Source organism: Polypterus senegalus, chromosome 16 (assembly GCF_016835505.1).
Source record: "Polypterus senegalus isolate Bchr_013 chromosome 16, ASM1683550v1, whole genome shotgun sequence".
Classification (NCBI taxonomy): domain Eukaryota; kingdom Metazoa; phylum Chordata; class Cladistia; order Polypteriformes; family Polypteridae; genus Polypterus; species Polypterus senegalus.
In genome coordinates this window covers 1,031,977-1,176,155 of record NC_053169.1, presented here as the reverse complement: position 1 = coordinate 1,176,155, position 144,179 = coordinate 1,031,977, and the positions used below count along the sequence as shown (strand labels likewise).

At 40.3% G+C, this 144,179-nt stretch overlaps 3 protein-coding genes across 7 annotated transcripts in view; 2 read left to right on the top strand and 1 right to left on the bottom strand.

Moving 5' to 3' along the window:
- The window catches only part of psmg2 (proteasome (prosome, macropain) assembly chaperone 2), a 15,895-nt gene extending 12,835 nt beyond the window's left edge, over positions 1 to 3,060 (bottom strand). Inside the window, exon 1 of the mRNA XM_039737943.1 lies at positions 2,835 to 3,060. Within this exon, the coding sequence (XP_039593877.1) occupies positions 2,835 to 2,891 (57 nt within the window). The 5' untranslated portion in view covers positions 2,892 to 3,060. The remainder of the gene's footprint in view (positions 1 to 2,834) is intronic.
- Positions 3,061 to 3,106: 46 nt separating this feature from the next.
- On the top strand, positions 3,107 to 46,563 carry cep76 (centrosomal protein 76). Of its 2 annotated transcripts, none has more exons than XM_039737940.1 (12): positions 3,107 to 3,448; positions 8,060 to 8,218; positions 12,150 to 12,231; positions 13,975 to 14,199; positions 21,050 to 21,235; positions 24,081 to 24,178; positions 25,964 to 26,092; positions 28,877 to 29,065; positions 30,173 to 30,339; positions 37,624 to 37,957; positions 41,069 to 41,286; positions 45,230 to 46,563. In XM_039737940.1, exons 1-12 carry the CDS (start codon positions 3,386 to 3,388, stop codon positions 45,366 to 45,368), a joined length of 1,989 nt encoding a protein of 662 aa, XP_039593874.1. In that variant the 5' UTR covers positions 3,107 to 3,385; the 3' UTR covers positions 45,369 to 46,563. The 2 variants fall into 2 exon arrangements, with proteins under 2 accessions (XP_039593874.1, XP_039593875.1); XM_039737941.1 differs by having other exon boundaries at positions 8,057 to 8,218.
- Positions 46,564 to 52,749: 6,186 nt separating this feature from the next.
- LOC120516935 (protein spire homolog 1-like) lies at positions 52,750 to 143,822 on the top strand. Of its 4 annotated transcripts, XM_039738954.1 has the most exons (17): positions 52,753 to 53,190; positions 62,902 to 62,936; positions 99,346 to 99,585; positions 102,260 to 102,385; positions 112,501 to 112,575; positions 114,645 to 114,809; positions 115,842 to 115,928; positions 117,159 to 117,288; positions 120,015 to 120,056; positions 124,301 to 124,449; positions 128,287 to 128,371; positions 133,270 to 133,412; positions 138,051 to 138,188; positions 138,524 to 138,594; positions 140,264 to 140,291; positions 141,000 to 141,145; positions 142,288 to 143,822. In XM_039738954.1, exons 1-17 carry the CDS (start codon positions 52,881 to 52,883, stop codon positions 142,544 to 142,546), a joined length of 2,229 nt encoding a protein of 742 aa, XP_039594888.1. In that variant the 5' UTR covers positions 52,753 to 52,880; the 3' UTR covers positions 142,547 to 143,822. The 4 variants fall into 4 exon arrangements, with proteins under 4 accessions (XP_039594890.1, XP_039594891.1, XP_039594888.1 ...); XM_039738955.1 differs by lacking the exon at positions 120,015 to 120,056; XM_039738957.1 differs by lacking the exons at positions 140,264 to 140,291; positions 142,288 to 143,822 and having other exon boundaries at positions 52,751 to 53,190; positions 141,000 to 141,076.
- The last annotated feature ends 357 nt before the right edge of the window (positions 143,823 to 144,179 follow it).

Below are 144,179 nucleotides of genomic sequence, written 5' to 3'. Positions count from 1 at the left end.
GGAGCAATAAGTGATAGGTTTTAAATGTTACTTGCCACATGCACATTTTTAGTGATAGGAGAGAAAAAAAATAATGTCATGTTTTCGTGCAGAACACGATAGATTCTGATAGAATAGGCAACTATGGTGACCAGTGCTAGACAACACACAACATCCAAAACGTGCATTAAAAGTCTTAAACGAGTACTTCAACCAAAAATATTTTTATACATTACTTGACCCCATGCAATTTGTAGTGATGGCAGGAAAAAAAAAAATGAATTTTAGATTTTCATATTGTGATAAAATAGGACCCAAATGATGCCCAACGGTAGATGAGCACAAACATAAAACCAGCCACAAAAAAATTCTCACTTTAGATAAGAGAGATATAAAAGGCACTATATAATAGATAGATGATGCTTCATTTGTCCCATAGGGGAAATTAAAGTTTTACAGAAGCTCCAAAAAAAAAAAAATATATAATAAAATAAAAAACAAACAAACAAACAAACAAACAAAGCGCTCCCCACAATCACACAAAAACATCTGGTTTGGATTACAGAGATCTGTTTCTGTCAACTCAGGCTTGTAGGTGGCAGTAAGACGAGGTCAGACCTTCTCAGACTGCCACACGCTTATATTTAGAGGCACTGATATTTGGATGGAGCAGCGGCCATGAAAGAGACAGGCCTAATAGGCCTGGACTCCTCTCAAATCACCGGCAGTCAGAATGACTCATCAAAGACGTTGGTACAGAGGGAATCATTTCTGTGGTTGAGTTAATCAGGATGAAGCAACTTGCTTTCCTGGGCAGTGACGTGGGCAGATTCAGTCCCTCAACTCAATGCCCGGATCACACAACTTTACGGACATCTGTCATGAGCTGTAGACTCCATGAATGGAGAAAGGTGCGAGTCCTCAAAAATGTCTCACAAAGGCTTCACTGGCCAGACCAGGCCGCTTTTGCCTGCCTGGAAAAGGTCTCACCTCAACGGGCACAATTCCCAGTCAAATGGCCCGATTCAGGCCTGTTAGACCCCAAAAAGGGATGTTCACCCCAAAATATCCTTAAAATGCCTTTAAAAAAATAAATATATAACAAAAGTCCCACCAGATGGGGGTAACCGTAAACCACGACTGATGCAAAGATGAGCGGAAGATGTCTGTTAAAAAAAATAAAATATTTGAAATGCACCAAAAAAAAAAAAAGTAACAAATGCTCTAATAAGCAAACATAAGCACTAAAAGGCAATCCACAGTGAACACAAACACAATCCAGTAATCCGAATCCTAAAATCAAAATAATAATAAAAAACACTCCAACTATAACCAGCATATTCACAATAACGAATGATTTCCTCCGACTCTGGTCCATGTTGACAGGATTGCATCACACAACTCCTGCACATGTGTCCACTGCACACGCATTCTTGGACTCTCCTGTTCTGCCACATCCCAAAGGTGTTCTACTGGATTCAGAGCCGGTGACTGGGAAGGCCACTAAACTCATTGTCATTTTCCAGAAATAAGTGTTTTTGTTTTTGGTGACATGGTGCACCGTTATGCTGGAAGTAGCCAATAGAGGACTGGTAAATTGTGGCCATGATGGGATGCATCTAGTCAGCAACAATACTCAAAAAGGCTGTGGCTTTCAAGCAATGATTAGTATTAACGGCCCCGAAGCGTGTCAAACAGCATTTCACCACACCATTATACCACCATCGCCAGCCCGGACTGTTGACACGGGACAGGGTGGGTGCACAGATTCATGCTGTTGACCCTACCGTCTGTGTGCCTCAGCAGAAACCGAGATTCCTCAGACCAGGCTACATTTTTCTAGTCTTCAGCTGCCCAGTTTTGATGAGCCTGTGCCCACTGCAGCTTCAGCTTTCCGATTGTGGCAGACAGCAGTGGAACCCAACATGGTCTTCTGTTTTTGCCGCCCATCCAACATGCTGTGAATTCTGAGATGCTTCTCTGCTCTGCTGAGTGGTTATCAGAGTTACTGGAGCCCAGGGGTCTCCAACTCCGGTCCTAAAGCACTGATGTGGCTGCAGGCTTTCATTCTAACCCTCTTCTTAATTAGTGATCAGTTTTTGCAGCTAATTAACTTCTTTACCCCCTACTTTAATGAAGGCGTTTATGAATCGGTCATCTGAATTGCTTCATTTTTCCCTAAATGGGAACCAAACACGATGCAAAGTGAGCCAGATAACCAGCTAAGCTGGAGACACAAACTCTCGCCAATTTCATTCCAACCTGTTCTTTAATTAGAAGCTTTGTCTTGTTGGTAATTAAACCCGTTATTTAATTCTATGTATTGTTGCTGTTCTCATTATGCCTCAGCAAACACTTCAAAAACTCTTGGTTTTCTTTTTTTGGAGGCAAAATTAAACCGTTTTGTGACCCCCGAGCGCAGCAACATTACTGAGACGTTCAGCTTTCTTAACTTTTATGATACTGTGTGATGGACACGTGTTGGCTCGTTTTGTATCTCATTAATGTCTGGCTTATTTAAATTAATGAACAAAAACAAGTGGTATGAATCTAAAATAGTAAGTAAATTAAAATAAATGCAGGAAATGTTAACAGCAAAAAATGGTCACTAATTAAGAAAAAAAGGTTAGAACACCTGCTGCCATGATAGAGCTCTAGGATCGGACGATCTAAATCATCGTACTAATAAAGTACAATAAATCAGACACCCAACTGGCATTTAGTAATGTTATCTGCTATAAGCATTACAGTGCAATTTAAATATTATTTAAAGCAAAGATGTCATATCTGTTAGTGCTGATTGGCATCAAAGCAATACAATTTGCTAACACAATACGATTAGGAAATAAACCTACCATTATGAGAATAGAATCTTTAAAAGTGGGAGACGCGTTTCCGACCGGAACGAACATGTTAACTGGTGAATAGGAAAGATGATTAATAATAAAAAAAAAAAAGTAACACGAGAGAAGGCGAACTTATCTAATGTCAGCCTTCAGTTAAAATCTTTCGAAGACAGCCGGCGTGCTTTATAAGCAGCACATAAGCAGGAAAGATGGGGTCCTTCCTACATGTGGGCGCGGTCTGCACGCTACCCGCCCTGCGCCCAGGTTGTCCTGTGCCGCCTGTATGAGAAATAACCAAACTATTCAATAACAATCTGGTGAAGAAATTTAAGAAAATTTATATTTTTTCAAAATAAAAAAATGCATTTCATGTTTATATAGCTTTATTTTAATCCAAATTCAAACAGGCGAATGCAGGTCAGTCTCCCGCTACGTTATCCGCCACAGTTTGAAACTCGTTGGGGTGCTGGGGCACAATAAACAAGCGGTGGTCGGGACTGTCAGGGGAAGAAACAGAGCGGCTGCTTGACCAATAGTTCGGGACCGAAGGGGGTTTAAATATGTCCTTGCCCCCCGAGAAAGCTCTAGAACTGAAACAGATTATTCACAATCATCTGACAAAGGCAAGTGTTGTTTTTTTTCTTCATTTAGCGACCGTGCCCTGCTGCTACTTCAGTTAAACTGTTACACCGGTCGTGCTTTCTTCAGCGTTAAACAAATAGTCAGTGTTTCAAGTCCGTCCAATTAAAACTTTTTGTCTGCTTTGCCAGCTTATGGCTTGTATAAATCTGTCAAGTGTCCGGCAAGGTCACGCACAAACAACTTCTAAAATGTCCAGAATTGTAAAACTTTCAGATAACAGTAGCAATATCACAAGTGTGTCCTACCGTAAGGGTTTCTTCATTTAACTTCTCCGTCAGTGGTAGGAGTCAACCGACGTTTTTTATATAGAGCCTTTCATTGAACACCTCCTCCCTCGGCGAGTACAGCCGTGGCCAGAAGTTCTGAGAATGACCCAAGTGTTGGTTTTCACAAAGTTTGCTGCTTCAGTGTTTTCAGATCTTTTTGTCAGATGTTTCTATAATAATAATAATAATAATAATACATTTTATTTATATAGCGCCTTTCCTATGCTAAAGGCACTTCACAGAGTTCAAGAAAGAACGGCAGGCTATACAGTATATAGTATTGTACTAAACCAGATAAATAAATAAAGAAGATAGTAAATTCAGATGGCATACTGAAGTAGAATTACAAGCATTTCATAAGTTTCAAAGGCTTTTATTGACAATGACATGAAGTTAATGCAAAGAGTCAATATTTGCAGAGTTGGCCCTTCTTTCTTTTTCCGGACCTCTGCAATTCACCTTAGCAGGCTGGCTATCAACTTCTGGGCCCAGTTTCTTACGTAATCAGGACATTGAGTTTGTCACAATTTGTGGGGTTTTTGTTTGTCATCCCGCCTCTTGAGGATTGACCGCAAGTTCTCAATGGGACTAAAGTCTGGGGAGTTTCCTGGCCATGGACCCCAAATTTCAATATTTTGTTCCCCAAGCCACTTAGTTATCACTTTTGCCTCATGGCCCGGTGCTTCATCATGTTGGTCACCAAACTGTTCTTGGATGGCAGGGAGAAGTTGCTGTCTGAGGATGTTTTGGTTCCATTCTTTATGCATGGCTCGGGAATTTGGGGATTTGGGGGCACCACCAGTGCAGAGCTTGCTCAGGAATGGCAGCAGGCAGGTGGGAGTGAGGCAGAGACATTTGGAGGATGGCCTGGGGTCAAGAAGGGCAGCAAAGAAGCCAAGAAAAACATCAGGGACAGACTGATATTTTGCAAAAGGGACAGGGATTGGACTGCTGGGGTCAAGTCATTTTCTCTGATGAATCCCCTTTCCGATTGTTTGGGGCATCCAGAAAAAGGAAAAAGTAAGCAGCACTGCCATCAGTCCTATGTCACGCCAACAGTAAAACATCCTGAGACCATTCATGTCACGTGGGGTTGCTTCTAAGCCAAGGCTGTGCTGGGCTCGCTCACAATTTTGCCTAAGAACACAGCCATGAATAAAGAATGGGACCCAAACATCTTCTGAGAGCAACTTCTCCTAGCCATCCAAGAACAGTTTGCTGACCCATAATGCCCTTTTCCAGCATGTTGGAGCACCGGGCCATAAGGCAAAAGCGAGAACTAAGCGGCTCGGGGAACAAAACATTGAACTTTGGAGTCCATGGCCAGGAAACTCCCCAGACCGTTAATCCCTTTGAGAACTTGCGGTCAATCCTCAAGAGGTGGGTGGACAAACAAAAACCCACCAATTCTGAAAAACTCCAAGCATTGATGATGCAAAAATGGGCTGCCATCAGTCAGGATTTGGCCGATAAGTTAATTGACAGCCTGCCAGGGTGAATTGCAGAGGTCTTGAAAAAGAAAGAAGGGCAAAAACTGTAAATATAAACATCATGTCATTGTCAATAAAAGCCTTTGAAAATTAGGACATGCTTGTAATTCTACTTCAGTACACCATAGAATCGTCTGAAAAAAGATCTAAAAATCACTGAAGCAGCAAACTCTCTGTAAAAACGAATACTTGTGTCATTCTCAACTTTTGGCCCCGACTGCATAATTCAAAGGGTAAAGACAACACTATCCATCTATCCATTTCCATAACCCGCTTATCCAGGGCAGGGTTGTGGGGCAGTCATTGGCCTCATAGACAGGAACAATCCCAGGAGAGGGTGCCAGCCCACCGCAGGGCAAACCCACACACAGAGGGACCAATTTACCAATGTCAGTCCACGTGGGAAGACATCAAAGCATCTGGGGAGAACATCCAAACTCCATGCACACTCAAACCCCAGTCTCCTTCACTGAGAGAAGGCAGTGCTACCACTGCACAACCGTGTCGCCCAATATTATTATTCATTTCTGACTTCAACATCTTCCATCCATTACTCTATTATATTATGATAGAACAGGGCGCCTCTGATGGTGTGCCTACTTGATCAGTAGCGAGGAGCAGGCAGTGGTAAAGATGGCCCTGTGCCTCAGCCCACAGGCAAGGTGGCCACACGGGTACCCAAAGAGATGCTGACGTGATTGGCTGAGGGATGATATTTGTGGAGGAGACCGGAGCTTCAGGAGGGAACCCACAGAGAGAACATGCAAACTCCACGCAGGGTGCAAATCAGAAGACAAGTCTGTGAGAGCCCAGAGCCTGTGTGATGGGCGCCTGACAGGACAATGGTGGTCCAAGTAAGCAAGTCAGCAGACTGAATCAAGAATGACAAGGGTTTACTGTAGCTGCTTCTCTAAACAACACATTCTTTTTTTTATTTCAGCGAATCATAATTTGCTGTTGGTTTAGTGACTTATAGACAGAAAATGGGGCAATTGGTGAGCATGCTCGGGGATGTTGTCGGGTAAATGTTGCGAGTCCATTCCTGAGTTCTGCTGGATTACTAAAGGTTGCCTACACTTTGGAAAATGTAACAAGATACTGAGCGGGTCTTCTCGGTTACACAACTGCACTGTTTTTTATTCATTTTTGTGGCATCTGTCAGGTCTTAGCCAGAGTTCCTCCCCTGGTGAGTGTGTTCAAGTTCATTTTTATACAATATCTGTTTTTTTTTTATCCTTTTATTGATATTACTATTACTTTTGTTGGCTATGTGCATTATTCTTTCTTTTTGATTTGCACCGGTAATCAGAAGGTTGCCTGTTCAAATCCCGTAATGCCAAAAGTGACACCACTTCGTTGGGCCCTTGAAGCAAGGCCCTCAGCCTGCAACTGCTCCGTCCTGGGGATGAAATTAACCTGCATCCGGCCCTGCAGGGAAAAACCTGGGGGTTGGTGGCAGAATTGGCACTCCGGCCACCATAAAAAAAACCTCACACTGTGCCATTCCATCTGAACTATTGGGGTGCTGAGGTGTCACCCATCGCATGGCTGCACTCGGGTCCTAATCTGGGACCCTGAGTTGGTTTGTCATGTGGTGGGTGCAGCAATGTGCTTTATCGGCGCCTGCTCCTAACCTCTGCCTGTCTAATGTTCCTCACATTTTAATGTCTCCAAACGGGACCACCTGCCAGAAACTGCCCTATAAAGCTGAAGGGTCTCCCATAGTTCCTCACAATTCATTTTCAGCATACCTAGGAGTGGTGACCTTATGTGTGTTTTGTTGTGAATTATATTATTATCCATCCATCCATCCATCCATTTATTTTCCAACCCGCTGAACCAGAACACAGGGTCACGGGGGTCTGCTGGAACCAATCCCAGCCAACAGAGGGCACAAGGCAGGAACTAACCGCAGGACACACACAAACACACTAGGGCCAATTTAGAATCACCAATCCACCTAACCTGCATGTCTTTGGACTGTGGGAGGAAACCCACGCAGACACGGGGAGAACATGCAAACTCCACGCAGGGAGGACCCGGGAATCGAACCCGGGTCTCCTAACTGCGAGGCAGCAGCGCTACCCACTGTGCCACCCTATTATTATTATTATTAATTTTTTTTTTACTTCTTGCTCTGTTCTTGACTTCACATTATGTATTGTGTTTTTGAGACATTGTTCGTTATGTTAGCCTTGCTGGCAACTCATTTAGGCCTTTTGTGCTCTTCAGAGTTATCTGTTTCATTGTTCTATTCAGGAAAACCTTTGTATCCAATGTTACACATACCCTGCTGTGTTTTTTTGTTTTTTTTTCTAAGACTCTGTTAAGCACCTTGAGCATGGGAACGGTGCTATATAAATAAAATGTAATACAGTATTATTATTATTAGACAGGGCATTGTGTGTTTTTTTTTCCTTTGTTACTAACTGAGATTTGGGGGTGATGTCCCCATCTAGTGGGCATTTTTGGAAGTGCCTTTGGGACAGCTAGCCCCCAACAGTATCATGTCACTTGTCTGGTCTGCCAGTCCCACCATCAACGATACTTCAGCTCAGTATATAATTGTTTTTTTCCTACTTTGTGCTGTACTATTGTGCTTTATTACATTTCTGCCTTTTCACATGAAAGATTGTACAGTAAATGTTCCATCTTATTAAAATGATTAGAACATGGATGGTTCAGCACACTACTAAATAGGCTGATTGGTGGCAAGTACGCATTTTGACCCCGTGTTATAACGATATCATAGCCCCTAATCGTTTGTTTCAGTCACCTTTTGCTTCTGTGTAAAATTTAATTCATTTATTTTGAGCACTGACATGTATTTCAGTAGATTGATATCCATGGAAAGATCCGGGATGTTCTGGCAGAGACTGTTCATGAAGACATGGAACGTGCAGGCCACCAGAACCTCTCTGAAGAGGATTTAATGAAGGCACTGCGACGAAGGGGAATCATAGATGACGTCATGAAAGAAGTCCGGTTTGTTGAGGTAATGAAAAGCCTTTGCCAAAGGGGTCTCTTTTTACAATAAAACGTGTGCTCATCTAGGGGTGCGCTTGGTTTGTTCTCTTTTCGCACATCTTTGCTTTAGATGTGGTCTCCCAATTGCGTTATATACCATAACGTCCTTTGATTTATATTCTTTAGTTTTTGAGATATAGCTTAACATTTTATTTATCTTTTTAACTGCTTTTGTGCATTGCTTAGACGATGAGAATGTTATGTCAACATAAACCCATAAATCTTTTTTGAAGGTTGCTCAGTGTCCCCCACCTTGTATTTATAATTGACTAACTGTCCCCCACGGCTTCACCAATGTAGTAGTGAAACAGAACAAACAGATTTTTCAAGTTAACAAACAGGTATCGCTAGCTAAGCGGAGGCAAGGTGCACTCCAACACATGGCGAGAGGAAGACTGACTCGAATGTAGGTTGGCGCGTGAGTGAAGAGGACCCCACCCGGCCCCCCACTCCTGACATCACGCTTACCCCCTCCCCTCGGCCCACAGCCTCTGTCTTGGATTAGCACAAACGAATCTCTCCTGCAAGAGAACTCTGATACGTCGCGCAGTGAGAGAAGTCGCAAATTCAATCGGAACATTCAAGCAAACTATAGAAAAACACCAGATCTAAATCCGTTAAGTAGTTCACTCGTGAAAAGCAGACAGACAGACAGACAGATGTTGGATTTTATGTATTGATAGAGAGAGTTGTTAAAATCGGTTTATGGTGACACTGCTCCAACAACAAGTGGTTTGATCGAGTTCGTAATGGGTCTGACTCGGTTGAAGGCGAGAAAAGATCAGGATGTCCTTCAGCACAAATAACCAAGGAAAATGTTCAAACGGTTTCATTCTTCATCGTGACAAAGCACCTCGTCACACATCCCTTCTAGTACGACCATTTCTGTCGAATAAAAACATTACGCTGTGTCCGCATCCACCTTATTCGCCGGATTTGGCACCGTGCAACTTCTGGCTGTTCCCTAAATTTAAAATGATCATAAGAGGCAAATGATTTCAATCCATTGAGGACATCCAGGCAACCACGACAGCCCAACTAAAGACACTCTCGAAAGAAATCTTCACAAAATGGCAGGAGAGTTGGGAGAAGTGCATTCCAAGTGGAGGAGAGTATTTTGAGGAGGACTAGTCGTTGTAAATCTTTTACTGCAATAAACGTTTCTTTTTTTAAAACATTCACCGTATTTTTTGATCACACCTCGTACAGTGGATATCCACTGTATTGTGAGCTTCTGGGTATTCCCAAAGAAGGGCTGCGGGAAGCTGAAGAGATGTGGTGGCCTGGGCTCAGATTTATGAAACCGCATTCTGTGCAAACATCAGGATTCAGAAAAGAAAACTTGATGGGAGAATGTGTGTGTGTGTGGTTTACAGCAAATCTGACCCTTCTGTACCCAACTTTTTAGAGAAACCGAGAAATGACGGCACCTTCGACCAATTTAGGGAATTGCAAGCAAACCATCTAAACAATGACTTGTCTAAATCTAGTAACTCGTATCACCAAGCTGTTATCGTCAAGCTGATGTGACAAACATGGCTCAGAAATGATGACTATGATGTAGACACTGCTTTAGTTCTCTTTTAAGAGGGCGAATGCTGCAAGTTTGCACTCAAACTTTTTTTTTTCACTCCATTAATTTATATCCGCTACGTGCTGTCACTTCACAAGAAACTGGCCAACAGGTCAGGAATATCTCGGCCAAGCTTCACTCCGTCAGGCCTGCTGTGCTAGAAGCCATTAGTCGACCTACAAGGTGCTACATGTGGTGTGGGTGCACACACATAAAACGTTAGAGGTTTTTGCCAATAGAAAAGGGCAATTTGCAGCTGTTTTTGTTTCTCCTAATGTAATCGGAGCAATTTACCTCCCTCGTATTTCAATAAGGGCACCTAGCGAGAATGAAGCTGCCTTTGTTAACCGTAAGTAGTGATGTTCCATTAATGCCCAGATGAGAACTGACAAACACTGTGGCTTGTTGGCCTCGGTCAGCCTGTGATTTGTTCATTTTAAGGCAAAGTACAGGGCTGTTGAAAATGAAAGAGCAGATTTCAAAAATGTATTTCAAACAAACTGTATAAGACAGAAACGCATTCCGCACGTCACAGGATAGAGGAAAGTTCAAAGTTTGGTCCAATGGTCCTTGAGGTTGCATGCACTCAACATGAGCACCACGTGTCGTGTGACAAACATCAGAACGGGAGACCATTTCTGGCCACACACGAGTCAACTGGTCCCCTAGTTCCTAAATTCACAGCTTCCTCAATTCGATGTTGCAAATCTTGAAGATTAGCAGGCATAGGTGGAACAAACGCTCTTTCATTAATATACCCCCATAGATACAAATCGCTGGAGGTAAGGTTGTCCACCTCTTCTAATCCACCGTCCTGGAATGGTGTCGTTCAGGTAATGCCGGACTTCCAAGTGGAAATGAGGCGGGGCGCCATCTCACATGAAAATGAAGTCCTTCGAATCTTCTTGAAGTTGAATTTTTAAACTTTGAACTTTCCAGTGACGTGTGGAATGTGTTTCTGTCTTATACAGTTTGTTCTTCTCTTTCGTTTTGAACAGCCCTGTACTGTACGTGATTGGTCACAGCCTTCTTGTTGCTAAGGTAACTGGCAGAACCCTCCGTTTTTCATATACTCTTCACAGTAACAGCAATCCTTTCATTACATGTGCCAGGTGATAGTTGGTCCCCACACTGATGCTGGCCTCTTACACCTTTCCTACCCCGAGAGCGCAGAGGACAATGCCAAACGCGCTGTTGGTGCCCTCAGTTGTGGGGTGCGGCACAGTGCAGAAGAGGGGAGGCTGCTGTGCCAAGCAGTGAAGGTCTGCAGTGTCCTGATTGCATATGTATGAGGTCGATTTGTATGATATGGTTGTTTCAGAGTGGCAATCGAGCGGAGTGTGAGGTGTGTTCACGTACAGCCATTAACAAGATGATTATGATTTATAAAGGCTAAATTGTGCAGAAATGTGCGTATGCCAGACTTCTCAGATGTTTTTTTTTTGTGTGCCATATGCATATTTTCACACTCAAATCCAGGCAAAGTTTTATAAATGGGACCCCAGTCTGGTTATCTCACTGTCTTGCTAACACAATCTTTACCGAGACAAGCAGATTGAAAATAATGATGATGGTAATTAGTACAAATTATAAAAAAAATTACGGCTAGCTGGGACTAAAACTGCAGCAAATTTAAACTCTGCTAAGATAAAGGTGGTTCTGTTAAGACTGCTTGGACAAATCGCACATAATTACTTTTAGATCATTCCAAAGGTTATAACCCCTATAAACTAAAGGATTTGTTACCGGCAGCAGGTTTTGTTTGTTCCCAGATGTATAGAATCATCTGTGTCTTGTGACTGCAGACGTAAAGTGAGCATTAAGCTCGTAAAGGGGAAAGAAGCCCAAGTGATTCTCAGGTGTGTAAAATCACGCAAGGTCTTCAACTAAAAGGAAAGGACTTACAAGTGGCAGTAGTGAGGAAGAGTATGGATGGTTTGAACTCTCTGGATGTAGTAATCTGTTGTGTTACGCAATTACAAGTTGTTAACCCGGGGCTCAACCGATCTGGTATGGAAATTTCTATTGTTGTCCACATATTGATTTGGCAAAATTTTACACCGGATGCCCTTCCTGACATAACCCTCCCCATTTACCCGGGCTTGGGACCGGCACGAAGAAGCACACTGGTTTGTGCATCTCTTGTGTCTGGGTTTATGCAATTACAAGTTATTGTGATTAAATATTTCATTTTTTCTTCTAAGCGGTATTTGTTTAATTTTATAAATTCTGTGATGTCCATTTGACGTGTCATTCAGTTTTTATTTGTGAATGGTTTTCTCCGCCATTAAAGTGAGCAGTTGACTGTGGCAATTTCTTTTGAAAGGAGGTGTCTGGAAGAGGAGCAGCATCGACATCGAAGCCTTCAACACATTTTGTCGACAAAGATCCAACAGAGTTACGGAAAAGTAAGTTTCAGTAATTCCTTATGATGTTCAAAACGTGCACTGCCTGTTTAGAACTGGTAGCAACAAAAGCTTCAGAATTCTGAAATGAAAAGGCAAATTGTGGGTAAAGCTTGGTTTATCTGAAGTTACAAAGGGGTACGTGTAGCTGGGAATATTATTACAGTACTACATAAAAATTGGCCTCATGGACACTTGAGGGCGCTGTTGCCCTGTGAAACCCAATAAACAGATACTCCGGACACAGGTTTAAAAGCACTAAGAAGATTTTTAATCCTATGCCTCACTTTAGTGCCTCCAAAGCACCACATCTACCAAACACACAAAAAATAAACACAATAATTCTCCTCCTGTCCTCCCAGCAAGCTCTGTCACACTCCCTCCCAACTCCAGCTCGCTTGCTGGGTCTCCAACTGTCCTTTTATATAGTCCTCAACCCAGAAGTGCTTCTGTCCTTCTGCCTACGTGACTGGCTCGCACTTCCGGGTCAGATGGAGAAGTTGAGTTTTCTGTCAGCCCAGAAGTACTTTGGGACTTCTGTCCCCATGACTCGATAGTACTTCCAGGCTATAGAAAAAATACTAGTCTCCAAGTCCCCCTGCAGCGTCTCTTGGCAGCACCCACGGCATCCAGCAGGGCTGAGAAGCCAAACTCCAAATCCCATGGTGCCCTGCAGGAACCTGGGGTACCGCTATGCTTCAGGGACATTGCCGTCTGGCGTCTTGGGGGAGGCAGTGTCCCTCCATAGCTGCTTTCTCCCATCTTTCTTCCCTTTGGGCGTCCCGTCTGCCACAGCCTATATAATAAAACATTCGTAATCGTCCTCAGGCTGCATCGCCGCTCTACTTTGTCTTGTCTCAGTCGTCATCCTCCTTTAATGCTTTGTGTACCAAGTCACCCTTGATGTTGTCAGACTCATTTTGTCATTTTCTGTCATCCTCTAATTCTCTTGCCAGTGACTCCAGTTTTCATAATTGTACTAATAAAGTCTTTACTCCTGACCACATGTATAAGCCACCTTAACCTTATGTTTGCACTTTATCGTTGATGTTGACCATTCCCAGGTCATTATGCGGAAATCCATGTCGGCATTCACCTTTCAATCCTCTCCAGGAGATCCCTTGACTCCCTGCAGTGCTGGTCTTATCATATACTGTACCTGTAAAGTTTAGCTTTCAGGTACGGGGGTATCTTTTTGTCACAATTACTTACTGTGTAAGTCACTTTAATTCTCTCTTGTATTCATCTGTCACATCCACTGTTTTCTTCCAACACTGAAGCTCTTTGCTTTGCTTTACTTGGTTTCCTCTTCTGTCGGTGATTATTTATTTGTTCAGAGTTCAGGCCTACTGTAGTTTTGGATTACCTGTTGGACCTTCTATAGACTGGTGTGTGTGTGCCTCTCCTAATCAGTTCAATGCACTGAACTGATCACAGGTGGACTCCAAACAAACAGAGGAACCTCTCAAAGATGATCACTAGAAGAGCATGCAGTTGAGGCAGTGACACAGCAAATGGTCTGAATACTTGTGTCAACGTGATACTTCAGTTCTTCATTTTAAATAAAATTTGAAAAAAGTCGTAAAATCTGGTTATCGCTTTGTCTTTCTGGGGGTGTTGCTTGATGACTGGAAAAAAATAAAAATAAATCATTTTGCCACAAGGTTTCAACATAGCAAAAAGTCAAACGTTCTAAATACTTTCTGTATACCTGTATTTATTACATACTATGATTTTTATTTACAGCAAACATTGATCCGACAAGAAGATACCTTTACCTACAGGTATTGGGAGGAAAGGCCTTCCTTGAGTATCTTCAGGAACCGCAAAATTTACCTGGACAGCCCTGCTCAACTTTGACTCTGTACCTGCATTTCCGAAACCAGCGCTTTCGCTCCAAACCTGTCCCTTGTTCATGTGAGCCAGACTTGCAGGAAGGGTTTCTTCTCGAGATTCACAAGGACATATTAGGTAATGAGAAACTTGTTAATCTATTGTACTTAATTAGTTCCAATATGAGTATGTTGAGCAAGATTTTAGTTTATAAAAATATTTATATAAATTAAGAATTGAATGTCTCTTCTCAAAGAAAGCCTGGGTAGAGATTGTGACTACAAAGCTGATCTGAAAACTTGTGCAGAATAAAGTTGTTCCAGTTCTGTACATCAGGCCATTGTCCAGTATGCTTCGGCACTAATCAATTAATTTTACTTAATTTTATATTATATTAGCCGAGCCCAGTGGCTCTGCCCGCGTAGAAGTGAAATGGGACAGTGACGAGGGCCCTGCTCAGCTACGCACTCCTGGCGTCACGCTTTCGCCTCCTATCGGCCTGCAGCCTCTGTCTCGGATTTGTGCAAATAAATCACTCCTGCAAGGGAAGTATGATTCTTAGCGCAATGAGAGAAGTCGCAAAATCAATTCCAATGTTCAGGCGTATTATAGAAAAAAAAAAAAACGGATCTAAATCCATCAATTAGTGCTCTTATGAAAAGCAGACAGATGTTGGATTTTATATATTGTAAGTAAGTGGCGCCTGAGGGCACTGTTGCCCTGTGAAACCCAACAGACGGATAAAGACACAGGTTTAAAAGCACCAAGAAGTATTTTAATTTTCTTCTTAATTGGTGCATTCAAAGCACCCCAGCCACAATAAATACACAATAAATTTCCTCCTCTCCTCCCAGCAGCTCTGTCACGCTCCCTCCCAACTCCGGCTCACTTGCTGGGTCTCCCATAGTCCTTTATATAGTTCTTGACTCTGAAGTGCTTCTCCTCTTTTGTGACTTGTCAGCACTTCCGGGTCAGATGGAGGATCACATTTTTCTTCATCCCGAAAGTTCTTCTGTCCTACAGTCCCCATGAATTGTGAGTGTTATGTGAATTTCCCCTTGGGATTAATAAAGTATCTCTCTATCTCTCTATCTATCTCTTGGCTATATTGGAAATGGAAATCCCCGTGTCTCCCAGCAGCGTCCCCTGGCGGCACACATGGTACCCAACGGGGCTGTGAAGCCAAAATCCATCTCCCATAGTGCCCTGCGGGAATTTGGGGCACTGCTAAGCAGCAGGGAAGTCGCCATATAGCGTCCCGGGGTTTTTGGCCGGGTTGAGCTGTCGGCCGTCTTTCACAATAATATATATATACACAGTCACAAAAAGCACTATATATATATATATATATATATATATATATATATAAACTGCTCAAAAAAATTAAAGGAACACTTTGAAAACACATCAGATCTCAATGGGAAAAAGAAATCCTCCTGGATATCTATACTGATATAGACTGGGTAATGTGTTAGGAACGAAAGGATGCCACATCGTTTGATGGAAATGAAAATGATCAACCTACAGAGCCCTGAATTCAAAGATGCCCCAAAAATCAGAGTGAAAAAATGATGTGGCAGGCTAGTCCATTTTGCCAAAATTTAATTGCAGCAACTCAAATTGTACGCAGCACTTTGTATGGCCCCTGTGTTCTTGTATACATGCCTGACAACATCGGTGCATGCTTCTAATGAGATGACAGATGGTGTTGTGGGGATCTCCTCCCAGATCTGGACCAGGGCATCACTGAGCTCCTGGACAGTCTGAGGTGCAACCTGGTGGCATTGGATGGACCAAAACATAATGTCCCAGAGGTGTTCTATTGGATTTAGGTCAGGAAAGTGTGGTGGCCAGTCAATGGTATCAATTCCTTCATCCTCCAGGAACTGCCTGCATACTCTCACCACATGAGGCCAGGAATTGTCGTGCACCAGGAGCCACTGTACCAGCATAGGGTCTGACAATGGGTCCAAGGATTTCATCCTGATACCTAATGGCAGCCAAGGTGCCTTTGTCAAGCCTGTAGCGGTCTGTGTGACCCTCCATGGATATGCCTCCCCAGACAATCATTAACCCACCACCAAACTGCTCATGCTGAATGATGTTACAGGCAGCATAATGTTCTCCATGGCTTCTCCAGACCCTTTCACTTCTGTCACGTGCTCAGGGTGAACCTGCTCTCATCTGTAAAAAGCACAGGGCACCAGTGGTGCATCTGCCAATTCTGGTATTCTATGGCGAATGCCAATCGAGCTGCATGCTGCTGGGCAGTGAGCTCAGGGCCCATTAGAGGACATGGGGCCCTTGGGTCACCCTCATGAAGTCTTTCTGGTTGTTTGGTCAGAGACATTCACACCAGTGGCCTGCTGGAGGTCATTTTGTAGGGCTCTGGCAGTGCTCATCCTGTTCCTCCTTGCCCAAAGGAGCAGATACTGGTCCTGCTGATGGGTTATGGACCTTCTATGGCCCTCTCCAGCTCTCCTAGAGTAACTGCTTGTCTCCTAGAATCTCCTCCATGCCCTTGAGACTGTGCAGGGAGACACAGCAAACCTTCTGGCAATGACACGTATTGATGTGCCATCCTGGAGAAGTTGGACTACCTGTGCAACCTCTGTAGGGTCCAGGTATCGCCTCATGCTACCAGTAGTGACACTGACTGTAGCCAAATGCAAAACTAGTGAAGAAACAGTCAGAAAAGATGAGGAGGGAAAAATGTCAGTGGCCTCCACCTGTTAAACCATTCCTGTTTTGGGGGTCATCTCATTGTTGCCCCTCTAGTGCATCTGTTGTTAATTTCATTAACACCACAGCAGCTGAAACTGATTAACAACCCCTCCGCTACTTAACTGACCAGATTAATAACCCATAAGTTTCATTGACTTTATGCTATACTCTGATTAAAAAGTGTTCCTTTAATTCTTTTGAGCAGTATAGTTTTTTATATATTTTTGAGCAGTATAGTTTTTATATATATATATATAGGAAAAGCCAGGAGCCTAACCCAGCAAGCATATGGCACAAGTCAGTAACAATCCCTTTGCAGGGTGAATATATATAATATATACACACACACACACGGACCACTTTTGTATTGCCAGTCCACCAAACCTGCCTGTGGGAGGAAACCAGAACACCCGAAGGAAATCCACAAAGACAATAGGAGAACATGCAAAATCCAATCAAGTAGGTCCTGGGATGTGAACCTCCGAAATAAAGACAATGCAGGCTGTGTTCCCATACTTCCAAGAGACCATGATTAAATGAACCTGCCAATGACAGCCTACTAGTCAGCTATTAAGCCATTTTCTGAAATTGTTTAATAAATCTCAATATCCCAGAAGGTCAAAGTCTAATCCAGCAGAAGCAGACATGATGCACAAACCAACTATGGACAGGGTGCCAGTCTGTCATATTTCTGATGCACACAGACTCTTGGATTTATTCTTACCTGGCCCATTTATATTCCAGGGACATTTGTAAAATGAAGGGTAGAAGATTCAGAATTACATGGGCTGTGATTTATTTTATTTTTTTTTTGCGGATGGAGTCTGCCAGACAGACATACATAGAGTGCGGAGTAACTGAACAGAGCTGTTCTGGCCTAGTGAGGAGCAACTGCATTTGGAAGACGGGAGTGTTGGAGAAAAGTAGTTGACAAAAAGAGAAACTGCTCTACCTTATAGTTAGTCAGTTTAACAAAACAAAATGCAGTTAAGTGTTTAATTAGTTGTGAAACTAAAGCTTGAGTTTGAGAGATTAAAACTTTGACAGAAAATTATGTACTCAGGATGTATTTGTGTTACTGGGTCACCAAAGGCTTCTCCGTGACAAAACGTCTGTGAGCTTTTAAATATACTTCTCATGGAGAGCATTGGAATCTTAGTTTAAAAAAAACAACAAAAGTGTAAACCAATAACCTTTTTTATTTTTTTCTGCGTGAGGGCAACAGGACGGTGCATTCAGACTATGGTATGTGCTAAATAATGTGATATGAAATATATACACCAAGACTAGGTCATTGAAAGGCTTTAAACAATAAGGCCGTAATAAAAAAAGTAATGACGAGTGCAGCTTAAAAGCTTTGAAATCCAATACCCTGTGGTACTGATCTGCTGTCCTTTTCTTCAACATAAACATGTACAAGTGGTGAGGTCTATCGAAACTGATTTTATTAAGACCAAAGTACACCTTTCAAGGAAAAGAACTGCAGCCAGCCTGGACAAACAAAATGATCTCATTGTGGAGGAAACAATGAAGGGGTGCAGGAGGTTCACTGAAACTAAGGCAGGTTTGCCACAGATACCCTGAAATGTCCTCTTTGGTGATCAGTTAAAGCGGGTTGTGTGGCCATCCCGGTGGGCCGCTAGTTGCTATTGTTTGTAATGGTAGTGGGTCACGTTGGGGGTCATGCAGTGGGTTCTGCCAATCATGCTTGATTTACCAAGGGGGGATACCCACTTTGATGGTCCTACTCGATTCACTGAAGTGGAAGGCTCTGACGATATTGCTTTAGTCACCAGGGGGGACAGCTATGATTATCGCACGTGATCTCTTAGGGTGTCGTAAAGACGCTTACAATGGGTGGTAGGGGTTGGAGTGAATCCTGACGCAAAAAAGGATGGGAAGCACTTGAGTTCGAGGAATGAGCAGAGGAGGTGATTAGATTACCTTAGATTCTGTCCACCCTGGCCATCGGACCTTACTCCTTTTCTGTGTTAACTATAATATGTCTTATTTTAATTTCTTATTTTTTCTTTTCTTCATTATGTAAAGCACTTTGAGCTACTTTTTGTATTAAAATGTGCTATATACAGTAAATAAATGTTGTCGATTAGCAATGCTTCTAAAAGGGGAGCAGTAATATCCTAGTTGGAACTCTGTCAGTCTCTGTCATTAGAGATAATGAAAGTTTTTAGGTTACAGTATATGGGGAAAAATAAATGTTATTGGTTTTTTTAAGAAAATTAGCTTTGAATTTGCAAATTTGTTTTTTAAAGCAGACATTTCAGTGTGGTAACGTATCATAATCCTAAAATTTGTAAAGCGGTGCATCGGTAGGCATCTGCAAAGTAAAACGAAGGTAACGGTTCAGCTACTCCGCTGAAACTCCACAGCCCTGCTCTTACTTTGTGCTTTTTTCCCCCACGGGAGTAACCATACTTTTATACTCCTGAAATGTAAGAAAATCTGTTTAGACTCGCTTAATTGAATTCAGGGTCCTGGAGGACTGGAGCCTATCTTGGCAGCACAGGCCCCGACTCTGAATGGGACAGGGACCTCTCGCAGAGTACGACGAGAAGAGTAAGGACATCATTTGCTGAAGCACGACAGAGATGGTCGTGGAGTTTAATCACCGTAAACTGTACTCTTTCCAGTAGTATTTAGGGGTATTTGAATTTTAATACATACTATATGCCAGATTTATCATTTTGTTGTTTAAAGATCAGGTTTCTGAATTATTATATAAAAATTACCAGCATATAACATTTTATATCCACAGCAAGAATAGATCTTTCATAGCACCATGTGTAACAGATCAATAATTTCAAATGACAGAACCTTTTTTTAGGCTAAGGTAGGGTTTAGGTTGGTTTACAGGGGGAAAAAAAATATTTAGATTACTTTAGTGTATTGTTGCGTTCTGTCTTTGGAATTATTTTTTTGTTGTACATTTTAGATGGTAATGAATATGCTACCCGCCTTTACTGGTAAGAATTTGGCGATTCTAAATTGTCCCTGGGGTGTGTGTGTGTGTGTGCCCTGCTGTGGGCTGGTGCCCTGCCCGGGGTTTGTTTCCTGCCTTGTTCCCTGTGTTGGCTGGGATTGGCTCCAGCAGACCCCCCGTGACCCTGTGATAGGATATAGCGGGTTGGATAATGGATGGATGAAGTATAGCATGATGCAGATAAAATCTGAAACTATTTTTGCACGCTCGTGTGCCTGTGGCAGTTCGCTGGTTACCTTTACGTTTAGCAAAGCCTGCTGACATACATTTATTTTATGCAACTTTCTTTATTTTCACCCACACTAAAAGAATACTTTAAAAAGATTTCTTTGGGTAAATGAATACCAATGAAGTTCTTTGGGTGTTTTACGAGAGAGCACCACAGACGTTTCCAGTTTGCAGTTTACTCCCAGTGGCTCAGTGATTATTAATGTGAGCGTCGGGCACTTTCACGTGTGGTCCTACCGTCCTCCTGAACCGCCATGTCCAGAATGCACTTCCTTTTTTCTCTTTAAACATGTTAATTTTTTAATTAATAAATCACAGGGAAGGATTAGTGAACTATTGCTTAAGGCTTGAACCAAATCTTTCAGTACAAATCCTTGAATTATTACATTACTAATAAGAGACTTTAACCATGAGCTGTATTATTATTATTATTATTTTTTTTAATACCAGATATAAATATAATGCAGTATTTCCCCATTCTTTCTGATTAGGATCACCTGGCACTGGCTGGTGGGAAGAAAGGCATGGTGGCACTGTGGCTGGCGCTGCCACTTCATGGGTCTATTTGTTTAGGTTTACACCCTTCTGTTACTTGCTGTCTCTTTGGACACTGCATGTTCTCTTTGTGTCTACTTGGGTCTCCACCAGGCTCTCCAGTTTTCCTCTCACATCTGCAAAAGCATACAGAGTAGGCTGGTTGGTGAATGGTGTGGAGGTGAGTGAGAGTGGGCCCTGCCATGGACTGGTGCCCCACCCAGGGTCACTAATGCCTTTTGCCCATGCTGTAGTACCCCAATATCCATATAAACCTATAAACATCAAATTCTGAGAATGTTCTGTTAAGTCAAAGATGTGCCAGGATTATCAGTAATACTTTTGAAATAATAGACTTTAATGTGCAGCCACTTACATACTGATTTGCAGCATCGTGTTTTATGTAATTCAGCATTCTGTATTTAGTCAGTTACATACTGTATTCCTATCACTTGATGTTATGTTATTTATATTCTTTTTTTTTTTATGTAAATTATTCAGGAGAAGGCAGCAAGATGGCAGATGCAACAACAATGCTGTCAATAAGTGATCCAGTTCACATGGTCCTGATTAAAACGGACTCTTCAAGTGACACAACACTGGTGTCTTCCTACTTTTTGGACTGGCGGTCTGTACTGAGCTCCCCGAAAGGGAGTACGGCCTTAGCTCTTGAACTGCTGGGAGTGAGTGAGTATCTGAATTCCTACCAACTTGAAATCTTTTTTTAATTTGCAAAGAATTCTACTTTCTCAGCTTTTAGTTTTAGGAGTATTATTATTGTTGTTGTTTTTTTTTTAATCAGTGCTGCTTTCGTGACAAAAGTGATTTATGTTAAATGACCTGAGGAGAAATTTCATAACATATGCTCCAGGAAGATAGACATTGGCTTCACTGAGTAATAGTCGACCTCTGAGCTGTGCAGCAGTGCAAAATACAAAATGCTGGGACAAATCTAAAAAGCACCAGACAAGGCAGTGTGAAAACACAAAGGCTCTGCTAATAATTTAAAAGGATGTGTGTGTGTGTTTGCAAATTCATCTAATTATAAACATTCAAGAGTTTCAGAAATGTAGCGTAACAAAGGAAAAAATCGGGAGTGGTCTCCCCTAGACTTTCTTCTATACTTGGATATGGGGATGGATATTTGACATTGATCATATTTTTATATTATGTACATTAAAGAACCATTAGCATCAAATCAATAATATATTGAACAATTAGTATAAAAGTAAAGTTGAATAAACCGGACTCGGCAGCTGCATGCATAAAAAAGGTAAAGTACCGCTTCCGGTTAGCAGAAATGGCCCAAAAGTTGATATAAATCTACGTTTTGTACCTGATACTTGTATGCAAAATTTGGTTGACCGAAGTGAAATCGTACTCAGGTTATCGTGTTTACATACACACACACAGACTCACACATAATTCCAATAGTGATATTTTCAGACTCTGGGAGGTCTAAAATGTCGAGATTCATCAAAATCTCGAAATGGAATTTTTGGACGATTCCAATACTTTCCATATACTTCGTATATGAGAAAGTAAAAGTGTACATCTCTGTTTTTTCATCGTAAAACGCCTGTTAAGTCCTGTGATGATGCGGGTACGCTGCATGCTCTCATCGTCTGTCCGGGAGCCCTTGAACCCGTTGCCGTCGGTAATGTCACCGATGAGCACGGCAGTGAGGCATAACAAATGGAGCAAGGGGATGGTGTAATAATGCAAAGTGCTTTTATTAAAATCAATAAAACAAGTGTCCAAATAAAGAAAATGCAGTGCTTTCAGAATCCTTCAACAAATAAGTAATCCCATAAAATTGAAACATGGAGGTAAAAACCAATAAATAGAAAACGCAGCAATCCTTTAAAACGAGGTTAAAACAATGCTGGAAGCAGTCCCTTAAAAAAAAAAAGCCCGGTGCATTCTTTAACTGGTGATTCCCCTGCTTCTCCCTATCCAGGCTTCGCAACAGGGGAGTCACCCTACCTGCAGCTGTCCGTCCTTCTTCCTTCTGGTCTGGAGTCTTCCCGATCCCTGGCTTCAGTTCAGCACACTCTCTAGACTGAGACTTCGATTCCCCAACGGCCAGGACTCCCACGCTTGGGAATCCATCTCCCAAGCCTCCCGCTGCCATCTCGGCCTTACGCGGTCAGCCGTCCTTCTTCTAGTCACTCCAGCTCCTTGATCGTTCAGCTGGAGCGACCACTTCCTTCTGCCCCACCGAGTGTCGGCCAAACACCCTTCTTGAGGCTCACCTTCCAGCTGCCTGCCTGCAAGCCTTCGCTCGCCCTGGCTCTCTCTCCACACTGCTTCCTGCTTTCTTCCTCACTCCACAACCTCTGTCTTTCTTTTCTTTTACTCTCTTTCCTAGCCGCCTTGCGCTTCTATTGATGAAGAGGATTTGGCAGCTGTAGCAGTCAGCAGCCCCGGGACCAGTTACGGATGTGGACGGTTTCTCACCTGTGCAGTTAAGTGAGAAACGCCCACGCCACGCAATTCCTCCAGAACTGCTTCAGCCACTCAACCACCACGCGCCCTCGCTAAGCTGCAAGCGCTAAAATTATTTTCTTAAAATTGGCCTCTTGACGTGAGCTGTGGACCCGCTATACCACAAGTCCGTCAGATTTCTGTACTGTAACAGGTTTTTGAAAGTGGTGTTAGCTGTTTAATTAGGAATAACTAAGAATAGCACATCCCAGTAGATGTGTCTGCCGTTGGAAAGGGGAAAAATGGAGGAGACCAGGAGAAAAGACTTTAAATAATACAAGCTGAAAGGTCATAACTGAGAATCTGTCGTATGTTTCGTCAATCCTAAAACACAAAGTCAGAGAAAGGGGCCTGAAACACTAGCAGTGAGTAATAATAACAATCGTGCAGCAGATTCTTTAGGTTTATCCGTAAACTTGGATGACGGAATCGTCACGCTGCTAACCTTTAATTCTGTGGCGGTGATGCATCAAAACCTCTGAAACAGTGTCGCCTGAAAAACCAAAGATGGTTTCAGAAAAAGACCTAAAAATATATAACCACAATATTAGAAAACTGATACCAAAATGTAACTAATATAGCTTAAGGGAATGATAAAATTATTTAAAAGTAGCCTACGTCAGTTTCCCAGCACTTGTGACATGTGACAGTAATGGCTGTGGAAGTCATTATTTTATTTTATTTTTTTGCTTCACGACTCTGTCAGGCATTTTACTTTCACTGCAAGCAACAAAAAAAAGTTTGTATAGTGAGATATATTTATGAAATACATCTTTGTTATTCCTAGGATAGAAGAGCTGTGCAAATTTACAGAATAAAATTTTAAATGCATTTAAATAGCAATAAATACAAATGAACTTTTTTTTTTTAATAATTTCTATTAAACAGAGGTATGTTCTTCAGGAATACAATGATTAAAAGGTTTTTGCTAATGAATAAAAACATAAGATATTAACAAATCTTAGAAAACTCTCAAATCAAATTTAAATTTGACCAGTTTTTCCTTTAAATCACTTTATTTTTGTTTATCATTTTTTCATCAAAGGTACTGAATCCCGAGTTTCAGTGGGAATTCTAAATGTGAAGTTGGAACTTTTTCCTGGTCTGTCTCGAACGCTCACTGAAGAAATAGTACAGACCCAGGTAATTTATATTTTTAATGTCCGTGTAACATTTCAATTAAGTAGCTAATTTTCTGTAAATCCTGCTGATTTTTTTTTTTTGTTACAGTTCATTAATTGGGTAATAAGTCTTTTAGTTTAAACACATTTTATTGTCAGATCTACATGTATTTAGTTAATGGCACAGTAATGAGAAATGTGTGATTTATGTGCAGCCCAAGAATCTTGCATTTGGTCAGGTCCCTCCATCTAACCATTAAAGTGGATCACAATTTAAAAATAAGAATAGGAGGAGATTAAAATCATCGGGTTATCGGAGAGCTATTTGTAGACTCAATATTTTACAGAAATAAGTATGAATATTGGGACACTGAACAATAATTAAACACGATGATCTGATATACATTTAAAACCTTGTCAACCATATTCTTAATTGAGATCTCATACTAATGTAACTACAGTACACATTAAATTATGAATCAATAATTCTGTAACATCTCAAGGAGAGCCCAGCAGGCCTTGTGTTGTGAGTTCTTAACATAACATAAAACACAAAACGTGGTGCCGGCCTTGGAGAAGAACTAAAGGCCAAACCTGCCCTCTTCACTGGTCACCTCACCACCACCACCTCAGACAGCCTGGTCTCGGATTCCACAGGCAGGCGTCTGTCCAGCACAGGCCCAGAAATGGGGCGAAGTCTTCCAAATGTCCATTAATATCAAGGGGGGACCAAAAAGCGATGACTGAACAAAAGTAAGAAAAGTTATTTAAGTATTTAAGAATTATGAGCAAATACCAAAAAAAAAAGATATTTGATTCTTACCCAGAATGCTAAATCCTTGACGTAGTTGTGCTAACCACAGTGCCACCATGCTTCCTGTCCAAGTACAGATTGAATAGTAAATGTAAAATAAATAAGTCAGTTCCCCTTATTAACCTTTATTCTGGTTGGTATTCCATACTGATATACTGTCATTTTAATTCATTTCTTATTAAGTGTTAAATAGTTCTCAGGTCCACCAAATTCTGTATATAATTCCAAAGAAACGGCTAGCTAGGCTGGTTGGATGGCTGCAGGTTGTGTCGGACATTTTTATTAATACGGGTTGTGTATCACTGAAGTAAATTTAAAGCGGGCCATGTATTGTCCTGACTCTTCATCATCTTCTTTCAAGGGGTACATGGGCTGTTTTTCAAAGAACTCCATTTCTCCCTCTACATCTCTAAAATATGTTGATCAGTTTGATAGGCAATGCGAAAAATGGCGTGGTATGACCGAGTGTGGATATGTGTGTGAGTGGGCCTGTTGACAAACTCGTATCTTTGTACCTGATGTTGAAAACAAATGCCCACACTTCCCTGTAATGGGCAGTAAAGCAGCTTTAGCAAATGGATGGCTACTTCAGTTTTTCACAATCCTTGCTTGCAGCAATCACAAATCTTCTGAGTTAACAGCAAATCTAGTAGTCAGATCAAATTGTTCAATTTGAGGGTAACCTCAGGGCATCCACATTTTTCAGTGCTCCCTGTACTTGGCTCTTCGCATGATGCCAGCACTTGGGCCCAGTCCTTTTATGCCACACACACATCACTTGCCGACGTATTTTCAGCTTCTCTGTTGGCGTCCTTCCATCCTGTCGGTCCATTCTTTGTAGAATCATCCAGACACAAATGATCTTTAAAAGTTCGAGTGCAGTTTTAAAAATATATTTATTTGTGTAATGGATGTCTTCTATATTTAAGATGGCTATTTTAATTCAGAATGTGTTTTCAGAAATGCAAATGTGTTGTTTTTTTTGTTTTGAAGCAAACCTTGGAAAGGCAGAAAACATCCGAGAAGGAAAGGCTGTTTCTTGTTTATGCAAAGCAGTGGTGGAGAGAGTTCTTGCAAATTCGGCCTTCAAACAATACAAAGCTGGTCAAAATCTTTGCCCAGGTGAGTTCATTTTTTACTTTTGACTTCCCCTTCTGTAACATCTCCGACCACCAGGAACAGAACTGACACCACCGCTATTCCATTTTGAAAATGCTTTTCCATAAGGCACTGATAGCTTTTGTAAAGTAGTTCAAAGTCTCTCCTCTTTATGAAAGTTCGCCTTGCAGTAACGTCTATAGACCACCCTACAAAGGGTGGATTTCTTCCTTTGGCTGCAGCTTGATATGAACTGTCTTCGCTCCTTCTGGAAGCTTCTTTTAAAGGCTGCTCTTGAGTCCTACAGCTGGAAGAGTTGGCCTCAGGCTGACTTTCTGCAGACCTCATGGTGTGTGTCAAGACCCTTGTGGGATTTGGTTCAATCACACTGACCTTCCAGTCCTTCTCTGAGGAAAACCAAGAACAGATTTGAAGGCGTCTACAGCTCCATGTTTCAACATCTGGTCCTTCCCTGTGCCTCTAGGTCAGATATCATGTGATCTGTCTCCACACCCACACTATGGCCCATGGGGTACAGCCAACTATACCACTTGGCTATGCATCTACTGGAACAGGACATCTGTGTTCCTGTGTTGGCAGTCCTTTTGGTGCTTGTCTGGAAAGTTGAACAACTTAAGGTCTAGGGACCATCTGGTTACCAGAGAACTAGTCTCTGAATTCCATGCCATATCCTCTTTAGTGTGGTATGGCTCGTAACCAACGTGAATTCCCTTCCAAGAAGGTAGACCCTTTCCACTCCACATACTTCATTCCCAAAACTTCCAGCTGTTGTATATCACTGGATAGTCCATGCTGTCAACGTTCTGAGAGAGGACTGACCCCAATACTTTATCCAATGCATTATTGTGATGAATAAAATGTGGTGAAAGATCTGATGTCCTCAAAATGGAGTCTGAGCTCAGTGCCATCTATTGGTCATTGACAGATGTTTCAGTCTGGGGAGACCAAACTATATTATTATGTACTCCCTTCTTTATAATATCTGTCAAGATACTTCTCTCCCACCATGCTGAGATATCAACCATCAGTAATACGAGGTGAGACACAAAAATAACCGGACTGGGCTTGGGGCTTTCCTGAAAAAAAATCTGGAGGTCGGCCGGAGGTGAATCATAGAACTGTATCCCCTCCTACACGCCCTCTCAAACCACCGCCCGGCTTGGTATATCCTGTGAGTAGCCCAGTCAGTATTTGCACAACAATCGCTATAACAGTTGCCACGATAATGTCGGGTGAAAAAAATCAAACAGCGAATCAATATCAAATTTCTCGACAAAAACATTCCTGTCCTCGATCATCCTCCCTATCCGCCCAGTTTAGCTACCTGTGATTTTTACTTGTTCCCGAAAATCAAAAGTCACCTGAAGGGAACACATTTTTCTTCAATGGATGAAGTGAAGACAAAAAACGGCAAGCCTGTTGAAGAGCCTCTAGCAAGAAGACTTTCAGCTCTGTTTCCATCAATGGAAGATGCGTATGGAGCGGTGTTGAGATCGGGAGGGGGAGTATAGAGTAGGTGACAATGTTTAGAATGCTATAATTCATCAATAAATATATATATATATTTTTACCAATCCAGTTAATTTTGTGTCTCACCTCATATCCCACTAGCCCCAAGAAAGCAAGTAACTGTCACTTAGTTTTGAGTCTCGGTCAGGCCCCAGTCACTTGAACGTTTGACGACTTGAGTCTGATTTGCCCTCCCTCAACTATATAATCCAGGTAATTAATTTCTTGCATACTAAATTTACGTTTTGCTAGGGGCTTCATAATCCTTGAGGACCCTGAAATGAAGCTGCTGCTGTGTTCAAAGGAAGCTATTTGTAGTTGTGTTGTGATCAAGTGGGGATGCTACATGGAAGATTTACCTGGTACAACCCACCTGGAGGAGAGCCAAGGATTACAGAATAGCATCTCGTGACTGGCCTGACTTTTACAATAACCAGTTGTTGTTCCAGCTGAAAATTTTCAATTTCCCAAATTTTTCCATATGGTAACCAATATGTGGGGCATCTGTTGGTGAAGAAAGATTCACGGATCTTGACTTTGCTGACGATGCTGCGATCTTCGCGGAGTCAATGGAGGCTCTGATCGGGGGGCTCGAGAGACTGAGTGAGGAGTCTGAGGGTCTGGGCTTGTGAGTGTCCTGATAAAAACCAAGAGCCAGGCCTTTAATAACCTCTTGGGCACGGCCATCGGCAGGGTGTGTGTCTGAGGAGAGAGTGTCGACCTCGTCATTGAGAGGTTTACTTACCTCAGCAGTGACATTCATGTCTCTGGTGACTCTTCCTATGATGTCAGTAGATGGATTGGGAGAGCATGGGGGGGTCATGAGGTCACCGGAAAGGACTGTGTGGCTCTCCTGATTATCTATGCAAAAGGACGAAGGTCCAAGTCTTTAGAGCCCTGGTGCTTCCTGTCTTGCTATATGGTTGCGAGACATGGACGCTATCCAGTGACCTGAGGTGAAGACTGGACTCCTTTGGTCCTGTGCCTCTTCGGAAAATCCTTGGGTACCGTTGGTTTGACTTTGTGTTGCTCATGGAGTCCCTAATGAGGCACATGACCTGCATTGTGAGGGGGCGTCAGTTATGGCACTACGGCCATGTGGCACCTGGCTGTGGCAGATAGAGGGTCATTTCTAGAGGGTGGGACTGGACGGCGTGTCTGCCTTTGCCAACTGGGATCTTGAGTTGTTTCGTCGTATAGTGGGTGTGGCAACACGCTGTACCAGTGCATGCTTCTTGACTTGACTTGTAACCAATTAACCGCTGTTTTACTCTTCAGGATGAAAATGGTGTAAATCGCCCAGTATGCTCATACGTTAGAAAGCTAAGGGCAGGACGTCTGCTGGACACTCCGAGACAGGCGGCACGTTTTGTCAGCCTTCTGGGTTACGAGAGAGCACCAGTTGTTGGAGGGGGTGGGAAACAGGAGCAGTGGTGCACCTTGCTGGCATTCCTCTGTCGGAATAAAGTAAGTCATTTATGGTAATACTTCTGTTTGGTTTTATGAAGTTTTCACATACTGTGATTTTTTTTGATTATTTTTTTTTTTTTTGCATGTTTATCCATTGTTCCCTGAATACTATTTGTACATTCTGCTAGTGTGGGTAAAATGGTAAGCTACTTGCCTAACTGCTCATCACAGTATGCCGTAGCTACTCACATTAACAGCTTTTAGACTGGAGTCAAAGAGAGACAATGGAGTTATCGCTCACTACCATCTAAAAGTTACACCCAAATGATGAGACACATGCCAAGTTATAATTTTGGGTGTCGTATCAAAATCTGAAGAAGTGGAGGCTGCACAGACGCATCGTACTGTTGTTGCCCTGAAATACCAGGTCTCCCCAAGGCAGTGGTGGGTATTACAGCTTTTATTCAGTGAGGAGTGGATCATGGAGACATTTTTCCATACAGGATGATAATTATTTCACTTAAATATATTAAAAAAAAATACATCAGGTAATTATACTTGATAGACAGTGCACTGCCTAATTAAAGACGGTGAGATGCAGTGGACGTACTGTTTCCATCTTTACACCATCTGTTGCCAGCCACATGTTTTTCATGCCACACCCTTCCCAGAATATCATGCATGAAAAATAGTTGCATTTGGTTTTAATAGCCTTCGAGCGATGATAATGGGTAATCCCTTTTATTCTTGTATGAATCAGCCGCAAATACATAGGCAGGAATTAATGTAAAATCGGTGAGCAGATGAATCACAGACAGAAATCTTATGAACTTGACAAGCAGGGATATGTTGAGGCAGTAAGCGACGCCTTGAGAAGGAATCGGTTGGTAGGGTGGGTGCCAACCACAAACCACAACATTAATACGGCACAGCTGACTCCTCACACATGGGTGGGATGAATTATAACCGACTCGGCGCGCACACACACACACACACACACACACACAGTGACGTAACTGTCATCCCACACTGCAGGCGGTAGGGCAGGCTGACCCCGAAGAATACGACACAGAACACGTAAAAGTGTCATTCTGCTTAGAGCTCATAGTTTGTTCTCATTTTTATGTGTTTAAGTTGAGGTTTGTCTCACCAAATTGTTCACAGGGCGACTGTGAAGATCATGCTAACCTCTTGTGCAGCTTGCTCCTTGGTTTTGGCCTGGATGCTTACATATGTGTTGGAACAAAGTCAAAGGCAGTTCCTCACACGTGGGTCATGACAATTGGAATAAATGGGACCGTCGTTTTCTGGGAGAGTTTAACAGCGCACAGGTAACTTTTTTTTTCAAATTCAGAAATTGCATGCTGATTTAATAAAGAATTCCCAGGGTTTCATTTTTGACCAGGCTTGTGCTCTGCATGCTCATCTTGAGACTTCACGTTTTTGTTTTTTTGCTGACTTATGCTAACCTTACATTTAAATAGGAATGAAAACTGGGGGAATGGGTTAAATATTTTCAGTGAACAAGGCCTGTTTATTTTTTTTTTTTTTTTTTTTACTTTTCCACATTGTTTAAGAATGGTAGGAATTTAACCAAAATTATAACCACCAGGCCTGGCTGTCAAACAAACATTAAAACATGGTACTGAATTAGTAAAGAAAGGTCAATGAGGAAATTCCCAGAAAATATTTGGAGTTCCTTGGTTTTACATAGAGGCGAGTGTCTATGGCAGGGGTGTCGAACTCCAGGCCTGGAGGACCGCAGTGGCTGCAGGTTGTCATTCTAACCCTTTTCCTAATCGGTGACCAGTTTTCACTGCTAATTAACTCCTTTTCCCTTCATTTCAATAGCCCTGTTTTTAAAAATTCCAGCCCTCTGAATTGATTTATTTCTTCATTAAATGACAGCCAAACAGAAACGAGACGGGAAACGAGCCAACAGATGAGCAGCTAAACTGGGATTTCAATCTCCAACCAATTTCACTTCAACCAGTCTCTTAATGAGAAGCTGATTCTTGCTGTTAATTAAGCCAGTTATTTAATTCCATGGCTTGTTGCTGCTCTCATTCTGCCACAGCAAACATTTCCAAATCTCTTGATTTTTTTTTTCTGTTTTTTTCTAAGAACGCCGTCAAAATGTTTTGGTGACCTGAGAGATCAACCTTACTGAGACCGTCACCTTTCTTTATTTTCAGATATTGTGTGATGGGCACAGGCGAGCTGGTCATATTGGTGGCTTGTTTGATGTCTCATTATTGTTTGGCTACTAATTAAGGAAAAAGAGACAACTAAGGGGCCTGAGTCAAGTTAATTAAAACAAAAGCAAAAGAAGTTAATTAGCAGTAAAAATGGCTCACTAATGAAGAAGATGGTTAGAATGAAAACATGCAGCCACTGTGGCCCACCAGCACCGGAGTTGGACACCCGTGGTCTATGGGTTCACCATATCTAGGCCTGCCTGTGGTAACTGAGGTGAAGTAATGGCCACTAGAGGGAGCTCTAGGAATACAGCCATAGGGCTTCTACATAGAATCTGAGATCATGGAAGAGATTCCTGGGAGGCACCCAGACGGAGTCATTAGCCAAGGCTGAGAAAGAGCCTTCTAGAAGTAGCCAGCCAGAAAGGAGTTGGGAGGAAGAAGGGAGCAGGGTGTGAGAATGGAGTCTGAGGAGTTAGTTAGAAGAAGGTGAGCAAATAGTTCTGTGAGAGAACTGATAAGTAACTTGATCAGCCACCCCACATTGTAGTCTGGGTCACCTACTTACAGGAACGAGAAAATACCATGGATACGTTTATCTTAAAATATGGTCTGGTCGTCATGTAAGTCACAAGAATGACCAAACACAGTCTGTTTTAATTAATATCACTCAAATTATTGTATTGTAAGTAAACCCCTTTAGGCTGATGACTTCACAAAAAGCTAACCGGAGTCGAGAGTTGTCAAGCCTGGGGTCCAAACAATGATACGAGATTGGGCGCAGGTCTATTAAAAAAAAAAAAAAGATTAAAACATTTGGAGTTTGCTTTTCACAAGAAGCATCTGCAAATATGAAGCATGCATCCAAAAAAACAAAATGATCCCGAGAGATCTGCTGTCAAGAACTGTTGATTTGCATAAAGCTGGAAAGGGATACCTAGGCCTTTCAAAGAGTTTAGTTATTCACAGTTAAAACAAATTGTGTGTATGTGGAGACCCATTTGGTACTGTGGCTACTCTCCCTAGAAGGGGGGACCCAGCCGAAATGACTCGAAAGGCACAATGCAGAATGGTCCATAAGGCCAAAAAAAACCCCACAAGTGACCGCTGAAGACGTGAGGCGGTCACTGAACAATTTAACATCTCTGTTTATGAGTCTACCGTACACAACACATTGAACAGGCGTGGTGGTCAACGGCAAGTCACCGCTGCCCTCTAAAAACATCATCACCCCATTGCTGAAGTTTGTTAAACACGATCTTGACACTCCACAATACTATTCGGGGAAAATGGTGGACTGATGAAACCAAAACTGAATTGTCCTCGAAGAATACGCAGGCTGCAGTGATGGGAAGTTCGGATCATTTTACTGACTCGGATCTTTGAGTCTCGTTCAGCAAAATGAACGAATCATTTTTCGAGTCATTTCGTTCAATTCTCTTTCCGGCTCAGACTGCATTGGTTAAGCTTATGGGGCTGTCACGTGATGAACGAACGACTCGAAAAACCCGAAGACTCGAAACAGGTGAATCAGTTCCAATACAGAAACTATAGGAAGTTGCGCAAATGTGCATGCGCGACTCAACGAATCACTCCCACGAGACGACTCGTTCTTCCCGAGTCACATTAAAGATTCGTTCAAAATGAATGAATCTTTCAAGAACGACCCATCACTATATGCAGCAGCAATTATGGTCTAAAAAGGGGACTACACACCAACATGAAAACATCATGGAGGGAGCAACTTGATTTGGGGCTGCAGTGCTGACCAAGGGCCTGAACAGATTGCCATCACCGAGGGGTAAATGAATTCCCAGGTTTATCAACATATCTGAGAGGGTAATGTCAGGGGGGCTGTAGAAGATGTGTAATGCAGCAGGACATTGACCCTAGACATCGAAGTAAACCTGCTATAGAGTGGCTTCCGGTCAGGCAGAGGCCAGACTTTTAATGAAGGCGCTGTAGAGCAGACTCAAGGGTCGTTCACACCAGACATCCTAGCAATATGGCTGAGCAGAAGCAGCTCTGTAAGGAAGAATGGTCCAGAAGTTCTCCTGAACGGCAGTGCAGGTCTGATCCTCTGCTACAGGAATTGCTTGTTTGAGGTTAGGGCTGCCAAAGGAGGTTCAATCGGTTAAATCTAAAGGTTCTCTAATTCCGTAGCACACCACGAATGGTTGATGGTTGTATGCATTAAAGATTAGAGTTGCTTGTGAATTATTAGCTTAAGCATATTGTGTTTGTCTATACTTGTGACTTAGATGAAGATCAGATCACATTTTATGACCAATTTAATGCTGAAAGAGTTCACATACTTTTCTCATCACACTGAATGCAGGTAGGCCCATTTTATTTTCCTCCTTTTTTTTTTTTATTGTGCTTAGCTTCCCCCTATTGTCTTAACGTTCCTTTATGGCTTTGTGTTTTTTGGGTCTCTGTGGGGCATTGTTTTGGGTTCAGGAGCTCCATATCGCCCCTACAGGTCACAACAGGCAGTACTATGTGTCCGCCTGTTTCATTAGCACAATCCAAGTAGCCGTAGTCAAACGTTGTCCTTCATTTGTGGAAACTGCAGTGTCACCTTTGCTATCGCAGCATCTTGGAAATGCTGGACTTGTCAAAATGTCTTTGCCTTCACTTTCCAGGTCACTTGCTGTAAACGTTAGAAGTGTCGTTGAGAGCGTCTGATTATATTTGAAGAAGCAATTTTGCAACAGTTAAGCTACTTGTCAAAAACGTCTGTCTAAATTGGAGAATCTACGGCATTAAGTAGACTCTTACCTCCTCTGGACAAAATGGCACCAACAGGGTCGTGACCAGAGTTTCTATAGTGGACTTGTTTAAGTCTCATTACCTTGATTAGACCCGATTGTATTACACGTCTTTTCAACTTACTATTGCAGAAAGCTGTTTCGTGTACCACACTCCCATACTTGAACAACATGTCCCTCGTTTTGTTTTTAAGCCACAGACAAAGCCAATGCCTGCAGGGCATATCCCTTTGATAGAACCATTGAAGTTAAAAGGCTCGTGCACATGCCACATAAAACATGAGGCAACAAAGGTGGAAAATGTGCCATTGGGCTACAGAGGATCTTTCATGCAAAATTCAGTTAGGACGGCGTTGGCGTTGTCTAAAGGAGCACACAAAGAGAATTATTTACTTAACATCTCTCGCATGATTTTTTTTTTTTTTCTATACAATTATGAAGGAAGAAAAGCTTTTAAGTTGATATATCGGTTTGTTCTTTAGTTTGCATGATTGGATTTAATTTCTAAGTAGTGTTTTAAACCAAGGATGGCCCTAATCACAGTTAGTGTTGGTTACATTTCCTACTATCCATCCATTAATATTTCTAATTCCTATCCCAGCAGTCATTGGGTACAAAACAGACACAACACCTGGATCGGGCGCCAGTCCATCACAGGACACACACATCAGGGGACAATTTAGCAATTCCAGTTCCCCTAAGCTGCATGTCTTTGGGCTGTGGGAGGAACCCCACGTGGACACGGTTGGCACAGGCGCACTCCACACAGGTTGTTGCCAGGCTGTAATGCTACCGCTCTGCCCCTCATGATTGGCTTGTTTCTACGTATGTGTTGCCATATTCAATTTGATTGGACTCTACACTTTGATCTTAGCCAATAAGATGACTGAGAGTTGGCATGGTGGGGGATAGCAGTTAGCGTTTCTCACTCTGGTGAGTCTTTGTGTGCTTCCTGTGGTTGTGGGGGATTTTCCTCCCAAGTCCCCAGAGACGCGTCTGTTAGTTTAACTGATGTTTCCTGATTTGGTTCAGAGGGAGAATGAGTGGGCCCTGCCATGGACTCAACTGGACTATGTGGATTTGAGAATGTTAGGAGTATTATGTTAAGGTTAAAAATAAGGTAGCATGCAACAAAATGCAAAGGCTCAACACTGAATGTGTATATGTACAGTTCATATCTCTCTATTATAATTAAAAAATCCTGGGACGAGACGAGACTTCTTCAGAGAGAGACTTTCTTGTCCCGCAAGGCGAGACTTTGTACCAAGAGATTAAACCAACGCCTGGGGCCGGAAATAAAAGACAAAGAGTAGATGACAAAGTAGAACGTCGTAAAGAATTCAAAAAGGTTGGTGTGATACACATGCGGAGCAGGTTAGAGATAATGGAAGTACGAAAATTCAAAAGTCTCACAAAACATAATAAAGATCGCATTAGCGCAAACAAATGGAAATTATCACTCAGTGAAATAACGGAACAGTGAAAAGAGATTGAATATATTGTTCGGATTTAAACTTTTAAGTCGGAGACTTGTAGATCGTCTAATTCGTGTTGCCATCGGGGAAAAGTAGTGCTGCTTCCCAATGAAGAGGCGTATCCGCAAAAAATAAAAGATTTGTTGTTTGGTGAAAGTGAAATCCACATACGTGAGCAGCACAGACGAGAAGTGGCTGGCATGCATCGCAGGCCAAGGGGGTTGGCAAGAAAAATTAGCAGAGGGCGAAGCCCCCTAGTTACAATAAAGTAAATCTGAGTAAAGGCAATAGCACAGTTAGTAATGAAAGAAACACAGAAGTGTAAACCGAAGGGAGCACAAAGATCACCATGCAGAACACCCTGAGGACAATGACCCTCTGTCAGCTCGCTTAGACAGTCAGGAAGTGTAAGCTGCCATGGTTTCATTTAAGTGGGATGTCAAACTTGATGACTCCAGTTGCTGATCTCATTGCCTGAAGACGTCCGATTATACAAGTAGCAATTGCAGGGGATGGTAAATTACACGACTCTGTGACGACGTTTCACACATTCCAGAGTATCGTCTGCTCACCCCATTTTTTTTTTTTTTTTTTTTTTTTTCCTGATAGCCAAAACCGACTGCCAGATTGATGAAATGTTCGCTTGGCACCACAACACAAAAATGTTTAGAATTGACGCTGATTGGTCATTTGATTACATTCACATTTCGTGTGATTAACACGTCCTTTTAAAACAAAATGCAGCCACTAAGTGAAGAGCAATATGTTTACTTTGCCTTTAGTTCTGACTTGCGATGTGTGGACACGAATTAAAACTCAATTACATTTAAAACTGACACTGCCACAAAAATTGTGTGCTATAATGAAGAGCAATGAATCATTTGATTGATATGTTTTATGATAAAACCGTATGAAAGTGAAGTGCACTACCTGCATATGCATTGGATTGCATTTCAGTCTGGCAGGGCTAATCTTCCATGGTGTGCCTGCACAACACTCCTACTTGATTGTCCTCTTTACATCTGCGTAAGGTAACCAACCCTACTGTAAGGAGGTTTTATTAGAACTGTGCAAGGTGGGAAGCAGCCCGGACACCGACAGGTAGACATGATTTCACACACGTTTATCTACAGTATTGAAGCACACACCAACCCAGTGCCGCAGCACCAAAGTCCAGGCCTCTTCACAATGCCTTTCTCTGTCTTCTGACCGCCTCCACTCCTCTCCTCCGAGCTCCGTCCTCTTCCACCCGACTCCAGCCATTGAGGCGGCCTCTTTTATACACACCCAGACGAGTTCCAGATGCCTCTCAATAACCTTCTGCTGGCACTCTCCAGTGTGGCGGAAGTGCCAGCTGTAGGGTGTCCCTGGTCTTCTTAACCCAGCACTTCTGGGTGTGGTGGTAGTTGTGAGACTCGGGGCGCCCCCTGGCGGTGACCACGGGCCCCTGTAGGGTTGAGCTTCTAAGCTGTGTTCCCCAAAGCCACCAGGGTGGTCGCCCCCTTGTGGTCTGGAGGAGGTGTAAGCCCTCCTCCGGTCCTCCTGGGCCTCCCGGCTGGGTACCACCCCCAGCCACTCGCCACAGCATACTTTGAAATGGCCGTGCTGAGAAAGTCACAAACAACTGGGAGATGTCGTATAAGATGACTGACGAGCAATGCACAGGCAGCTCAGTGTTACTGGATGTGTGCGGTTTGATTGGCTCCTCGACAGAGCAGAGCTGTGGAGGTCAGCAGCTATTGAGGGAAGTGGCAGGGAGTTGCTGGGGATGTCAAACTACACGACTGTTCACAGGAGTTCGACGCAGCGGCCCCGGACTCACTAAGCTTATGTAAATAATGTCTGCGGCTAAAAATCACTGAAAAAGTCGTGTAGTGTGACATGGCCTTAAGCTATGCATGGAGTGAAAATGGCATTATGCGGCTTCAGTAAAATCAGTTTTTATATATATATATATATATATATATATATATATATATATAAAAACAAGTTTTAAACAGTGTTTATTTTGAGGGTGGTGCCCCATCCTTTGCCAAGAGAGGAGCCAGTTCTTACAACTCGAACTGCACAGGCAGATTGGTGGAGATTTGTTATTGTACTGTGAATTTCTAATGCTTGTTCTGTTTTTACTTCCAGACTTAATCACGTCATGCACTCTGTTCATTTCACAGATACATTTTCAAACCTGTAAATCCAGATGACCCACCTCTCGTGCAGCAACCCAAGCCTGCCTACCCGTACAAAACAATTGGCTGCGTATTTAACCACCAGAGCTTCTATGCCAATTGTCAGCCCTCTGATGCCGTAGAGCTGTGTGTCTTTGACTTCAGCAATGAGTCTCGATGGAAGGCTATGAGCGAAGAGGCCATCAAATCCGTGTGTGCACCGGGGTCCACCGCCTCTATCTGTGACTTTCCACCTCTGTGGGCCCCAATAATTGACTGTGCAGCCACAAGTAATGAGATTGAACAAGAGCTAAGATACTTGCTGGCTGAGCACCGAAAGGTACTGTGCACTTCAAAATAACACAACGACGTGTTTTAATGCTGTTTTACAATAATAGATGTTCATCTGCCATTGTGACTTAACATCACAATAATAATCATAATTAAGAGAACCTTGATAATGAGGGCCACTTCCTTTAAGGTAGATTGTCTCTAAGGCTGGGTGCCCCAAAGCTAAAGGTGCTGCCTCTGAAGCAGGTTGTATTTATCCTTGGAGTTTTAAAGGAGGCCTGCATCTTGACGTTTCAGCGTGGAGTGATGGCGCTATTACATATGGTGAAAACATTTATGTCACTGTATGTGAAAGATTTTTGCATAGGAAAAGATTGTTTTCAAAATGTCCTGGCAGCTTTGGAATTTGGACTTAAAGCCACCCTGTATACTGTGTGTGTGTTTATATGATGGGTGCTGTATGTACAGTGTCTATTATTGTATGTACAGTGTGTACACACCCACATACATATGTACTGTACATACATTGACAGTCAAGTTTCAGAACGCTCCCATTATTCTCGTTTTTATTGAAATTTAAGCAGTTCATAGCCCAGTGAATGAAAGAAGTGCTCGAAAGGTAAGCGGTAAACTTCCAGAGGTAAAAGGGGAAAAAAATACAGTTTAGGTTACCAAAAAAAACAGAAAAATAATATCATTTTCAGTTATTCAGAAGGCCTTTTTTAGGGAACAAGTAATGGATTAACAACAAGTTTTTCTGCAGCAATGGAAGTTAATATAGTTTTCAAATGATAAAACAAACCATTCCTGCAGGTGTCCCAACTTTTGGTGATTACTTACAAACTGTCCTCCTTTATAAAAGTAGAGTGGAAACAAATGGTGTTTGTACACACTCTGAAGTATTAAGTAGACAGTACTGGACTGTGTACAGCTATAACAATGGAGATAAAAAGACAATTGACGAAGGGAGACAGACGGAGGAGACCTTTTAAAGTGCAGGTCTTCCCTTTAGAGAAGTTGCAAAGAAAGCCAAAGTGTTGATGAGTCCGGTGTCCTACACCATCAAAAGGATCTTTGGAAACACTGGCAGGGCCAAAGCCACCACAGAATCGGAAGAGAATGTTTCTGAGGGTGAAGGTCTTAGGGAGTCCAAATTGTAAATCTTCAGTTTATCACACAGGATTTTTGTTTGCCATCGAGTAAGCAAAAAAAGATGATTCCTCAGCGTATCATGCATACGTGTGTGGTGTGTGTGTACATTGCATGATGTTTCTGTGTTTACATCTTGACATCCTGTTTTGTGTTTGTTACATTTCTTTATTTTATATAATATTCAGGATTATTGTATAGCATGCCAGGCTTGGAAGTAGAAGTGCACTTAAGAAGGATGAAATGAATTGGCTCGTAATCAAATGTTAAGTAAGACAAACTCATTCTGTTGTTATATAAGTTATGTCCACAACTTCATCTTTCATTTATTCATTATGTTGGCCAGTCCTTTTGGAATTTTATAAGTTTTCAAACTTTTGGAAACATTGGCTGTTACTCTACTTTGAGGAAACATCCCAAAATTCTCTTGATTTTCTCCCAAACACATATTTCCATTGAGAACGCCCCGCAGATTTGCATTTGTGCCATCTCTGCATAGCCACTAATGACATACGACGCTTCATTTATTCTACTCGCCCTCGACTTATTGGGTTTATCACTTACACCCAGTCTGTGTGCTGAGTCAGTTCAACTTTTCTTTTTTTTCTTTTAACTGCTCGCTTCGCTTGCCAACCTCCAGGTGGGCACTATGCGCTAGCCACTTTGTGGATCTGCCGCTCACGTGTGGGTAAAGCGGATGTACAATTTAAAGAGATTGTTATTTTCATGGGAATTGTTCCATATGCATAATAGAACTAACTATTTGACATTACAGCGAATAATTAACCATCGTAAAAAAAAAAAACAGTAAAACGTAATAAATTGAAAGAAAATTGTTTCATGTTGCGTTAGCGTTATTTGTTGCGTTACACGTTTTTGTTCTGTTTGACTTTGAAATTAACACGCAAATACTTTTTAAACTTACACGTTTACTGTAAAACTTCAGTAAAAACAATATTTGGAATTAACTTTTCGTCAATATCGCATTGAATTTTGATTCCATGTTTGGAGTTTCATTGTGACAATGCAACGTATAACTGCCTGTGAGTGAATTTTGTTTCTTTCTCGCTAATCAATAAACCGATTTTTTTCGAATGTTTGTCCCTGTGATTTGTTAATTGTCATAACAAAAGCTATTCTAACAGGAAACTGTGAACGTTTTAATACACCTGGCATATCAAGATCTGCTTTGGTGTCTCATGTTCTCCCTTGAAGATGTACACCATTACCTTTCTTGTCGCCTGTTAAAACTTTACATGTCCGAATTGTTCATCATCAGAGTCTATTGATACGCATTTAACCAATTTGCTGTGTAACCGATCGACAAGTTTTACGTTAATTCATTTGACTTCATCGTTTCTCTGTGCTAGGATTGCCCGTGTTCTCATTTCTTCTGTTGATATCCCTTCGGGAAGAAATGCTCCAATAAGATTTGTCTTCTATAAGATAAGTTTTATTTTATTGGGAACTTAAAGTGAGGAAACCGTAAAAATGTATAAGAGCTGAGAGCGCAGGAAGTGTGTCTGACAAAAGCATTCACACGAATGAGAGATGGAGGACCGCGGGCGTATTTGAAAAATGGTTGAGAGGAGGGCGGGACTTTTCTTTTATAATAGGGAGATGTATTTTTGTAATTTATCTCATTCTAACTTTATAGCCTAAAATTAAGACTATTTTCACTTTTTGTAGCTCCCTGTACAAATTCTGTCAGGATTCACCACAAAAATATTCAACATGTTGTGTACATTAACATGAATAAATACTTGTATTGCATATCATTTTTACCTTCTTTAGATAGTGAATGTTTTATCCCAAGATGGATCTTAGTTTTTCAGGTTTCATTACAAATACAATAACCTTTACTCATTTGAGGGTTTAAAATGTTTCTTTGAATTTGTTAAAAATGTGTCATCAGCAGGATAATTTCGGTCACGTTAAGCACACAAGTTGACATCTTGTAAGAAAGACAAGACTGGTGGGAATTCTCACACTACATTCTTTCTTTTTTTAGGATTTGGATTTATCAACAGTTTGGGATGACAATCTTTCGTACCTCCTGTCTCCAGCATTATTTGCATATGAAATGGAGCGCATATCTGGAGTGTCCAGTGGTAACGAGGAGTTCCAGGATGCAATTAGAAAGGTTGTGCCTGATGGCCACACATTCAAAGCCTTCCCCATACATTTTTTGCACCGGAATTCACGAAGAGCTTTTGCAACATGCTTAAGGTATCCATTATTAATATTATCAATGTATGTGGCACCTTGAACTCAGTAGGGGAAGAGTGTTGAGTGCTGAATATGACTTGATGTAATTGAATTTTAAACCTCAAAATTTGGAAGTGAGTGCGTTTGTGACTGGTCTGTGTAAAGTGAACTATACGGTAAACTCAATAAAACTTATTAAAATAATAAAGAAAGAGATAAGGAGTCCAAGCCCATCTCCGCAGGAGCTACTTGTAGATGGGCTGGCACTCCATCATAAGACAGACTCAGACACCACCTCATACCAGGACAATTTAGAATAAGCGGGATCGTTTATAATGAACAGTAGAAAGGTGGGCCTGTTTGAAGGCTGCTGATAGACACTGAAAACTCCACAAAAATGTCACCCAGACTTTACATCCATCTATTATTAGACCAACTTAAGCCTGGTGGGCTGTTCTGGCAGGTTTGGGCACAAGGCAGGAAGCAACCCTGGAGGGGATGTCCATCGGTCACAGCTCACAGTCCTTGTGTTGTCATGGGGTTAGGGGAGCTCACCAGACTTGTTATTGGATTGGTCTGCTCTTGAACCGTAACCACTAAGTGGCGTCTCTACAGCCCATCACTCCTTGTACTCCACATAAGGACTCACTAGCTTTAGTGTGCACACCACAAGGGTGTCTCCGGATATAAGCTACACCTAAAGCCTGGCACACTTTGGACCACGAGAATAACCTGGACACACACAGACTGACTCGCCTTTTGCAGTGCCCCTTACCTGCTGCTGATGCGTTACTCCTACTGTGAGGTCTTCTGTTGGGTGTCCCCCTGTTAACCCCATGGGAGAGAAAGTAGCATCTCCCCACACCAGGTGCCCCGTATCTGATGGATTACTTCAGTGACATAAGACATGCAAACAAAGTATAGAAATTTTAAAATCAACACGGTATTTATAAAAAATACTGCGGTGGGCTGGCACCCTGCCCAGCGTTTGTTTCCTGCCTTGCACCCTGTGTTGGCTGGGATTGGCTCCAGCAGGCCCCCGTGACCCTTTAGTTAGGATATAGCGGGATGGATAACGGATGGATGAATTTATTAAAATAGAATAATAACAGTTAAATAAATAACAAAATATGTAAATCCCTGGTACACCCCTTAATGTAAAGTACCTCTGATTCAGGAGAGGAGCCGACTTGTTGAGCAGTTTTTAGATTCAGTGATGTATCAGTATGATACATGGACAGCATCTTCAACGTCCAGGTGGATGTTGTCTTCCTGACGTCTCTTTTGTCTCCTCCTCGTCTCTCGGACCAACGGTTCCTTGTGCCAAAAGGCCGTGTAGGGCTCCATATCGCATGACGTCACACACGGTGTAACTGGCTGACTCCTCTGGTGGTGGACACCTCTGCCTAAAAGCTTTAATCTCGAAGGTATGCACGCAACACTTTGTCTTGTCAGGGGTGCTATCTGTTGTATCCCCCCATTCCTTTTGTGGGGGTAAAGAGATATTCCTATCTAAAATATAAGTATATACAATATATACAAGCTTTCTCGTAGATAACATAAAAATAAACAGGAGGAGGCCATTCAGTCCACATGTCGCTCGTTTGTTTCGCTGATAGCTAAAATGTCCTCATATCTCATCCAGATACTTCTCGGGCACATCCACACCACTGGGCTCCATTTCAAAATTTCAAATCCGTTTTCGCCTCTCGTCCACACTACCCTGACATTTTCAGTCCTTAAGAATGAATATTTTTATAACTGTTCTCCAGAGCCTTATGCTGTACTTCTGGAAAGTGCAACCTCAGTGTTGTGATGTGGACGGGCGAAAACGGCAAGTCTCGCTCTGATTTGTTCTGGCTTATCACGTGACCCTTTCCTGACTGAATTCTGTCATTGCAACGGCTCATTCGCTGACTGGTCACCCTTCACATTCCAACATGGTGGACAGGAGTTGCTTTCCAAGGCGCTCGTTGTGTTGTTTACCTGTTGTTGTTCTTCAGTGCCGTTCTATTGAGGGGTTGGCAGCGATTTCTTGCTCTCTTGGACTAATAAGGTGGTAGGCGCCCAACTCTTTCCACCTCGCAGTTAGCAGGCGATTTCCTGGTTAGACCGGGAACGAGCCCTGCTATTGGCTCTGGTTAGCTGTTGTCATCTCATGGTTGTCCTCTGCCCAACAAGGGACAAAACCTGCTGCTGCCTGAGTCGCTGCCGTTTTCAGGTTTCCTGTTGAGCCCGCACACCTCGTGTAGTGCCCTAAGTGGTACTTTGGTTATTCTTCACCACTGTTGCCAGTCCCCTAGTTAGTCGTTCACTCCTTCAGCACGCTGAGGTGCGAGTCGGCCTTTGAAGGAGTTGTTTACCTGCATGCATCTTCATTGAGTTTTGTTCGGTACATACAGGCCACGTATAAAAGGCAAATCATTTACCAGTCACTACATTTTGGCACTAATTCCATGGCCAGTGGCATTACCACCCCTTCAAGTATTTTTTTGGACAATGCATCGCACACACTCACCCAGGGCAGGCGAACGTCTACGTCAAATGCGTTTTCTGTCGTATTAGTTTGGGCTGAGCTGTTTCAGTAAACGATGTGAAAAACACTCGTATGGACCAAGAGATTCTGGTTTAAAAACGCTGTTCTTAAATACGAGGGACGTTCAAAAAGTTTCCGCACTTTTATATTTCCGTTGGAAACGGTGAAGGCGGGAGGAGTAGTGATTGGTTGTGGCTGAGAGTGTCATGTGACCAGTTCTGTCTGGCAAGCTGGCTGACCTTGCAGTTTAGTATCAGAGTTGTCACCCTGTGGTGAAGATGGCTGCCAAACTTAGAAACTGCACCAAAGAGGAACAGCATTCTGTGTGTCAGGGCTAGAAATTCATCTCCGCATGTGTGCTCAGTATGGTGGACCAAGTTCTGTCTTGTAGAGTTGTCTATGAGTGGATTGAAGTGTTCGAAAATGGCCGTACTAGTGTGACGGGTGCAGCGTGCCCCGGACGTCCAGCTACATGTGAGGATGATGACGTGAAAGCAGCGGTGCGTCCGTGGCTACGCGCTCAACCGAAACCAGTTTTTGCTGATGGCATTAAAATGTTGGTACGATGCTGGGAAAATTGCATTGCATAGGAAGGAGACGATGACAAAATTTTAACAGAATTTTTAAAAACTGCGGAAACTTTTTGAACGTCCCTCGTATAAAAACCTTCTCACATTCCCAGTTGTTTTGTGCCCCTTGCTGCATTGCTTTGTGTCCAGAGAGCTCACTTACAGGTCATCGCCGTACGTCTGAGTAGAGACTTGCAAACGAATCGGACTGCAGCCCCACAACGGTGATTATCCATTCTATAACGCCACACCGACTCCACCGTCACGCCACACGTTAACCTAACACACTGGTGGGAGTAGAACTGGAAGAGCTGAACAAGCCACCACACAGACACAAGGAGGATGTTCAAACTGCACACAGTGGCCATTTCGGGCATCGAAACCCGAGACTTGGGATCACTGACTGGGCAGCGTGCCACTGGTTTAATATTCTAAAATACGATTCGTAAACCTGGGCTTTGCTTTGTGAACAGGGGGATATTTCTATGACACATATTTGATTGTAAGATTAGCGGTAGTCGCGGCTCCATTCTCTCATAACCGAGTCAACGATGATCAGCCAGCGTCTCAATGGGGCTTTTTCATGGGGTGTAGTTGGCTCAGAGTGTGAATGCTGAAACCAGTTTAGCCAGCGTGCCCACCATTCAGAGTCGGTTTGGATGTCTGGTTCTTTCTGTTCTTTTCCTCGTACAGTCCATGTAAACTAATGTGGGTGTACTGAGTGCAGTTACGAGTAGGGTGGTGGACAGCAGTACCATCGGGACTTTCAAAGGTCCACTTGACTTGGGCGGATCGGATTGGTGAGCGGCCCGCTCTCGTCAGAATTTCTCATGTTGTAATTCTCTGTTTCTTTCCCCAGGTCCCCGTTTTGTGAAGAAATTGTCTGCTGCCGTGGGGATCACGTGAGAATCGCGGTACGCGTGAGAACGTTTTCATACGCCGAGTCCGCTTGTGCCGTCTGGATTATGTTTGCTTGTATTTATCGCTCGGTATTGTGATGAATACTTTGCTGATCTACTGGACATCCTAGCAAGTGTTCCAATACGTTACGAGACCAGTTAGATATTTATGACTGGAGCAGTTTTAAAGGACTGTCTTATTTTTATATTGTGTATATTTTTATTTTTGTATATCCTATAAAATATCATTTTTTAAATAACAATTATTAAACGATCCTCAAACCCACTGATTCCTATCTCTGCGGCACTTCACACCAAGTGTCCCTAATTATGGGATACTCTCCACTCCAGGAATTACTCGCTGCTTATATGCAGAACTGCGCCACGCTGACCGTGTGACCCAAATAAACGCCCTGGCACAGAACATACAGAGGGTTCAGAAAGCATTGAGACCCCGTCACTTCCTGCACACTTTATGGTGTTGTAGATGTCATTTTAAAGGGAGAAATGTGACATCTTTGCCCACCAGTCTACACTCCATCATCAACAGGTGGACTCCACCTCGGGTTCTCGATGCGTCTCAAGGAGTATTAAAGCAAATGAGAGGCACCTGAGCACCGTTTGGAGTGTCGCACCAACAGGTCTGAATACTTCACTTTGTGATTTTTAATTAATTTGCAGACCTTTCTGGTCACACGTCGTCATTCTTGGGGGTACTGAGGGTGGACGGATGAGCAAAAGTGACGAAGTATCCATTTGAAGTGAAATCTTGTGAGAGGTGAGCCTACGTATGAAGGAGTAACATTGGGTTACGTGACTTTATTTTTAGCCCCCCAAACTAATCTGGGAGCTGAAGAATGGCATTTCTGACAAACTACCTGCCAATTTGCCCCCCATCCGATAGTCCCCTTTCATCACAACAATACTCCAGCGCACGTGACGGTGGACACGCTGCAAGAATGCGATTTCCAACTGTGGCCCACCTTCCTATTTCGCCAGAATTTGACGCCTTCTGACTTCTTTCTTTCTGTCTGTCCTGAGGTGAAGGAACGCCTTGCATGGCCCCCCTTTTTATCCAGACCCCAGGGGTCACCGACCTTTTTGAAACTCAGAGCTACTTCAGGGGTGCGGAGTAATACGAAGGGCTACTTGTTTGATACGAACTTCCTGAACAACATAAGTTGTATGGTTCACCTTTAATGATATTATTAATATACACTGGAACCTTGGATTGCGAGTGTAATTTGTTCCGGAAACGTCCTTGTAATCCAAAGCACTTGTATATCAAAGCGAATTTCCCCATAAGAAATCATGGGAACTCAGATGATTCGTTTCACAACCCACAAATATTTATATAAAAATGATTAATACAAAATATAAAGTAAAAATACATAAAATAACGTGCACTTTACCTTTGAAAAGAATCACAGCTGGTGTGAGGGAGAGGAGGAGGAGGATTATTGTGTAGGACGACTTTCACTACAACTCACAGAATTGCACAACAAGCAGCTCTTCTACATCTTTCAGAACACGTGGCCGCTGCGTTGATACTCTCGTGACTCCTTTTGCTTCATCTGGCCCCCTTATTTCTTCTCTCTTCTTTAATATTGTGCAAATCGTTGATGTACACTTGTTATAAAATCTTGCCATGTCGGCCACTCGCATACCTCTCGTTCGTGTTTCTCAATGATTTCCTTCTTAACTTCCACCGTAATCATCTCCTTCTTCTTACCACCTTCCTTTTCAACCTTTTTCTTCATGGGGGCCATTTTCAGACACACACTAGCAGTATATGCTAGCACGGATGTGGACTATGTGAGTGAGCGAGAGAGAGAAGTTGTGATCACGTGACGCTCGGCAGACGAGGTGTAGACGTAACAGAGGTTGATCACGTGACGCTCGGCAGACAAGGTGTAGACGTGAGAGACAGAAGCTGTGATCACGTGACACTCGGCAGACGAGGCGTAGACGTAACAGAAGTTGTGATCATGTGACGCTCGGCAGACGAGGTGTAGACGTGAGAGAGAGACGTAAACGAACTACTCGTATTGCAATACCTCGCTCGATCAAGTCAAAATGTATTAAAATTTCTTGCTCATCTTGCAAAACACTTGCAGACCAAGTTACTCGCAATCCAAGGTTCCACTGGACTAGAAATTTCCCTTCACTTTTCTGCCAAGTTTTTCTTTACTTTTAGGGGGGTAAAAACTGCGTCTAGCTCCCCATCGTAGTTGCGCCCGTTTGCTTGTTTCAGCGAAGAGTGAGATGGACCTTTGACCGCTGGCTACCCCCCAATCTCCATCAATGCAAGTGTTAATTGATTCATAAAGAACGGCAACACAATTAAGTACAATTTTTAGACGGAGCTCCATGGTGTCTAGTGCTATTTTTAGAACATGCCCTGCGGGCAACTTGCGTGGTCCCTCTGGGTGCCCACAGACACCGTGTTGGCTACCTCCGATCCGGACGATGCTGTCATTGATGAGGTGGGGCAACTCGCAAAATGTTATTTTTTCCCCCCAAGGGCATCCAGAGGTTTGGAACGCCGGTGGGAGGATTGTGGCCCCCTTCAGTGGGACATTGTAGAAAAATCCCAAAACTGTTTTGTGCTGTGCCACTTCCTTCCCTGGTAGGCTCGGATTTCCCATCAGACACCCCTTGTACGAGATGCAGAAAGAAGGCCGTCACGCTGTCTGAATCCTCTGTATTTCACGTTTGTTACTTGCCTGGCCGATTTCTCGAGTTTCACAATCAGTACGTGCTACTGGTCACGTGTAATTGAGTAATTGGAGGAACGTAATCTGAAATACCGACAGAAACCTCACATGTTGGGCAAAAGTCGAGTATAATTATGGTAACGTTATAGTGGTGAAGCCACTCGAGAGAAAGGGAGGTCTGCCTGGGTCGCTCACGGCTTTGCCACCATACCCTTTACGGCTTTAACTGTTAATGCTCAGCAGTTCACCACACAATCATGAATTTCCTCTTTTGCTACATCAATACACTCACCGTTGTCCCAAGTTCTTCTGCTGCTGTCCACATCCTCGGTTCTTGTTCCTTCTTTGGTGGTTGAGGAGGAGTTGTCTTCCTTTCAGGGTATCTGCACCATTTCATTCACCATCTGGAAATTCTGAATAAAAGGAGAATGGCATTCATTAATTCATCGAGCGACGCCTTCTACTGAAGACCTTTGTGAGCACACTGGAGCCAAACGAGAGAAGAGAACATGGAGACCTCACGGTCACGTTAACGCTTTTGGTGCTATAAGCTGGACACATTCAGACAAAGATCACAATGGTAATGATTTGCACTCATCAATTTTGTGACTGAACAATAAATTATGAAATTATCTGTTGTCAAATATGTGCCAGTTCAGTGTATTTTATATGGAGTGTCATTATTTATTTTTTTATTATACTTCCTTGTTGGCCATTAAAGACATAATTGAAACTTCATGTGGGTGGTTTTGGAGGTCGAGGAATGTGGTCATCATGTTGGGCTTTTAAAAAGTAATTAAAAAGAAATTAATTAGCAGAAAAAACAGGTTAGAATGAAAACCTGCAGCCACTGGGGACCCTCCAGGACCGGAGTTGGGGACCCCCCAGTTTAAAGAAAGACATGCTGATGATGAGTGTCAATAAGACCTGATTAAATTGAAACTGGAAGGAGGAAATGAAAAGGTGGGGGGCGGTGGACACGGGACAGCTGAACCTGCAGATTGTCACCTCAAGAGGGAGCAAAGCAACAAAACATAAAGTGGGCATCCTGCTCCAGTGGGCTCCCCCATAACAGAGGGGAGTGTCAAGATGGGCTGCCCAAGCTCTTCGAAAAGACACACAAGGAAATGGAAAACATGGAGGAGCAGAAACACCTCACAGAAAGTGAGAGCAGCAGACAAGACCACCACTCCACCAAACTGACCCCATCCTGAAATCAGAAGTCCAGCATGGCTGTAAGCTCCAAATCACAGAAACGGGGAGTAAAGATGAAATGAAACTAAGATGTGCTGCAGTTCCTGTGCCATTCCCCCATTCTATGCTGGTGGCTCACAATACCAGTAGGACTGGGCAGAGAGCCTCATTAATAACAACTGTGCTGCTGTCCTAACACCGAGGGATCTAGGTCCTCTGTCTGTGTGTGTGTGTGTGTGTGTGTGTGTGTGTGTGTGTGTGTGTGTGTGTGTGTGTCAGCCAATTTAACATCATGGAGGCTGACTTGGGCAGACGACAGCCACACTGGGCAGAGGAACTGGGGCGAGTGGAACAAGAGGCTGGCGACAAACGAGCAGCTGCAGACAGACAGACGGGGGACCCGAGAGGACTGAGGCAGTTTGAAAGGCAACAGGTGGGCATAACAAATGTTAATTGAATTTACTGTTTATTACTCTTTAAAGCAGAGGTGGCCTTAGGGGTCTGCAGGGCCGGTTATGTCAAACGCTGTTCCCAGTATGAGTGGACTGTAGAAACTTAATAAAAATAATGTTAACATACACCGGATCTTCTCGTGACAGTATTCAGCTATATTTTTGCAAGATAACACACGGACTTTATCAAAATATAACTTGACAAATGCACTCGACCGGGACACGCGGACCTCAAAAGCAGGGCCCCCTTAGGCGCGGGGCCTGGGGTGGTCGCCCCACTTGCCACCCCCAAACGCTGCCCTTGCTTTAAAGTAAATATTTTGATATTTGAAGAAAACTTCAATATTAAATGCATCTTCACTTTACAGGATTTTTACATGACTTTTTTTTTTTTTATTGTATTTATTTATATATTTTACAAAATTGGGTCCCCACAAGAGGTCAGAAGGGGAGATCTCATCCACGCAGCAGAAATCGCCAAAGCCTCGACCTCCCGGTACAAGTCGTTGTCGCCTCGTATTCCTCACACATTACAACACGGTGGGGGACAGGATGTCCTACTCCGCTGAAAATTTGGTTTAAAAAGTTTTGGTTTTTTTTTTGTCATTCACGGAGGTTTCTTTAGAATTTGACAGGAATTTTTTTAAGTGCGCGTTGCGGGTCTCTGCTAGCCATCGGATGAGTGACAGCCCGGGGGGTCGTCCGACCTCTTAGCACTCCAGCCGAGCTTTGAATTTTGAAATGAAACTTTGCCTCACTCATTGTCTAATACTTATTTATTATAATATCTGCATTGGTTCAGTCACGTTTTTCTGATATTAACTAACAATGCATCACTGCCGCAGCTGCGCCCGTCAGTGTGTAATATAATGGGACGTTTAAAGCGAATAAGGAGCCCACTCACGAGAAATTGGACCAAGTAACGAGGACACTCCGTGTTTTTTTTTTTTTCTTTCTTTCTTTCTTTTCATTCATTTAAACACAGGAAGCGGATTGCAGTGGGATCGTAAGCGCCACCCGCAAAGACACTCGCCATCTGGAGCTTTTGATGTGAGCGCACGAGCGCCTTTTCTCGCTCGAGCCAATTCACTCTTCTTCCAGCAGAGGGCGCGCCAGAGTCTAGCAAGCCACAACAAGACGCAATCGGCCAGCGCGTTAAATCCACTTCATGGTCGCGGAGGATGGGGTTCTGTGGGCGGAGCCTAACGCAGCAGAATTAGGTGCATGGTTTGTATATCGATGACATATAGGAAAGGCACTATCTATCTATCTATGTATGTATGTTTCGTATATAGTTCCTTACATATCTATATATAAATGATATATGGTGCGTTTATTTCTGTTTATATTTACTATATAGTTTCATACGTATCTATCTTTCAATGATATTGAGTGTCTGTAATTTCTACCTATCAATCTATAGTACTTATTTTATTCCTATGAGTTTGTTTGAAAGAAGGATTGAGCCGGTGATGTTTTTATAATCCTATAAAGTTCTCATATATTGTATTTTTTAATTTCGTTTGTCCAGTTTATTCATTTACTATTATTATTATTATTATTATTATTATTGTAGTTTTGCTGTAAAACCGCCTCCGTTATTAGACGTCACTTCTTGTGACTCTTATGCGCGGAATTTATTTTTTTTTTTTTATGCTTTTCTTTCCTCGGCGCCTATTGTGTGTGTTAATGACGAAGGGAAGCCCCTCAGCGTGGTCGATCTGTCTGCACGACTCCCAGTGGGCCCATTTCGGACCACTTGCTTATTTATTTATTTATTTATTTATTGAGGATGTTTGTCATTTCTGCCGAGGTGTCTCGAGGACCACGCGATGCACAAAGTTTGCGAGTTCACATTTAAAAAGCGATGGTGAATTTTGGAAATTATTTGAAAACAACCTCAGTTATTTATTGAATAATTTACTGTTTAAAATCTAAAGTGTTTTTTTGTATATCATGTATAGAATGTTTAACTGATGAAGCAAATAAGTTTGAAATGTCAAAAGTCGGAAAACGGTTAACTAACATATCTGACTATCACGTCATGCGCGCACGTTCTAACTTGCTTTATATTTTTCATTTAAAAAATGCTTAACAAGACATGGCGATACGTGCCAATCACGAACCTTCGCAATGAGCCAAAAAGAGAGAGAAAGTGCTTAATATGCGTGTGAAAGGCGCTATATCAGGTAGAAAGAAAATATAATAAGCTTCTAAAACACGCTGCGTCACGTAGGTAGATAGAAAGAAAAAGAACAGGTATGTGCAAGGCGCTATATCAAGTAAAAAAAAAGAACGCGGAGCATAATGTGCATGTGAAAGGCGCTATATTAGGTTTTAGGTAGTTAGAGCGCAATATGCTCGTGAAAGCAGGCTCGATGACGTGTGAAGAAAAGGTATATTGTACTTGTTAAAGGCGCTATATCAGGTATTAGGAAGTTGGAGCCTAATATGTATGTGAAAGGAATCATTATCAGGTAGGTATGAAGAAAGAGTATAACGTGCATGTGAAAGGCGCTATATCATATTTTAGGTAGTTAGGAAGCATAAAACAGTATGCATGTGAAATGGGCTATATCTATCACGTAGGCAGGAAAAAAGAAACAAGGAATATAACATGCATGTGAAAGGCGCTATATTACGCAAGTAGAACGAAGGGAGACATGAAACGCACGTGAAAGGCGCTATATCAGGTATTCGATAGCAAGAAAGAGCCCGCGCTCAGACGCCGCCCTGTCCGAAGTGTCAGCCGCGGTCCACTGGGCTCAGCCTGGCAAGGTGTCCGACTCAACAGAACTCGCGGACCGTTGCTGTTCCCGCGAGTTTACTTTTCTTTTCAGTTTTAACTAAAATCGGGAGCCTTTTCTCATTTTGATATCTAATACCTACCCATGCCTCTCGTTTTGCGGTAGTCGACCACAAGTAGCAGAGCCCCTCTGCCTGTGTAAGGCGTTATTAAATATCGATTTATTATCCGAAGTGTGCGCCGAGTCGTGTTTCTAGCTTCCAGTGCGTTCAGGTTCAGTTCTAGAATGAAGCCGCCCCGAGGGCACTGCGCACTCTGCCGCACGATCGCGCAATCCGGACGGCTTTAAGACCAAGCAAATGCGGTCATATGACCGAGTCGGATAAGAAATCCCTGCAAGGAGGAGAGCCGCTCATTGAATGGAGAGGCAGCCAGCGTCGGTGTGAGTGCCGGCGTGGCTCGGGATTAAAGCTTTTTCCCTTCCTTTGGATATAATGAGAGCATGGCGAAGAAGGGGGACGAGGCCGGGAAGCTCATCGCTGCCGCTGACACGAGTGCCGGGGATGTAAATGTGGGCAGCACCAGCAGTGGCGAAGGCGATCCGTCTCTCTCTCTCGCTGAGATTTTGGAGCTCTACAGTCAGCCCATCAACGAGGAGCAGGCATGGGCAGTCTGCTTCCAGTGCTGCAAGGCTCTCCTGCAGGGGTCTCGGACCGGACGGCCCGGTGGCGCCGAGAGGATCGAGGGGGCAACGAGCGTGATTATCCGTAAGGACGGCACGGTGTTGGTGCGGGATGGACAGGACGACGCAGGTACGCACACTCGGTTGATTCCGGAGCTTGACAGGTGATGCTCGGGGCTGCTGACATCCGACAGCGCGTACCGTGGCTGCCAGTCGATGAGCCATTGTTGTACCACCCTGGTGTCTGCGACTGCCAATAACAACAGCGACACTTGCTTTGTTTTGGCAGCCCGAGCGCGTCGTAAAACAGGACGCCGTCCTCACAATGAATGGACGTGGCGGCCTGTTACGCAACCAGCCGGGGGGAGGGGCGTTGGACTTGCGAGTGAGCGGCTCGCGGATTTTAGACGTTGAGGTTTGAAGAAAGGGGCGTGGCCTCAAGGGCGGGGCGGGCGGAGGCACGAGAGGTGTGTGACGCCGCCTGAGGTGGGCGCGAAGGTGGCGAGCATCGGGGTTGGCAAATGTCAACAATGGAGCGCCGGAGGCTGGCGTAGCACCGCGCAGCAACGGGGGCCGACCTCGGGCTCGTAAGAAGATTACACGGGCCGGCATCCGTGCGCGCCACTGTCGGCTTTAAATATCGAGCTCTGCGTTATTGGTTTAATGTCGGAGCCATTCATGGCAGTGTGCTTGGTTTTTTTATTCCTGTTTGAATGTCCAGGTTGGATTGAAAGAAAGTTGATTTATACCAATAAATGACGGCATCCGCGGAAGCTTACTTTTATATTTTCTCTTTTTACTGCTGGACCACGATGTCTATATCTGACCCTGGATGGCACCTGGGTGCCCGAGGTTTTTGTTCCGGCCACTTTCTTCGTTAATTCAGTTCAATTCATTTTTGTGTTGAGCTCGTCAGTCCGTGCGGCCGCACAGCGTTGTGACAAATTCACAGGTAGATAGAAATTCAAAATGTACAAATCCTAAATATGGAATCGGTACACGGGAATCGTGGCTTTGTTTAAACAGACGGAACACGAAGTTAATCGTAACGAAAGTTCAAAACGAATTCGCGGTAAGCCAGTTGGCATTATTGTCATACCATCCGTACGTCATATCACAGCATACGGTGGTACAAAGTCAACGTTTCCAGAACCGCAGTGTGAAATAAACACCGGACAAGTGCATTATAAGTAGAAAAAAAAAAAACTATAAACGGATAAATCAAAAGGTACTAACTTGAGATAAATAGTAATTAATAAATAACTATTAACAGCGACAACAGCAGGGACTACTAGCAGCAGATCTGAGGGTGAGGGGGCCGCACAGAGTTCAGGGTCCTGGGGCTGCCAAGTGGTTGAAGCTACCGCAGAACTGGTTCAAAGCAACAATATCCTCTGCCAGGTAGAAGAGGGACAAAGAGACGCTGGGAGTGGTGGGAGCGGTCCACCACAATGCTAGATAAAGACCTCTTTAATGGAGGACAGAGGGGTCCCCGTGGTCTTTTCACCTGTGTGTACGGTCTGTTGTGGGACCTTGTGCTGAGAGACGCTTACAGTGCCCCTGTAGAATGAGTTTTAGGTTTGGTACTGAAGGTTGTGGAGATGTTGCTAAGCCTTTTTGGGGGTTGGTGGGGTTTGTGGTCCCAAGGAATGTGGTGCTCTTGAGAGCTCCACACAGAGCCCTTGATGTTCAGTGGGATTTGGGCAGCATGGGTCTTTCTGAAGTCTGCATTCACCCTGCACACATTATGAAACATATTGGCACACTTGGATCAGCCCGCTAATCCTCATAATTTCATATTATTAATAATAATAGTAATGTTAAAGCTGTACACGTATCTGAAATGGGCTGAGAATGCAGTTCTTGGGGGCACCGTCACTGAGCGTGATGGTGCTGGAGGTGGTATCTCCAATTTGGACCATCTGGAGTCTCTCTGTCAGGAAGGTCAGGGTCCAGTGGCATAGAGAATTGTAACCTAGAAAAGCATTAATGGAGCTCAGCAATGTGATGAATTGTTGAACTGTGGCCAGTTGACAATGGAGGACAGGAAAACAAAAAACTCCAGGAGAAAATAAAGCACTGCAGGGTTCATGATCAGTTATAACTGTGAAACTGACTTTCACATTTGCTGCCCTTCTCTGATTTACTGCTACTAATTTGTGAGGCTCGAGGACTGCGTTTCTGATGTGGATGTGAGCAACACTGGAGCACCACGATCAGCAGGCCAGTCGCCTTTTCTGTTCACACACAGCACCTCAGACAATAAACACAACACCAGCTCATGTCACAGGCAGAAACTTTCTGGACTAATGGGTTGTGTTGAAAAGGGGGACGAGTCAAAGGAGAGATGCTGGGGGGCAGACTTTGAGATATGTCGGCAACTTCACCTTGGCCAAACCAAGAAACTGAAGAGAGGGAGTGCAAAGCGGGTGGCCATGCCCTGGCCAGTGCCCCCATCTACATCATCTCTGTCTACCTACTATATAATAAAACATTGAGGCCTGTGTGCCCCGTCCCTCAGAGCATTCTGATTGGTCAGCCTGGCTGTGGTGACAATATCGAAAGAGGAAGTGCGCATGTGGGGCACACGAGGAGGCGTCAAGTCGTAGCTGAGAGAGTCGCCTCACCAGACATTGGCATTACAGACGAGCAGGCTGTATGGCAACACATTCTTGGGATGGAGCGCAGATAAGAGACATTCAGACACACACAAGAATACAGAGAGGAAAGGCACTGAAGGTACAAGTAGGGCAAGAGACATATTTGCTGCCTTCGACAGGTACCATGGCTAGTGAAAAGATAAATTCACACAAGTTGAAGTGTTTTAATACTCAGTGATGCACACGGCTGTTACTGTTACTCAGGATGGAGTGTAATATCAGTGTTTTCAATATCACCTACGGGAATGCGACTTTCCAGTTTTACGTCATTCACTTCCAGGGAAAAAAAAATGTTACTAAAGATGTTTGCGTCTCGCACATTTTGAGGGGGAAACTCTAGCGTACACATAACCCCCAAAAAAACGGGGTGCCATTTTATCATAAGACACACTCGTGCATACGTCCCCATCAATAAGTCCCCATTCAACCAAACCAACAGATTTTTCCGGCGTACTAAGACATGAAGTCATAAGAGCAGAACATTCTCAAAACTGCTTATTTCAATTCATGCTCAAGATGGGCGGGGGGGCGCAGCATAGCCCAGCAGCACTGGTCACATAGCAAGATCTGTCGCTGGAGGGGATGCCAGTCTATTACTGGGCTCACTCGTGAAGATGGCACTCCCATTTAGAATCTGCAGTTCGCTTACCGTGCATGACCTCAGTAGACCGGAATAAAAAAATGAATCCAAGCACAAAGAAAACCTACAAATTCCACAAAGGCGTTGACCAGACTGTCATTTGAACCCAATGCCAAGGGTATTTCTGGCAGCACTATGCCGCTCTGCTGCCCAGTATTTTATTTCTTTATTTTTTAAAACCTGCCTCTTTAACGTTTTTGCTGAGGAGCCAAACTGTTTTTCCTGATGACTCCAGTGTCCAGCTCTGCTGAACTCGCACTCTCCTGAAAAGCACGGTCGGCCGTTAGAGTTTCCAACGATGTGATGTGAGTAAAGCGGTGACAGACTCAGAACAGTCCGCCTCCATTTCAATTTATTTGGCTGGCCTGTATGTCTGGGAGGAGGAGGAGGAGGAGGAGGAGAAGGCTGTCTTGTGGAAATGGGCACATGGGAGCTGTGTGCAGTATCCCATCATGCCCTTCTTCTCCTTTAATGAAAGGCGCAGCATACTACTGTAGGTGTCACTGAAAAATTGAAAATTGGAATTCCTGACTGTGTAGAATGTCCACAAACGTCAGACACCTGCGGTCGTAATAAACTGTCCAGTTTGGGATAACATTCTGATTTGTTTGACGCTCTTTCTGGGTGACTTGCAGCATTTGAGATACGATTGGTTACATTTTCCAATTAGAGCACAGGCAGGTGAAGTGACTTGGTCAAGCAGGATTTGAACCCACAGCCTCAGGGGTCGAAGTCCAAAAGCCTTAATCACTGTGCCACACTGCCTGTTCTCATTATGGCCAGGTAGGGGGCCTGCAATGCCACATATAGTGCCAAGGCGTCAGGTGTTCTTGAGTGTTAGTGGCATTCTGTGTTTAGCTGAGGATTAATGATTATCAAACAGAGGTGCTGTTTGGGAAAAAAAAGCCCACGGGGGAGAGTGGAGCGGGTCTGTCAGACCCCAGGTGGTCACAAAAGGGTAAACATGGAGTCTTTAAAATAAAACATTTATTATGAACAGATATGCTCTGTAACACTCAAAGTTGGGCCTGGAGACCCCCTGTGGCTGCAGGGTTTGCTTCTAATCAGCTTTTGTTTTTAATTGGACGCTTTGACTAATTAAGTGAACTGTTATTTCCCAGATTCTGTGTTTTGGGAAAGATCTAGAAATTAGAAAACTAAGTTTGGTTAAAAAAAAAAGAAAAATTACAGTTATATGGGAATAATGTATTTTTTTGTTTTTAACAATATTTTCATCTTGATTTTATTCTGCTTTTCTAAGGTGTTCAAATTGTTTAATCCATTATTTACTAATTAGTGGGTCTGATGCTAAAGTCAGGTTACAAAAAGGACATAGCAGCGCTAGAAAAAGTCCAGAGAAGAGCGACTAGGCTGATTTCAGGGCTACAGGGGATGAGGAACGAGGAAAAATTAAGAGATGAGCCGTTACAGTTTAAGTGAAAGAAAATTACGAGGTGACATGAGTGAAGTGCTTAAAAGAATGAGGGGAATTAGTCCAGTGGATCGAGACGGTGACTTTAAAATAAGTTCATCAAGAACACGGGGACACCGTTGGAAACTTGTGAAGGGTAAAATAGGCACAAACATTAGGAAGATTTTCTTTACGCAAAGAATGATAGACACTTCGAATAAGCTACCAAGTAGTGTGGTAGACAGTAAGACGTAAGGGACTTATAAAACTCGACTTGATGTTTAGTGGACAGGACTGGCGAGCTTTGTTGGGCTGAATGGCCTGTTCTCGTCCAGAGTGTTCTAATGTTCTAAAGTGGTTGCAGCTTTTCGTGCATCAGTGTTGTGTGTCTGGGTTTCTGCTCTGCTCATTTTTAATTGTCATTATTAAGGTCTAATAAAGGGAGCAAACAGTGCAGAGAAAGGGCAAAATATAATGAAATCCACAAACGAGAGTTAAGCATTTAAATCTTGAGCAAAACTAGAAATATTTCTAAATGCCTTATAAATGTAAAAATCATACTGCTGTGCCTTTCTGAATGCAGAATAAGAGAAAAAAAAATGGCAGCTAATGAAATGAGATCAGTGCTGTCAGTTGTTGTCACAGTTTATGAATCTGGTTAAAACAAAAACCTGAAGCCACAGTGGGCTCCCAGGACTGAGTTTGAGAAACCCTGTTGTTAACAAATACAACCTCAGAGGAACACAAGAGGCTAAATAAGTTGCCTGAAACAACAAATGCAATCAAAAGCAAGCAATGTCCCACTACACGCATCCAAAGAATGGTTGAAAAGTGGAGCAGAGTGCTCAAAAATCCAGTAAATCCCAAACTCACAGGAAAAAAGTTGCAATACAAACTCACAAACGCCAGTGCATTCAATGAACCGCAAAGGACTGTGGGTTTCTCTCAGCCTTTATAGGTTTGAGGGCAGTCCCTGGTGGTGGTGGGCGGGTAGCACCACCCACAAAACACATGGCACATAGAAAACAATATATGTGCATATAGAAACGAAATGATCACCAAAACGATCATAAAACAGGCTGTGTTACGTTACATGACTTTTTCAGCGATTTTCGGTCTTCAGCTTCATTTACTTAATCTTATCTGAGTCTAACTAGTCTGCAACCGGCCTCAACTAAATCAATCCATTTTCACTTTGTCTTAAGTCGTAGAGACAGGATTGTGGGCAAGAGAGAGCGGAAAACCAATGAGCACTTGGCAGGAAGTACAATGCAAAAAAAATGTGGCGATGAGGAATTGGGAATGTGGGTGTTTTGGACCCCCACAAAGAGAAAAGAATTTGGTCAGTCGGTCTGTCTGTCTGATGTTTTAGTACCATCGTTGAATGGAAAACAGAAAACTAAGGGGGGCTGATAATGAAATTGAACCTGGTACTGTATATCTTTCGTAAAATAGAAAGACGGCAAGCATAGAAATTTGGGGTTTCCACCCAGTATACTTGGCAAAATTTGAGCAAAAAAAAAAAAGAAGCAATATACCTTTACAGAACTGAGTCCAAAAAAGAACTGCGAGATAACAAGAACCTGGCTGTTACAGTTTTGATAGGCAGGAAGAGGATGGCTCTAAGTGACAAGATCTCTCGGAGACGGAGAGAAAGTGTTAGTAAACCGTGCAAAACCCTGGTCTGGTGGAAAAACACATTTATTCCAAAACGTAACTGTCTCTCATGCACACGTGTGTGACACCTTAAACCCTTTGCATGGTCCACAGCTTTGTCAGGTAGCACGTTTCAGGCTGTCGGAAGAAGGGACGAGCCTGTGATATTTCGGAAATGTGATACTGTGCTGGAAAGTTGCCACAGAGTCGCACTGTTTGATGTGCGCAGCAATTTCTAGTTGTGTTGACGAAAAGATCAGCAGCTCCACTCGTCAAGCTTGACATCCTGTCTGACTAGATGTCATGTAAAGTGACACTGGCTTTAGGCAGTAAGCCTGCTGGCTACAGAGACTCACCCGGAAGTGACATATCTAGGGACACACCTCCAGACATTAGTCACTAAGAACAGCAGACCATATTCTGCCAGCACATTGGATCGAACGAAACCTAGAGGACCAGAAGATGAAACATACTGTAGATAGACAGTTACTACTTTATTTGTCCTAAGGAGCAATGCAGCTTTACAGAAGCTCACAAAAAATATTAAAACAAACAACAAAACTCATCAGAATTACAAAAGAGAAGAAAACATATGACTTTGGTAAAGATACGAGGGCAGTCACCTCCATTGCTAGTGATGTGTGCTGACAACATCGTCACGTGGACACTATAAATGATGGTGGCGCATTTGTTCTAAGTGAAGACCCATGGAAGACTAGCTCTTGAAGCTCTTCATCTTAAAAGTTAAATGTTCTTCTTGGAGAATTCTGCTGGGTGCTGACCGCTTCTCATTTTAACTACCGATTTTTTTTTTTTTTTTCTTTTGCCTTGACCTTTAGGAACAACTTCGCTATTAGCTAATCAAACGGGCTTGATGGACTGAATGGTCTCCTGTCGTTTGTTTGGGCATTAAGACTCTGAAGGGGTCTGAATACTTTCTGAATCTACCTTACTGGTTTTCTTTTACTGCTTCATCTGCTTCTCTAATACGGTGTTGTCGCCTTGTGTGCTTTGCTGTGCTGACCGATTGGAATGTTGAGGGTTGATAAGCGCGGTGAGTCAAGTGAGCGCCCGCAGTCACACTCTTAACACAAAGGTATTTGAACTCCGATGGCTGCAGGTTGCTTTTTGTGATCCATGCGAATGTAGACTCCTGGTGTGAGGAGGATGCAAACCCGAACAGGCGTTGATCTGTAAGAAATAAATAAAAGTCCACTACTGGAAGGAATGGGTCTCCAGGGTAACTGAATTTCCTTCCCTCTTCTCAAGGTTGAGTGCTCCTACTCCAGTTCTGAATCCCCAGAAGTGATTTTAATAATTAACTCGTTTCACATGACTGGGGGAATTCAGAGCGTGTTTCTAGCCCCAAGGATATGAGAGCTTTCTAGCCTCAAACTTGGTCTCCATTGTGATCATTGGAGGCCTCGTTGCGAGGCTTAATGGTGTCCATGCATCAGCTACATGGCTACCTTTTCCTCTTTTTTTGTATTGGTTGGGTTTCATATAAAATGTTTATCCATTGATACTCAAATCCATCTTATCCAGTCGAGAGCCACAGCCAACCAATGCCTGTGGCAACCCTGAAATGACTTCTGCAAACTGACCTCAAGTGGGTGCTACATTATTAAGGATATGCTGTGAGTAAACATTCACGTTCTTCTAAAAACAGTCAACTCACGCCTTTCATAACGGAACTGTAAATATCTATAACACACTCGCCATGACAGAACGCTGAAGAATATGGTGGTCCATTTCCGTTTCTCACACACGCATCAATGTATGTTGTTCACAAACACACCTGCACAGCATTCCCTACCTCCACAAATAAAAAATCGGGACAGTCTCATTACTTCCCAATCTGCCTTCATAAACCTGTGCGTTGTGACCCTTAGTGGTCCGGCGTGGTCCTTTCTAATCAATCCTGTTAGATGGGCTTCTTTCCTAGCCTTATCAGGGAGAAAGGATTAGGTTGTTCTGTTCTGGCGTGTTTTTATTGTCCTCTTTGGCTTATATTTATTTTAACATCTTTTTCATTAATTCCGGTGTATTTCTTTTTAATTGTATTTGTTAATATTGTTCTGACTATTCATTATTGACTATCTATATGTTACATGTTGTCCTGTATTCCTTGAGTTTTGTGTGTGGAGCCCCCAAAGAGGCGGGGCCACTCTGACATCACATCTTGTGGACCGCCCCCAGCCTATATACTGTATTGTATTGTGAGGCCGAGGTGGGGTTTCTTCAGCGGCTCATTGTTGTTTAAAGAGTGCGGATACTGTAAGTTACTGGCTCCTTACTTATCACTTTGGTTTTTAGCTCTTCGATTGTCTTGCCTTTTTTTTATATAGGAAACCCCTTCTTGCTTCTCATTTTGTTCTTTTATTAATTATAAATAAATAATTCTTCATGTATAAAGTTTTGGCATTTGGACTTTGCACAAGCCAGAATGTTTTTTTTGACAGTTTCTCTCTGTTATTGGGTATTTTTAATATACAGGGGGAGTCTAAAGGGCGATACCCTAAGTTATGATGTGTTACTCACATAATAATGAAGCGATAAAAACAAAATAAATGCAGTGCTTGATGGAACCGGTAAATCGATACGTCCGCACAACAAACACCCTCTGCCGAATCGTGTACGCCCTCCTTCCCTGTAGTGAATTTAGAGGGGTACTGCCAATGCACTAGCTTTGTGTACACTGGTGCTTGATGTAGGCGCCAGTCCGGCAGACAGAATCCAATGTTCTGGGGCCCGCCAACAATCTCAACAGAAGAGCGTCATGCATCATTCGTTCGTACATTTATCCAGGAATACTGTGATCTTTCTTTGGTTTGGATTGCTTCAACATTAAGACAGTAATACATCATAACTTGGGGCCCTGCTCATTGGAATCCCCATGTATTTTGGGAATTTATTTTTGAACTTTTGGGCCTGTTTAGGCCAAAGCCACCTGTTAAGTTTAGGGTCAGGCTACATGGGTCGAGGCCTATTGTAGGCAGGGTAAAGAAGGCCTTGAACTGGTTTAGGGTTTCATTTTAGAGACCTCACAACCTTTTGTTATTAGGAATGCACTTGAATAACGACATCAACGAAGTTTATTCATCCACCTTCCAAATCCAGCAATCCAGAGCAGGGTGGCAAGGAAGCTGGACCTATCCCAGCAAGGATCGGGCACAAGGCAGGGGTACCAATTCATCACAGGACACACTCGTACAGACATGCACAGTTATTCCCACTGTGCCATATTAAAGCTGTTAGGTAAACTAACCTTAAATAATAAAACTCTAGAAAAAAAAATGGTGTGACGGAAAAATCCACATAAATATGGAGAAGATGTGCATATTGACCATCAAACACAACAGTAGTGCCATTTTAATATTATGTCTCAAAGAAGTTCAACTGTATTTTCTGCATGTGGTGCTCTTGTTTGTATTATTTTAGAGAGTTCTAATCAGTTTTCTTTTCTTCCCACAGAGAAATCCAGGCCGTCACAGCAAACTGAAGCAGGGGTAAGTGTGGCCATCTTTGATTCTTGACACGTTGGCAACTGCTGGATAAAAAAGATCTTTGAATGTTTTAAAATGATAATCGGCTCGAGTGCAATTGTGAATTGTAAGCAGGCTTTGATATCTCAATTTATCTTTCTGTGTTTGAGGGCTCTTATTGCCATCTGTTGCCTTCTTTTCTTGAATTCTTTGTTTAAAGGAGTAAGTGTGGTGTGGCGCTTGCATTGATCTGCAGGGAACTGTAGCCTGTAAAAGGGGGTAAGAGTTTAAAAAAAAAAAAGTCTTTGTTATATTCAGGTGGCTAAAACACGGCAAACGGTGTATGAGGCCTCCTAAAAGAGCCACAAAGCAAGCCAGGCCTCGTCTCCTGGCTTGCGTCTAAAATACTTCTTTTTGTCGTCTTCGCCGTTGTTGTTATTGTTGTTTTCTGTTATTTTTGATAATGTTCTTCTGTTAATTTATTATTTGTCTAATTATGCAATACCTGTTAATTGTATTCTAATTAGTTAATATGTAGTTTCTATGTGTATTTTGTGGGTGGATTCTCAAGAGGCAGACTCTCCATCCATCACAAATAGCCACCTAATACAACAAATAAGGTGACCCCTGCCATATTTATGGAGAAGCGGCAAATGAAATTGCGGACTGGCCATTTCAATTTTGGTTTATTGTGATATCCGCTGGATTTTTTTGTCTCAATTCCTGAATTACGGTGCTGTTTCTGCTTTGTGGTGTTTGTTTGCTTTTTGGTTGGTCTTTTTGGCAAACCTATTTTGCATCCTTTTTGTGCTTCTGCTTTGTTTTTGTCGATTCGTTAGGTGTCTTCTTTAAAAAAATATTTATATTAAAAGATCTTTGTTTTTGTCCATTGACATTTTTTAAGCAGTTTTTGTCATCTATTTTTGTTGACATTTAGGATTTTTGAACTTCAAAATTCTTTGGACCTTTGCAGGCAATAGTCATGCCTTTTGAGTTTGGGGTGAGGCTGCCTAGGGTGAGGTCTTTCCAACGGGTCTGGATTGTGGTGACTGAGGCCTGCATCCTCTTTGTGTGATTTGTTGTGATAGGAATCACAGCATTTAGGATTAGTACCCTGAAGCTGTAGGTATCAGAAGTACTCCACAAAACTGGAACTCAAGTTAGCTAATCGACAGGAGAGAAAGAGTACAGATAAGGGGAGAATACTCCATGTGGAGTGAGATCATCCATGGAGTCCCTCAAGGGTCTGTCCTGGTCTGTTACTTTCTCTGATTTATATTAATGACATGGATTCCGGTATAGTTAGTAAACTTGTGAAATTTTCAGGTACTAAAATTGGGGCAACATTTTAATCATCTAACAAGGTGCAGAAGCTATTAAAAATGCAAATAAAATATTAGGTTATATTGTAAAAACTTGGCGATTCTAAATTGGCCCTAGTGTGTGCTTGGTGTGTTTGTGTGTGTCCTGCGGTGGGTTGGCACCCTGCCCAGGATTGGTTCCTGCCTTGTGCCCTGTGTTGGCTGGGATTGGCTCCAGCAGACCCCCGTGACCCTGTATTCGGATTCAGCGGGTTAGAAAATGGATGGATGGATGGATGTATTGTAAAAACTGTTGAATATTAACTTAGGTATGTTAGACTATATAACACATTAGTGAGACCACATGTGGCAATCTGTGTGCAGTTCTGGTCACTACACTGGAAAAAAGACATAGCAGCACTTGAAAGTGTCCAGAGAAGAACAGCCAGGTGCATCATGGGACTTAAGGACATGTCCTGCTGTGACAGGCTCAGAGAATTAGACCTGTTCAGTCTCGAGCAGCAGAGAACGCTTGAGGACCTCCTCCAGTTCTTTAGAATTCCCAAAGGCATTGATAAAGTAGATCCAGCCGCATTCTTTCAACCTAACGGTGAATCGCGAACTCGAGGACACCAATGGAAATTAAGGGAGAGTGCACTCAGGACTGAAGTCAGGAATTGCTTCTTTAGGCAGAGAGCTGAGGGAATCTTCTAGAAACTACTGAGGCATGGAGTTGAAGCAGAAATCCTGACAACCTTTGAGAAGTATCTGGATGAGATATTGAGACAGCTCAGCTATTTGCCAAACAAACGAGCCCGATGGACTGAATGGCTTGCTGTCATTTGTCAAATTTCTTATGTTCCTACCTTGTGTCTGATGTTGTCATAATAAGCTCTGTGCCTTCATTATCCTGACCCGGGAGGAAGTGGGTTGAGAATGATATGTTGTATTTTATCTTCGTGGCATACTAATTAGAGCTGTGAGTTGTATCCTGTCTTTGTGTAGTTTGTCTGTTTTTCCTTTGCCTTTGTGGTTTGTTTTGTAACGTCATCCCAAATATGTGCCATCTCAGGTTTATTAATGGTGAGGGAGAATGGTCTTGAGTGAACTGGCCTCTGATCCACAGCTAGTTCCTGCTTTGAATGAATTCTGTACTTTTGAGTGTTTGAATTCTGTTGTTGTGTCCTGTATGAGGTGATATGGATGGGAGAGTGAGTATAACACGAGTATTGGCCTGGCATCCCATCCAGGGCTGGCACATGATAGGATAGCCTGTGACCAGACAGACCCCTGCGATTGCATGTTGAATTGTGTATTGTGTCTCTCTGTGTTTTTCTTGGTAATTCTGGCTTTTCTCCTTACCAATTAAATGTGCGTATACCATGAATAGGTGACACTAAATTGGCAGTTTAAGAGTGAGTGTGCCCCGTTATACTTTGGCACTCAGTTCAGGTCTGATTCCTGCCTTGCACCCAGTGCTACTGAGATAGGCACTGGCCCCTGTTACCCTGATTTCGATTAAGTAGATAAACTAAATCCAGTGATCCTTGCAACCATTTTTTAGTAGTAAGACAGAATGAATAATAATGGAAGTGGAGAGCTGTTCCCAAAACTTTCCGGTGAGTACAAATAAGCAACACACTCTGAGATGACAGCCAGCCCATCACGTGGAGAAACACACACACACACCTACATATTATACAAGTAAAGCCTGAGAACTTACACTGGAATGTAAAAATAGCAGACATTTAAAAACATAAACATGAAGGTCTGGTGGCAATTTGTCACCATGCCAGTCCTATCCCAATTCCTTAATTCAGCAGTGTGGGGGCATGCAGCCTATCCCAGCAGCATTAGCCCCACAATTGGGGCCAACTGTGATCAGAATACCAGTATTCACTTAAAATCTGGACCATAAATCATTATTTTTTAAGTCCTTCCAGACCTGTAAACCGTGTTTTCTTGCTTGAGTAGATGAAATCACTTTAAGCAGTCATGCAGAACTTTCATGCTGCTCTGCTTCCACATTTACTCATGACTACGGGCAAATGTTTAATCCGTGTCCAAACTGCTAATCTCCTTCTTTGACCGTTTTAAAGTCTTCGGGATGGTTTGACTTGTGCGGATTTTTTTTATTGCTGGGTGTTTCATTTCTCTATCTGCTTATTATTACTTTTTTTATTTATCTTGTCACTTTTCTTGGTCCACCTGCTCATTAATGTAAATAGCCTGCTGTTCCAAACAGCCAATCATGTGGCTGCAGTTTAAGATTTATATTGTGTGTTAAGCAGACATAATCAGCAAGCTGCTCGAGCCAAGTGACTTCTTCGTCTGTGGCATAATTGTTTGTGCCAGCTATCACGGTTTTGCCAGTGCAACATCCCCACCATTTAATTTGGTCCGTTTTTGTTTTATTTTTATTATTATTATTATTATTTTTATTTTTTTTACTGTGAATTGTTTTGTTGATTAAGTTGTATTTAAGTATTCCCTTTATTTCTGCATTTGATGTCCATTAGGTTTTCTAGTTTGTTTATTTTTTATGTATTTTTTCCTTTTTTGTAATTCTATGTGTGTGTGTTTTTGCTGGTGGTGGTTGTCAGTTATAATAACTTTTATATTTCATAAGCTCCTGTAATAGCCATATTTCCCATTGGAACCAAAACAGATCTATATGACAAGCCAATTTAACATTAAAAATATCTTAAAATTAATTTCAAATATCTAAAAATGCCGTTTACTTTTTAAGATAACTGAAACTTGTAATAAAATATCTCAAAATCTGTTGTTCCTTTGCATATCAAGGTATCTGTAATACATTTTGAGATGTCTCAAAATAACTTTGTGTACATTACAAGATGTTTGCAATACATCCTGAGAGATCTCCAGTTGACCTTGAATGCATTTTAGTTTCCCTCAAAATCATTTGCTGTATAATTTCTATTCTTCCAGTGGGACTTCCTATCTATTTTAAGATACCTTGAAATGAATCTGAGATGCCTCAAAGTGGACAGGACCCTATTTTGAGATATCTTGTGGATATCTGAAAAGGCTATTGAAAGTCTTAAAATAAGTTCACGTTTTTTTAAAGATACATTAAAATGTATTTGAGATGTCTTCATAATATAATAATAATTCTTTGCATTTATATGGCACTTTTCTCACTTCTCAAAGCGCTCTGCAATTGCAGGTTAAGGGCCTCGCTCAAGGGCCCAACACAGCAGAGTCCCTTTTGGCATTTACGGAATTCGAACCGGCAACCTTCTGATTACCAGTGCAGAGGCCTAACCTCCGAGCCACCACTCCGCCTGGTCTGCTGAGGGTTGCTGGCCATCAAGCAGAAGGAGCACATGCCTTCCTTTTTGGTCTGAGATCCTCTGTTTGGCAGGCAAAGCAAAAACTTGCATGTTGTATCGGCACCATCCTATTAAAGGGGTCTTAAGTACCATTTAGTAAATGATTGCAGACCAGCCTTCCACTTCAATGCAATGTGGGAATCTCCATGAGACCCCCCTCCCCATTCTCCTCTATTACTACTATGTGCTAAAAAAAAATGTGCATCGTGAGGCAAAGACGGGAGCCAATAAAACTAAAGTAAAACTTCAGTGCGTCCTCCTTTTGTTCCCCTTCTGTGTCCTTCTTTGGGTTATTTGGGTTTGACAACCGTACGTCTGCCTTCTTCTTTCTCAGCTCTCTGCCCAGCTCCTTGGTTTTTGCTGACCTCGATGGTCAGATTGTTGCGCCGACTCCAGCAGGTAGACCTCTTTGCATCACACCTTTGATGCCCTCATCAGATTTAATGATAGCTTTGAAGCCGTGTTTGACCACACAGTCTTCGGGAAACAAGGAACAAACTCAACGACCGCAGTGGACCCTCTGTGTCTTAACGTGACTGACCACAGCTGACTGACTGGAGGGCCACTGTTTTCTGCACTCAATTAAGGGGGGAAAAGGAGGGAAGGACTTCAACGAACAAAGAGTCTGTTATCAGATAAACTAGACCTGATTAACACAAACACATCCATGAACAAAAGGTACAAAGGTGTTTACAAAAGAAAGAAATAATAAAGAACAAAACTAAAGGCAGCCACCAAGGATCGGCCAGACCCGTGGTGTCTCATTCAGCTGAAATGCGTTTAGCTTTAGCATGCCAACGTGAGGCACTGCACTGCCACCGCGATGCTCTTGGTTACAGAACATTTCATTTTTCCTTGAGACTCCAGCCTGCATGGCCCTGCCTTTACTCATATGACGGCACATGTGATTGCCTTCCTGCGTTCATTGCCGACTGCCTTCTCTCTCGGGCCCTGCCTGGAGCCATTTACTGGAGCATTTGGCGTTAATGTTTGACAGTGGCATCCGTCCGTCTGTCCATTCTCAAGCCTGTTTTATTTCATTTAAGGTTGCAGAGGCCCTGAATCTATCATGCCCTTTTTTTTTTTTTTTTAATATTCTGTCAAATGCAATGACATCCAAATAATTATTATTGTTATTTGAGACCTTTTATCAAAGGCAGCTTACAACATTTGAGAGATACGATTGGTTATCCACCAGCCCAAAACCTCCGAATCCACCCACCCCCACCCCCCCCAACCCCACTATGTGAAACCCAGGTAGCAGGTGAAGTGACTTACTCAATGTCACTCAGTGTCAGTCGTGGGATTTGAAGCCCACAGCCTTAACCACAACTCCACTCTATCTTGTCTACCATATCTGGATGTACTCATTTTTTAAATATTTTTTCAAAGTTATTACATTTATATATAATTGCGCACTTTGAAACATATTGTAACTTAAGATTCTTAAAACAAGAAGAGATCTGCATGGTGTTCAGTTTAGGGACCTGAAAGGAAAAACAAACCATAGGACCAATCGGCACAAATCAGTTAATGAGCCAATTAACACATCTGTAAATTATTTATTATTTAATTCCTTAAAGTGATAATATATTTCCAAACACGCTGTTTCTCCATTTATTGTTATCCCTTATCTGTTCTGCTTTGTCTAGTTTGTGGTGGTGGGGAGCTGGAGCCTATTGTAGTGGCATCAGGTGCAGGGCAGCAAACACAGTGTGCAGCATTTCCATTATAACTCTTTTATACAAAATTGTGATGTTAACTTGTGTAACAGATGTAAAAGTAGGACTAATAAGTGTTGTATAAATTGAAGCAAGAGTCTATTACAAAAATTATTTGAGATCATTCCGTTCCGTTTTGTGCTTCCGTTGGTGTGTTTTGTTGGTCTGCAGTCATTTTTTTATTGGATTACTTTCTGGCTTTAATTAAATGTCATTTAATTACTGTAGGCCAGAGGTGTTGTTTCTTTCCCTCTGCCTTTGTTTGGGGTTTAGCCTTTTTAGGTCTTTTGTTGAAAATTTGACCTTGGGCATTTTGTGAAAGTTTAGGATTTGGACTTTGTTTTGTTTTCAAATATATAAAAAACATTCTTAAGGCTTGTGTGGCCGAGTGCAAGGTTGTGTTATGTTTGGAACACCTTAAGGCCATGTCACATCTCTCTATTATAAAAAAAAAAAAAATCCTGGAGAGAAACACTAGGGCGTTGAGACATGATCTTCACATGAAGATCACGGAAAACACTTAAAAGAAACCACGAGATGAAAGAGATTGGCCACAGAGCGTCTCGCGGGGACCTTAAACATGAGACTTTGTGCCAAGAGAACCGTCTCGCGATGACGTGGAACATGAGATTCTTGCAAGACACACCGTACTTACAATAAATATCAAATAAGCCCTGAGGTAGCAAAACACTCAGTCGTGTAAAGGAGGCTTTGAGCACACACAGATCTAGGGCTCTCAGCGCATATAAAGCGTATAAGGACAATACGTTATAAATGAAATGTAGACGATTAAGCGAAGAAGAGAGAAAAGAGACTCGAAAATGTTGGAGAGAAGAAAAAGAAGATTCTAGGTACAAATTCAGAAAATAAGGAAAGTAATTATCAGCCTGGAACAAGTGGAACTGAAACAAAGCTCATCCAATCCAGCTCAGAATTAAAAGGCAAAGTAGAACTTCATAAAGACGTTCACAAACGTTGGCGCTATACACATGCAGAGCAGATTAGAGATTATAAAAGCAGTGGAATTCGAAAGGCTCAAAAAAAAAAAGTTGGCGTGATACAAATGCAGAGAAAGTTAAAAAATATGAAAGTAGGAAAATTCGAAAGTATAAAAAAAAAAGAAAGTAAAGATCGCAGTAGCACAAACAAACGGAAATTATTACGCGAAAAAGGGAAGATAATCACCACGGACCAGGTGGCATTGGAAAATAAGTAGGATAAAGCGAGGTCAGAAATAAGACAAAGAGTAGAAAACAAAGTAAAACGTCATAAAGAGGTTAAAAAACAAGGGGGGCAAACACATGCAGAGCAGGTTAGAGAAAATGAAAACTGGAATTCAAAAGACTCAAAAAAAACGTAGGCACGAAACACATGCAGAGCAAGATACAGAATATGAAAGCAGAAAAAAATGACAGTGTCAAAAAAAGAAAGTAAAGAATCGCATTAGCGCAAAGAAAGAAATTATTACTCGGAGAAATAACGAAAAGGCGAATAGAAATCGAATATATGGACATAAATGATATGTCAGAAATAAGTAAATATTGTAAGGCTTTAAAGTTTAAGTCAGAGAATTTCAAAAACACAGTTTACCTCACATGCATTTATTGGTTACTTTGCAAAAAAATGATTAACTGCTAATGATAAAGATCGCTTTGTCTGTGCTGAAATCCCAAACCGAGAAACCTGTCCTGAATTAGGGTACAAAGTCATTAAACACGCGTCTCACTGACCTCATTAAAAAGATTCAGCATATTGGGACTCGAAAGATTCCAAATATTGTTTTTACAGAAGTTCTGAAATAAAAGTGAAACTAATAAAATAGCAACAATTCAAAGAAAAAAAAATCTTAAAAGTGTGTATCCGGAAAACCAAACACAGGGGTTGGCGAGCGAAACCCCCGTAGTTTGATAAATTTGCAAGCAATTTTTGGTCACAGACTTCATTTGCATAGTGTTAGTGAGCCAGCAGCATGTTCCCGTGACTGTCGTTTGTGTAACGTGACATAGCCAGCAACTCGTGCTGATAAAGTCGAACAGGTCTGGTTTTCACCACAGAAGTCTCACAAATTGTACAGGATCACTTGCTCTGTAAGATGTGATCATAACAACTTGTCTAAGCTTGAGTAGCTACAGGGAAATAAATTAAAGAACTTCTTTAAGTTTACTGTTATGAATTTTAAAACCATGAAGAGGAGGTGCTAAAAGGCAGAATGAAGGTAAACCCGCAAGGGTTACTTTACCCTATGTGTCTTGGAATTTAACTTACCAAAAATTCAAAAACAAAAATGGGAATGAAAAGTAAACACACACAACGCACCGAGTACACATCAAAGGATACATACTCAAAATTCAAACCTGTGCATACAACCTTGAAGCAAATAAAGTGCTAGACCAGGGGTCCTCAATCACGGTCCTGGAGGGCTGCAGTGGCTTCAGGTTTTTGCTCCAACCCAGTTGCTTAATAAGAAGCACTTATTGCTCAAGTAACACTTCTGCTTCACTTTAGCTGTCTCACTTAAGATTTTGAACCCATATTGCTTATTTTAGTCAAACAGCTGTATTCTTGGTTTTTAATTGCTCCTAATTAGCAATAACATGCACATAACAAACGAGACCAGCGTTTCTCCATTTAGCTTGTTACCATTTACACCTCTGTGTGTATTTATCAGGCACTATTGGGTTTAATTAAACACTTGAAAGGAAAGTGAAGGACTGAGAATTAGTCCTCCATTTTAGACTTCAAATCATTTGGATTATATCCTTAGAAAGGGGAAGAAAATCTAGGATTTGAGAATTACCTGACATAGCAGAGTTAAAGCACTGACAAGCCATGAAATTAACTTACTGACAAGAATTGCTTTCTAATTAAGCAAATGGGTTAGAACAAAAACCTGCAGCCACTGCGGCCCTCCAGGACTGTGATTGAGGACCCCTGTGTTAGACAATTGCCAGCAAAACAGCAGAAAATTCATTTTAGCTATGAAATGCAAATTGGGAAAGGTAAGCTCTTACCTGAAGTCCTGTGCCTGTCCTTCGAGTAACATCACATAAAGACATAGGTGCATGCATGTCCCCTGACCACCAACATGATGTCACAGTGGTGCAGCCATCTTGTAAGCAATGTAAAGAATATAGAATTTAACTAATAAGTAAATAATACTCATTTTAACAAATACAAAATCCCGTTCTGTGAAAATGAAGACGGGTTTACCGCGTACAATCGTACCATTCATGGAACACATGCAGACCCTCTTTTTTTTCTCTTTTGGAACCATTTGATCAAATGAAACTGAAACTCCATGGTCTCCAGGTAGTGTTGGATCACACAACAGCCTTCTGGGTGAATTGAATATTTTTCCTTGGGGTGATGTCTGGTATCCAAGCTGACCATATTTTTTATACAGACTGTATTAAGACGTTGATAATTGAATTGATGACCTGCGTCTGGGTGACGTGTAAGTGTAGCATTGAGGCAAGATGCAGCCAGGATCTTCTGTGAATCACTCTGGTTTATCTCAGAGGTGTCGGGTTACTACCTTTGGGAAAAGCAACTGTCCTTCTAAGGTCATTTCAGTTGTAACTGATTTAGGTTCAGTCTTTCTGCATCCCTGAATTAGCCATTGTATCAGTAAACGCATTTATGATCCCTCTCGAGCATCTTGTATAAAATATTTTGGGCCTCTTGTGTGCCAGCATGTGCTGCCATCCCTTCTACTGCTCACTCAGTGGCTGTGTCAGACATTGTGTGACATTCAGTGCTTCTTTTTAAGTCTGATTTCAGTATGTCAGCATATTTTTTGGGCTGACGGCTATTTATTATTATTCCTACACCAGCTGTCAGCCATTTCAGAGAATGTTAACAAACACACATTTGTGTGTCCTCTTACTGCCGCTTGCTTTGAGCTGAGGTGTTCAAGCTAAAGCTGCATTGATGTGTATATATTTAATACGAGAACACAAAAGAGACTGAAAATGGTTTAGTGACTTAGATGGCAGACTTCCATTTATTAATGGAATGTTGATTTTTTTTTTTTTTGGTCAAAATACAGTGAATTCAGAAGCTATTGAGGTCATTTCACTTTCTACACAATTTAATGTGTTGATGATTTAATTTGAAATGGACACATTTTCAGTTTTTGCTAATCAGTCTACACTCAACAACCCATAATAACAAAGTCAGTCAATCAGTCAGTCATTTTCTTACCTAAACCATGTCGTGAAGGGTCTGCTGGAGCTTATCCCAGCTAGCATAGGTGTGGAAATTTATTTTAAAAATCAGAAGCTGAAATATCTCATTCATATATGTAGTCAAATCCTTTGGGGGTGGGACTCCACATTGTGTTCCGGTGCATCCCAGTCGCTTTACTTCTCCTTGAGATGTGTTGAACTTGATTTGAGATCACCTGTGGCAAACTGACTTAATTGGAAATAATTTAGAAAGGCACACATGTGTCTGTGAATAGCAGGTCCGACAGTTCACACTGTATGTCAGGACAAAAACCAACCCATAAAGTCCAAGGAACTCTTTGTAGAACTCCGCTATCAAATTATGGTGAGACAGATCAGAGCAAGAAGATAAAACCATTTCTAATGCTTTGAGTGTTCCCAGGTGCACAATGGCCTCAATAACTGTGAAATGGAGGAAGTCTGGAACCACCAGGACTATTCCTAGAGTTGACTGTCTGGCCATACTAAGTAACCGGTGTGATGGATGGCCGGCCGTTTATCCCGGCCAATACCCCCAAGCCGCCAGGTGGAGCCCACCTTGCAGTATGGAGGTCCCCAGAAGACCAGCAGGGCATCATGGACATTTTAGTTTTTATACACAGCCCTGCTGGATGCCATGGGGGCCACTAGGAGACGCTGCAGGAAGGAATAACGGGTGAAGAAAAGGACTTGTACCTGACCCGGAAGTGATACAGGATCACATGGACTGGGGATTGAGAACACTTCCGGGTCCGGATATATAAAAGGACTACGGGAGCTCCCAGACGGCGAGCTGAGCTGGGTGGAAGGGTGGCAACGCGTCTGGGAGAGGTGATTGATTTATTGTTAGTGAATCTAATTGTTTATGAGTATAGTGGAGGAGAGGGTGCTTTGTGCACTGTGGCATTTAAATAAAGTCGTATTTTGGACTTTTACCTGGTGTCTGGAGTCGTGGACAGGGGTTCAAGGGAGCGAGTGCCCCCATCTGTCACAACGTTTGAGATGTGTCATGGTAAGGGAGGTGACCAAGAATGAAATGGTCACTCTGACAGTGCTTCATAAGTTCTCTACATAGGTGGGAGAACCTGTTGAAAGGACAACCATCTCAGAAGCACTCCATCAATTAGGCATTTTTAGTAAAGTGGCTAGATGGAAGCCACTCATGAGTAAAAGGCAGTTTTAAGGAACCTTGAGAGCAGGAAGGTATGGTCTGATGAGATAAAAAGTGAACTCTGAGGCAGAAGTCCAAGTGCTTTGACTGGCAAAGAGCAGGCACTGCTCATCACCTGTCTAGTACCATCTGTCTGGTGAAGCATGGTTTTGGAAGCATCATACTATGAGGGTGCAGGGATAGGGAGGCTGGTCAGAACTGAGGGAAGAAAGAAGGCTTCCAAATACATAGAGATTCTTGAAGAAAACCTGTCCCAGAGTGCACAACACCTCAGACTGGGTGATGGTTCAGCATGACAATGACCCAAAGCATACAGCCAAGACAATACAATTCAATACAATTTATTTTTGTATAGCCCAAAATCACACAAGAAGTGCCGCAATGGGCTTTAACAGGCCCTACCTTTTGACAGCCCCCCAGCTGTGACACTCTAAGAAGACAAGAAAAAACACTTGTAGGGAAAATAAAATGGGAGAAACCTTGGGAAAGGCAGTTCAAAGAGAGACCCCTTTCCAGGTAGGTTGGTCGTGCACTGGTTGTCAAAAAGAAGGGGATCAATACAATACAATACACAAAACAGAACACAAGTAATTCTCAATACTAGGTAATAGTGCAATTGAAATCTTACAAGTACAAAGCAGAATTCAACAGTAGATGATATTACAAAATAGTGCAGAGTACAGCAAATAGAGGAAGAATAAATCCTCATCGATGAACATGTGTTCTCTCTATTCTTTATCACAGCCTTACACACCAGCCAGGCGGAAGAATGGCAGCTCTCGCTCGATTGATTGTCCTTGAGTGGCTCAGCCGAAGCCCACACTTAAATCTCATAGAATATATCTGGAGAGACCTGAAAATGGCAGTTTAACAGATACTTCCCATCCAATCTAATGGAGCTTGAGAGGATCTTCTGAGAAGAATGTGATAAACTGTCTAAATCTGAGTGTACAAAAAGACACACCCTACTGAATTAAAGGTCTGAATACTTGTACAAAGGCGAAATTTTTAGAATTATCTTTCAGATGTTAATTTTTAATACATTTGTAAACCTTTCCGAAAACTTGTGTTCACTTTGTCATGATGGGATATTTCAGTGTAGACTGATGTGCAAAAATGGCAAATTTATCTGTTTAAAATTAAATCTGCAACACGATAGCGTGCAGAAAGTGAAGGGGTCTGAAGACTTTGTCAATCCACTGTACCTGAGTCACTCTCATTATACTGTCGGTCAAGTCACATAACCTGAACTGTAAGGGTCATGGTGGTCTGCTTAGTAAGAGTCAAACTACCTGAGAGAGCACTCTTTCATCCTGTCATTCTTGTTTGTGCAGCTAGAGCTCTGAGTCACTCCTTACCACATCTCTTTCAGATTAATCACCTAAGGAGTTTCCTTAGGACCTTTTCCAAAATAATGTTTGAAAAGTGGACTGAGGAATATAGCCACTGTGCCTCGCCCTTGCCCGCAGGACTACTCCGGCTCTGTCAAACAGCCTGAAAATAGAAGCATTCAGAGAATGAGAAAGTGGCGATTTTCCTGAAATCAGACAAGAACAACTTGTGGGAAAAGCGGAAGAATAGGAGCTCTGTTTGAAATTGAATGTTATAATTCAAAGTACATTAAGTGTTGTTATGCAAGACGGAAAAATATTTGAACAGATCAGTGAAGGGGAAAAAAATGTTCCTGGATTAGAAGTTTCTGTAAACAGTTCTGACAAAATTGAATAATTAAGTGCTGGATAAACTGCAGGCCACTCATATTGAGAAAGTGAAGTACTGACGCCTCATGATGGGCTTGAGCCAGTGGCCTCGGTGGGCAGAGAGTTGAAAAAGACAACCAGCCAACCTCAGAGATGGCAAATAGATCTGCCTTTACTGATCATCAACTTTGGAATAAGCCATTCATTCAATTCTAACCGCTGATCCAGTTTAAGTCATGGGGAGCCAGTGCCTATCCCAGCAGCACTGGGTGAAGTTAGTGATTCAGTCCTGGAGGAACCTAACTGGAATTGTCATGTAACCCTAAGAATCAGGAGGGGAAAAAAAATACCAGAAGATAAACCAATCCAGATGTAGGGAGAACATGAGAACTCCATACAGGCAATGTCTAGAGAAAGGAAATTTGCTACTGATGTGGGAAAAAAGCAGGAAAAATTGTTTTTGATATAAATTTACCCAGCAACCATGCTAGGATTTGCATAATACATTTTTCAAAATCAGCGATTATAATAGTTATTGGCAGTCAGAAAAAAATCAACAAGCTTGAGATTTGGAAATGTCAAACTTTGGGAAAGTTGTCATACTGTAGAGTCATCTAATTTGTCATGCCTTGTTATTTCTAGTTGTATAATCGGAAATCCTCAGACAATGAGCTTGGCAAATTGCAGTCATGAAGTTTGACATCTCCTCTAACTAGATATCATGTAACGTGTCAGCAGCTCAACACCGCAGAGAACTCTTTGTAGAAAATCCATAATCTTGGACAAACTTGTCTACAATGCCAACTTTTATATGACATCACATTACGCAATTTCGGTGCCACATCCCCTAATGAAGGAGGGGATGTTGCTACATGGCAAAAGTTCACCAAAATGGTGGGGATCGCAAAAAAACAAGCAGTAAATAACAAATTGGCAGTCAAAAAATTTTAATGATTCATATAATTAATTTCATATTACAAAATAAACGGTAATAAAGTATCACAACAATCCCAAAACTAATACTGTAGCAGTGTTTGTCGAGGGTTTCCAAATTAGCTGCAAATGCTGCTACTTGAAATGTTTTGAAGATCAAATGTGATGCATGTATACAAAATTCCACAGTCCAAGCTTTAATTCTCACAAAAAAATGATAATACAGAACTTACAAAAAATGGGAAATTGTTCTTGCCTATGATTTTTTTTTTTTTTAAAGGTTTAAGTATCTTAGTTACATTTCGTTAAGTTTCCATATGTTATCACATACACTAAGACAAACCGTGCATCAGGACATATGGCCCGAAAGCTACAGTATATGCCTCTATATATTTCAGTCCATCTAAAAGTTCTTGTTTGTGTCACTCTAACACTCTGAGATTGTTCTATTGTCACACCAGAAATCCAGCTGAGCATTAAAACTTTTCCGTTAACAATTTAGCTTAGTTATAAAACGGGATCGTCCATTATCATTGTAGCTATATGAATTCAAATGAAGCAAACACCTGTGTGAATTTATCATTCAGATTAACTTAATAGGTTTGGCTCTTACAAATATTGCTAAAAACACTGGATAAAGTCCTTACAGAAACCATAGATTGACAGAAAATGTCACGGGAATGTGGATAAGCTACCACTTGAAGAGGACACACTGACTGCTTTTTTAAAATACCTGCGTGAGGTATAAGGATTACTTCACTAACTAAACAAGCTTGACTGACCGGTCTCCTCCTCTTTTAAGGTTTTAATTTTTTTTTTGGCTATGGTTGGTTCCTCAACACAACGTGTGCTGTAACCCGCCAAGTATGTAGCTCGCTAACACATTTCTCAGTCTCCTTTTAACTTGTGTAACTTGTCTAATACCATAAGTATCAGTAACTGAAAGTGAGAGAATGTTTGGCTCCACCGTCAGATCTCCTGATTAACCCCCAAGGAACTTCCAGAAGCCAAATCAGGATAGCATGACAGCACAACATAATATTATTAGAATCACTTACCTTATGATTTTTGCACCTTTATTGATCTTGTAAATTAGACTTTTCGCTATATTTTAAAATTCAAGGTTTCTAAATACGTTGTTAGAAAGGTTCTTTTAAGATACTATGACTTAGTATAAATTATTTACTTTGTGTTTTGAATAAATATTGCAGTGTAAATCTTTTTTATTTAATAGGACATGCCATATTGAGTACCTGTTGGTTGGATATGATGACAGGTTGCTAGGGGGTATGTTTCAGAAGTCGTGCAGGGTAACATCCTTGATGCTATGAAATTTAGGGCAGCATGTCCACATTTGTGGATACTCTTAAGGCAATGTCACATTAGATGAATTTTCCAGCAATTTTCTGTCACATTTCTCATTTGCAAAACCATAGCGTGTGGAGGCAGGCAGTGGTACGCCCCCATGAAAGGTCTGACATACACAGCGACTCACTCCAAGTAGACTAGTTTGAGTTTTGACTTTGGGCCCTGTGTGCACAAGAGCGGCCCACCAAGGAATGCTCATCCAGATGTTCTGTACAATGCAAATAACGCAGCAACGAGGATTATGAACACAGTTGTTTTGGACCTCACAAGCGGGAGACAAGCTGTTTGTCTGATGTTCTGTGTTATTTAAATACCTCAAGAGAATCGAAAAAAGCAAAAACAGTGGAGGTTGTGGCTGAACTTGCCATACCTGTTAACCCTTCGTACAGCATTGGCTTCGTCATCACTATCGCAAGAAGGGGCGATCATAACTGTGCTGGAAAGTCGCCACGCAGTTGCGTCACTTTGACATGCCTAGCAGTTTTTAGTAGTTTAAATTAATGCATTCTGTCATCGAGATTAGCAAACGCAGTTGGCAAGCCTGACGTGCCCTCTGACTAAAAACTCACATATTGGCATTAGCATTGGCATTAGCATATAGTCATTTTTCTGGCAAATGAACTTAAGCCATTAAATTCTGCGTTTTTGGTTTCTGTTTTGCGTTTGATGAGAGATATAATTGATATTCTGGTTAAGACACTTTATCTGTTTGTTTTTGGCATTCAGTCCATTTCCTGGTCTATTCAAACTCTACTTCCTTCTGCATTTTTTCCCTCTGATGGCAGAACAGCTTATTCCAGCTGAGGGTCATGTGGGCTCAGTGCCTACCCTGCCTGAGTGTGGGTTCATGTATGAGTGGGCCCTATGAAGGACTGGTGCCCCCTTCGGCACCAGACGGGCTCTGGCCCTTTGTGACCCTAAATTGGATTAAGTGGGTTTCAGAATGTCACGTGGTGCTAACAAAATGCCAATTATTTCAAAATCAACTACGTCATAACTGAAGTATAAAAAAAACCTCAGTCAATGTGTGCCAATAGTTGGTCCTTTCATTTCTGTCCTTTCTACTGTGATTAAACGGCACTCATGAAGGAGTTAAGCAGATGTTATTTTAGACACTTTTGAAATTGTTTGTTAAACAAGCTGGCACACCCTTCTTGCTGTTTTTACCTCAAGATGCTTTTCTGGGGCTTGGTCCAGGATCTTGGTGCTCATTATTGTATGCAAATTCAATGTCACATGTGAAAGAGAGCCTGCAACCTGCAGAAGAACGTAAACAATTTCTTTTTTGTTTTATTCTGCCTGCATAATTGTAATTCCTTAAAATAGACCAAGTTTTTTATTATAAATTTGTAATATGGCTTATTAGTTGACGGTCCTGCCACTTCAAATTGGATTAACTGGTTTTGAGAAAGTTAGGCTGTTAGGTGTTGAGTGTGTGGTGTTTGTCCCTTCCTCCACCATCTCCGGACAGGCGTCGGTCAGGTGAACTGGCAAGGCCAAACTGGCCCTGTGAGTGTAGGTGTGGGCCTTATCCCGAGCCAGTATTCTTTGCTTATTTGACTGATGCCTTTATCCAAGGCAGCTTACAACATTTGAGCTGCAGTTGGTTACATTTCTTTTGTTTTTCCAATTGGAACATAAGAAGGTGAAGTGACTTGCTCATGGTCTCACAGAGTCAGTAGCAGGATTTGAACCCACAGCCTCAGGGTTTGAAGTCTAAAGCTTAAACCACTATGACATATTACTTTCTTCCTTGCACTCCCAAGGAAACAGTACTTCCAAAATAAGCTCCAGTTCACCGTGAGTGTGTATTAGATGAAGCGGATTATTATTAACTACTTTTATATGGCACATTTCCCACTACTCAAATCGCTTTACATAGAGAGTGACGGGCCACTTCAACCACCACCAATGGGTAGCACCTTCCTGCCTGATGCAATGGCAGCCATTTGTGCACCACTATACTCACCACAGATTAGCTATGAGGTGGTGAAGGAGTGAGAGAGATAGCTGACCAATTAGAGACCAAGGATGACTAGGGGGCCATAATGGACAAGGCTGTGTTGGGTAATTTAGCCAGGATGTTGGGGTACACCCTACAGTTTTTGAAGGATGACAAGTGATCTTTTATGACCACAGAGAGACAGGACCTTGGATTTGCGTCTTGGTGTTAATTTTTACAGCACGGTGTCCCTGCCACTGCACTGACGCATTGCGATCCACACACAGACGACAGGGTAAGGATCCCCTGCTGGCCTACCCAACACTTCTGTAGGCAGCAACTCTTACGTTTTCTTAGATGGGCTGCCATCCAAGTACTGGCTGAGTCCAAACATGCTTAGCTCCAGGTGGATTACCTGTTCTGAAGTGCATGTGGTGTGGCTGCTGGAGTGGTATGCTATCGACTTTTACATTTTGAACATTATGTTACAGATCAGTACCTTTTAACAGAGAACGCAAAAATGAGTGAGTGCAGACTACAGGGTAAAAGGCTTTATCTAGCCAGGGGAGCAGGTGCATAAGCTGAGAGCTTCACATTAGCCACAATAACCCTTCACTACCTGAAAAACCATCAAGGGTCTCTTGTGACAATGCTCAGTGGATTCAGAAAATATTTACTTTAGTTTTTGCGCTTTTTTTTTTGTTGTAGATTTAATTTTAGATGGATACATTTGCCATTTACTCTCATCAAACTATACTCAATCACTCATAATGACAAAGTGACAACATGTTTTCGGAGATTGAAATCTATCGCATGCCTCAGGATGTTAATGAATGCAGATATAAGCCCCGAGCGCACATTTCTCGAAAGTCACAGCACGCTGGGGAAATTCCTAAAGACTGGAAAAAATAGCAAATAATATCCCCATTATATAAAACGGGTGACTGAGCTTATCCAAGTACAGTAGCTATGGGAAAAGTAAGCTTAATGTACATCACAGGTAAATTAATTGAAGGAATTATTAGGGAGAAGATCAAGCCACAGATGTCTAGAACAGGAGTGTTAGCTAATAGTCAACATGAGTTCAGAGTTTGTGTTTCACTAATATGCTAGAATTCTATGAGGAAGCAACAAAAGAATATGATTAGAGAGGTGCATATGATATTAGCCATCATGGTTTACAGAAGGCTTATGATAAAAATGCCACATGAGAGGTACAGTAAGTGATCAAAATAAAACAAGTGGGAATTCAGGGCACAGTCTGAAGGTGGGTACAAAAGTGGCTCAAACACAAGAATCAAAGGGGAGTGGTGAGGGGAAAACTTTCAGTATTAAGTGATGTTAAAATAAGGGGTCCAGCAAGAGTCAGTGCTGGGGCCTCTGCTCTTTTTAATATACATAAATGATCTGGACAAGAATATCATCTATAAAATGATTAAGTTTGCAGATATAACCAAATTAGTTAAAAGGGCAGGTGATGTAGAATCAGCTGAATTGTTACCAAGGGACTTGGAGAGCATACAGACTTGGTTGGTTTTTGTAGCAGATGAAGTTTATTGTAAGTAAATGTAAAGTATCACATGTGGTCAGTTTTAGATTTGAATACACAATGGGAGGTATGAAACTTGAAAGAATTACTTGGAGAAATGGGAATCATAGTGGACCCATCACTATGAGCGATCAAGAAAGTGAATTGGAAATGAGATTATATAGCACCCTGATGTGCAGAGTGTATTATATATAATGCACTAGTGAGACCTCATCTGAAGTACTGTGTATACAGTAGTTTTAGTCTCCATATTACAACAAAGACAGCAGCATTTACGAAAGTCCAGAGAAGAATGAATAGGGTGATTCCAGGGCTAAGAGGTATGAGCTGTGAGGAAAGAATGAAGGTGTTGAACCTTCGTAGATTAAGTAAATGGAGGTTAAGAGGTGACATGAATTAAATATTTAAAATTATGAAAGGAATTAGTAAAGTGGGAGTTTGTATGTTCTCCCCTGTGTCTGTGTGGGATTCCTCCAGGTGCTCCAGTTTCCGCCTACTGTCCAAAGACATGCAAGTTAGGAAAATTTGCGACATCTATATATATATATATATATATATATATATATATATATATATATAATCGACCAAGTCGCCTGACCATGGGGTACGCACGACGGAGCCCCGCCCGCCAACTCTAACCTTCCTCCCGTGCCCACCCTTGCTCTCGGGGCATGCTCACTGCCTGCTCATGTGCCCGCCCCCAACACCTCACCAAACACATCCTCAATCGCTTTGGTCTCTGCTACAGTCCACATGCACCTCTGAGCCATGTTGACTTTTCATTGTTCCTCTCGGTTCGGGCTGCTCTGCTTTGCTCACAGGTCTCTCTCATTGCTGCAGTCTTTGTTTGTCCCTGCAAGCTTCTGTTCTCCCTGTTGTTTCTGTGCCCCTTCTTTTTTTCCTTTGTTAGACCGACACCAAACCCAGAGTGATGGCTGCCGCCCTATCATGATGCTGAATAGGGGATTGCTGAACTGTGTCTTTCAGGAAGTGTTCACCCATCAATGAATATTTATGCGGCATGTTATGTCGGCTAGTTACTATATGTTTGTGTGTGTGTGTTTACCCTGCGATGAACTGGCATCCTCTCCAGGGTTTTCAACTGCTTCGCCCCCTATGCTAGCTGCGGTAGGCTCCAGAACACACACATACACCCCGTATCCCCCCCAATACCACTCTGGTCTAGATTAAGTGGGTTAAAAATCAACATGACATTAGTAAAGTGGATCTCATCTGTTACTTTAAAATAAACTCTGTAACAACGGACACTAGGAACATGGTTGGAAACTTCTTTCATATATTGTAATCTTTCTAGTTGGCCAATAAAAGGTGTCATTTTGCTTAACTTCTCAGTACAAATGTTAGAAAGTTGTTTTTCACACAAAAAACATCAATTATATTCAGCAAATTACCAAGTAGTGTGAGTGAGAGTAGGACATCAGGAAACTCATATCTCATCTTGATGTTATTTTTGGACAATTTAGATCAATAGCATGAGAGAGCTTGTTGGGTAGAGTGGCCTGTTCTCATCACAACGTCTCTGATGTTCTAAACAAAGAAAGTTAAAGCAGGACAATAACATAACAGCCGCAGTCTGCACGTGTCACATTAGACTTTGTAACGGCTGACCCCTTACCCGGCCGGCAGCCACACTACCAGGACCTGTGGCCTGGGTGAATTACTGAGAAAACCTACCTATACCAAGCCGTACCTCTGACAAATAATCTTTTCCCTCCTCCCCAATCAACATTTCAAAGACTAGCAAACAAAAGCAGATATGTATAATAGGTGTAGGAATATATTAAATGAAACACAATGACAGATACAATAATACAAATCCACAACGTAAAATATATCTATATCTATATATACTGTATATCCCTCCACCAAAGCAGCAAATTGAAATCAACACATATACAATAACAAAACCTCTCTTGCCCCTGCAAACGTATAAAAAACACAAATAATATCAATGGATGAGTACTGAATGACAATGAGCGTGAAATTGAGTCCGGGTAAATCACTGTCCAGAATACGGATGACTGATCAAAAATGGATGTGTTTGAATCTCCTGAATAAAACAGAACAACCTCACCGTGCTTCCTCGGCGAATGATGCATAATAATGTCCAACCCCGGGGTTTCTGGCGATGATGGTGCCGTCGTGATTCCGGCGGAATGAGGAAACTGGAACAAGGCGTTATGTAAGTAATGACAGAAAAATGATGATCGGTTGTCGCTTTTTGAAATCTCAGTCTCTCTCCTTCCTCCTTCTTCTTTCCCTCCTAATTGTTTAAATAATGACGAGCTGGATGTAAGTGTCAAAACTCCGGTACTGATGTGTCCAGGGGTCGCTGCCTCCCCCCCACATCCTTCTCTGTTTCTCATTACGGGGACGACATTCAAACAGACACATATTAGTTTAAACGGGGTGCTGTGATGAGACGCCACTGGGTGTAAACACTATAAACAACAATACCTATGTGGCCTGCTACAACTTGGACTCAAAGTAAATTCAAGACAGGAAGTAATCAGGCTGAATTTTAAACTTGGACCCCATAGTTGTGAGGCAGTGGCATTAACTACTGTACTACTATACTGCCATAAACTTAAAAGTTAACATAGGAGTCTACAGATCATAAATATAAAAGACTACGAAGATCATGAAATAAGAATGAACAAAAACATCTGAACATGATCATAGATAAGCTGACCAGGTAGCCTATTGCTTCACTTTTCTTTGCACACATTCTTAAAGTTATGGTTCTTATCAAGATGTGTTGTGTCAAAGGAATGTACGGTAAATTGAGTAGCGTGTGGCGTCGATGAAGTAACACAAAACCTTTATCAGGGTGGAACTGCCAGTGCCTCCTTCTGTAAATCCTGTGGCACGCCTGCTTTGTCTGCCTCCTCTCTTAATACCACACGTTCTTTGGAATACACATGGAGTTTTGTGTGCTTCCCAGACATCTGCCGCACGTGTCAGTGAGCTGGTTTGATAAGTGCTCGCTCTTGCATTGTTTACACCTGGACAGTTAATAAACCAGTGGATAACACAGAATCACAGTGGTTAGTACTGCTGCCTCGTAGCTCATAGGCATTGTATGGAATGTGCAAGTTGTCTTTTGAGTTTTGCAGATTAGGCTAATAGACATCTTTAAATTGTGAGTGTCCATGAAATCTTGCAGTCCATCAAAGATATGGGAAAACCATTCAACTCCATACAATGGCTAGGAGGCAACAATAGTAACCACTGCCCTTCTGTGTCACCTGTTTGCAGGACAAGAATCAAGCCCCGATGCCTGAAGCTGTGTAACTGCAGATACCAACATCGTGTGATAGAAAAGGAAGTCATTTTCTAGTAGCTTTAAATTATTGGTGTCTTTTTTTTTTTTTTTCAATGGGATCTCAGTTTTTGTGAACACTGTCATTTTGTAGTGCAGTTGCGAGGTATTGCTGTGTGATCAGTATAATACATACGTCAGTTGATGGCATTAATGTGATAGCTTTAAAGGTCACCCCGGAAATTCTGGGTCATCTGAGATATGGGTAAGAACGGGGAAACTCTACATGTGTGTGTTTCTTTTCTTGTTCTTTCTGGTTATAGACACATTTTTCATGAACCTAGATTGCAATTTAGGGTTTTATTTAATGATTCAGTTACTCTTCTTAGTAACAAAGAAAGTACAAAACTAAAATAAATGAAAACATATCTACAAAAATGTGTAATGCAAAAATATTGCGAAATCCCAAAGTGCTAACCAGAACTATGAGTCAAAATAAAGTCACTAAAATTAGTTTCCTTGAAAACTCTAAGCTCAGATTCACTTATGAAGTTTTTGTACACACAATTTTCACAAACATGGACAATGAGGGTAGCATACCACCATCTTACATAGGTGGGGAGTAATGACGTTCATAATCCAGTCAAAAGCAAAAAAGGCTCAACAACATACAACAGGATCTTGGATGGAAATATGGAGTCAGAATCAATTAAATTAGTGTAAATGTGCAACTAAGACTTTAAATTTAGAGTCCAGGTAAGGACAACCCCAATGCTAGCTCTGGAGGATGACGGCATTAGTTCACAAGAACCTTCTAGAAGAGTTTCAGATTTGCTAATTTATTTTTATTTTTTCACTTTGTAGTAGAAATGACTGTATGGAAATCGGATGAGCATTACTGACATGCTTTTAGGATTTAGGTTGTGACATGTCATTACATTTTGAAGCAGCATGGATTATGAAACTCTGATCTTAGTTCAAAACAAGTTGAACTCATGGCAGGTTCGACAGAACTAATATTGAATATGTTTGTTCTAGAAAGGACCACTTTCTTTATAGACTTTTTTGTGCTTGTGATCAGTTTCTGTTTATGCCCTCGCTGCTATAAGCGCTTACTTAAAATGACAAATTAATAGTGAGCTTCACACAGCATTGTGCGTGAACTTCCCAAAAGTAAAGTTTCACCCTTTTACTACCACAACAGTAACATTTATTTCTATAGCATATTTTCAGACAAAGAATGTAGCTCAAAGTGCTTTAAAAATGTCAAAGAAATAGAAGCAAAGAAAAACAACAAAATTAAATCAGAATAGTCTATCTTCTATACAGTATGTGTCCAGTCCCTCAGAGCACTCTGATTGGTGTCGAAGAAATTAAACTGAAAATAATATACTAACAAAGACATTTTCCTCAACTAGATCCTCTTTAGGTCAGGAAACAGGTAGGAGAAAACGTCTTATTTTCTCTGCAGGAAATGCTGAAGAGGGAGCATTCTGTTGCAGCAATTACAGGTAGAGGTTTCAAGGTTAGGTTTCTATACTCACTAATCACTATAATGGGGAATGTCAATTTGTTGCATGTTTACCTGATTATGCAAGAAAGAAATTCACAGGACTATGTATGTTGTGATCCCCTGCCACACTGAAGCACAAAAAAGAGCTGGCCTCCAGAAACCCCCACGATAGGACTTACCAACCTTGATTAAGGTCTGGGTCCCGGGAATAGGCCACTCCCGGACAGCCTAACCACTACTCAGACAGCAGGCTTTCTGTTTCGCACAGGCCCCAAATGGGGCCAAGGCTTTTAGAAAGCAAATATCAAAAATGATCTATGAAAGGGGAAGAAGAAAACCATCAAAAATGTCCAAAACAAAATCCACGCAAAAATATTTAAATATGTATTAAAAAGAGTTAAAAATGTCAAAAACAATGTGGAATCAAAAATTGATTTGACAGGAAGGCAAACATTGAAGCAAACAAACCAATAGTACACAAAATGAGAGTCTATACCTTAAATGAAAGCCTAACCCTGTTTAAAAAAAAAAAAATCGCAAGTGAAAATGAAATGCAAGAAACAAAACAAAACAATGCTGAACTTTAGCTACTCTTTAAGAACCTGCTGGGCCAGTACAGTCTGCCATCGTTAGAAGGCCCTACCTCCTTGGGCTCCACATAAAGCCAGTGCTGTTAACAAAAATATAATACAAAATAGAAGAATACATAAATAAAAGCATATTGAATTAATCAAATACATACAGACTAATACATAATTAATAACATAACATTATATTTAAATAAAGAAACAATAAGCAAGCCATAGCAACAACTCTGGTTGAACCTTAACAGTGTACATGTGACAATAATAACCTGATTAATCTATATAACACACAAAATGGCAGTGCAAATAGTAGATGGATAGCATTTTATTAGTTCCCAGGAGTCAATTTGAGTTTTTATAGACACTCGGTAAATAAATAAAATAGTTAAAAAGCCAGGCCAATTCTAATACTTTTAAATCATTAAACTGCTATGCCCAACTCTATAACACTAAATCTGAATTCATAGTCTGGAAAACTCAGGCAGAGAACGGTCTATCAGAAAATGAAGTAAAGAAAAACTACATTGACAAAGTCTTTTAAATCCTTTATACCTTTGACCTAGTGATGTCATGTACCACACACATCTAATTGACCTTACCTGACATGGCTATCTCAAAATGGCTGCACCCATGGGAAACAAAATGGTATTGGAGGAGAAGGTAAAAAGTTACTGTGAAGACTAGTCTGAAACTAAAAAAAAAAAAGAAAATACATACAAAAATAGAAATTGATTCCTTGAGCTTCCAAGCCCAATTCTGTACAGGGAAATGTTTGTAAAAGCCCAAGGATAGCTAATCATAACAGCACAGAATAATAATAAAGAGTACAAAATTGAATTCTGTGTTCTCCAAACCCTAAATCATAATACACCCGACTACTGAGTAGATCTACCTTTCAGGATCATATGCTGGGCCCTGTATAGCAGTGTTTCGTAAACTATTTGGGATGTGTCGCTACATGGTTGTGTACAGCCGAATTCAATGGCAAGTGATATAATACAATGCAACATATATTTTCTATAGCGCTCCTCACTGAGTGCTTGTGCATAGTGATCTGAACAAATTCCCCACCCTTGGTTTTGCAGAATATTTGCTGCACTAATGTTTGATATGAGATGCAATCAAACTATGCCGTTGATGCATCACAGAGAGCTTTCATTTTTATGGTTCAAAAATAAAATGAATTTTTCCCTACGACATCAACCAGTAAAGCAGTCAAACTGAGATAACTGACAAGTAAAAGGCGAAGGGAGGGGATGACAGATGAGCCTGTGAAGTGAAGTGACTGTGGTGCTGGGTTGAAATGTCAAATTGAAAATAACGGGTGCAGTACAAGGATGTGACGATTTTCAGGTTTTTGTGGGGGACAAATCAGTATGGTGAGGGTATATACAGCGCTGTGGTAGTGTTGTATGATAAATGCAGTTTCGGGGGACATGAGCAACTGGCCAGGCCCTCATCGTGAGTTCACAATTATGGCATACATTGAATCCAAATCTGTCACTGAGGTGGAATGTAAATTTTGTATTAAGCTTAATGTGCATCACAAAGGGCAAATTCCTTCTTGTGACAATATTTTAAAGTGGTTCTATAAATGTCAGTCTATTGATGATGTGAAGAATATGTTTGTTGGAGGAACTGTAAGAATGTCCGCAAATATCAAAAAGGTTTGAGATGGGCTGTAGAGTGGACTTCAGCATTTGGCACTACAATGTCCTTTGGTAGCATTAAACACTTCAGAATTCGCTGCATTCTTCATCAAGATTTATCCTCTCACCAGTATAAAATGCAAATAGTGCCTACATTTTTCAGGAATAGTTTAGCTTCATGACTAAGCTTTTTTACTTAGCTTATTGAATTGTTAAATGAAATCCAGAATATGCCAACCAATTTGTGACCTTATTTAGAAGAATGTATTGTAAATGGTGGGGCTCGCTTGAAAAAAATTATTGAAATAACGGTAAATAAACAGCACTGATGAATAAAGTAGGCAAAAAATAATTTCCTATCTGGCTCAGCGAGTCACTTTGACTAAATAAAGTGACCATTCACACGATCCCTTCAAAAAATCCTCACATCATTGTGCCACACTCATTAAGAAGAATTTACGCATTTACACTGGCCATGATATGTCTCAGATTTTGAATGATATTTTATTGTTTTATTACTAATACATTGCTTTCTGTTATCTCTTTTAGTAATAATCATGTGAGAAATATGCTTGAATGGGAACAAGAACTTTTAATAATAATAATAAAAATAATACATTTTATTTATATAGCGCCTTTCCCATGCTCAAGGCACTTGCAGAATATAAGAAAGAACGGCAGGGTATACAGTGTATAGCATTGTACAAAGCAAATAAATAAATAAATAAATAAAGAAGATTAAGACAGTAAATTCAGAGAAAGCCCAACAGACAACATGATTGATGGTCTCGCACACACATACAGGTTACCTGAGCATCTTGACATGGAGGTAAACTGAGAAAAGGTTAATAAAGTCAGGTAGAGCTAAAAGCCTTCCTGAACAGATGAGTTTTAAGTTGTTTTTTAAAAGAATTCATGGAGTCGGCTGACCTGATTCATTTCGGTAGGTCATTCCAGAGTCTGGGCACTCACTATACAGCTGAAGGCCCTGCTGTCACCCATGGAGTGTAGATTAGTGTGGGGCACAACAAGATTACCAGAGTCAGAGGACCTTAGTGGGCGGACAGGCACATAGTGATGGAGAAGGTCACTGATGTCGTTTGGCGCGAGGATATTTAAGGCTTTGTAGGTTATTAGTAGGATTTTATATTCAATTCTGTAAGACACAAGGAGCCAGTGAAGACGGTTTTTACTGTATGGCCATTAGTTGTCTCCATATGGCTTTCCTGTCATTATGTTAATAATCCTTTTCTTCGGTCCCAGTATGGTATTGATATTCTCATTTGGGTCCCCCGAATAAAAAGTTTCTGCCCTGTACAATTAATGTCCATCTGCCACCTTGTGACCACTGCTTCTAGAGTGGGCACAGGCCCCTTTGTGAATTTGATAAGCAGGGTGGGAAATGGAGAGAGCCAGACGTGCTGCCAGCTGAACAATATCTGTACCAGAAAAGGCAAAGACTGGCCAAGACTGGAAGAATCTGCATGTTGTTGGTTTTTTTTTTTTTTTTTTAGGAGCAAAATGGTCAGTTTGCATTTAATAAGCACTTGAGTCTCCATTAAAAATAATGGTTGATAATTTTAAAAACATTACTACCAGGGCAGGAAGCTCTACATCACACCAGCCATGTAAGAAGGAATTCAAGCATGTCTACTGTGGCCTGTGCCTTCTGCCAATGTGGTCAACTTACACTTCTTAGTACCTGTAAAACGAGTCACGTCCAAAGAATGCTGGCCAACCTGCTCAATGGTACGCTAATGGTATATACTGTGACACGTGTTTGTTAGGCCTGCGACAGCGTTTTAGTTCAGGTGAGTCTCATTATGCCTCCACCCAAAAACACTGAGACCCACCTAGATGATGTGTTAACACTGTGTTAGCAGTTGCTGTTATTTTGGCTGGATTCAGACTTGTTAAAGCATGTGAAAATTGTGTCTGTCAGTCTAAGCTGTCCCAATATCTCATCCAGATATAAAGATGGTCAAGGTTTCTGCTTCAGATATTCACATCTTGGTAGTCTGTTCCAGATTCCGTCAACTCTTTGCGTCCGCCCCGATTGCACTTCCCTTTAAGTTACACTGGTGGCAACCTTAAGTACGAATTCACCTTAAGTAGAAAGAATTCTGCTGCATCTTATTCATCAGTACCTTTGAGGATTTTGAAGACCTGGATTAGGTCTCCACACAGCCGCCTCTGCTTGTCTAAACAGTTTAATTTTCTGAGTCTGTCTCAGTAGGACATGTCCTTAGGTCGCTCTCTTCTGCACAGTTTCAAGTGCTGCTATGTCTTTTGTACTGCAGTGACCAGAAGATGTTGTCTCAGTAGTGCATTATATACAGGTAGTCCAAGCATAATGTTCCTTAATTTATATTCTAGTATTTACAGTACAGCCTAGCATTTTATTTGCCTTTTTGTGACTGGTGCCTCACGAAGGCTGAATTGTCCCCCCTCTTAATGATGCTGGGATAGGCTCAAATCTCTGTAACTCTAAATTAAAAACACAGTTACAGAAAATCAGTGTGTCAGGTAAATTACACCTGTCAGTCACCATTGGCAAAGGAATCTTTCATTTATGCAGTAATAAATAAAAATATATACTTAAAAATGGAGGACTGGCTATTGGCATCAGTGTGAGTGAACTCATGACATTTATAACATGCACAGTAATGCCTGCGGGTGTCTGAGACTTTTCAACAGAGCTTATCTGTCTTTGGCTGTGTTTTTATTATTTCATGTCACTTGACATTTTGAAAATCTTTATAAAGAAAGATTTAATTTTATTTAAGGTTTACATAATATTCCATGTAAAGTCCAATTTAGAGTCACCTTAGGCCTGCCAGTTTGAAAGCTTTCTCACGAGTTAAGCGGTTTCCAGTAAAGATGGAAAGAAATTAGAACTGGTGTTAAAGGAGAGTGGGAGTGATGCTACTGGAAGGATCTGATCATCTCTTAGACGCTGGTGTAGCACGGCCTGAGCTACTGTAGGCAATCATTCAGAATCTGCTGAGCTGGGTAGCGGTGGACGAGGGAATAAGCTTCAGACTCTAAACAAGCTAATTATCTTACGTGGCCCCAAATCGTAAATAGTTGTAAGTGCGTACAATGAGTTTCTGTTTTAAGGTGTTTATAATGTTTCTTCAAAAGATATAACCGATGTGCATATTCTTGAATATTAGGTGTATGTCGGCTTGCTTCCCCGGCAAAGGCGGGCTCATACATCACGCCCTGCCAGCACTGCCTCTGTATCGGACAAGAGCAGGCAGGGCAAGCACTGGACAACATGCCACAGGGTAGGGTAGGGCATGGCTGACCGTGCACACCTGATAAAACAGACGTAATGATTAAGTAAAAATGACTCAAGAATGATTAAAAAAAGAAAAAAGAGATCAAACAAGGCAAAAAGACAAAAGCAAAAACAGAATCCATACCAGAAAAGAATCACTAATCAGAATTAAAACAAATCTAAATAACCAAGAACAGGCAAAAAAAAGAAAAACCAAGCACAAGAACTCTCAATTGACAGAGTTATTTTAGACCCCTTTTATGGCTCAGCCCCTCCATCATCTAACTACTGCATAGCAACTGTTGCCATACCACCTGACCCAAATTGGAGGGTCCCGGGGCAGAAGGCAGGTGAAGGTAATGTCTAAAGGGGTAGAGCTGCAGCAGGAAATAAATAGTCCATTGCAGAATCCATCCAGCCATCCATTTTCTAACTCGCTGAATCCGAATACAGGGTCACGGGGGTCTGCCGGAGCCAATCCCAGCCAACACAGGGCACAAGGCAGGAACCAATCCTGGGCAGGGAGCCAACCCACCGCAGGACACACACAAACACACCCACACACCAATCACACACTAGGGCCAATTCAGAATCGGCAATCCACCTAACCTGCAAGTCTTTGGATTGTGGGAGGAAACCGGAGCGCCCGGAGGAAACCCCCGCAGACACGGGAGAACATGCAAACTCCACGCAGGGAGGACCCGGGAAGCGAACCCGGGTCCCCTAACTGCGAGGCAGCAGCGCTACCACTGCGCCACCGTGCCGCCCCCATTGCAGAATATTTTAGAAAATAAAATACTTATTACACAATTTGGAGGGCATATTATGGAACACAATACTATAGAAAAGAAAATCATTATTGCAGAATATGGTGGGTTTCTGCCTTGGTGGGATAGGCTCCAGCTTTCCTGTCACCCTGTGCAGGGTAAAACTGGTTTAGAAAATGGGTGGATGGATATTAATGAATATAATAATATATACACTTAAAAGCTAGTGCAGAGTGTGGTTGCAATATTATGGAAAATATCTTTGTCTATATAATAAAACTCTCTAATGTCTTTGCGTGTGTCAAGTCCCTCCGAGTAAAGTGATTGGTCAGTTTGGCGTTGGCCTGATTGGCCAGATATACTTTGGTATACTTTGGAAGCACAAGATAACGGAGGCTGACACACACACAAGGATACCCAGGAAAAGTATATCAGGAAGCTAAGAGTCCCCTTTTAAACCCAGGAACTATTTGCAAAAATACAAATGATGTTTTTAGAGCAGGTAACCGGGCCTGTCAACCATTGATGGTAGTTGGAAAGTAATCCGGAGATGAGCAAGGGGCCTCGAAATGAGTCTGAGGAGCAGGCTTTACAGAAATGTGACCGAGCAAGAGAGGCTGAGACACAGGAGGTTACCAAGGAAAAGTATACGAGAAACACTGATAGTACACTTAGGGCAAGAGATATCAAATATTTTTTAATTTATTCTATTACCTTTCTGTGACAGATAACATAATTAGTAGAAAATAAAATAGTGTAGAATGTGGCAGGAATACGATTGAACATAATACTATAGAAAATAAAATAGGCATTAGAGAATATGATGGGCATATTATAGAATATTATTATAGAAAATAAATAGTTTGGAATATGGTGAGAATATCACAGACAGTATAATATTCCAGAAAATGAAATGTACTGTATATTACAGTATATGGTATGCATATTACAGAAAATAAAATCAATATTATGGAATATGGTGGGAACATTACTAAATGCATAATACAACAGATATTTTTCATTTTTCTATTCTTTAATATGTAAAGCACTTTGAGCTACTGTTTGTATGAAAATGTGCTATATAAATAAATGTTGTTGTTGTTGATATTAAATGTATGTAACAGAATACAGAGTGCAAACTACAGAATGTTATGCTACAGAAAATAAATATTTTTGATTATGGTGGGAATATCACAGATAATATAGAAAATCAAAAGTATTGTATATTGCACTATATGGCATACAATACATATTACAGAGTGTATTATATAGAAATTGCAATTACTATTACAGTATATTGTGCATATTACAGAATATGTAGTATTGTAAAAAAAATAAAAAATATAAAGTATGGAGGGAACATTATGTAAATAATGCTATAGAATTTAAATGTATACAACAGTCTATAGTGTGCATATTACAGAATATAATATAACACAGAAATTGAAATTTCTATTAAAGTATATTGTATGCATTATAGTATAGTATTAACAAAAAATAAAGTAGATATTAGGGAATATGGAGAGTACATTACAGAATACATAATATTTCCATCCATCCATTATCCAACCCGCTATTTCCTAACTACAGGGTCAAAGTGGCCTGCTGGAGCCAATCCCAGCCAACACAGCGTGCAAGGCAGGAATCAAACCCTGGGCAGGGCACACACACACACACACACACACACACTAGGGACAATTAAGGACTGCCAATGCACCTAACCTGCATGTCTTTGGACTGTGGGAGGAAACCCACGCAGACACGGGGAGAACATGCAAACTCCACACAGGGAGGACCTGGGAAGCGAACCCGGGTCTCCATACTGCAAGACAGCAGCGCTACTACTGCGCCACTGTGCCGCCCTACATAATACTTCAGAAGTGAAATGTATATCTCAATCTATGGTGTGCATATTACAGAAAATGAAAGAGATTAAGTTGAGCGATTAGCAAACTTGATGACAGACACGACAATCATTATTTACATTGTCCTGTTCTTCTTACCATTGTTAGTTTGTAGGAATGTTACTGGCTGCTTAAGGAAGTAAATCTAAAATTAAAGGTGCCATCAGGCATTAGTTACAGAATGTCAGTTAAATTACATGAACAAGGCTATATGAAAACTGAAGTGAAAATTTAAAAATATTTTAAGCACGGCAAACAGAATTTATTGCAGAGAAGGCGTGGTAATGGTCTTGGCCATTTTCAAGTATGTACAAGTTGCTTTTCGTCACAAAAACCATGATTCAGCATGTCTTCTGAAAAGACAGCTTGTGCCTTTTGGCATTTAGGAGGAATTCCAGACAAGCCAAAGTTAAGTCGTAAAGCAGTCTGTTTAGGTCCATTCCACACTGAGAATGATAGCTTGACAAATGTTTGTACACATTATGTTGCATCACTGATAATGTTACAGAAAACATAATATTTTGTAACATTTAATAAGAAATCAGAAAACAGGCTGTGGACCAGTGAGAAGGTCAGTTGTGGAAAAGTTTGAGCTGGCAGCATCAGGAAGACGACATGAACCAAATCTGGATAGAATGGCAGCGCACTGTACAGCATTGGGCAAATACCTGCGTTCACTTAATTAAACTAACATGCCCATCTGTGATGCCGAAACTAGACTACCCAGCAGAAAAGTTACCTGGGAGAGTCCGCAAGTAAGAATTTGATTTTACTGTGTGCACATGACAGTAAACCTAACTTGACTTGACATACTGGAACTTTTACATGGGATAAATTGAATACTTTCTTCCATATTTTTGTAACTTAAAATCTACTGTGTTATAACCTCAGTATCGTGACAAATGACATCATATGGAGATTGTGTTTTACATCATCCTTCGAGTTATGTACCACAATCTGAACACGCAGAGCTGGGATGACCGGCAGGTCTTAACTGATCCAGTATGAGTGTCTGTCGATGAGCTCCGTGAGAAACTGACATTCAGTTCATTCAGAGTATCTGAGACTACTGGAGTGGACTCCAATTCAACTTGACCTTGTACAGAATAAGCTGTATAAACTGCGTATCAATATAAATCATTATTATTACTGGTATTATTGGCCACATGCGCTAATTTGCACAGTTCCAATCAATTCTAGAGATGTCACTGTGATCCCCTCATCATCCGCTATGAATGCACAGATGTGTCTGCGAGCCACTATGTCTGCTTCTAATATTAACACAATGTCTCAATAACATGCAGCAGTCATAATTTTCACTTCTTATATAAATATTATTTCAGTCCATTTTCTCAGTTCTTCGCAAATTCACTTAGATCATCAGTCAGGATTCAAGTTGCTGCATACCATGAATAAAGAGCCACTTCAGGGTCACTTCATGTGCATTCCCCAAATTCACAACAGCAAATGGAACATAAGCAGATTACAGCAAGCGCCTTGATCAAAGCCACTGATTAAGGCTGAATCAAACATTATTTCATGGGAATGTGCGGCCTTGCTGTATGTATTCTGACAGAACTCCCTGTGAGAAGCACAAGAAAGACTTGAACTCTCTTAGACCTCTTGGCTGTGGTGCCAGGATACCTTCACTTCACAAAGAAAATCTCTGGCAGCTCAAAGTTTAGGATAAAGATTACACAGTTAATTCCGCATATAATGAAACCTTTATGAAATGCGGATACCATCCCAAGTCTCTTACAAGAAGGGCTACAAAGCTCACGTAAAAAAGCTAAATAAAGTGTGGAGACCCAGAAATGTATTTAGCAGAGGATTTGGAAAGATTAATAATCCTAATCTTCACACTAAAGTTCAGTTGATTTAACATAAAAATCTCTTTTTGACCAGAACAGTAGTATACATAACATGATTTTGACTGTATTATGTTACTGTTAGGGCAGTATGGTGGCACAGTGATTCCAGAGGCGTAGCCAGGGTTTTCAGCGCCCGGGGACAAAAGAAGATTTCACGCCCCCTCCTGTTTGCCAAGATGCAATGATGAAGCGAAAGAAAATTTTAAAATGTATTATATTATATTTATATTATTTATATTTATATTATATTTAGAAATGTATTTAAAATAATAGTATTTTAAGAAAAAAATTCATAAAAGTCTCCGAAAATGATAACGCCACCTCGTGTTCTTTAAAATCTAAATCCGTCACTAGTTTTTGTAAGAAAAAATTTGTTTTCCGCATTTAAAAATGATTTTAAAGAAAGTATATAGCAAATTATAAAGCTAAATAATTATATATTTATAAAAACTGCATTACTTACAATGTATTCGTACGAAAATATGATGGGGAAACGTCTAGACTTTTGCAGCCATCTACTAGAATACTTCACCACAGCCCAATCAATTTTCTATCAAACACATAAACACAAATCACATGGCACACAGAAATGGCTTTTGCAGCAACTTAGACAGACAAGGATACCCTAATGCCTCATGTCAGTCGCGCCACCTGTTTAATAACATCAAAAATGTTTCTGGGTGGGAGTCAAGCATGTTAGAGTAGTAGAGGGGATACATTATTGTCTGTTGGGTATATAGAACTAATACGTGCTTTGAAATCAGAAAGAGACAAAAAACATAGGAAAAAGATATCCTCATACTGATGGAGTGATGGACTGAGTATGCAAATGTTTTTTATTTACTTTTTAGTGCATTTAAGAATGGAAAACATTTAATTCTAAAATTTCGTAACATCAATTTGGCACCCCCTGGATGCTGCGCCAGTTTTTTCCTCAGTATCATAGGATTATGTAAATAACAAAAGGAGGGCTTTATGGTTATAGGATAATACTAAAGCTGATCAGTTGATGGTAAATAACTACTACGCATTCACATTTCTGAAAGCCATCTAACATTACTACTGTGTCCCACAAGGGCCACACACTCCATTACTTGGAGGACGCTTGTGGTCACCAGTCAGTTTAACATGATGCCTTTGGAATGTGAATGGAAAACCAGAGTAACTGGATGAAACCCTCACCATCACAGAGGAAAGTACAAATGCCACAGTGACAATGCCCAGGCTGGAATCAAATGTCTCTGGAGCTATAAGACAGTAGTGCTAGTTACTGCATCTTAGGAAATTACAGTTTTTATTATTAACCCTCACAACCGCAGAACACCATTTTGGCATTCTTTCTCAGTCTTTTCTATTATAATACAATGAAGCTTATCGTTTACTTTGAGAGAAAATCAACAAGACACATTTACGACTATGTCATAACAAAAGACACAAGAAGGTAGGAATGTAATTTTGTGATGTTAGCCTCTATTTCTTTCATTTTCTTTCTGAGCTTAATGCATTTTTCTTGATACTTTAATTTTGATTGTTGATTTTTTTAATCTTAGAGAATTCATTACTATTTTCAGTTTTCTCTTGCAGTGGGTTTTTAGATTTTATTTTATTTTTTTTGGCTTTGTTGCCGAGATGAGACTGCATGTTGTTAAAGGGCGTGTCCCAGAGGTTGCGCCATGTGATGTCACAGGTGCAGCGTTATTTAAACCAGTGTAAGGTGGTCCTCAACATCCAAAACTGAAGATAAAGCATAAAAGTTCTGTCTCTTTTTTTGTTTAATTTTTACACTTTCCAAATATGAACACTAATTTGCCTTCAATTCTGGATTAATGATTTGGATTTGGAGATCAGTATGGTTTTACTCGGCTATTTACATTGACAACAATTTTGTTTTGTAATAAGTCACCTGGTTCCCTGTTTTCTTTAGTTTCGATGATCACCTCACCTCCTGCTCCTTTTGTGTTTTCTTATGTTCGGAACAAATTGACAAGCACCCTGTTGATTAAACTGATTAACTGAGGAAATTGAAAATTGGCCATAGATTGATTGTTTCACATTGCTGAATCTCAAGTTTCCTTAACCAAAACAATTGGATACATTTGCATCTAGAGAAATTCAACATTGTTCAGGAACACACTCAACATTTTAAGTTAATGGTAAATCTGTATTAATGATGCCAGTTTTCCTTCCAGTGACTCCTAATGTTCTGACTTATTTGATTTGCACTTGAATATTTGTTACAAAGCATAACTTCACAAAGTCAATGAGTGTCAGTACGGCTTATGCAATTTCAGCCAGAATCTCATCTGCTACTGTTTTTATGTTTTTACATTCAGGTTATTGAGTCCTTGGGTATTACAATCTATAAAGCGCTGGATTATGGTTTGGGGAACAATGAGGAGAGAGAATTGAGTCCTCCCTTGGAGCAGCTAATTGACTGCATGACTAATGTTGTGGAGAACGATGGGGATGCATGCCAAGATGAGGGCTATGAGGCAACCGAGGACGAGGAAGATGAAGAGAATAAGGAGTCGGATGAAAGCGTCACTGTGCGAGGCTACAAGGATGTTATCAAAGTAAGTATTAAATAAACTCTCTTTTTTTCCAGGATATAATAAACTTACTGGATTTTGTTTTTTTACCTGCCTTGCCAAGTGAACCCAAAATATAAAAGACCTGAAAGGCAAAGAAATGTTAACTTCAGGTAGTGGGAAACAATTTTGTTTTATGGCAGGTGTTTTGCATTATTCTACTAAACATAAGATGTAAACGTTAAAAGATTTATTTCTTTCCTCCTCCATATACTATTAATTTTGTGACATGGTTTAGAATTTCAACTTCAGTGATTTACCATTTTAGGCATCACTGAACACAACATTGTCTCTTTCTGAGTGATGTCGTTCTGCTTGCGTGTATATGTCAGGATTTGAAGTCTGTGCAAACAATAATTCAAAATGAATGGCTCAAATAACTTGTCAAAGATGTTTACAATGGAAGATTTTAGAAGCTTATTGAAATTTCAGCAAAAATGCTCCAATTGCTTTTGCTGTAGAAAGATAATGATTTTGCATTTTATCTTCACCATTCATCATGATGGACCTGTAAGGCCGGAGTTATACTTAACGTGACGCGATGCATGCTGCAGCAGACGCTCCTGCTACACAAGCGTTGTAGTGTTCATACATGCACGCGTACTTTACGTAAATCTGGAGGAATCCACCAGGTGGCAGTGCAAGATGTGATCACGGTGAGAACATGTTCGGCTTCTCTGTGTTGTGAATTGCCTAGAATACCTATTGAATTCCGATTACACCTTACCGCAATATCTCTGAAAAGGATGTTTATTGATTAAATCCATCAATCCAGGGATGTGTCCATTCCAGCAAGCATTGGGCACGAGTGAGAAACAGTCCCTTGACGAGGCCTCAGCTCATCGCAAGGTGAATACAAGCACACACATACACTAGCGTCATTTTAGTGGCACCAAATCCCCAAATTTGCATATCTTTGGAAGGAAACTGGAGCACAGTGTGGAATACAAGCAGGAAATACCAGAAAAATAACTCCCTGCGAGACCGCAGTGCTATCGCTCCACCACCGTGACACCCCCATGTGTGTAATTATTAACAGTATTCATTATTTAAATGAAATTATATGTAAAATGTAACATACACACTTTAATGCATTTCATCATGAAAGTGATATCAAGTATGAATGTAAATATTCTAAATGTGCAGAGAGTTGGAATATCATACATTTAATTTGTTCTGTGTGGCAATCTATTGCTGCTTTCTGCTGCTGTCAGGTCCAAGAAGCTCGTAGCGATTAAAATCTGGGATGACGTTTACGATGGTCTGCATTAATGATAAAGTAAACTTCCAGGTTAAAGTGGACATTTCGAGGTTAAAGCCGAAATTTCCACTTTAATCACAAAATACACATTTTCACTGTGTCCTTTATTTTTTTCTCAGTGGCTCAAATATAACGCTATACATTATGGTGCTGTTGTTAAGTTGCAAAAATAAAAAATATCATTAAGTTTGGAAATATGCGACGCTTGAATATAAAAGCACCACGAATGCATCTGTACAGTATGTCGGCATTTTGCTTCACCACATCGAAGCATTCATCCCGTAGGATCTGCATAGAGGCTTTCTGCCACATGTAGATAGTAAACAGAGACACTGACGTCACGCTCCGACTTTTAGCACACTGCACCCTCCGACTTTTTGCTGGTACTGCAACTCGTGCACGCTTCACATTAATTTCTGAGGACTTGCTCAGAGGACGCGTGAAATGAACGCTGGGAACGCGTGGCAGCCATGATGCGGGCGCGTACGCGTTCTGAGCATGAAGTATAAATCGGCCCTAAGACATTTGTTCCTAACTCTACACACTCTGATGTCCTTGTCCTCTTAGGCAGTGGTGCATCTGAGTCTTCCCCTACTTTTTCTGTTAGAGAGTTAGATAGTTAGTTTGATTCTGCTTAGATGCAGTTTTCCCTTTTCCCTGAAAACTGACACACTTCTTGAGAAAGCTGTTTAATTGGAACCATTTTTGAACCCAGGACTGCGGTACTATGCAACCCAAGAAAACAATGACAGATTTGCTACTGCAATACAAATGTTTCTCTAATAACCAGTTAACATTTAAAGATAATTAATTAAGGATAAGCTAAAGGAGTTGACCATTAAGAAACTGAAGGGAATTGCTGCTAAAAATGAGGCTTTTGTAGTCCTGTGTGAGTAATAAATTAAAAATCAGCCATTTCAAGCCATTAGCAACACTAGTTAATGTCTTGGCAGTATTTTAAAATCCATTTAATGAATATATATAATATGTGTGTGTATATATGTGTGTGTATGTGTATATATATATATATATATATATATATGTATATGTATATATATATATATATATATATATATGTAAATAATGTGTATGTATGTGTGTATATAACAGCAGAAGCTGGCACAAGCAGTCACTGCCCAGATAGACAGGAAGTCAGTGAGCAAATAGGAGAGGCGGCCGCTGACTTTACACTACACAGAACGATATGGCCGCCTTCTTTTGTGTGTATGCTTGTAGATCATAAAATACATTTTTAGCTCCTTAACTGGATTATCTTTTTGTTTAGACAGAGTTCTGTTGCAAATGTTGTGTTACTTTCTTCCCCATAAACAGTAAAACATGCCAAAAGGGCTTTGCCTTTTCTATAAAAGTTCATGTCTGGTTCACTTTTATTCACAGTTATGCGCCGCGCACCTTCCAAGTCCCCTGGATGCTCCCAGTCACTACCAGGCTGTTTGTCGCGCTCTCTACGCTGAAACTAAGGAGCTGAGCACTTTCCTGGAAAAAATTAAAAATGCAAAAGAGGTATGTAATGTGTGTGTGTGTGTGTGTGTGTGTGTATATTGGTGGTTGTGCATTTGTGTACAATTCTTGTTTTTACCTAAATTTCAACACATAGAAGCATGACTGTTTTAAAACTTTAGGATCTACATTTTTTTTATTTTACTTTTATCGCAAATTCTACTGAGTTAAAACAGCATATTAAGTTATTAGTAGTTTGCTTTTGACTATATAACTTTAGGTGTACATCGTGTGAAGGACTAATCTAGCCATTCATATGGCGCACATTGCTGATGTTCCACGTAGTATCTTGTTGTGGCACTTGTTGTCACTGCTGTGTTACCAAGCTATTACTCCCGACCCTAGCTCCTGCTTATTTAGAATGTCCAGGAAAGGGAGGCTGTGCAGTAGGCAAAGGTCATCATGATTCTGATTTTATCAGACAACCAGAAGTTTCTCCTGGAATTCTGTATGACTTTTTTTGTTTTACTCTCACACATCAACAACCATTAAAAAGTGGAAAGTGCTACACATGAGCAAAATAAACCTCAGTTTTAAATGCAAGATGGGAGACACTGTCCTACGGGAAGCAGCCTCTGAGATGGATTTAGGGGTTTATATTTGACATAACATTTTACATTCTGGAGGGCTGCAGTGGCTGCAGGTTTTCAGTTTAATCAGTTTCTTAAATAGAGCCGTTTATCTGCTAATAAAGCAGTATGTCTTTTGGGCTTAGTCTTCGTTAACTCATTTGTTACAATTCAGAGCCCTTAACTGCACATTTTAGTTTTACACAGCTGCAATTATGTTTTAATTGTTGCCTGTTTTCTTTATTGACCATCAGTTAATAATGAGGTGGAAATCACAAAGGAGCCACCTGGTCTCCAGCTAACATTCATCCATTTAAACCTGTGTACATGTATCATGAAGTATCTGCATTAATACAGTGTTTTGAAATAAATGAGACAGAAGGGAACGACCAAAAGGTACAAATCTACTCTGGACCATAAAACATAAAGATCATGTTCTCAAAAAATGAAAAATCTGCAATGTGATAAAGATTTATCTTGGAAGAATGAAAGCCCTTACAGCACAATTGCATACCAAGTTTCATTATAAGCCAAGCCTGACATTTAATTACAAAACTGGTTGGAATAAAAACTTACCTCCAGGACGGTAACTTAGGACCCCTGATCTAAGAAATGCACAGAAGCCATTAAAAACGCTAATTAAATGTTAAGGTGCTTCTTAAAAACTTTTAATATAAATCAAGGGATATTATGCTCGGACTATATAATACACTAATGAGATTACATCTGGAGTATTGTGTGCAGTTCTGGTCTCCATGCAACAAAGAAAGACATACATACTCAAGAACACCAGTGGAAATTATGGGGAAGTGTATTTAAGACTTGAGCCAAAGAGTACTTTTTTTTTACTCAGAGTTGTGGAAATCTGGACCAAACTGTGTCCTGTTCATCTCCTGATCCTGTCCTGTCATTCTACCTGCCTGTTCCTCTCCCAAGGCAAAACATAGAGGGCAGTATGAACCAAGATCGAATGCAAACCCAATCAGGAGCCATGAAATATAGATAAAAAATAAGATGTGTTTTACTAATAGTTCAAAACCCTACCAGAACACTTAAGTTGAAAAACTAACAATCAGGCAAAAACTTCCTAAAGTGCTCAATATGAAACCAGAATTCCAAAAATCCTAAAAAGCAGAAATATCCAATATCCAAATGAGAACACTGTGGCTTTTGCAGAGGTGGGATGCACAAAGCTACAACAAAGACTTCAAATTTTGCTCCTTACACCCTTACCCCTGACACAACTCCTACCTGATTAAGACGCTGATAGGAGGGGTCAAGGACCAACTATGATATAAAAGGAGGGGCTAGGGGCGGAGTCCAAGATCACTAATGGACCTCATGTCTCCGGCAAGTCCAGATAAAATCTGACACTCACAAAACCGCTTGAGGCTCAGCTGGTGGTACGGTGTGTGTGTCAGAGCAAACTTTGCGCATTTGATGGTTGGCAGTATTTAGTCTTACTGTAGCAGATCAGAGGAGAATGGCCAAAGTGGTTTGAAATGACAGAAATGCTACAGTAACTGTACAACTGTGATGAGCAGAACAGCATCTGTGAATACATCACACATCAAAGCTTAAGGTGGATGGGCCACAACTGCAGAAGACCACGTCAGGTTCCACTCATGTCAGCCATGAACAGAAAGTTGAGGCAGCGGTAGGCACAGGTATACCAAAACTGAACTGTTGAAGACAGGAAGAATGTAGCCTGGTGTGAAGACACTTGATTTCTGCCGAGGCACACAGATGGTAGGGTCAACAGGATGAATCAATGCATCCAGTCTGCCTTGGGTAAACAGTCCGGGCTGGTGGTGTTATGGTGTAGAAAATATTTTCTCAGCACACTTTGGAACTGTACAAGCCAGTCAGTCATTGTTTGAATGCAACAGCCTTTCTGTATTGTTGCTAACCATGTGTATCCCTTCAAATGTTTCTACCATCTTATGGAATTCATGCCACGAAGAACTGAGGGTGTTCTGAGAGCAAAAGGAGGCCCTACCTATTAGTATAGTGGTCTTTACGAAATGACTCAGTGAGTATATATGCAGCTTTCATCCATTTTAATGAAAAGTTGCCTTCCACCTGTTCTATAGGTGGCAGTGTAAATAATGCCACAATTATAAGAAATAATACATTTAGCCTTCCATACATCCGGCAGCAGACCCACTTAATTAAGTTCAGGCTTGAGGAGGGTCAGGCCTTTCCTGGCAGTGTTAAGCACAAGGCTGGAACCAACCCAGAAATCAACCGACTAGAAATTGATGAGGCATTCAACAACTTCAGGTATAATGTGCTTCACATTGCACTACAATCAAACTTCAACGCACTCACTTCACTCACATGGCCTCAGCATCAGAAACCATATGAAAGCACATGTGCTGAGACAGATCTGCACTGTTCGGAAACAAAAGGGCGCATTGTTGAGGAACTAAGCATGTGGGCGCACAGAGGGCCTCATAGATTTCATTCTGCTTCTGTTCCTTGTGTTTGATTCAGTTGTGATTGTGGCAGGTCCGTCACATGCCTTAGGACATCCTCAGTGCGCCATGCTTGTGTCTTGGGAACATTTTTGTTTTGGAATTGTAAGTTTAATTTTGGGGAAAAAAAAAAAAACATTAAGAAGAGTCATCTTTATATGGTGTCATGGGAACTGTTTATTTTTTTTTAGTCCCTGCATCTTGTTTAATTTATATTGTTAATTATTATTTATTTAGCAGATGCCTTTATCAAAGGGGATTTATTTAAAGCATGTTATATTACATACAAGTCTAATTAGGAGGTGCAAACATTAAAAACAACAGAAAATAGATTTAAAAAAAATGAGCGAGAGGGAGTCATACTACCACTACTTCTATATAATTACAAGTGCAGCTAGACTAAGACGCACATCGGCACCATAAACCCTTAGTCAATACAATAGCAGCTATTCTGCAGAAAAGATGCTAAGCAGTTAAAAAATGTTAAATGAAAAGGTGCATTTTCAAAAGATGCCTACACATGAAAAAAAAAATTGGATGTAGCTTGAAAAGCCAAAGGGAGATCATTCATCTGGTTTGGAAAAAACTGTTGGCCATGAAAAGTAGCTTTTCTGCTAAATTTTGTCTTATGGCAAAATATTTCATCATCCACCGTCATTAGACTTGAGCTCACAAAAGACCACAGCCTAAGTTGTTTGAACTTCACATGTCGGCTGCAGTCGAAACTTCTTTATTTCATCATTTCATATTTCATGCACCATTACTAGGGTCTAAATCTAAGCTTTGTCACATCTTTATAGGTTTCTTCTCGTTGGTCTCCAAGTGTCAACAAATTACAACAACTTCAATGCATCCTTAACTAGCCTGACCGCATAGCTTACCAGTAAATACCCGTGAGACGTATCAGCCTGCTCATTATCCAAAAATATTGTTGCGCAAATCTCAGTTAAAGCTAATTTAGCTTTGTGGTTCTACTCTATGGATCTTTCACTCACTGAGTCTCCTGATTGATCAAATTATTTAAACTCTAGCAAGAAAAGATGTCTTTTAGATCTCCTACACCGATACTAAATTGTTTTAACGCTTCTCTTTGGTATTGACCATATTGACTGATTGCACTCTGCTGAGTTGCTGAGTGACTTTTTACTTTGATATTATGATGTGTCTTGGCATTGCCCTGTAACTTTTTCTCAAATTTGAATCTCCTAGTAATTTCCTTTCATTACTTTATATTTATTCTTGTGTGACCTGTGAAGTGTTTTGTTTTTGTATAGAAATGCAGATCATTTGTATAGCAGTATGACATTTTAGATCTTTAAAATGAAGGAGGGGGTGATTGATCTCAGGAGAAGTTTTGCTCAGGGTGATGACTGGTGTAACCTTCAGCAAGTCTGATTCCTGGATTTCCTCCATTTTGTTTATTGCCGCACAATACCCCCTTCTCCCTTACACTTTTTTCACATTCTGGCACACTTGCTTAATAAAAACTGCTATGCCAGAGTCCTGTTTATAAATGACAGCTCAGCATTTAACATGGATGTGCCATCAAGCCTGGCCACCAAACTCATAAACTTTAGACTTTGTGCCACTTCCAGATACTGGACATTTGGATTTCCTAACTGATAGACCCTAGTACAAATTGATTTTAGCATAACATCCACCACACTGGCATCCTATAGTGGAGAGTGCCGAGTCCCTTCTGAACAGACACATAAGAAATTTCAGTTTTTGATTTTAATAAATTTGTATATCTTTCTAAGAATGTTTTCACTTTGTAATTATTTGTCATTACTGAATAAGGACTGATTCACAACAACAGCAAATGTTTCCATTTCAAATGAAATCTATAACAATAAAATGTGGAAAATAAAGAGGTCTGAACACTTTCCAAATTAACTGTATGCTCTCCATCTTGTACGGTTGCACAAACGAGTCTTCCCTCATTGGCCACTTTACATCCTGGTTAGGCACCTGCTCAGCCCAGGGCTGCAGGGTACTACAGATGGTGGTGGAAATAGGTCAGAATATCACTGGCATAGGACTCGTAATTAAAGCTCAACCATAGAACAGAAAACCGTATAATTAAAGACCTCCGCCATCCTGCTAAGTCACTTGTCAGGACTGTTAGCATTCGTACAATTTGATTCAGAGACATGTTTTTATCCACAGGTCACAAGGCTTCTCAACAGCTACTAGTACTGTTCTGCAGTGTGAATGGGCATTTGTGTTACTCAGATCTGTTGTCCGATGTTCAATTTAATGTGCTGTACTGCATTGACTGTTTGTTTGTATTGTACTGCTATTTTTACTAGTCTGTGGGAGGTACTCTAGTAAGAATTTCATTGTATTATGGACACATAATAAGAAACATGGGCTTGACATGTATCAGGGTATTGTGATGTTGACTCCTACAGCAACCAGGTAGAACTGAGGAGGTGGCGATTCAGCTTATGTTTAGCTGCCCAGTTTTAAGCCCTCATCACACTACACAGCTTTTCTAACAATTTTTTGTTGTAGCCTTCATTTACATAATCTTATATAAAGTTGGTGAAAGCCAGGTGTGTAGTGTGACATTGTAGCTACTCAGTCATAGCACTCTGCAGTGAGCTATGACAGATTCAAACCAGGGTTATTTTGTTGTTCGTCACTGGGACAGACTTATTTTAGTGTGAGCTGAGAGGCTCAGCACATACAACCCTGTTGTCTATGGGTTTGCACAGGTTTTACATTTCTTTCTTTCTTTCTTTCTTTCTTTCTTTCTTTCCTGTTTTCTAAGGAAAACGTTGACAGAAACAGGAAGGGTAGCCATCTGATTGTTCTCCATCTTGCTTGCTTGCTTGTCTACTTTGATGATCTTCCAAATTAGGTCTACCTTTTAATCCTCTAGCACCACAACAGGATATTTTAAAACTGTGCTAAAAAGTCATGAAGAGAACATGTAATCTGTCATCCTGTGCAATTGTTAGACATATAATATGACATCCTCAAGGTATCAAGATAAAGTAACTGCTGTTATTAAATGTGACCTGCTCTGTGACTTGGAGTCGTGTAGGGTGACAATGGTCTAAGGCAGTCCATAAAATACTGAAGGTCCTGGATATTGAGGTATGTGGACTTGGTGAACCAGCATCAATATCTCTAAAGTTTGATAAAAACAAGGCCTTCATTAAAATGCTAATCATCAATAATGCTTCCTTAGAACTATTATCTTCTTGAGTGTCCACAAATCCATACTTCATACGTTTTTCAGGACATTTAATAAAAGTGTTCATTGTTTCTCCTTCGCTTGCCAGTTCTCCTTTGTCACTCTTAAGAGCAAGAACAGCCTTCCAGCCTCGGTATGTTCACTGGAAGCTTTGCTGTATTCTCTGAACAGCTGTTTGGAATGAAGTTCTTGGAGGTTTTAGGAGACAGTGGTCATGTTACTTGCTTCCTACTACCCCACTGAATGACACTCATGCTTCCCAAAGTGTTAAACTTATATACACATATCTTAATTAGTCCCTGCTGCAGTGACCTTTGTCGTTTCATTTTTTTTGGCGATTTTTTATGAAGTGCTCCGATGAGCTATTGGGACGACCTTAGACATTAGCTAACCCATCGAACTTGATGGACTATATGGTCTCCATTAACTTTTCTAACTTGGAATGTTTTAATGTTTTTTGTATAATGTAAAGTGGATATTGGGCAGCATGGTGGCCCAGCACCTACAGCTGCCAGGTCCCAGCCTGGTATTTGTTTGTGTGGAGTTTGCATAATCTTCCTGTGACTACATGAATTTTGTTGAGGCTCTCTGGGTCCTCCCATAACCCAAAGGCATGCAGGTTTGGTTAACTGGAACCATTAAACTGCTCTGGTATAAATGGTTTTGGACATACTGTATGTGTATCCTTTGGACTGGCTGGATAGGCTCCAGCTCCTTGCAACCCTGTGTTGAGACAATTAAAGTGGAAAATTGCTTTTGCTATTAGGCAGTCTCTAAACCCAAATAAAGCCAAGGAGCTCAAGGTATATAAAAGGAAAGGGTTTCTTATAACAAAATGGTAATAACACATAGTAATTGGTGATAAACAGTAGAATAGAATACTGGGTCTTCCTACACAAGGCTGCAACCTGCCTATCAGCTAGGGCAGTGGGCCCACTTGCTTAACTAAATGATTCTTCAGTAGTTCTGCTTCTGCTTACTCTTTCTGTATTCCTCCTCAGGGTTTTTTTCTTCCCATTAATTCAATCCTTACAATTGGGTGATGAGAGTGACAAGTTCAGTCGAGGTCTCTCTGAATTCAGCTTTTAAACTCTAGGTAAAAACTGCTTCCAGGAATAACCCAAGGTGAGGACTGGGTTTGAAGCCCATGGGACTATTCAAACACTCCCTCTTGTGGCCCCAAGTGTCTCTGCAACATCAGACCCCAGCTTTCCTATAAAGTGCCGGGCATTCCACAGATTACTGCCCTGCGTAACAGGTGGCAGGCTGCCCTGTAATCGTTTACCATGTCTATGGGGCCACTTCCCTATTAATAGTGTCCACTGTCTTTCACTTCTAGCAGCCCCATAGGGTGGATGCTTTGCATAGTCTGACATGATTGCACAAGTAACTACTATCATTTATAAGAGTGTCACATTAACCCACTGACCTCCTGTCCTAAACGCAATAGAAATTTCTGTAACCCTGGATCTCCTTCCAACAGTCTACAGTATTTAAAAAATGAATGAATAAAAGGACTCGTATCATTCATGTGTACAATGCCATCTAGTGATAACATAGTATAATTGCAATATTGTACATTATCTGTTTGATAGAAGGAACTTCACTATATTTATGGATGCTATTTGTTTTTTTTATGAAATTATTATTTCTAGAGTTAAATCATCCATATATTTTATATTTATTAGTATAGCCATAAAATAAGCCATTTTTTAGCCGATATCTGAGCTGACCTTTTGTATTTACATATGCCACCAACTAAATTAAATGCATGCTGGGTATGTAAACATCAGATGTGTTCCCATAAACGGTTATGTCTGTATTCCTATTGGCTGGATCTGCTACACCATTTAAACAGAATCCATTCTCCCCTTTTGTACCTTTTATACTTTTTTGCTTTTATCCGTTAGTTGAACTTCCCAGTATTGTGATACCCTAAATGCAGACAGTGTTTGTTTCAGTGGACGTTTTAATTTATTTATGGTGAATAATCAGGATATTATGAAAATGGTGGTCATAAAGATAATGGACATATCATGTCCTGTCACCCTTTCTCTTCATCCTGTACAACTGGGGCATTAAACTCCGATCCTAGAGAGCCATAGGGCTACAGTTTACATTCTAGCTGCTTTCCTTCATTAGTAACCAGTTACCGTTGTCTTTTCCTTAATTATAACTGACTTGCTTCATTTTTTTCCCTTAACTGGCAGCCAAACAATAGTGGAAATCAAAGCAAGCTAGCAGATTACCAGCTAAATCAGGGGTCTCAAACAGTCCCAGAGGTGCAGAATTTTCAACCTTTTAGCTGTTAATGTGACCCATTATTTAATTCTACGGCTTGTCAGTGTTGACATTTCAAAAGATTTTCCAAAGATTTGCTGTTTTCTGAGATCACCATCCAAATGCTTTGTGGATAACCGATTGATATTTCTAAAAACTTTCAACAGTTTCCTTTCAGATATTTTATTGATACAACTATTGAACTGAAAATGCATGGAATTTTAGTTAGTCTGGTCAATGTTGGCTCACTTTGGGTCTTGGTATTGGTTGCTGCTGGTTAAAGAAGGAATGAAAAATGTAATTGCAAGTAATTTAAAATCAAGACGGCACAGTATGTTCTATTAGCATTAGTAATTAGTTCATAATGGAGAAACTGCCTGGAACAATAACTACAGTCACTGTGGCCCTTCAGGATCTGAGTTTGATATCCCAGTTCTTCACCAATGATTTCAATATTTGTCATCCACAGACTTTTTTAGATTACATCTTCATTGTAGACTTTACTATCAATGGTGATAAGGAGGTGGAGTGTATACCACCTAGAATCAAAGATTACCGAGGCAAATGGCGTGGTGGTGGACTTCCAGCCTGCCAATGACTTTCTAAGATCAAATGCCATTATAGAGGAGAGAATGACAGAGGAGAGTTATAAATACTCAGAGTTCCAGCTGAACAGTACACTGAATCAATAATGGATGTGTTGTACAAAAAGGCCTAAAGTAGGCATCTCTTATTGAGAAAACTTACCCCAAGGAAAAGCAAAAAGATACAAATCCGAACAGAAAAATGAACCTGATAGGGGAGCAAAAAGGAAACCAAAAACAGAGAGAAAATATCCCACTGCCTTAGCCGATGGCTTACTGCCTGCTAAGCCTTTAAATGCTAGCTCTTGTAGGGGCCGTTTTAACCGTCGACATGCAGTGTCGGGAATAAAGGGGGCTCAATATAAAAGGAAAAAAGACATTTAAAACACCAGGAAAAAAGATTACAAACATGATACACGAAAATTTAATATAAATGTTTACATAAATAAAAAAACAATCTTGGCACAAGGCTAGGACATAACAAAATGTGAAAAAGTGAAAGGCTCTCAATACTTTCCGAAGGCACTGTAATTACACAGTGTCATAAACAAAAGCACACAATAAGTTATGAAAAATAGCGAAGTAAACAAGTAACTGAATATACAATAAAAGTGAGGGACAGAAACCTGGCCAAAGCATTACACCAAAAGTCCCTCAAACTGAATTTTGCCTTAGTTATGATTTCATTTTTTAATTATGTGACATCTGCTTTGTACATTGACTTTTGTGCATTCTGAACCACTGTTTCTAGGTACAAGGATTTTTTTCTTTTTGTCAGTATATTTGTCTAGACAGTTATTCCAGATACTGTACACTGTATTTATATGGTAATGAGCAAATTGCACTGAATTTACACAGCAACTGAACTAGGTAGGTTACAACAAAGTGTTACTTGACGAGCACTGTGATCGCCTTCGTTTAGTCAATGCAGAAATATATGATTAAAAACAAAAAACCTTAATTACCTTACCTTAGTTAAATTAATAATTGTTTGTTTTTCCAGAATTTAAGGAAGATGGAAAGGAATACCTCAAGTGAACCCAGCAAGGACTTGAATGAGTTACAAAATGCTGATTGGGTAAGCACTTCAATGGCTTAAACCTTTTAATTCATGGAAAGGCCCAACTGGGATTGCTAAAATTTAGAGTACAGTTATAATGTCCTGTTGTGCATTCTTTTTAAGCCAGACCAAATCACAACTAACACACAGTAAGACAAATGTTTCTACCTATTTAGTGTCTTACAAACTGAGGAGGAAGCATGAGGCTCACATTATGTAAATGAAATATTTGATGATTACTAAGATGAGCAGCTTTCTGCATGTGACTCATGCAAAAAGGTAACACAGTAACACAATAAAATAGGCTGGCAATGTTGTGAGTGTTGCTGCTTCACAAATCCCAGGATCTTAGATTCCCAGGTCAATCAGCATCACTGCCAGTGTGGAGTAAAATAATATAATGTATATTATAATATATTTCAGCTCCCTGTGACCTTGTAAGGATAAACATTAGTCCAACAAATGAACTCATGACTGGAATATATAATATATAGTACTCCTATCTACATCTTTGTTTTACCAACTTAAATGTTTGTAAGCACTACAAAGACAATGAAATGTGTGCACAATACACAAGATGTTGCCTCCAAGGTGATGTTCTACACCAGAATAAAACTTCTAAGAAGAATTTCAGTATGTCAGAAACATTTTATTAAAAGAAAAAAAAGGAGGACGATAAAGTAAAAGCACAAAGTAGAACGCGCAGTGTAATCAAATGGATATCACTTCTACCCATTAAACTTGGCAGACCTGTTAAGGACACATTAATGTGCTTTAGGCTTATTGCAAACAACTGGGAGACAAGTACATGAAAAATGCAGTGAAGGAAAATGAAGGGTCCAAACCAGGAGATCAAACAGAACTGACAGGTGTGAAGGTCAAAATTTAAACTAAAACACAGAATTTAAACATTTAGGGTCCTCTTGGGAAAATTCCTATGAATTAAGAGTTCAACAATGGCAAAATGGGTGCGAGGTCACCAAAAATCAACAAGTAACTGGTCTGCCCTGCAGAGGCTCACTTGAACTCAGGAGTGAGGACTGTAAGCTGTTAGCTTATATCTAAAGGGCAAATAGAATATTTATAAATCAAGGATTTATTTAATGAAAATACAAAGAAAAACTCAATAGAGCAAAATGAGCTACAGGAGTTCCTACTGAATGCAATCCTAAACAAACAGGTCCTCAAGACAAAATCCAATAAACAGAATCCTTAAGACAGAGCAAGAATAATCAGAAAACCAGATATCACAACAAATAGTAATAATCGTGAACCTCACAGCAAACAAATGATCTCCTGTTCCTAAGCCTTCTCAACTTACTTTTAGGGCCAGAGATGGAGGCAGGGCTGAGCAGTGGTGACATCAGGGTAGCCCTACCTCCTAGTGCTTTACCCACAAGGAACAGCAGAATAGTTGGAGAAACTGAACATAATTATATACATAATAGAAAGTACATAAAAAAATTGCCATGTAATAACTCAAAAACAACAAACATAACAATAAAATACAAAAACCAGCTAACTACTGCTAAGTCTTTTGAGACGTTGTTATATCCACCAAAGAATAAGGCAGAGTGTGATTTCCATAATATTTATATCATCAAATCCTGTGATGTTATCACTGGTTGTCATCATGATCACGTGACGGAAAACAAGGTGGCTTTGGGTGAACAAAACAAAAAAGAAGATGTAACAACAAAAAAAAACTTTGGAAATAGAAAACAAAACATAAAATACTATCAAAAATTAATTGTTTGGCTATAAAAACCCCAATTTAGAATTTAACTTGTGTATAAATACTACATAACCAACCACTTTGGGTCTTATGTTTGGCTGGGGGCTCCCAAACCGTAATGAGAGTAAGCATTGAGTGAATGTTTGGGATGACAATCCCAACCAGCACTGATTTCTTGCATCTGGCTCTACCAGGATAGGCTTAAGCTCCCATACAATTCTGCAGTGCCATAAGAGAGCTTTGAGAATAAACCCACATTCATATTTAACATCAACTTGCCCTATCATTATGAAGTCTACTTTTTTTAAGACATAAAAAAATGACTTCTTCTGTTGTCTTCATTGCTTCACAGGCACGTTTATGGGTACAGGTAATGAGGGATTTACGCGACGGTGTAAAGCTGAAAAAGGTGCAAGAACGGCAGTACAACCCTCTTCCCATCGAATTCGAGCTTACTCCGTATGAAATGCTAATGGATGATATCCGGTCTAAACGATATACTCTGCGCAAAGTTATGGTGAGTAAAGGCTGGGGAGCGTAGTGGGAGGTGGGCTGTATCCGACTGGGTTCACGCTCCTTTCTCCATATTTACATCAGTCCTGTTTGACAGGACACTTTTTACTCTATGGCCCAAATTAAAATAAGTACTACAGGCAATAAGTAGTTAATATGGCATAAACGCTTAAGCATAGGAGACTGAACATATGCCATGATTTGCTTTTGAATTTTATTATTCACTAATTGTTTATATATTTTTTGGTTTTATTCTTAGTGTTTTTACCCTTGGTATTCATATCTATTACTAATTTTCTAGAATTCTCTTGTTTTAAGAGCCCAAAAAAATATTTTATATTTTTCAACAATCCCATTTTGTGTAGGATTGTTGTAGCTGTTGCTGTGGGTGACATCCCGAGTTATGCTGCACATGTCATTGGGGGTCAAAGGTGTAAAGGGCAGCTCCAAGAACTTATTATCATCCATGACTGGATAACAAACCTTTCCTTGTTGGTGTGCTATGTTTCACATTCAACACCGCATATATTAATTGATGATGCGTTAAGATTAGTTAACAACTTCAGGTTGCAATTGGACAGTATGTTTGTTACTTAAAAGTAAAGGAAAGAATTTCTTCTAAAAGAATTGTAAAAAATTTTCTTGGTGAGCAAGAATCCTTTTTTTTTTTTAAATGCTTGAATGATTGACCCTTATGTGTTTCAAGGTACAATTTCTGTTTATCATGCCACCTGCAAAATATTTTATTGATGATTCTCTCTTTTCACACAAAGATGGTTTGGTTGATCATAACCCTCCTGTCTATTTTTTTCTTTTATAGTCAGGAATCCATCTGTAAATATGACTCATTTACAGGAATGATCTTTTTCACATAACACATTATCAAAAATGCAAGGTTTAGTTTCAGCTTTCTTTACACACTGTATTGTTATGGGATTAACTCGTACTACAAAATCAACCAAATAATGCTCAATAAATCAAGTTGTTCTTTGTAAAATACAAATACAGTTATCTTTTTATTTTCATTCTATTACAGGTCAATGGGGATATTCCTCCAAAGTTAAAAAAGAGTGCCCATGAAGTAATTTTGGACTTTATTCGATCACGTCCACCACTGAATCCAGTAAGTGTGCTGACTTTCAGCTTTGGATTTTGAAATGTATTTCAGTTTGTGAGCTGGCGTACATTCTGTACTGTTTATTATCTCTGGCCTCACTTCATCTTGCCAGTCAAGCTCTTGCCAACATCCATCATTCAGATTCCCAAGCTCCCGGCCATATTACTAGAAGACAATTTTTAAAAACTGACACATGCCTAACATCCAGGTATGTTCTGAAAACATGTTGTCAGAGTCTACAGAGGCTACCCTCCTAGAGCTCCCTTTAAGGGTGCCAGGCATTTCTGCTGCCCTGAGTCCCAGTTCCTATCTAAAGAGAGACATCCCAAAGGTTTATGTATATGATCCCCAAGTTTAATATAAAGGGAGATTTTGCAAAAGATAACAGTTTCCTAAAAATAGTAAGAGCCTATTTGCTTTTACCATAACAATTACTGCAAATAGAAGAACTACTAACCAGCCCAAATGAAGAAAACGATAATTCTGTTAAATGTTGAATAAATAATAATAATAATAGCTGAATGGCCAACATTTACATGAATCATTACAAAACAAGGAAAATCTATTAGCGGATAGAAAGATTTCAAATAAATATGTACATTCCAAAAAAGCAATATATTCGCATTTAATAACAACAATTAACATAACAAAAGGATGCAAACATTGAAAAAGGAAACAAACATCAGAGATGGAGTCACAGCCAAGTTAGGATAAGAATGTTATTAAGATCACAAAGATGATAAAAGCTGACATTTTTTCCACATATTCAAGCTCGTGTATAGAAAACTGAATGGCTGTAGTGACATTACACTCCAGATTACTGGCATGACTGTGATAAAGTCTTGAAAGATACAGCACTGTGATTCAGAGAAACTGTAGGAAAAAAATACATTCAAATTCATTAAAAAATAGAATGAAAATGCACTCTATTTGTTAAAGTTGACCTATACATTAACCGTCAGAAACGAGACATGGACCAGCCCTGGATGAGACCGGAGTCCACTGTAATGCACGTTCATATCTGACAAATCTAAATATCCTAACAGCAATTCATTGGATTTCGGGAGAGAGCTACAGTATTGTGGGTTTAAACATGCCAGATTCACACAGTGACCACACTGAGAATTAAACTCCAATTAATGGTGCTGTGAAGCAGCAATACTGTCCATTGTGTCACCAAGCTGCCTATCACTGGAAAATATGACAAAAAAAATTCATTTATGATTTGTTGCTCAGGTTGCTGCAAGAAAGCTGAAACCTACTCCTCCTCGACCCCGGAGTTTGCATGAGAAGATTCTAGAAGAAATAAAGTCAGAGAGGAAATTGCGTCCTGTTTCTCCTGATGAGATTAGAAGGAGCAGATTTGGTAAGTTACAAGCAAAAAAAAAATCCAAAGAGTTCTTAGGTATTAAACTTATACACTTTGCTTTCATATTTTTAATGTCCTCTACTTTTATTCTTAAATCACTTTTCCCAATTTTAGGAAGTAAATTTATGGTTGATATTATTATCCTGGCTATAATGTTTTTGCCTTGCCTACAGTAGAAAGTGAGCTAATGGTTAAATGACACATCTCAAATTTCACAGGTAACTGTTTTTACTCACATGAATTCACTTTGAATGCCGCCACTCAGATTTTCATTCTTAAGCAAAATCTGAAAATTACTACCTTCAGAGTTTTGTGTTGTGGTTCTTAATGCTTATTTCTAACCTAGAAAAAGAAAGCAGAGATTTTATTCTATGACTAAATCATTCGTGATTTCTTTTCCGATAAGGAAAACATTATATACAGTATATTATTATAAGATTATCAAACCCACTAAATCCAGAGCCTATCTCTGCAACAGCACAGAGCATAAGGTAGGAAACACAGGGAGCACTTACACAAGACCTCTCAACCTAACCAGGATACTTTAAGACTTCTAGGTGGGGTTTTGGTGCCAGAGTACCTCAATGCTAACCAATGCAAATAACAACCAGTATGGAAACCCAGAATTTGGGGCCTGTGAGGCAACAGTAGTATCAATTGCACTACTGTGCCAAACTTTTATTTCCAGAATATTGTATTTATTTGACATCCAGATCTCCTCCTGGCTGAGATTGTGCTCATTAACCTCTCTTTTAGACCAGTATTTCTCAGTTTTGGCCATGGGGGGGGGGCGGTTTAGGGATCAGGTTTTGTACAACATGTTTTTGTTTAAAGCAAATTGTAATGAGCAAAGTTTACTTCAGATTGTTTAGATGGCTTTTTAATCTTAATACTCCCATCATACTAGAAGTTACACACTGAATAAAAAAATACAAATTTAAAAATTCAGAATACATATTTTTTAATTTAAAAAGATTATTAGGGAGCCACATGCATCCAGTTAACGATACGGAGCAACATCGATCAAAGCAAGCCTTAAAGTACACTCTTAAGACTCAAAGTATATGAGATCCTGTGAAATATTAATAATAACTAAAGATTTATTACTGTAGCTGGTTTTGACAATTTTTAGAACATTATTACCCTTTTATTAAAAAAAAAAGTGTTGTAAAAGCCATTAGAAATGTAATGTAAAAACATTATGCTTAGGCTTTAGGTATGAAAATGATAATATATGTGAAGTATTGTGCAGTTCTGGTCACCACACTACAACAAAGATGAACCAAATGAGTCTCAGGACTGAACAGCATACCTTAGATATGATAGGCTCAAAGAACTAAACCTCTTCAGTCTTGAGCAGACCTAGTCTAGGTTTAATAATACTAATAATACTGATGCAGCAACATTTTTTCCATCAAATGGTAAATTATGTACTCATGGACATTAATGGAAATGCTGGGAAAGGACATACAAGATGGAAGTCAGGAAAAACTTCACACAAATAGATATGAGAATCTGGAACAAAATACTAAGTTAGGTACATAAGGGACGCAGTCTTTTAAAATATAAACAGACCTAGTGCCAAGGCGTATTGCTCTATTTCTTCTGCCATAGCTGAAAAGTGTCAGGCAAGGAGATGAAAGACTAAATGTAATCCAGAAGACTTGCCAAAGGTCAGTACAGTATCGTAAATACCATCACAGAATCAAAACTCCAACGACCAATACATAAGTTAAGTTTGTTGTTGAAGATTCAAAGCAAGATTCCTGACTACCTAGAAAGAAAGAGATGTGTACAGAGTTTATCTACAAGCTGGGATAAGTAGGGAGACGCAACACTGGTTTAAATAATATTGTGCTGATGATGTCACGTGACATGACTTTTAGGTCCCTCCCTCTTGAATTGGTACCCATGTCATTTAGTTCATAAAAACTAATGAATTGTTGAGAATTGGTAGGGAAATGATACCAGGTTAGTATCGGGACTGTTTTGTTTCTCAACTTTGATTTCTGGCTTGTATTTTGGTTTTAAATATTGTTTTATCATATTTATTCAAAACCCCTTCTGTCTTAATGATTTCTAAATTAGATTTCCCTAAGATTTTTTTTTTGTTTTGCTGACCGTCTGGTTTACCTTCTAGCATTCTTGGATTTAGGATCATTACAAATGCAGTAGAATCAGCTATTACAGCACATAAAGTACATGCACAGCAAAAAGATCACAGGCAGATATAGAGAGGTGATATGAATTATACAGTTTAGCACCAGCCATGGTTGTGGTGGGTGATTTGGGGGATTGGTATATTGTAAGGTTGTTTGTGAAAATCAAATCATGTAGTTCAAAATTTTTAATTTAATTTGTGACCCTGATTAAAACATAACAACATTATGCAATTGTATAGCATGACCTGCTTGAACTCATTCTTGTCCATTGGTTTTTCGACTAAATCAGTCACAATATAACAGTTGGGTTCTCTGTTGAATATGGCTTCTTTCAAACTGTCTTTCTTTGTTGGGCTACTGTCACAATACAGACATTCAACCAAAGCCGCAAACAGCCATTCTGTTCTTCCAGTGAGCTTATATATTTTGTTTATTTATTTTGCTTCTATTTTTCATCATTAAACTTCAGATTTTGGTATTATTTTAATGTAAGGAAATTGCTTGTATAAAAAAGGAAAAAAAAAAAAACCCTGCTTTTCTAATTTTTTGTTTTTCTTGCAGTCATTCGACCACTTAGCATGTCTTACAGTTTTGACTTGTCAGGTAAAGATTTCTCTAACACCTGACACTGCTGTGTGATCTGCATTCAGCATATGCAAGTTACTCATTTCATGCCTCCATTTGTGACAGAAGTCGTGTTGCACTTGAATCATTTCAGTTTATGATATTCTTCCAGCCAGAATCAGAGAATGTCAAGTAAGGAATTATGTGGTGTTTGCCATTTAGGGAACACTTTACAGTATGGGCATTATATATGGGTTGACCAGACTGTGGTAGAATGTGAGAATGGAGTTCCAGAGTATAGACATTAGGTAGCGGGAAGGAGAAAAGAACTTGTACACAGGAACCTCACCCTGCTTTAACCAAGGTGGCTGTTTGTTTTTCTCTGCTGAAAATGTAGAAATTCTCTTTGACTTTCATATTACATATGGCTTTGAATGACTTCTTTTTCTGTTACAGGTGAAAAAATCAAATTATGTGAGATATGCTGATGCAAAAATTAGGGCATTCTGCCATTTTTTGGCATTCTGTTATTATGCCCAGGTGTATAGGTTAACATCAGGACATCTGGTCACCCTACATATAAAGCTTATTCTAGACGCCTTACTTTGATTATAGCCTATGTCAGTCAGAGGCCGGCAGCTTCTGTCTAAGATATTTGGGCCTGTCAAATCAATTACACTTCACTTGACTTTCTTTGATATTTGCCTGAGGAATAATAAACACAAAGTATTCAGTGCAGTGTGGAGATAAGTCAGTCATTTTTTTGGCTCATGCAGAGATTTTTTTTTTGTGCTTTTTCTTGTCATCCTGTGTTTTGTGTTTGAATTTGTTTTTGATTTGACAGGTTGCATGGAAATATCAATTGGGTTTAAAAGTAATAATCACTGAATGTGCTTATTGTGCAAAAGAACAAACTCAATAAACAAGAATTCTGAATCTACTCACAAATCGCCAGTTTTACCATTAAGCTTTACTGGCTATTAACCCAGCTGTTATGTTCACATTTTTAATGTGCACTGCTTTTGTGCTTTCATATTGAATGCTTTTGAATATGTTATAACTTTTGTATGAACTGTTTATGGTTTTATAATGAAATGTACTCTCTAAGGTGACATGATATTCTCAAACCTGTTTATTTCAATTCTGGAAAGCCTATCCTGGCAGCACTGGAACGAGGCGGAAAACAACTCAGAGACAGGGTGCCAGTCCATTACAGGTCCCACACTCACCTGGGGATAATTTAGAAGTACCAATTCACCTAATCTGCATCTCTTTGGGAATCTGGGGGGTAACTGGAGCAGCCATATTTGCTGCTGGAATTGAAAAAGGCTGTTCACTCATGATCCCCGTGCATCCTGACAAAGCCTCAGCAGTTTTACAAAGAAGACTGGGAAGAATAGTAGTGTCCTAATGTGTAAATCTGATAGAGACACTTGTGCACACAGACTCAAGGCTGTCATGTCTACTAAATACAGACTTGTAGGCGGCGAATAATTATGTAATCAGTTATTTTGTGTTTTAGATCTGTAATTAATTTAGCCCACTTTACAGAGATCACTACGGAGATTCACTTTGACATTAAATGAATCTTTTTCTGTTTGTCAATGCAAGAAAAGGCAAATGAAATCCACTGTGATTCAACATTGTCTAGTAATAAAATGTGAAACCTCCAATGGGGTGAATACTTTTTATGGGCACTGCAGAATATATAAACAATTTCAGCAGGCCTGGAATCCTGTTTATCAAAGAACAGTGGAGCTTTTGAGAACGTCTAGGTTTCACTGCAGCCTGACTTCTTCCTAATGTTAAAACCAATCACACATGTCTGGTGTGTAGTCTTTTTTTAACTTCCCAGTTCACTTTGGCTTCTCTAGATGCTGCTAAGACTGCATATATTTACTTTTCCTGCAGACACACAATTACGTACTTAAACATAAGAAAACATTGTTTTATAAATCTACTGTAAACATAATTCACGCCAGGTGGCATGGCTGTGCATGTTTGTGGCTCATAGATTCACACTGCACAAAATTCAATCTAAGAAAGTGAATTTATTTTTTTTCATTACCATTAAATCTTGGTTTTCTTATCAGCTTTATTAACTTATCAGGAAATTTGTATTCAAGACTGCTTATATTATTTAAGAAAGCTTGTCAACTAAATTTTACATACCCCATTGACAGATATGCTTATTGCTACTGCAGTGCAGTATAGTGCAGCGCCTTTGGCTTGAATGCCTCGCCCAGTCATTGCCTCTTGGCAGCTTGTCCCAATATCTGTGGGTATTTCAGTGTTCTTTCACATTCCAAAACTGTGCTTTTTAATTTAAGTGGAAACTCTAAGGTAGCCAAGTGTGAGTATGTGCAAGAATAGACCCTGCAATGCACTGGATACCCTGTCCAGGGTTGGTTCTTGCCACATGCCCAAAGCTGTTCTATTTTCAATTGTGATAAGTAGATCTGAGAATGTTATTTTACTCTTTCTTCATGTCTATTTATGGTTATTTACTATTTTCATCCCAGTGTTTATAGTAACAAGGTATCGGGTTGAGTACAAAAAACTGTCTATAATAATTTTTAGGGTCAAGTTAGCAGTACTGACTTGGTGTAAAAGAGCACCCAAAACGCCATATTTTAGGCTTTGTACTGTAATTCACATATTCAAACGGATTCACAAAGATTCTAGAAACATTCCTTAGGGATTTCAGCCCATGCTGACCTGGCAGCATCTCTCAGTTCCTTCAGATTTTCTGGCCAGACACGTCCATTCCACATCATCCCAAAGACACTGTATTGGACCAAGACCTGAGGACAGTGGGGCCAACTGGAGTAGACAAGTTACTGCTACGTTCATGGGATCAGCTCGAGATGATGTGCATTATCCATTTGAGATTAGGATAGACTGTGCCCATCAAGAATTGCACATAGTCAGCATCAATGCCTAGGTATGCTGCGCCATATTAAGAGGCCTAATGCGAGTCAGAAAAAAATCCACATACCATTGCACCACCAAAATTGATACAAGGCTGGATGGACCCATGGATTTATGCTGTTATACTCGAGTTCTGATGCAACTATCAGCATGTTGCAGCATAAAATCCAATTTCACTAGACAAGACAGTGTTTTGCAGTTTTGATAATTGCCCACTGACCCTGCAATTCCTCATTCTTCCCATGGTCCTTTGATGCTGTAGCCCATATCCTTCAATGTTGTGGGAGGTGGCACCATGTGCCTAAGCAACACTCAGAGTTTGAAAGGGTAGCCACATTTCCCCTTGGGACAAATAAAGTTCTATCTATGCACTTTGCCTGTGTGCGAATAGGCGTGCAGACTTCATCACCACTTAGGTGTGTTAAAGCCTTCATACTGCAAGTTTAAGAAAAATATACAAATGCTTCTGAGATTTCTACATAATCTCCACATTTTCTCGGATTAGAAAATAGGCCCTTTTACACTAGCAGATAAAACATTACATTCTTACGCTCGCTTAATCCAACTATAGGTTCTTAGAGTGGTGAAGCCTATACCAACAAAACTGGATACAAGTAAGGAAGGAAGGAACATAACCGTGGACTTGGCACTGGTCAATTGTAACATCCCAGCTCTTTTACTGTAAATTATCAGGTTAAGATCATATATGTCAATGAAAGGCAAAACAAATATCCCAGGAAAATTAATGCATCAATTTCCCAGGACAACACCTAGCCAGATTTATAAGATCATGTCGCCATGTGCAAGAATGAGGTGGTAACATTTCTGGATCAAAATGAACAACTTGCCTTACACCACACCTTTGATGTTCATGTAAGTGAACAAATTAGATAGATAGATACTTTGTTAATCCCAAGGGGAAATTTACAAAATTTACAAGAGACTTAAACAATAAGGTGTATTAGTTTGAGTTTAGTTCAAAATTATTTTCCAGAAAAATGGAAAAGGCTTGTAAAGGTGTCTGTAAGTTGAGCAAATAACGCTCACTAAGCTGATCCTGGAGAGCTGTTGTGGAGCTGAGCAAAATTTGGCTGACAAATAATTGACTTGCCAGTTTTATTTTGTGCATCCATTTACCATCAAATTGCCTAACCAGCTTCGTCTAAGCACTTTTGAAAAATGTTTTAATTTTAAGCAAGAAAAAAGACAACTCAAATAATGACTTTAAGAAATGATAGCGTTTTATGCTGACCTCATTAAGTTTACAGCTTGCAGAAAATTATAAATTTAAAAAGAATGGCAGTTTTACTTTTCTTACTATTTTGCTAATTTCTTTCTGCTGTAATAAACAGAAGTGTCTACTCCAGAGGCAGCCAGGAGGTCTGCCAGCCCTGCGGCAAGAGAGACAAGCCAACCTGACGGAGGCCTCCATGCGCCAGTCGTAAGAAAGAGATTACTTAAAGCGCCAACACTGGCTGAGCTTGACAGCTCCGACTCTGAGGTAAACCGCGGGCAGGTGGAGTGGAGTTTTCATTTTTATATTATATTTATATTGTGTGTCCAGTGTTTTTCATTCTGTAATGATGAACATGTTTTCCACCTTATATGCAGTCACGCTAGACAGTTTGGAGCTCCTTTAAAGTGGTCATTATTTAGATATTCTATAAACCTGAAATGTGAATGAATATCCTAAGTGAACCCAAGTAAAGACTTCACACACATACAAGGAGAGCTCATAAATTACACTGGACAAGATTTTTTTTCTGGTACTTTTTGCTGTATCTTATGGATTTTGGTCTGCTGATAACAAAAATCAGCTTTACATTTTCCTACTATGTAGTGTTTTTTTTTTTTTTTTGCAATACCCTATTTTGTGATTTCCTTTCATATTATAAGTATACATATATGATACAACAATCACAGCTGGAATATCTGTGATGATCTAAAAGTAGTTGCACCACTTACTTGAAATGCAGCTTGGATATAGCGAGTACTGATGTTTTATTGGTGAATGGGGCAGCCATTCTATAAAGACTCTTATTATATTAACAAGAACTGGCTTCCCTTTAAGAATGTGGTTCTAGATCAGAAAAGCGGGTCACATAAACCACTTGCGACGGCAAGATAGATATTTTTGTCTCCTCTTCAAATATTTTGATAGTTGACGCCAAGATTAAGAGGCATTTTTGTTAGTCAAAAATCTGACACTTCATCAATGACAAGCGGTTAAATGATCTGCTAGTGGGGCCGGAGGAAGTTGAATAGAGGGCATTGGAGGAGGATGTTGTTGGCAACTACAGATCATCAAACTCTGTCCGACAAGTTGACAACAAGATTCAAACATACAAGACCATAAAGTTCAACTTGACACTAAACATTTCTTTTCTGCATTCACACTTAAACGTCTTCCTTGCTAATCCTGATGGAGTTATTGACAAACATGGTGAAAAGTTTAACCAGCACATTGCAATGATGGAAAAAATCATCATCAGGGCAAGTAGAGTCCAACAGTGTTGGCCGACTATTGTAGGGCACTGAGAAGCATCAGATACTGAGACCAAATGAAAATCAGCAGCAAAACATTTTTAGTTCATTTGAATTAATGCAATGTGTCAGCATCATTAAGCAATTAAACACGCTAAATGACTATCATGATTAGCAAAGCTGTTCAGAATGCAAAACAAAAAAAAAAAAAAAATTGTCTTCCAGTGATAAGCTGACACATTTGCTTCATATCACCAATTCTCAGTCTCTGACATGTTGAATTTTTTTCTTGCTCCTCTTTTCAAAACTCTCTCAGCTCCCCAAGGATTGAAGAATTTAAGGCCCTCTTCTGGTTCTACCAAAGTATTTTCAATAGGAGTCATGTCTGGGCTTTGGCTTGGTCACACCAGGACGTGGAATCAGCCATTCCTTACTAGACCTACAGTATATGAATGTTTAGGATCATTGTCTTACTGAAACATTTTCTTTGTGCCCATCTTGAGTTTTTGTACTGATGACCTGACATTCTTCTTAAGAATTTCTTGATATCTGCCAGAATTCATGAGACTCAAGTTGCCCAAGACCAGAGTAAGACAAACAGGCCCATATAAGAACAACCCCTCCACCAGGCTTGACAATTTTGTGCCAAATTAGTTACATTTTACATTCATTTGTGCAAAGAGCAGACTTCAAGAACCTTTCAGATTTGTTCTGGTAGAGAAACATCAGATGGGCAGCTTTCTTCTTTTTATGACTCCCTAGTGACCCTTCCATGGGTTCTGCTTACGGTTCTTCTTCTTCTTATTGAGCTTTGCACCACTACCCCAGAGTCAGTAAGGGAGGCAGAAACATCTCAGATGTTGTTTTAAATGTACTTTGTACTTCTTTTTTTTTGCCCTGAGTGAAACTTTAGGAGGACAACTACTTCATCATAGGGTTGTCATTATTTTAAATGCCCTCCATTTGTATGCTGCTTGGCTAATACTGGATTTATGGTGTTTGAATATTTTTGACATGGATTCATAACCTTGTTCAGATTGATGACTATTGACTACTTTTTCCTGCTCATGTTTCCATTGTTCAGGGCCTGATGCCAGATATTTAGGAACTAAGTTAATGACCTGCTTTTTTGTCAATTATTTCAGTTTTCTCCTCTCTTAACATGTCATTTCAGATCTTAAATTTCATTGATTAGCTTGGTTAACACCGTGTCATTGACAAACCTTATCTACTTCACCCTGATGTACATGTGGTCACTTGCTTATTTTTGTACCTGCACAATTTCTGCATTCTATGTATTTTATTTTGTGTTACATTACAAATCTGAATTAGATAGATAGATACTTTATTAATCCTAAGATGAAATTCACATACTCCAGCAGCAGCATACTGATAAAAACAATATTAAATTAAAGAGTGATAACAATGCAGTGCAAGTTAAAAAATGCAAGGTCGAGAGTGCAAGGCAGGTATAACAGACAATAACTTTGTATAATGTTAACGTTTACCCCCCTGGGTGGAACTGAAGAGTCGCATAGTGTGGGGTCTCTTCAGTCTGTCAGAGGAGAAGGATGGTGACAGCAGTCTGTCGCTGAAGCTGCTCCTCTGTCTGGAGATGATCCTGTTCAGTGGATGCAGTGGATTCTCCATGATTGACAGGAGTCTGCTCAGTGCCCGTCGCTCTGTCATGGATGTCAGACTGTCCAGCTCCGTGCCTACAATAGAGCCTGCCTTCCTCACCAGTTTGTCCAGGCGTGAGGCGTCCCTCTTCTTTATGCTGCCTCCCCAGCACACCACCGCATAGAAGAGGGTGCTCGCCACAACCGTCTGATAGAACATCTGCAGCACAGAGCATCAGTATTGGCAGTCCAGTCCAATTTATCGTCCAGCTGAACTCCCAGATATTTATAGGTCTGCACCCTCTGCACAGTCACCTCTGATGATCACGGGGTTCATGTGGGGCCTGGGCCTCGTAAAATCCACCACCAGCGCCTTGGTTTTGCTGGTCTTCAGTTGAAGGTGGTTTGAATCACACCATTTAACAAAGTCCTTGATTAGGTTCCAGTACTCCTCCTCCTGCCCACTCCTGATGCAGCCCACGATAGCAGTGTCATCAGTGAACTTTTGCACGTGGCAGGACTCCGAGTTGTATTGGAAGTCCGATGTATGTTGGCTGAACAGGACCGGAGAAAGTCCAGTCCCCTGCGGCGCTCCTGTGCTGCTGACCACAATGTCAGACCTGCAGTTCCTGAGACGCACATACTGAGGTCTGTCTGTAAGATAGTCCATGATCCATGGCACCAGGTGTGAATCTACTCCCATCTCTATCAGCTTGTCCCTAAGGAGCGGAGGTTGGATGGTGTTGAAGGCGAAAGAGAAGTCCAGAAACATATTTGTTACTGCACCACTGCCTTTGTCCAAGTGGGAGAGGGATCGGAGTAGCATGTAGATGATGATACATGTTCAGATTCAAATGTTTCAAGACGAAGATGTTCTAAAAATGTTATGTTATTGTCCACACTAATCATCTTCATCCTTGTATCATTAGGTTTTATTCACTAAGTACCACTAAAATGGACTGGAAAATAGTCTAATAACATATTCTCATAAACATATGAGTTTAATGTAGAAATGTTTTGTGAAATTAAATCATTCCAAAATGTTCTTTACTATAAAAAAAATACATGGTAAACTGTACCTCTTCTAAGACTACAAGTATTACAATCATTATATATACTGTATATGTTTATTGTGTAGTTTTTGCAAGTTTTAAAAAGATAAAGAGTGGACTTGCTCTGTGCAGTATTTGGGATGATTTGCTTTGATCTGGTTGTCCCATTTTGTTTGCTGACAGGAGGAGACTTCTCGACGGTCTCTGAGTCGCTCAGGTGCATCTGGGATTGCTGGTTTATCTCCAGAATCACCTTTTGGAAAAAAGAGTAAGTACATATTAAACGAAACTGTTTGTGTAGATTCATACTCATTAAAGGCCATGTTATAATATATAACTTTTCCAGTGATTTTTCAGTCTCAGACTTCATTTATGCAATACAGTAATCCCTCCTCGATCGCGGGGGTTGCGTTCCAGACTTCCCCGTGATAGGTGAGAATCCGCAAAGTAGAAACCATATGTTTGTATGGTTATTTTTATATATTTTAAGCCCTTATAAACTCTCCCATACTGTTTATAAATATTCCCTGCACAGTTATACAGCATAATCCCTTTGTATTCTCTTAGATATTAGGTAAGATTCATTGAAATTATGTATGTAAACACACTGTTTATATACAGTAAAACCTAAATATTATTTTAAAGATAGAGTGTCTCCGATATCACATATGTTACAGCCATTACGATAGACAGGCCAGTGACATTAAACATACGTACATGTACTAAGTACTGTAAGTAGAAAATCAATTATGGTTACTCACCAACAATGACACGATGACTTGTCAGAGAACGATGAGTTTAATTTTACTGCACAACAAAGGAGAGCGTTACAGCCCTTAAAGGAGTCACTTCAGGCGATTGTGAAGCACTGCCATTGTTCTTCTTCTGGCAGTCTTCAATCCAAATCTCTAAAGCAGATTCCATCCGGACTACTGCCTTATTACATCCACTTACAACTCATTTTGCACCCTGGTTAAAAAGACACTGCGGCCATAGATCTTATATTCCTTTCCTACTTTTTAAATAAAAAGAACCGTAGCCTCATTGATGCTGTAATGGCGTCCTACAGCGGTGTAGCTTTTCCCTTTCTTCAACAAATCCAAAATGTTTACCTTTTCGGCAATCGTTAACATCTTCCGTTGGCGCTTGGGCACGGCCCCTGAAGCAGTAGCAGGAGCAGATCATTTTGGAGCCATTATGAAGGGCTTGACTATGCACAAAGATAAACACAAAAGAGCAGAAAAGTTAACTCTTTACACAGCGAAACACGTTGATGCTGAATGAGCGAGACGAGACTTCCTGGTTAACACCGCATTCAGCACACAGGAACTTAACTGCGTGCTCTGATTGGTTAGCTTCTCAGTCATCCGCCAATAGCGTCCCTTGTATGAAATCAACTGGGCAAACCAACTGAGGAAGCATGTACAGGAATTAAAAAGACCCATTGTCCACAGAACCCGCGAAGCAGATAAAAATCTGCGTTATATATTTAGTTATGCTTACATATAAAATCCGCGATAGAGTGAAGCCGCGAAAGTCGAAGCGTGATATAGCGAGGGATTACTGTATTAGTGAGTCTCATGCAGTTGTGGTGTGGTCCTGTGACTGCCACCTAGGTGCTCAGACATATCCAGTGACTCACCCCAACAAAATCAAACCAGTCTGATTTTGTTGTAAGTCATAGGAGCGGGCCTATGTGTACAAGAGCTGACAGCCAATAAGCGCTCATCCAGAAGTACCTTTCATTTGAAGGCAGCTATGAGGAGGTGTTTAGGACTGTGCAAATAGAAATCGTGTAATATGATTTTGGTTTACGCCACCAACTATATATATATATATATATATATATATATATATATATATATATATATATATAGTGAGCTGGAGGGCTGATTGCACCCCAAGAAGATACAGACTACCCTCACATTGCTCCTTGCCTTCTCACTTGCGCTATAAAGCGCGATACGCCGCTAACTTAAAAGCCTTGTGCAGCGCCTGTCAGTTTTTGGAACTGATTGTTTTGCTTTTATCTCTCTCTCTCTCTCTCTCCGACATTCTCTGCTCCCAGCGGAACTGTCATCTCTGACTTGTCATGGAGCACGTTTAAGCTTTTAAAAAAGAAACAAATGTTTGTTTGCAGTGTTTGAATAAAATTCCTGTTTTCTACAACCACCTGTGTCTCTGTGCAAATCTGTGACCCAAGCGTGACAATATAAATATATAAATAAAGCTAGAATTGTTTCAAAAAGATAGCAACATTAAAGACTATAAAGGCTCTTCTATGGACTGGTGCTCTGTCTTAGATAGACTGTGGTCCCTGGAAATTTGAGAATAAATAAATAAATAAAGGTCATAAAATAGAAAAGGTAGCCATTATTTTTGATCCAACTTTTGTAACTGCCATGATAGCACCCCATGTACAAATAATGCAGTGTAAAGAATATAGTAGGAGACAACAGGCTGTTTGTGTGTGCACATGTGAGAGGGACAATAGTAGGCCTTTAAAAACATTTAAGTGTTTCTGAATGCAGCAGGGTAGTGTCTCTGGTGATTGTACTGTTTTAGTTATTTTGGAAATTGGTGCTGCTTTTGACACTACTGACCATAACCTCCTTTATCACATTGAGCAGACGGTGGAAATTCAGGGTACAGTCCTCAAATGGTTCAATTTATATTATTTGCACAGAACTTTTCAATTTATATTGGTAATTGTTCGTTCTCTTCTGCTGTTATTTTCAACGGAGTCCCTCAGGGTTCAATTCTAGAACCTATGCTTTTTTTCCTGTGTATGTTTCCATTGAGACATATCTGCAAATGTATATCTTTTCACTGCGACACCAATGATACACAAGTCTTCTCTCTCCCTAATCCCTAATGACTCTGTGATTGTCTTGTAGAAATAATATATTGGATGGCTAGTAACTTTTTCAGTTAAATTAAAATAACTAAATTTTATTTGGATCTTCTAAACCTATTGGTGGCCAATGAAAAAATAGGAAACCGTCAGAAACCTTGGTATGATTTATGATCTCAGATTTGATGAACAAGTTGATTATGTTTTATGAACAGCTGTCTTTACCTTAGAACAACTGTTGAAGTTCTGCCATTTCTCTCTTTTCGTGAATTAAATGCATCTATCAAGCTTTAAAATCATTCAAGCTAGATTATTGAATTTTCAGTATACAGGGAGCAGTCTGTCCTCTCTGCCTTGCTTACCATTAATACAAAATGCAGTAGTTAGACTATTGACTGGAACTAAGAACACAAGTCACACTACCCTGGTTTATTGTCCCTTCAATGGCTCCCTGTCCACTCTGGAGTACATTTTAAAGTTAAAATTTTTAAAGCATTAAATGGGCTTGTCCCTTCTTATATTACTGCTCTGCTCAAGCTATATTCAGTTTCTAGATCATTAAGATCTAAGTAAGTAAGTTGTTTTTGGTTGTTCCATAATCACAGTTTAAAACGAAGGGTGACTTTTCATTGTCACTGCACCAAACTGTGGAACAGCCTTGCTCTTTATGTCAAATCAGCTCTTTCTGTTACTGTTTTTAAATTTAGACTTAAAACCATTTTTTAACCATACTAAAATCATTATGTTTTATGTGTTTGTTTGTGTAAGTTTTATGTATGCAAATATTGTTTTATAAAGTGTATTTTATTAATTGGGTCTTCATTATTTTTATTAACTTCTACCAACGAAAGTGCTGTACAAAAAAAGTATGTTTTTTTTAATCTGCTTTAGAAATAAATTTTGTTTTTTTTTTTTTTTTTTGCTGCAAAAAATGTACACCTGCACATTCTGTGTGTGTTCGTTTATATCTATATAGTTAATGGTTACTTCCATGCTGAAAAACAGAAACACAACCTGCTTTAAAGTGTATTGTTGAGAATTAAAAATGTAGACTTGATTGCAGAAAATCCTACAACACTGCTTTCTCCATTAGAATGTGGCACATCCATGACAGCAGGAAATCAGCCCTACATAATTTAAAAACAAGTGAAATACCTTATAAAGGCAAAGGTTTATTTTCACAATTGAAGTAGAAACCAGGAAGGCTAACTATGCACACTGCAGAGCTTTTCTTATGGTTGGAAGTTATTGCATGGCAGCTAAGGTGTTACCAGAGGCAACAAAGAAACTGAGAAGCCAGGAGAAAAGACCCGATAAGGGCCAGACAAAGAAAAAGAAACCCACACTGGTAATCAGAGTGCAGCCCTTAAGTGATTAGACGGGGGCTGCTAGGGGGAAACTAAATACTACATTGTGCCAAAGGTGTCCATGGAGAATTCCTGGGATACAAATATAAGTGAAAGAACGGTCACAGCTAATTGGAAGGAAGCCAGTCATACTCCTTTGGGACACGAGAAGGCAGCTGGCAACTTTAAATGATGTTTCTGACCTCAGACGTGATTCTGGTGATAGCTAGGACATAGCCAGACAGGGAAAAGGCAGACATTTGAGCATCAAGGAAAATGAGAGGTGTAAGGGAGACTTTCTATGCTGGGGAAGTCACTGCACTTATGAAACGACTATGAATAGCTAGGTCCATCTTGGTAAATTGGTCACATTTTGTTTTGTTTTTTATTTTATTTTAACAGTGGTGGTACATCCATGAAGATACTAGGATGCTAGTGAATATAACAAACATTAAAATAATACATATAAAGAACATAAGAAATTTTACAAATGAGAGAAGAACATTCAGTCCATCAGACTAATTTGTTTTGCTAATAGCTAAGTGGTTCCAGTATTTCATCCAGATACTTTTCAAAGTCAGTCAGTCATTTTCAAACCTGCTTAGTCCTGAACAGGGGCCGCTGGAGCCTATCTCAGCTATCATTGGGTACAAACAGGAACAAACTTTGGACAGGGCGCCAGTCTGTCACAGTGCAAACACACACTAAGGCCAATTTATTATCACTAATTCACATAACCTGCAGGTCTTTGGACTCAGTGAAATTCATGTTCTCTCCGGAGGTCAGCATCTGAGTTATTAACATATGTAATATTTTTAATATGGAATTTAGTCAAGGTCAGTTAATTTTACGTTTCATATTATTAAAAATACACTTGAGTGTCTTTCAATGACTGTTAATGCGCAGGAATAAAATCACATTGATTTAGTACTGTTTATGTTAAAATGGACTGCTTTCTGTTTACAGCTCCGCCAAAATTTCTGCCTGTATCATCTACACCTCAGCCTGAGAGACGGCAGCCTCCACAACGGCGGCATTCCATTGAGAAAGAAACACCAACAAATGTGCGCCACTTTCTTCCACCTTCTCGCCAAAGTTCTAAATCACTTGTAAGTGCTATTTGTATAACATAAATAACATTGGCCGCTCAGTGTTTTGTTTAGTAGACTTTCCCACTTGAAAGATTCTTCTGGCTTTGTGATGCAGTAGTAATCATTGACTCTTATGATACAACTATTCTGTCTAAGGGCCAGTTTCTGTTTTATTTCACTCAATTTTTAGTTACAAATTAAACAAAAACATGGCTACTGCTACTAAACAGTGCTCCGGATAAAATACATCAATTGATAAACTGTATAACAGGTTAACAGGAAAGGGAGTTGCATACCCAATGGAAAAGATGCAGTGTGTATAAAAAATATTCAACCTGTGGATGTTTTCACATTTTATTATTATACAACACTAAATGACAGTGGATTTAACCATGGAAAATTTGTGGCTGGACTTGAAGAAAGGCTGTTCACTTGACAAGCTGACTCGAAGCTGTCATGGCTTTCTGAGGTGCATCTACTAAACACTGACTTGAAGAGATGAATCCTTATGTGATCAATTATTTTGTGTTTTATATTTGTAATTAATGCAGACCTCTTTTCAGAGAATTGTTTTCAATTTGACATTAAAACAGTCTTTTGTTGTTGCTCAGTGTCAAAAAAGGCCATTTAAATCATTGTGATTCAAATTTGTATAACAAGAAAATGTGAAACGTTCCAAGGGGGTAAATACTTTTTACATTCGTTTTATCTGATAAACATGATAACAATAAAATGACAAGCAGCCTCTTGAAAATTCTCAGATTTCTGTGAATTGCCTGTATTTATTGACCACAGTGAAGAGAATGGTACCCTTTCCTGCAAGTAATATTGTGATTTGCATCACCTTTGGCATTTGCAGTATCTTTACTAAAGAAGTAGATCTGGTGCAATATTCCGGTTTACAGATCTCAGAATTAAGAACACATCTTTTCCTGGGTGTAAACATGCATGATTTAGTATGTATTTAGTATGTCAACTTGATTTATGATTGTCAAGGTTACCCTAGGCTTTCGTGTCCATGACTATAAAACATTCATTGCAGAGATGAGGAGACCATCTCTCTGTAAAAAGACATGCATTGCTGAGAAACGCATCATTGGGATAAGGCAAAACAAGACATAAACTGCAAAAGGAGCACAAAGCACAAATCAAATATTTTTGTAATGTACAACAGATACACCCATAATAACATTTGTAAACCAATTTGTGTATCCCTAGTAATTTATGGTAAAAATTGCTTAAAAACTTACTCTTAGGATCATTAGATGGATTTGCTGCACTCCTCATTTTTTTGATAATCTCAATAAACTTTAACAGCCTAAGGATGTGCACCAGGGTGAATCCTGGATGTGATCCTTCTTCAGCTCTTTAATAACATTCTGTTCATAACCAAATGTTATTCTAAAGATTATGTTACTGAGGCTTTCAAAGAGGAGAAAATACAATTTTTAACCTCCTGCAAATATCCTTTTACAATTCTTTCTCCTCTACAAGAAATCCATCACCAGCCTTTGTTTGAAACACTTATCACCGCCCAGTGCCATTTTTCGGTTCAGTGTATGTTTGTACAGCCCTCCTTCCTCAGTACCAGTTCACAGTACAGTAACAAGTTTACAGTTATAATCCGTATTTCGTTGGGCATTTAGATCTTTCATGTTTTTCACATTTTGTTATGTTGTAGCTTTGAGCTACGATAATTTAAATTATTTTTCCCCCCACATCAAGCAACACTCAATTCCCCCAAAATGACCAAATGAAAACAGAACATTAGAAATTGTTGCAAATTTATTAAAAACCACTGAAATATATATCTTATTGACACAAGTATTCAGACTATTTGCTATGACACTTGAAATCTGTCCTAGGTGTATCCAGTTCTGTTGATCATAGTTGAGATGTTTCTACACCTTATTTGGAGTCCACCTATGATCAATTCAATTGATTGGACAGGATTAGGAAAGGCACACATGTCTGTAGAAGGTTCTCCAGTTCAGCAAAAAAAAAACAAACCATGAGGTCAAAGGAATTGCCTGCAGAGCTTAGCGGCAGGATTGTATTGAGCCACGGATCTGGGGAAGGCTACAAAAAAAACACCTGCAGCAACTGCATGTTCACAAGAGCACAGATGCTTTCATAACTCTTAAATGAAAGAAGTTTGGTACAAACATGACTGTTTGTAGAGCTGGCAATCCAGCGAAACTAAGCAATCTGGGAAGAAGGATCTTGGTAAGACAGGTGTCCAAAAAAATGGGTATTCAGTTTGGCTGAGCTCCAAAGAACCTATGAGAGGCAGGAGAAACTTCCAGAAGGACAACCATCACTGCAACACTCTATCAACCTGGGCTTTATGACTGAGATACCAGCCAGCAGTCTCTACTCAGTAAAAGACACATGAAAGCCTGCCCAAATTTGCAAAAAGGTACTTAAGACTCTCAGGCTGTACGAAACAAGATTCTCTGCGCCATTGAAACCTAGCTTAACATCATGTCTGGAAGAAACCAGGCACCATTCATCACTTGCACAATACCATACCTGTGGTGAAGTATGGCAGTGTCAGCATCATAGTGCAGAGCTGTTTTTCAAGTGGCAGGGACTGGAACACTGGACATGGTTGAGAGAAAGCTGAATGGAGCAAAGTACAGAGATATCTTAAATTAAAACCTATTCCAGAGCGATTTGTACCTCAGACTGGGCTTAAGATTTACCTTTCAACAGACCCATGCAAAGATAACACATGATTGGCTTCAAGGCAACTCTGGGAATGTTCTTGAGAGGCCCAGCCAGACACCAGACCTGAACCTAATCGAACATCTCCTGCAGACCATAAAATAGCAGTCTGTTGACAGTCTCCATCTTGGCAGACCTTGAGAGGATCTGCAGAAAAGAATGGCGGAAAATGCCTAAATCCAGGTGTGTGAATCTGTTTGCATAGACCAAGAATACTCCAGGCCTGGAATTTCTGCCAAAAGGACTTCAATGAAGTAGTGAGTAAAGAGTCCGAGTACCTGTGGCACTGTGTTTTTTTTTTTTTTGTTTGAATTTTTTTTTTTACACTATATTTACTGTACAAAGAATTCTAAAATTCTACTTTCACTATGACATTCTGGAATATTCAGTGTTGCCTGATGAAGGAAAAATTAATTTAAGTGATTTTAGCCTAAGGCTGCAACATAGCAAAATATCTATCTCAATACTTTCTAATTTCACTTTATATCATTTTACTTCTATTACATTACTAAAATACAGATTTGGTTAAACACAGTTACACAACAGATTAATTTTAGGGGCAGGGCATTTTCTGTTCATTTTGACCGAAGTGTTCTAAACTTTCTTTGAACAATTCTTTGCTATGGTGGAATGTAACTTGATAAGCTATATTGGCCTGAATGAGCAGTTTTCTTCAAAAATCGTAAATGTATTGCATATTCTTTCTAACCTAACTTACTTGTTATAGCTTTGACAACATTTCCCCTCGGGCTAGGGGTTAAAATGCTCAAAGAAAAGCTGCCTACAACAGTATGTCCAGCTACAGAATCCCATCATATGTGGCTGTTTTATGTGTATTCATCTGACATTCACTTTCTCATTACTGCCCGCCCAAATCTGTGTCTGTTTAGGTCCTGAAGATGATCAGTTACTTGCCAAGGATGCCATGTTGTCCAGATATTTTCAACCCTCAAGTAGTCTCATTGCTCAGCTCTCATCCATTTGAAGCTTCAGTCTTTGGGTTAGGAAGGGTGGTTTATTTTGTCTGTGGAAAAGTTCTTGCCAACAAGTGGAAACCCAAAAAGGTTTGGTGTCCTCACAATCCGCTTGCTTGGAAATTCCTTCCGAGTGCATGGAGGTGTTCAGATGGCATGAAAGGTTTGATTTAGAAAGTTGATTTTAATCACACACTGGGTGTACACAAAATCAGCACTGAATCTGGTTTAAACATGATTTTTGGTTTGCACAATTTGTTGATGATAATTTTTGTTTGGCTTAGAATTTTTAAATTTAGCCTGATGCTTTAGTATCTTTAGTGTTGTTTATTGTCTACTTTCTATTTATTGTTGTAAAACCAATGGAAAAAATGGTTACTTTATGATTCAACAAAAACTTGTTTAAAACACAGCAGTTTTTAGTAAGAAAATTTAATTGTCACATTTTCTTTTAAAAGCCAAAACCTTATGATGCCAAATTTTAATTACCTCTGTCTAGCTTTTGAATTATTTGGGTTACTTTGGTACCTATCAAATTTCAAAAGCATGTCTGTGAAGTCAGTGGGTGATTCTAAGTTGGCCTTTTATGAGTTTGCGTAGTCTCCCTTGAATTGGAGCCCAGTACAGGATTGTTTTTTCTTACGTGCCCAGCCCAAACCAGCACTACAAAAGTAGTGTAGATGAATGTACAATTAACAAAACTGGCAGATAAAAACAAAAACAATAAGCTTCCAATTAGCATTATTCAAATTTAATATGATTAAGTGCAACGTTGTAGTGAATCTTTTGGATAGGAACACTTTCAGGGTATTATCCTATTAATACAAAGTAGTGGCTGATGGCTAAAATAGCTCAGTTTGTGTGTGTCTTTTTATATATATATATATATATATATATATATATATATATATATATATATATATATATATAATATAAGCTGTTTTCTGACATGCAGGAAGAATTCTGCTATCCAGTTGAATGTCTGGCACTGACAGTGGAAGAAGTGATGCACATCCGGCAAGTCCTAGTGAAGGCTGAGCTAGAGAAGTTTCAGCAGTATAAAGATGTTTATAATGCACTTAAAAAAGGAAAGGTAAGTTTAATTGTTTTGTATATGAGTAGTGACAAATGGTTAATGCTATTTAGCTTACTAGTATTTACCTTTTTCACCTTCACTATATGAAATATTAAGTTTCTTATACTATTGATACTACTAAATTTTATTTATAGAGCTCTTTCCCCAAGCTTATAGCTAATTCTACATAGACATTTATATTAAATAGTTAGACTGATGAATTTTAGTTTTTCCCTTGGGTGAAATGTGGCTTTAGCACGTTTCATACAGTTCTGTGTATGTTTTTGTCATTTCTTTGTTTATTAAGACTGCTTATGATATTATTTTATATTCTTTTTATACTCTTTATCTAGTTATGCTTCTGCTGCCGAACAAAGAGGTTCTCGTTCTTTACATGGTCATATACCTGCCAGTTTTGCAAAAGGTAAATTTTTATAAGTCTAACCTATAGACATGTTTTTGATTTTCATACCTGAGAGAAGCATGTTTTAGTTTCATGTAATTGTCCATATATATATATATATATATATATATATATATATATATAATAAAATAAAAATAAAATGTGTGTTTGTGTGTGTAAACACAATAACTTGAGTACACTTTAACTTTGGTTAACCAAATTTCTCATAAAAGTATTAGGTACAAAACATTGTTATATGTATAGGGCCACTTCATTTTTGAGCTTGTGATTAGTACCACCAACTGGAACCTTGCATTTCACTCTTCACGGAAATGACAGCATCTGTATTCAGATGTTGGAGGGAAGGTAGCAGGTTAAGGTCAAAGTGCCAATCTGTAAAATGAGCCCAGTGACATATTCATGCCTGTTACCAGGAGGCCGGATACACATACTGGGTAGTACAGGGAAATAGGAAATTTTCAAATGACATTCAATACACAAATAGACACATTACAAAATACATTTAATGATGAACTGTATTGTACAGGATATTCAATTAATGATGGTAATTAATATTCATTTTATGTTTTGAATATCATGAAGGTATGGACATTCTGAATTGCTTGATGTAACATGTCAAGAGGAATGCCAACAATTTCCTCTTTAGTCCTTCTTTTTAGTTCAGCAATGGTTGCAGGACGTGTGCAGTACACGTGGCTTTTAAGATGTCCCTACAAAAAAAAAATAAACTGCGAGATCTGGTGATCTCCGAGGCCATGCAACAGTTGCATGAACTGATGCGCCTTCCAAGTAATCATCAAATAGCTGCTATCGGTTGTCGGACAGTATGTGAAGTGGCTCCACTTGGGGACTTCTTTTTTTAAGGCTGAACCAGTTTCTTCGAAATTACTCACCCATGTTGTAATCGCATAAGCAGACGGGACACGATCATGACATCCTAAGTGGTAATGACGGCAAAATTTCCTTTGCGCAGCAGTCACTATATCACCATTCTTATAAAAGACTTTCACAGTGAATGCTCATTGAGCACCACTCCACTGCTCCATTATAACTAAATGGCAAGGGGTTTCAAATGAGGTTGCATTGGATTCCAAACAACTGCCGACGCCCCAGGCTTACCAACACCCAATTCCAAATTTTCCCGTTTCCCTGCACCACCCTGTATACCGTACAGTTTGAATTCACCAGGTACTGGTAAATCAGTCTTCCCACATAACAGGCTCAAATATGTTTCAAGCTACATAGGACAGTGTATTGTACAGGTCTGGTCAAAATTATTTTTTTTGACCTGACTGGTACTGAAAGAACAAATTATTGGCAGTTAATTTCACAAGCAATATCATCAGGCTTTCACAGTGAAGATGAGGATCTAATGATATTGCATATATACATTTTAACATTTTGATCCAGATTCAACATAATGCATTTGTGCTGTGAAATTAAGGATAGTGTGATTCCACTCAGGGTGTGAGTAACATGGCCACAGGGTAACCATAGTTTCAATGGCACAATCTTGGTTGCATGCATTAAACAAATTATTCATCTATATATTTGTCAAGATAAAATGTATACCAGTAATACTTACACGCAAAGGCCTTTTGTTGCATAATTTTCACATTTTTACTTTTCTTCACTCTTGTTCTGTCTCCATCTATTATTCTCTCACTAGGCCTGTATGCTCTCAGTGCTGTAAAAAGGTAAGCTACAAGATTTAGTTTTTCTAACATTTTAATGCATTTTCAAAAGCATGTCTGCTAACTCAGGGAATTTCCTAAGCTCATATCTCACTATCCTAGAATAAGTTAAATAGCCATTATGTGATCTTTCTCTACTACTGTTATCTCCTTCCTGGAATATGCACACCAACTTTAAAATAAAAAACAAAAAAACTGTCAAACACTCAGCACACTTGTCATTCTTGATTTCCTTTTATTTAATAATTTTTTTGCAGACGACTTCATGTAAGCGATCGTATCAAACTGCCATAAACTTGACTTTTTTGAGGCTAACCATCTTCCTATTTTAAAGCCTTCTTGTATTGCTTTGTGTTTTTTGCTGCCAAGAGGAGCACCATATTTTTGTTACCCAAAACATAGAATACCACAATAGCACTAATGGATTACAATATCCAGAAAAAGTGTAAAGTGATTAAGGAAGAGCAGAAGCAGCCAAGTGAACATTGATTGTTACCACACAATAAGGTAGCAATCCTCTGCACCAAAATCTTCCAAAATTGTTATGTCTAGCTGTTAATACAATGATTTTACTCTTTCCATCCCTGCTTAGAAAATAAGTTGGTGTTTTAGTTTGTAGGGGACCTAAATAAAAGCTTTAGTTAATTATTATTAATTTTTTTTAAACTTTTGCTGCATTTATTCTAACATTCTAAATATTTATTGAAATAGATGAGGCTCCCTTCCAAGCCATATGCAGCCCTACCAATATATTCCCTGGGATCTTCAGCTTTACAAAGACAAGAAAGCGTCCCAAAGATGGAAAGACCAACTGCTAGTCCTCACCGACAACAGAGTCTGCACAAAACTGTTACAAGGTAAGCTTGCTCCAGTTTTCTGCATTCAGTCATTTACTTAGCCATCATATATTTTAAGTTTCATTGACAAAATACACTTGAAACACTATGTTGAGTTACACCCTTTTTCTCTGAAATGTAAACCTCTTGCTAAATACTTTTTTAAAATAAAATGTGTACTTTTTATATCTAAAATATAAAAAAGCCATGGTGTTGGTATAAAAACATACCATGTTATCCACCCATGCACTTGTAACACGTCAAGGAAGCCTGGCTTGAGAGAGCATGGGTGTGTCCATGGATGTGACTTGCAGTAGACTGGTATCCTATTTAGGGCTGGTTTCTGCTTCATTGTCAATGTTATCCACAAGGGCTGCAGCTACTTGCCACCTTGTAATGGAATATGCAGGTTTGAAAAAAATAATGGATGGATGGTACCCCACTTTTAATATCAAGTAAAAAGGTCCTCAAGCCATAACTAGTCACTCCATGTATTTAACCATCCATCCACACACTGCAAAAAGCAGTTCAATTTACACAGAGAGGTAGTATCACCAAGTGCCAAGCATTAGCAGACCCGAGTGGTTGAGAAGTAGCGGAGGACCTCACAAGTGTCTCCATATACTGGCCCTTTGAATACTCTGTAGGCAAGAATCAGGGATTTGAACGTACTGCATGGTACTACAGGGAGCCAGTGTAGTGATCTGAAAAGAGAAGTGACATGTGCCTGGCCGGTTGAACACCAAATTTTTCCAGTACATTTTGAATCGTCTGCAGTGGCTTTGTAACACATGCCGGGACTCCTGCCAGCAGAGAGTTGAAGTAATCTAGACATGACAAAACCAAAGCCTGGATCAGAAATTGTGCAGCATCTCTGTTAGATATGGTGTCACCTTGTGGATGTTAATTAAAGTGAATCTTCAAGACCAAGAGACTGGTCATTAAATTAAGCTTTCTATGGAAATCACATAGTCTGGTCTGAAGCTTACAATTTTTTTTGTTGTCCCTGACCTCTTTAAATTTTCCTGATATACGCCAAGTTTGTAGCTCCTGATAACTACTACAATGTCTATTGTTAAGGTTTTAAACAAAAGTACTGTAATCATCATAATAAACTATGTATAAATACTAGCAATAATTGTAATCATTGTTTTCTTTTTAAGATTGGCATCTGCCTCCAGACTATCAGAAAAGACAAATAATGACTTGGAGCTTCCCAAAGAGCTCACAGATGACTGGAGTACGATGGAGGTATGCATGGACTGCAAAAAGTTTATTTCAGAAATCATAAGTTCCAGTAAACGGAGCCTGCTGCTGGCTAACAAGCGAGCCCGTTTGAAACGGAAGACACAATCCTTTTACATGTCTTCAGCAACCCCCTCAGAATATCGACCCTCAGAGAGAACTATTAAAGAAGTTTAAAACGTGCCTTTGTTTTATTTTTGCTTCCAAATTGTCCTGAAGGGTGCTTTTCTTGCCACAGTACACAGATTTGTCATGCTCCAGTTGGCTTTTGCTTCCAGATTTTTTTTCCAAATTATTTCTTTTGGACTGACAGGATTCCTCTTAAAAAATGACCTCTACTATCTGCAATACACCGTCATGTGACATTTAGTGACAACTACAGTTTCCAGGTAACAAAAATGCTGAACTGTCTTTTAATATTCAGCTGTGGGAGATAACATTTGCTTCTATAAATTGAAAAACTGAAGAACTCAGTGATGGAAATTATGTATTCTAGGTGGGAAAAAAAAATACTTCCTTTGTGGTGAGAGAAACTGACTCATAAAAATACTTTTATGTCTTCTTTCTCCTCAAGAATTCAGGAATTTCAAGGACTTTTGTGTGAAAAGATTATTTAAATTGTTTCACTTTAAATAATGGTAAGAAAATTACATTTTCATGAAAGTAATATTTCATCCCCTTAAGTTTGTGTGTAAAGAAGTGCCAATGCCTGGTATTTCTGCATGTTTGTTACAGCTTCTTGACAGTGTTTGCATTTATGATTTCAGAAAGAATGACGCACACACACAGGAAGTATTGATCTGTTAACTAAATTTGCAAAAAAAAAATCATAAACAGCACTTATATTCTACAGTTGGGACCCTATTTATACAAGCATTGTACATGTTGCATTTGCATAAAACATGACCTTTTTGTAATGTAACATGACTGTCCTGTCTGAAAGTGCTTGTTCCTAAGAAAATCCTGCAGGACTTGTTTTTATTTTAATGAAAAAAAATTGTAAAATAGTCTTGGAGCATCTGTGCCAGTTTCTTTACTTAGGGCTTGCTAAATGATTGTGACATACGGTATGTAAATATGTGAATTGTATTTTAATAATGAACAGATTTCTCATACCTGGCTCGTGCATGTATGTCACAGCAGGTTGTTGAGACGTTACCAGATTTCTTAAGTGTATGCTGTGTTAGTATTTCACTATTGTTAAAACATTTTATGGTATTTTCAAAGTCTCTTATTTATAACTATTATTTGCATACTAGGTTAATTGCACTTACAAGTCACTGGTTGCTTAATATTTTAAGCTGTCATTATTTAATTATAAACAAAATACAGTTTTGTTTGTTTCTATTGCTTAAATGCTTGAAGCATCGTAAATGTATCCAGGGAGCCTTTTTCATTATGAATATTCTTGTGGTTGACAATTAGGAATAAATATTTTTTACTTGCCCCTTAACTTTCCCATCCAAGCCTTTACTTTCTTCTAACAACTGTTATTATAAGGTTATATCTATATCCTGATCAAGGTCACAGGGGAGCTGGAGGCTGTCCTAACAAACATACAGCACACGGCAGGAGCAATCCTGGGACAGGACACCAGTCCACCACAGGGTAAGCACACTTACATACACATACGGGCCAATTTGGCATCGCCAGTCCACCAAACTTACATGACTTTGGACTGTAGGAGAAAACCGGAGCACCCTGGGAAACCCACACCAACTGGGGGAAAACCATGCAAGCTCTATGCAGGAAGCACTCCAGACATGAACCCCAGACCCCAGTGCCACCCTTTAAAAACAAACATTATATA

Excerpts from the sequence above, each read along its gene's own strand:
- cep76 (XM_039737940.1), top strand. The coding sequence starts at position 3,386 with ATGTCCTTGCCCCCCGAGAAAGCTCTAGAACTGAAACAGATTATTCAC. Across the intron at positions 14,200-21,049 it reads GATTCACAAGGACATATTAG|GAGAAGGCAGCAAGATGGCA; the intron begins GTAATGAGAAAC and ends TAAATTATTCAG. Across the intron at positions 41,287-45,229 it reads GCTTTTGCAACATGCTTAAG|GTCCCCGTTTTGTGAAGAAA; the intron begins GTATCCATTATT and ends TTCTTTCCCCAG.
- LOC120516935 (XM_039738954.1), top strand. The coding sequence starts at position 52,881 with ATGGCGAAGAAGGGGGACGAGGCCGGGAAGCTCATCGCTGCCGCTGAC. Across the intron at positions 120,057-124,300 it reads TTACAGTTTTGACTTGTCAG|AAGTGTCTACTCCAGAGGCA; the intron begins GTAAAGATTTCT and ends TGTAATAAACAG. Across the intron at positions 124,450-128,286 it reads TTGACAGCTCCGACTCTGAG|GAGGAGACTTCTCGACGGTC; the intron begins GTAAACCGCGGG and ends GTTTGCTGACAG.